Source organism: Chrysemys picta, chromosome 6 (genome assembly GCF_011386835.1).
Source record: "Chrysemys picta bellii isolate R12L10 chromosome 6, ASM1138683v2, whole genome shotgun sequence".
NCBI lineage: Eukaryota > Metazoa > Chordata > Testudines > Emydidae > Chrysemys > Chrysemys picta.
In genome coordinates this window covers 78126572-78270750 of record NC_088796.1, presented here as the reverse complement: position 1 = coordinate 78270750, position 144179 = coordinate 78126572, and the positions used below count along the sequence as shown (strand labels likewise).

At 41.2% G+C, this 144179-nt stretch overlaps 1 long non-coding RNA gene across 1 annotated transcript; it reads left to right on the top strand.

Moving 5' to 3' along the window:
• The first annotated feature begins 38877 nt into the window (after positions 1-38877).
• On the top strand, positions 38878-102952 carry LOC135972481 (uncharacterized). The gene is made up of 4 exons (XR_010588939.1): positions 38878-38958; positions 49300-49392; positions 101081-101136; positions 102438-102952. It is a non-coding gene; the product is annotated as an uncharacterized LOC135972481 (long non-coding RNA).
• The last annotated feature ends 41227 nt before the right edge of the window (positions 102953-144179 follow it).

Sequence of the window (144179 nt, the reverse complement as noted above, 5' to 3'; positions counted from 1 at the left end):
GACTATCTCAGATAAGGTGGCGGAGAAAGAGGACGCGAGACAAGATGTTCTCGGAAATAATGGAATGCACCCGCAATGAAAGAGCTTATTTGAATGAGTGGAAGCTCACGGTATCTAAATACAGGAAAAATGCCAGTGAACGTGAGGTCATGAGGGACACTCGAGATGAGAGGTGGCAGGCTGCAGTGTTGAGGCTGCTGCATGATCAAACGGACATGCTCCGGCATCTGGTGGAGCTTCAGGAACTGCAGCAGGATAACAGACTGCCGCTGCAGCCTCTGTATAACTTCCCTCCCCCCTCACCATGTTCCATATCCTCCTAACCCAGACGTGTAAGAACGCGGGGGGAAGAGGGGTTCCATGCACTCTCCCACTCCACCCCAGTGGACAGCCCAACCAAAAGACTGTCATTATATTGAATTTTTTCAGTGGCCTTTTACTTCCCTCCTATCCTCCTCCCAAACCTCACCCAGATTACCTTGTCAGTTCTCTCCCTATGTTTATAATCAATTAATAAAGAATACATGATTTTTAAATGATAGTGACTTTATTTCCTTTAAAAGCAAGCTGTGATTTAAGGGTGGGAGGGTGGTTTGTTTACAGGGAGTGAGTTAATCAAGGGGGTGGGTTTTCAACAAACAGAACTTTCACACCGTAGCCTGGCCAGTCATGAAACTGATTTTCAAAGCTTCTCTGATGCACAGCACTTCCTGGTGTGATCTTCTAATCGCCTTGGTGTCTGGCTGCGCATAATCAGCAGCCAGGCGATTTGCCTCAGCCTCCCACCCCGCCATAAAGGTCTCCCCCTTACTCTCAGAGAGATTGTGGAGCACACAGCAAGCAGCAATAACAATGGGGATATTGGTTTGACTGAGGTCTGAGTGAGTCAGTAACGAGCGCTAGCGACCTTTTAAATGGCCAAATGCACATTCTACCACCATTCTGCACTTGCTCAGCCTGTAGTTGAACAGCTCCTGACTCCTGTCCAGGCTGCCTGTGTATGGCTTCATGAGACATGGCATTAAGGGGTAGACTGGGTCCCCAAGGATAACTATAGGCATTTCAACATCCCCAGTGGTTATTTTCTGGTCCGGGAAGTAAGTCCCTTGCTACAGCCGTTTAAACAGATTAGTGTTCCTGAAGACGCGAGCGTCATGAACCCTTCCCAGCCAGCCCACGTTGATGTTGGTGAAACGTCCCTTGTGATCCACAAGTGCTTGCAGCACCATTGAAAAGTACCCCTTGCGGTTTATGTACTGGGTACCCTGGTGCTCTGCTGCCAAGATAGGGATAAGGGTTCCATCTATCGCCCCACCACAGTTAGGGAATCCTATTGCAGCAAAGCCATCCACTATGACCTGCACATTTCCCAGAGTCCCTACCTTTCGTAGCAGCAGCTCAGTGATTGCTTTGGCTACTTGCATCACAGCAGCCCCCACAGTAGATTTGCCCACTCCAAATTGATTCCCAACTGACCGGTAGCTGTCTGGCGTTGCAAGCTTCCACAGGGGTATCGCCACTCGCTTCTCAACTGTGAGGGCTGCTCTCATCTTGGTATTCTGGCGCTTCAGGGCAGGGGAAAGCAAGTCACAAAGTTCCAAGAAAGTGCCCTTACGCATGCGAAAGTTTCGCAGCCACTGGGAATCGTCCCACACCTGCAAAACTATGCGGTCCCACCAGTCTGTGCTTGTTTCCCGGGCCCAGAATCGGCATTCCACAGCTATAACCTGCCCCATTAACAGCATGATCTCCAAAGCACTGGGTCCCGTGGTTTGATAGAATTCCATGTCCATGTCCTCATCACTCTTGCCGCCGCGCTGCCGTAGCCTACTCCTCGCTGCTTGGTTTTGCAGGTTCTGGTTCAGCATAAACTGCACGATAACGCATGAGGTGTTTACAGTGTTCATGACTGCTGTCTTGAGCTGAGTGGGCTCCATGCTTGCCGTGGTATGGCGTCTGCACTGTTCGCCCAGGAAAAAAGCCGCGAAACGGTTGTCTGCCGTTGCTTCCCTGGAGAGAGGGGAGGATGTACCCAGAACCACCCGCGACAATGTTTTTGGCCCCATCAGGCATTGGGATCTCAACCCAGAATTCCAATAGTCAGAGGAGACTGCGGGAACTATGGGATAGCTACCCACAGCGCAACGCTCCGGAAATCGCCCCGGTACAGGGACGCACACCGCCGAATTAATGTGCTTTATACAATCTGTTTCCAAAATTCGAATTATATAAATTCGGATTAATCCCATAGTGTAGACATACCCTAAGTTGATAACCAGCTCAACTTACAAAAAAAACCAAGCCCGTTTTGTCATGTGTTGTTTATTTATATATTTCTTTTTGAATTTGTTATTCTCTGAGCCCATCTGGAAATCAGCACAAAGTGTCTCTTCCCAAAACTCCCACTCTAGGAATGTTCTGTGATGTTGAAGTGTAGGATGTACTAATGTGAAGCACAGAGCTAGCCTGCACTGCAGTCGTTTCATCTCCTGCCAAGAGTGTAGACATATGCAATGGATGAACATCAAAGCTAATATATAGATCTAGTTCAGATTAGTGTTCAGGGGGTTGGATGATTATCCAAATGATTCAGATACTTTTCCAAATGATCAAAACTGTTCAAGGATACCCCCACATGGTCCATGACCCTCTCTGCATATTCCTTGCTCCCACAATAGGTGGCTCCCTATTCCCCAGAATCCCATCTTCCCTATTTACCTACCTTTCTAGTCGCATTTCAATAGTCTCTTTACCTGTGGTCCCCTTACCACCAACAGAATCCCCATTCTTTTCTTTCTCTCGCTCGCTCTCTCTCTCTCTCTGTTCCAGAATTTTCTCCTCTCAACATATCCTGACTTCTCCCTACTGTGAGAGGCACAATAGGCTGGGGTGCCAGTTCTGGTGGTCTTGGTAACTCCTTTAATATTGTATACACTGTATTTACTTTGTATGATTACATTCTCTGTTTACTCAAAGCCATGCTGGGTTGTCCAGATGGTATATTCCTCTCACATCAAACATGTTTGCAGGCTATTCGTTTATTTTAGCAAGCCAGTGAAAGTGCCTTAAGATCCCATAAACTGAGTGGATGAAGGCCAGTTTCTTTTTCTAGGTTAATGACTGGGCTGCATTGAGATCAGCTTTTATTCAAAAGACAAGCACTGTTTGACCAGCAGATAGTCAACAGCTTTGCTGCTGGTGGAGGTTGCAATGGAACAAACTGGGAAAGTAATAAGGAATACAGTATGTGGAAGAATAACATATCATAAAATTGAAGTCTCTGTATAGTTATATTTTACAGGATCAAAAATAAAAGCAGTATGAATGTTCATACTTCATATGACGCTTTAGACTGAACTATGCAAGGGAATAGACTAGGGAAACAGGACTAAATGTGTGTATACACACACTCATAGATGTAAAATAATATGTATTAGTCTGTCTTTGTATTTCAGTAAGTAGAGAAAAGTGCTTTGAGGGATTTCCCCCCTCAGAAATACAAGGTGCATCTTTAAAATGGTAGTGCTCAGATTACGGGTAGATTTACATTTTACAATACAGCTGTGGTCTTTCTTTTTCTTTCTTTCTAGTTAACAGATAAAGGGACAATTAATAACTATAAGTAAATTTAATTCATCTAAAATCAATAGATAGACTTTTAAAAAAAATTATATAGGGAAAAAAGACAACAGGAGAGAAGGAAATTTTGAAGAAGGCTTAGCGAAGTGTACTCCATGCTTCACTTCAATTTAGATATTGTGATCCTTACACAAAGAGGTTGTCAGCAGCAATTTTCTTCACTTTTTAATCAACCTATTTCCAGGACACTATAGAAAAACAGGGTAATTGAACTAAGCCTCTTTCTGGTGGGTAATAGACAACATAAAAGTCAAATGGCCCCATATAGAATTTTTAAAAAACTAATAAAATATGCAGTATAATTAGGAAAAAATATATTTCCATGAATACAGCCACATCTCTTTAAGGACTATAGAATATGTGGAAGTTCTTATATATTTTTATGTACACACATAAGACCAGATCCTTGGAAATGGACATTTGGCACAGGACAGCAAAGTTGACTTGTGCCTCAGTCCCCGCCAGCCTGATCCTTGGGCCAATGGCTATGGATTTAATTTTGAGGAGAAACTAATAGCATTTCAAAGGCTGCTCTAAATTGGGCTGGATGGTAGTGGTCCCCCAAGTACTTTTCCAGTAGAAGAGGATTACTGGAGCACAAGGGTATTCTGGCCACAGACCTGTTTACCCCCCCACACACCCCAACTGCACCTCACCCCACCCTACCCCACGCTCCCTACTGATGCAGATTAGGTAGACTCTACAGTCTCTGAGAACTAGTCTGTTCTAATCCTATCAAGAAATTGTCTTTTAAATCTATAGAGTATTTTAGTGTGTAATCCCTGGGGCAGCAGATATTTACTTACTAAAAGTCTGTCTGTGGTCTAAGGTACTATTTTACTTGCTTTTTCAGTAAAATAAACAGCATAGACTGAAATCAGTGGGGTTACACAGGTGTAAAACTACAATAATGCTTTGGTCAATCAGACCTGATGATTTTATATTTGGAGGGCAAAACTGAAGAAAATCAGAATCAACTTCCTGAATAGTAAAGCTTTTCAGGATAAGTAAATGTATGTATTAATTTGAAACAGTGAGTAAATAATGAAATCTATACAAGGTATCATGTAAATATGCAAATCATTGTGGCCCTTGGATTACATTAATTTACACACCTTCTTAAAAATAAACTACAGACTCTGCTAATTTCTTGATTGAGTTAAAATGGAATAGAATTGCCTGTCTCACAGGTGAAGTAGAGTCTTGCTAATCTGGAGTTCTCTACACCACAAACTTTATAATCTACACAGAAAAAATGTTCTGTCCCCATCTCTCAGCAAAGATTTTTTTACATCCAGAGACTTTGTTCGGGTGTCATATTAAAATATCAAACTGCACGTATTTGTACATTTTGAAGTATTACCATATATAATTAAAAGTAAATGAGACTTGTCAAAAGAAAACATTTTCTGATTAATTCCCTTTCTCTTCCATTACATTTTATTGTGTTTGTTCATTTAGGCCATGATTTTGAAAACTGTTTATTCACATACATAATTTTAAGCACAAGAGAAGTTTTATTAATCTCAGTAGGACTATTCATGTGCTTCAAGTTACACGTGTGTTTAAATGCTTTGCTGGATTTGGGCCTTAAAACCATTCCTAAAAACAAGTCTCTTTTTGTTGTTGTATAGTCAGCAGTCTCATTTGAGCCCTGCATCTCTGAAGTACTGAGCATCCAAGTCCCATTGACACAGTAGGATGTGAAACCATTCCACACCGCCTCCCGTTTTTGTTTGTTATTTGTGTAGCACCCACAATATTCTATGTGCTTTAGAACCATATAAAAAGGCCACTTCCCTGCCCCCCAAAAAACTTACAAGCTCAGAGGCTGTCCACATTGTAGCAGCAAGTGTAGTTAGAAGAACCTGTAAAAACAAAAGGGAAGCATGACAGGGTAAACAGATGAGCGATGAAGTAAGATATGTGTCTTGTAGTTCCATGACCTGTACCTGATTTTTAATTAACATATTTACTTTATTTAAAAAAAAAAAACTGTGGAGGCTGAGGATTTAAGAGCCTTCTTGAAGAAGTGTATATTGGTGAAGGATTTCAATATGGAAACAGTGGAGATGTGTCAAAATGGGGCAGGGAGAGGGTTGTAGCTATGCAGTATGAGGGAAGAACAATGGAACTGAGAGAAGATACGGGCAGCAAGATGGGTGGGTGGATGGGTGCCAGAGGGACAGTTTGTTGGGCCTCAAAAGCAAAGGTGAGAATGATAAATTGGACATAAAGGATGAAGGACAATTAGTGAAGTGATTTTAAGAGGGGCTGGACATGGTGAGTAGATGATCTTAATGCCAGTGTTTTAGACCAGTTGAGAGGGGCAAAAGGGGTACACAGAAGGCCCAGAAGAGGAGGAGAAGTTTGCAAAAGTACACATGAGAGATAATCAGGGCCTGTACAAGAGTTTTGATGATGGGGATTGTGGTATTGAGAACTGTGTCTTTACGTGATTTAGTTTCTCAGACAGGAAGTCTGGGGAAGGGATGCTGCAGAAGCCCATGTTGTGTTATGCATAGGCAGTTGAGAACTGCATTACCAAATAAAGAGGATCTCTTTCAAGCACCTAGGGCCCGAAGTGATTACTGAACACATGGATAGAGAGAATAGGATGGAATTTGGAGATTGTGAGCAGAACTGGCAGGATTTAGAGATTGCATCAATGTCAGCAGAAGAGGGAAAAGTCCAAAATTAAGCTGATGCTGTGAACAGGGGAACAAGGAAGATGGTGGAATTGCTATCTGTGATAGCAGAACAGAAAGAGGAAAGATGAGTTCACTTTTGGACATCCTGGAAGAAATGTCAGAGAAGGACTCAATGAGTCTCAATGGAGGGTCTCAACTGGAGAAAGAAATCGAAGTGTCGGAGAATAACAGAGTTCTCACTTTTTGTTTGGGTACAGCAAGTCAGATACTTTTTTTTTTATTATTAATTGCATAGAGGGAGAGAGCTAAACAGGTCTGTCTACAGGTAAACAATTACAGCAAGCATTTATACCTTTTGTTACAGACAATAATGAGCAACAGCTGCATTTTGTTTATACATAGGTCATTTTGATATTTTGTTTTGCTTACTAATGTAGACTCTTAGTCTACATTTCATATTATTTACACAAGGTCGCAACAACTTCTCACACAGTTCTTTCCCACTCGCCTCACACATTCCTCGCTTCTACAAATCTCGCATTATTAGGGTTACAGTTAGTCTGACTCTTGCTAACAAACTGTCATGCATTGCAATCCCCTTCCTGTCAGTTCTTTCTCTGCTTCCACAGAAGTCATTGGAACAGTGGTAGTAGTTGTACAAGCCTGATCAAAGCCCACTGAAGTCAATAGGAGTCTTTCCCTTGACTTCAGCAGTCTTTGGATCAGGTCCAATGTTGCCAAATGAAAGGTCAGGGGGACAGCAGTTCCAGTAAAGACCTGATCCAGAGGACTGACCATCATCATATGTCAAAGGACAGAAAGCAAGGCAATGGACTGATCATCGTGGAAGTTGAAATCTGCAAGGATGAGAAAGGAGGGGACTGAGAGAAGAAGAAGGGGAAATTTAAGAGTTATAGGGGAGAAGGAAGGCATTAGACAGTAGTGTGGGGAAATGGGAGGAGAGGAGAGAAGAATCAGTGGTGTGAATTTCAAAGGAAAATTGATGTTAAAATAGTTTTCCAAAATAAAGACACTTTGCATCCTGTAGTGCAGGAAGTTGTTTTTTTTTTTTTTAAGTAGCACCATGAAGATTCACATCTTTAGTGAAATAACTCAAACCAGAGAGAGCAAGAGAGCAATTGTTGACCTGTTCTGCAATGTCATTATTATTTTCTATAACATGGGAGATTTTAAGTTTTCTCATCAGGGTTTTTTATCCCCTTTTCCATTTTCTGTAAACTTTGATGCTTTAACTTTTTCAGTTTTTTTACCTTCTATACTGACTGCCTTTATCTTATTTCAGATGGTTTCCTTTAAATATTTAAGTTAAAAACCACTTATGGTAGCTATCACTTGCCACAATAGGGTTTCTATATCTTCACACAATCAAAATTGCCTATGCAAGGAGTGGATATGAAGTAGTGGAATAGTACTTCACACTTCATCTAATTTTAAAATGTTGTTTCCTTTGCAGGATTTAAAAAAACCTACTTTGCCATTTCTCTCTCATAAGCCCACATGCTAAAGAGCCCAGCTATCTCCATCACAAAGCGAAACAACCATATTAAAATTCATGATAAGGTGCATTAAGCACAAAGGCAGCTTTATTGGGCAACAATCACTAGTGTCCTGGATACCTTTCTGTTTACTCGAAGGTACTTTTGGTACCTACATCAGATATGTTAAATTTCAAAAACAGCTTTCAAAGCACATTGAAACAAACATGAAATCCTTTTTTGCAAATACATAAAAGTAATAAATGCTTGATTTATAATCACTGATTGTGTCAAAATTCAGCATTCATCATTTACAGGCATTTCAGGAAAATAAAACAAAAGACAAAGAAGCTGCTTGTTGAGGATCAAATCTGCTCTGAGTGAAGTCAACAGTTTTGCTGTTTATTTTAATCAAAATATGAATTGGCCCTGAATGAGTGAGGTATAATAGGCTTTGATCTACACACAAAAGCAACACATTCACATAGTAATGGGGGAAATGCCCATCTTCCCCTGCATAGACATCATACCCTTGTTAAATAGCTGCTAGCCACAGCCTAATATTTTTCTCCACTTAACCCTTTGTTTCAATTTCACATGACAAAAAGAAAGGAGAGAAAATGTTCATGAACTGAAAGAAAAAGTGCAAAATTGTGAGAATATATGGAATAAAGTTTAAATGTGGGCTTGTGTGAAAACAATGAGTGCCCACCCCTCACACAAACATTTCAGAGGCAGTCCTAAAGCTTGTGAGATGTGGATATATATATGCCATGTGATGTGCTTGTGAAAAGTAGGCCAATCTTTATTTAATTGGAACTCAAAGCTGATTTAAAAAAAAAAAGTAAAGACCTGAGTTTTGCTGCCATATAGATTCACATTGCCACCAAGCTATTTAAAATGAACACGCAAATAAAATGGGTTACAGTCAGGAGAAACATTTATCCTACTAATGAGGATGTTGTAGAGTGAATGCTTACTTCTTGCCTAAGACTACTCCATTCTGAGTTCTTCCACCCAGATTGTAGAATTATATCAGCCCTCAAGCTTATGGTTGAATTACACTGTAGGAGCCTTGGAATCCAAACATTTTCAGGTTCTGTGTGGGTTTTATCTGATGAACTCTGAAGTCTGACTGAACTGGGACGTAATTTTGAGTAACAATTTACCCTGCAATAGCCTAGGTATTTCTATCTAGCTTTTTGTTTATTCACACTCATCACCTGAGTGTCTGATCTCCAACCTGGTGCTGGTGGCGGTAGAGTTCTGCAGGCTTTGGTGATAGAAGAAGGTAGATGAGGCTGAGAAAAGGGACTGATGAGTGTGGTATAGATGAGGTACTAAATGACTTAATTGTGTGTTTTATTTTTGTGTAAATTTGCATTGGTGAGGTAGATAGTCTGGCAATCTTAATTCCAGGTCAAAGGAGCTTTTGGTATGGAGATGTATCTTGACTTCAGAATTCTCCCTACACTTTTTCTCTGGTACACTTAAACATTTTGATAACATAGTTTAATTTTGGTTCTCATTTCTTTGGACATTCACTCAAAAGAAACTTTTTCTTCCAAGCTGAATGATGATTATTGAATTGCTTTTTTGGTTTCTTGATAAATGTCTGAAGGATTAGATGTTGTTTCCTTTTAGGCATTTAATTAAGAAGGTCAGGAAATTTCTCCTTCTTGCTATTTGTTCATAGTACTTCACACAACTCTAATGCATAGTTTCACTAAATATTCCTTGTTTTCTCACCCCAAGACATAATACTAAGGTTTCAAGTGGCTGGAGTACACAAGGCTCCATGGCCCATATCTACAAAAGTACACAGGCATCTTGGATTTAGGTGCCTACGTCCCAGTTTTGGCTCTACTGCGATCCACAAAACTCCTGTCAAACCCTGTAGGCTCCTAAACTCCATTGGCGGCTATGTTTTCAGGGTAAAAGTTCCGTAGGCAACTATGTCTCTGCTCTGGGCATGTTCACTGCTGTCTCCTTTCAGGCATCCAACCCCATCTAAGCCCCAGAGAGATTCACAAACCAGGGAATGATAAAAGAACAGGAGTACTTGTGGCACCTTAGAGACTAACAAATTTATTAGAGCATAAGCTTTCGTGGACTACAGCCCACTTCTTCGGATGCTGTGGTCCACGAAAGCTTATGCTCTAATAAATTTGTTAGTCTCTAAGGTGCCACAAGTACTCCTGTTCTTTTTGCGGATACAGACTAACACGGCTGCTACTCTGAAACCAGTGAATGATAGGTATTTGACCACTTAAGTCACATATAGTTCCTGATCTGGCAGGCATGATTAGTGGCTACCTACCAGATTGGGTCCCATTCAAAATCTACCTGCCGGGGAAGGAGGTGATGGTGATGCTGGAACCACTGTATAACTTTTAGCCCAGTGGTTGGAACATTCATCTGGGAGGAGAACCAGGTTTAATTCCCCACTCTCTGGGCCTGTTCCTACTCCTGCTCAAGCCTCAGCTGGCCCAGGCTATCCTGAAAGGGCTAAACCCCGGGTCTCTCACCTTGGTGGATGCCCTAACAACTGGACTACAAAGTCTCCCTTCCCACTCACCCCTGTAACCGTGCCTTAGTGGGTCACAACTGAGGATGCCAAATTCAGGACGAAGTGCTGCAGAAACAGGGCAAACACAACCCAAAACTGGTGGTTATTCTTTTATAAGATTTACCAAACCAGCCACAAAAGTAAACTCCTGTTTCACCACACTGGCTAACAAGAAAACATAAGGTAGTTTCCTCAGGCATTCCAGCTCTTATATCACCACCAAAAACACTGGGTTCAGAGATGAGTGGTTGTTTACAACCAGTCTCATCAAATAATAGATTCTCCTGATCTCAAAGGACCAGCCACATACCCTGGTCAATATATAACTTGGATCTTACCCAAAAATCACGCTGATGCCAATCTTTTAGTATCTAAAATCTAAAGGTTTATTTATAAGAAAGAAAGAAAGAAAGAAAGAAAGAAAGAAAGAAAGAAAGAAAGAAAGAAAGAAAGAAAGAAAGAAAGAAAGAAAGAAAGAGAAAGAAATGTGGGAGTTAAAATTGGTTAACTAAAAGGAATCAGTTACATACAGTAATGGCAAAGTTCTTGGTAGGATTGTAGCGGTGATGACTTAAGTCAAGTCTCTGGAGTACATCCATAGCTTGGATGGATCATTCAGTCCTTTATTCAGAGCTTCAGTTTGTAGCAAGCCTCCTCCAGAGGTAAGAAGCAGGACTGAAGACAAAACAGAGAAGATGCAGCTGCCTTTTATAACAAGGTTTCAGAGTAGCAGCCGTGTTAGTCTGTATCCGCAAAAAGAAGAACAGGAGGACTTGTGGCACCTTAGAGACTAACAAATTTATTAGAGCATAAGCTTTCGTGGACTACAGCCCACTTCTTCGGATGCATATAACAGGAGGACTTGTGGCACCTTAGAGACTAACAAATTTATTAGAGCATAAGCTTTCGTGGACTACAGCCCACATATATGCATCCGAAGAAGTGGGCTGTAGTCCACGAAAGCTTATGCTCTAATAAATTTGTTAGTCTCTAAGGTGCCACAAGTCCTCCTGTTCTTCTTTTTATAACAAGGAGTCTGGTGGCACCTTAAAGACTAACAGATGTATTTGGGCATAAGCTTTTGTGGGTAAAAAACCTCACTAACTAAATCTGTTAGTCTTTAAAATGCCACCGGACTCCTTGTTGTTTTTTGTGAATACAGACTAAGGGACACTGCTACACCCTGATACCTGCCTTTTATCGTCTCTTGTCATGTGGCCTGTGCTTGCTTTGTTTCAAACACAGGTTGCTCAGCACATGGCTTGGAAGCTTTAGAGTTCTCTCCATAGGCATGTCCCTGCATTCCTTGCTGAGCCATAAGGAGTATCTCCCTTCTTTCTGTGGGTCAATTGCACAGCTGATGGTCCTTAATGGGCCATCAAGCAGGCTAGGGAGTGCTGGTGCCAAACTGTCTGGGGGTGTCACCCAGAAGCATAGCACAAGTTTGAAATACAGACATACATACATATCTATAACTCATAATTAAAAGGTGATACAAACATATAAACAAGATTATCATATCTGGCAAATTATAACATTTTTGCAGATATCTTATATGGCATATCTGGCTGTGACTGGTGTCCCAGTGGGGGATAGCTATGGTCACTCAATTAGGGTGAACTGCAAAGAATGGGGCAGACAAGCCCCATAAAGCTAGTGGATATTCCAATACTTACAACTTTACATACAAAAATGATACATGCATACAGATAGCATAATCATAACCAGCAAATCATAACCTTTTCATAGACACCTCACTCAACAACCTTTGTACAATATTTGCTGCAAATATATAACAGTGGTTTCAACAATGATCCATATGGTCATATTCTAATCAGATAATGTCACACCCCCAGCCCCAGCCCAGTGACTGTTCCACTGTGGATAAAAACTTAAACAGGCATTGGGCTATTGTCCTGCGGTTAGAGCACCCACCTGGGAGGTGGGAGACCCAGGGTTCAGTCCCCCTACTCCAATCACTCTTTCATTATTGAACCACAGTGAAACAGTTACAACAGGAAAAACTGATCAAACCACATGTCATGGTATCCCATAGCCCAGTAGTTGAACACTCTCCTAAGAGGTGGGTGACCCTTGTTCAAATCCTTTCTCGACATCTGGCAAATGGAGGGCTATTGAATCTGGGTTTCCCACATCCCAGATAAGTCCTCTAACCACTGGTCTAAAAGTTATAAGATGGGCACCTCCTCCAGCCATTTTGTGTGGGATTATTAGCACTTAAAGGGCCTTCCTACAGTTGTCTCTCTTTAGGAGTGACTATCCCTAACCCAGTATCATGTATGCAGTATTTTAGGGTGTAGGTGCTTAGTCCTGCCTTTAATAGCCGCAGGATACTTCAAGTGAATTCCAGTGCTCTGCAGCTTCAGAGCTGGCCTCTTATCCCCTGCTGCTGTCCTGAGGAAGCAATTGATGGGAATTATTGATAGTGGGGTATTGACAGAGGGTCTTGACAGTGCCACACTTAAATGAGTGAGAGTTTGTGTAAAGAATTTTTACTCTTTTGAAAGTTATCAGTATTTTGAATTAGACAAGTACAAGTGTATTTCCAGGTTCACATTATTTTATGATATTAAGATGAAATAATGAATCACCATGGTTGCGATGTGGTCACTGAAAGACATAGGGTAAATGAGAGTGCATGTGAAGGGTAACTCAGGCTGTGAAGACTCAAGGTCTTGCTATCTTCATCCAGGCTAATAGGCCTAATAGTTATCTCCTGGAGCTCTCACTCATGTTTACCTCTAGTTGCTGACCCCTTTGAGCCTTTTACCTGCACTGGAAAGTGGGTGCAAGTCACAATGAAATTACTGCTTTATTTATAAATGTACAATTTATAAATCCTGTCCTGACTCCTCATTAACCTAAAACAGAGCCTGCAAGATACTTGAGGAAAGGTGTAAAACCTCACCAGACACAATGTCAATCTTGCCTGGAGAGCAAAATTCCTTCCTGATCCCCAAAATTGGTGACTCATCAGATCCACGGCATCTCAGAAATGCAATTCAAAATATATCTTCACAATAGGGCAAGCAGTAGCTGCTTCTCATACAGGGAAAGGAAGAGCACAAGAGACAATCAACCCTTTCTCTCTCCCTCCCCAGTCTAACCAATGGCAACAGGGAAGCAGAGAAATCTCTCCTTACCCACACAGGCGTGATCTCCACCGGTGGTGGTGGTGGTAGTGGAGAGGCAACAGAGCTTGCTCATCCCTCCCCACTTCCTCTCAGGATCTCAGAGTTTGTCTTTCCCGTGCTGGTCTGATCTTATATTACTCATTCCCTTCCCCATCCCTGCTCTGTGTGTGTGTGGGGGGGGGAGGGGGATGTGATGCATTCATATAAATGACTTTCATGGACTGTTTGCCTGGTATATACAGAAAAGTATAGTACAAAGTCCTGTGTGATCATGTAACTCAAGGCTATTGTAATCCATACACACAAGAGGACAGAGTTAAAGTTGTGCATTCATCCCTAACTTTGGCATTTCATGACATTTGAGTGCTTATCCATGTAAACTTAATGTGGCATGAACATAGTTTCTTTTTGTACTTAATTTCCTAAGGGTTTATAAAAGAAACAGTGGAGGATGCAGGGGAGAAAAAGAAATCAGAAGTCATTTAGAACTCAAGGTCTTTAAAGCTTTGCTGGTTTGCAAATAATGAAATTTACATGCTGTAATTACAATTATCTGGAACTGTGTAGCTGGATATTATGTGAATCCAGCCACTCTTGACCAACTTCGTAACGATCTTGGGGTTCATTAAACATTAAACCACATGAATAAGAAAGGAATAAAACTTTTTTAATAAAACAAACTGGAGAACTTGTCTGGTGAACTGCAACACAGCTATGCAGTGTTCCCACCTCCATCTCCAGGGCACATCTCCAAATTCCTATGTTCATAATACTGTCCCTTATGAGGGAACATCTCTAAATTATAATCTTCTATGAACATATCTCAACATCTTCCCTCTTTAAAAAAAAACCACAAATTAACTCTTATATACATATATATAAACAGCTAACAACTATCTAATAACACATACATTAAATTCTTAACCCATGTAGTACATTTCCATAAACCCAATGTGTCAACTATCTAGAGAGTAGAGATTACCAACACATCACTCTCCAGTGAGTCTTTATCACTCACTGTCTTCAAATATCCCTTTTTCAGGCAGATTAGCAAGTCTCCACAGGCGTTGATCATGGCATTTGACAAGCTTGATCTTCTCTTTACTCTCGAAGGGCAACTTGAGGGTCTCTATCTCACTGAGGGAATGCTGCAATGCTGTGCCGTGCTTTGCAATCAGGTTATTGCATGTGTGCAGGACTTCCAATTTGCTGGACAGGGAGTACAGCATGTTTTGCAGCTCTATCTTGTCTGTCTGCAACATAGATGCTTCATCACTTGATTCATCCAATTCTGCCAGCATCTTGATTGCCTTGGCCAAATAGCAGCTCTCTACATGGATGGATAACTGGAGGGACCTGCATGTTTATCTGGATTATGTTAATCTTGCAAGCAACCCAACCCTTGAAACAAATCATGATATTCCCAAATGAGTGCTTCATAGCCAGGTTCAGTGTGATCTTGTGGTGAGAGCACCCATTTTACCAGATTGAGTTTCACGTGCATCCAGGCCTAAAATTGGTGTTATCTCCTTTGGCACTGCAATCAAAGGGAACCTGTACATGTTGGTTTTTATGGTGGATGCTAGCAGTGCACCTCCCCTTCACTGATATATTTGTTCCAGAATAACCAGTTGTTTTTATTTTTGTTGGTTCCAGTTTTGGTCTTATTTTCAGTCTCTCATAATCTTGTTCAGACAGAATATTAACCTGAGCTCCTGTGTCCAGTTTCAGTGGAATTACTGTTCCATTCACTGTCATAAGCAGTATTTAGTCCCTCTCATTACTGCTAGATCCCAGTACATCTATGAAAAACTCCTCAACCAGATTGTCTTTAACTGAATGCACTTGACTTTTCTGCATTTGGGATCTGCAGCATTTTGCAAAATGATTATTTCCCCCACATTTGTGATACTGTTTGGGGCCATGCTGTGATCACACCTTCCACATGATTGTGTACCCAGTTTTCCCCCTAGCAGTGGTTTTCATAGCAAGTGGTTCCACTCTTTGATTTGACCTTTTCTGGCTTTTGTACTTAGTACAATCATAACCTCTTCTGGTGAATTCAGCTCTTTGGCTTGTTCTTTCACATTTTCTGCTGCCCTGCATTGTCCAGATAATGAACTGAATAGAGCTAAATTCATCACATCTTGAGAACGAAGGTCTGAGTTGCCTCAGCCTGCATTAGGCTTGGTGGCTCCAGAGAGGGAGTAAAGATTTCAAGTATGATTTCACTAAGTCATCCCCTCCAGCAGAGCATGACAGTTCCATTGCTACTGTGGATACTTTCTCTCTCTAAAGAAAATATATATCCTAGAATGGATATTCCTTCACAGTCCCATCATTTCCATCCTGAGACTATGCCACCCATTCTGGGGCTTGGAGGAAGGCAGGAGACATAGAACAGAGTGAGGAATGTTTGTTTGCCCCGTGCAGTGATGGTTGTTCTTCCAAGCTGAAGGGGACACACAATATTTATTTATATAATATTTTATCTTTTCAAAAAACTGTGCAGACATGCATAATTAATCATATCCCTGTGAGTAGATAGGATCACCATTTCATAGATAGAGAGAAGGTAAATGACTTGCCCAAGGTTACACGGAAAATGTGTCTGACCCCAGGAGCCAGATTAATGTCTCCACCATGGCTGCTTCAGCTGTGCAGAATAGTAAAAAAGCTATTTTGTTGATCCTTCTTGCATACTCAACCCATTCTCTTCCTGGCCCCTGAAATATTCTTGAGGGAAAGAGGGCATGGCCAGAGCACATTTGCTCTTTAAGTATTCTAGCTTCCAGAAATAGCCCCTGGAGGCTGAGGTCTTACTCATTATAGTGCTATCCACAGTGCACTCACTGGCAATTTTTAAATCTGTCATTCTCAAAGTAATCATCACTATCCCTAGTTTACAGAGTACATAATGAACGAAGCCCAGCAATTTGCCTGAGCATTCTAGTGCATGGGTCTTCCACACCACAGACATAAATTGTGTTTCCAGCTCTGCAACATATGTCCCATGTGAACTGGAAAAATCTCTTACTTCACCTGTAAAGCAGAGGATAATATGTGACTCCACAGTACCAGGTGCCTACTTTAATAAGCAAAAGCTGGCTACCATGTTCTATTCACAAATACCATTCTGTGCCAAATGTAGAACAGTTACAAGACAAAGCCAGTAGCTGGTGGAAGAAGGCACTGTACATCACGCCCATATCTGACTGAAGTTAAAAACTTAATACCATATCTTACTAAGCATGTGCTGCAGCAGATTTCAGAGTAGCAGCCGTGTTAGTGTGTATCCGTAAAAAGAACAGGAGTACTTGTGGCACCTTAGAGACTAACAAATTTATTAGAGCATAAGCTTTCGTGGACTACAGCCCACTTCTTCGGATGCATACAGAGTGGAATAAAATGCATCCGAAGAAGTGGGCTGTAGTCCACGAAAGCTTATGCTCTAATAAATTTGTTAGTCTCTAAGGTGCCACAAGTACTCCTGTTCTTTCTGCAGCAGATGTTTATACATTTATTACTGTCTGATTTTACAACCATGGGATTTTTTCCCCAACCTTCCCCAGGCATGTACTATTCATTTGGAAATATGTATGCATAAAATTTAAAGTTTAAAGGTTCCATTATTTTTGAGTTATTGCTCTAGGGAAAAAATCATTTTCCTTGTACACAGAAAAATGTAGTTTATTTGCATAAATCAAAAATGGCTGAAAGGATTTTGCTAAAACTTTTTTTTTTTTAAGTGTTCACATTTGGGGAGAGGAATTTCAGACCCCAAAGTGAGTGTGAGAAAGCAAGGTTTCACAACCTTAACTTTTATTGTCACTACTGGTAATTAGTATACTAAGTGGTTTTACTATGTATGTATGTATATATTATAAGGTACTTCACATTTTTATATAATATTTCACAAAGGTATGTTATCACTTGACCAGTAAATGATCTATGTTGTATATTTACATTCATTAGCTGAGCTGTCCCAAAGTATTTCAGTTGTTGCTTCCAGTCCTGATTCTGAGCATTAGACACTTGGGAGACAGACTGATTTTGCTCAGAGCTCATGTAGCCCGTAGCAGGTCTCAGCACGCAGGCACCAGTCAGCATTCTTTCCTTTCGCTTACAGCACTTTTCAATGAGTGCTAAAGAATTGCTTTAGGAGCTGGGGAAAGCTGTCAGATCCCCTGTGAGATTAAATGAACACACTTGCCAGAACAGAAAGGAAAAGGAAAATCTGCTTGTTCAGAGCACTCATGCTTTTAGCTTGCGGCTGTCAGAATAAGGGGTAGGTTAGGTGTCAGGGGTAAAGATGGGCTTAGATTTAGAGATCTTAAATATTTTATCCTCCATTATTATTTATTTTTTACATTGAGCAAAACCATAGACTATACTTAAAGCCAGGTAGAATATTGGCCTCTCTCTTTTTGCAGGGCACTTACAGAATGTAAGTTTCCAGTGAAAAATGTGGTATTAAAAAAATGTGAAGGACATTTTTTTAGAAAGCAGTCAAAACTTGACAACACAGCTTACATCCTGGTCCAAACTTCTCCAAAATATGTGGTGGTTCAGAGCTGGCATTTTTTTGTTCCTTTAAGAAATTAGTTGGCAAATAAAGAATTTACAAATATTCTTTCAAATAAAACTTGCTGATTCACTTTTCTGGTATTCAGGAACCCTTTCATTCACTTATTTGTCAACATTTGGGTGAGTGAGTTTTATTGACAACAATATTTGTGGAAAGCAAAAGCATTGAGAATACTAGTGCTAATGTGACACTATTTAAAAAAGCCGGTGTGAAGCTATTTAAAAAGCTCTTTTAAAATTCACACTGTAGATTCAATGAACAATTATGAAGGCATGGAAATAGCTTTTTAAGGAGGAAATGGGGCTGCAGCCATAAAACTTAGTTGTCCAATCAGAAAACAGAAACAATAACATGTGTATTAGATGGCATTAGAATTGAATATTAAATGGCAAATACTCATAGCAACCAATTCATGAACAAAATAGGCTAAAAATATTCATCTAACTATATTGCCTGAAAGTCAGCCAACATACAATGGCTAAGTTGTGGAGCAGCGGGAGGAAGTTGACATTTAGATATGTATATAATTAAAAGGCTAACATGGGTGTTGCATAAAAAGAAATATGTCTATCAAATGTATATGACATTGAATAGACGTGATCATTTCCCTGTTCCTACCCTTCATATGCTAAATCTTGAGGGTTTGGACCTTGTCTACCTATATGTGAGTGTATATCAAGTATAGTACAAAGTAGGCCTCTATTTAGATTGGGCCCTGTGAGTGCTATAATTACTAAAAACTACAACTTGTTTGCAGATAGTTTGTAAATAGGAAAAAGGCCTAAATTCATTATTCACAACTAACAATGCACCCAGAAGTAATAGAGAGAGAAGGTAGTTCAGAATGTGAACTAGATTCAGACTTCTACAGTGTTCCATTGCTGGCCAAAATAAATCCATTTAGTTACTAGTTGGTCCCTTCTAAAAGTATTTTGATGTAACTAAGCTGTAGGAGCTCTAAATGCCTGAGACTGATTTGATGAGCTGTTGTTATTATTTGCTGAATACTGTATACATTAGACAGAGATTAGGCATATCATGAGTAGGTTATTTGCTAGGTCATTCATTATATTTATGGTGTCTGTGGGGGGATGGGGATGATTAGTTGGTATGATGTAAACAGGCAAAGGTTATGTGCAACCAGTGACAAATCTGATCTGTTGCATGGTCAGGGAACACAAAACAAATGGATTTTAAATCTTGCCTTATGCCTCTACAGAGTACTGATCAAATGTAGCTTCATGCATGGAGGTGGAATGAGCAAATCACTCTGCGAGGAGGTAGCTAATTGCTGAACTTGATTGCAACTGCTAATCAGAGTCATAGGGAAAAAAAGTGTTGGGAATTAATTAGGCAAGGACCTTCAGAACAGCAGCAGGAAGCCTCCAAGTGACCTTTATTTACAGTCAGTTAAACAGAAGTGTGACTAAAAATGCCACAGAGCAAATCAGATTATTAATATTGATTGCTTAAAGAAAATGAATAATTTAGAAGCAGAGTCAGAATAAATATGCAGTGACAGAGATGAAAGAGCACAATGTACTGCCTTTCCAACATTCATCTATCATGCAGCAGTGCCCTATGTTCAGAAATTGAGAATTTTCACCATCTCAAAACATAATTAGTTTCATGACCCAGCATGATTGCCTTATTGCTGTTACTAGGGTCTTTTTTTTCAGGCAGCAAAATGGGGGGAAACACCAGCCTGCTGAAGAGAATCTTTTCTCAGGATTTTCCACAGAAATCTAATTAAGATATCATGGGATTTACCTTCAGGTTTTTGTCAATAAAATAACAGAAACTTGCATTACTATGGGTATGCCATCATTCTAAGAGATACTATCTGGCTTAACCATCATGGATGATTAAAAAGCAAAGTTCCTTACTTTATTATAGACAGCACTTTAGACTGAAAGAACGTTTAAAATCCAATTTATTTTACACTGTTTCTGCTGTTTGTTTACATTTTGCTTTTCTCTCAGTTTGCACAATGAATTTAGACTAGTTAGTTCTAGTTCCATCTGTTTTCTAGCCACGTTTTGGTCTCCTGTCCTAGCAAAAGGCTGCAGTGGTTGGTTGCAGACACTACCTGGGCAGAATATTTTATTTGCTATTTTAAAGGTATTTTTACGCTAATTTGAACTTTAATAATCTTCTTATAAACAAAGTAGCAATGCATATTTTGGTCAACATAAAATAACAGTACATAATCGTTATCTAGTAATATATCATGAAGTTAAAAGACCATTACAGCACTGAAAGTGTAACGTAACCAATACAAAATAATTGTGTATAGTTAGGCCATGGAGATTAGAGACCCAGAAGACTGTGGTCAGTGTGAATGCAAGATTTTATTTTCCATTTATACAGACTCTTACCTCCTTACTATATGCCCCCTAGTGGGGACCCAATATTGGCTTTAAACGTTTACAACACCACATCTCCCTTTCTAAAAAGGAAAGGGTGATAAACCCTTGATCCAAATTTTTCATTAAATAACAACATATAAAACACAGAACAAGAATAAACAGCCCTATGAAGGATGGAGTAGATTGCCTGAAGCAATCAGATGTTACTTTGTCTTTCCTATCACATGCTCTCCTGTAGAGGGAATCAGACATCACACCTACTTGGTTATGTTTGCAGCAACTTCTGAGATGTGAACATAAGGTTTCTAAGGTTACTATTCCACAGTGTCAAATTCCAACCCTACTTTTTTCTCCTAACTCTTCTCTATCTTTCTCTTTGTCTTCTAATAAGAGTCCAGATTAGTCAGTCAGGACAAATAGATTAGACAAATCTAGGACAAATTTCACCTTGCAACACTTTGCTGTGACCAGTCTGGCAGGCTAAAAATTATGCAGAACAACACGATCTGTAGGGAAAGTTTTCCCTCCCCCAAACTGGCCAGAGGACAATAAGAGCAATTCAGCCAAATATTTATTTTAAAGACAGGAAGCAAAGCGGAGGTCCAGGAGTGGCTAATTGTGTTGTGTGGTGACTTTTTGCTGTGTTTCTGCCTCCCGCATTATGGGGCTGGGAGGGGAATGGCATACAGTTATTATGCTGGCTCTTCATTACATGGGGACTTCCCTTATACTAGTGGAATTCCGCATTGGCTCGATTTGCTAGTTTTGTGGTCCTTTTGCACAAACAGCGTTCAAATAAGGGGCCATAGTGCAACAGTGAATCACACTCTTGGTGCCAAGACTTTCAAGCAAGAGTATTTTTTCCCTTTGGAAGACTTTATACAGAGAGAGAAAAGTTTAATTTTTTTAAAGCTTTAAATGTTTGAGGTTTTTTACTCCTCCTTTACTTTTTATGTACAAAAAGGTCTTGGACTGGACCTCAGGAGACCTAGGGTCAGTTCCCAGCTCTTCCAGTGCTTTTTGGGTTGACCCTGGACAAGTCATTTCCCTTTCCATACCTCAGTTCATCCATCTGTAAAACAGGGATAACTGTATTAACCTCCTTTGTAAAGCACTTTGGGATCTAAGGATGAAAAAGCACTACATAAGAGCTAGGTACTGTTGTTGTTTATCAATGGTGTACAAATGAAACCTAAACTGTGGTGGTAGAATCTCAAATCCAATTTACTACTAACAGTGTGGCAGGTTTTATTTTTTTTATTTTTTTATCAAATGTAATAAAAAAGGTAATTTACAAATTATCAGACATATGAAATACACAAAACTGTATTGAAGAAAAAAAATACCAGTTACTCCCACGCCCTTCTATCAGACCAGCAACTGCTTTACAAAAATGACTTTTCCTTTTATAGAATTGCCTTAGTACATATGACATACAGTGAGTCAAGTCAGGGTGCATTGCAATGTACAGTGTTACTGGATATAAATATTTTAGTTTTAATTTTGTCTGCTGCCACAGAAACCATGACTTATGGATGAAACAATGAGTTTGCGTCTCCTACAATTGCCTTTGGTTGAGCAAACTTTCACTATTTGCATGTAAGTGAGAGTGTTTGGAATTCCCCAAAATAAGAAAAGTTCCTTACTTTTTTACTTTGGATATGCCTCAATAAAATTGAAGTATGCTGCCACCAGACTAGTGCAAAAAATTAACTGGCAGTGCATAAGAAAGTCGCAGTTTCCATATGACTATAAACGTAGAGGCCAGTCTTGTAAACCTTTACCCATATGAGTTAGTTGCATTGATTTCAGTGAGACTATCCAGATTGATAAGCATTACTCATATAAGTAGGGGTTTGCATGTATGACATTAAATGCTATAACATGTATATTACATACACAAAGTATGTTAAAAGAAAATTAAGATTTTAAAGTCAATCACTCAAAAATATCAGAAATGCCAGAATTAAGGTTGCTTGGATAACCTCAAACGAGTCCCCTTCTGCGCATGCAATATTATACAGTCTTTAATTACATGGTCACATACTATTTTTCCTAAGAACTCCTGTCTCATTCATTGCAGAAGAGGGATTCAATATTTCTTGTTATACTCATCATTCAATATGTGTCCCCAAATTTTATTTACTGGACACCATCCAAATCCTGTGGTGAACCCCGAATTATTAATTTCCTCATGGGTGTTTCTGTTGTGCTCATTACATTAGTATCAATGTGATTCACAAACAGCAGTGAATTTATCTTCACAAAATCCTTAGAAGGCAAGGTGGAATTATTATCCTTGTTTTACAAATAGGGAAATGAGGTGCAAAGAAATTAAAGCCAAAATTGTCAAAAGTATCTGCTTATTTTGGGTGACCAACATGAGTCACCTCAGGCCTGATTTTTCAGAGTAGTTAGTACTTCTAGTGCACATCTGTAGCATAGCTTATGTACAAAGCACAACTCCCACTGGGGTCAGTTGCAGTTATGAGTGTTCAGCACTCCTACAATTCAGGTGTCTCCAGTTGGTCACCAAGAAAATGAGGACCACACATTTAGTGATCATCTGTGAAAGGTTTGGTTTAAGTGAGTTGACTAGCATCATGCAGGAATTCTGTGGCAGAGACATGGATTGGATCCAATTCTCTAAACTTGAATTCAATTGCCTTAATCACAAGACCTTTATTTCTCTTCCTGCAAGCCCATTCCTCATACCTTACACACTTTCCAAGGTAGAGTCTTGCTAAGTTATCTATTTGGTGATGTTCTATGCCAAGGTCAACTGGGTCAAGAGCTCTGGCCTGATGGTCAGGGATGGGTGATAGGTGGGCTTCCTCACACCCGCATTCCATGCCATCTGGTGGGGCACAAGTCCACTGCTTTATCTGAGCATTTACCTTTCTGTTGCTGATCCCTCTGGGCTAGAGAAGTGGAGCAATCTAGAGGCCAGGGTCTCTGACCAGTTGCAGAGGTGGATGGGGCTCCTCTGGTGCCTTTTCCTTCTGGGGAGGGTGTTGATGCGCAACCAGCTGGTTCTGTTCATGCTCTGGTACCAGTTCAACACCCTGAGCCTGCCCCAATGAACTCTGGGTAGTCTCCAGAAAAAGATCCTGGAGTTTTTCTGACTGGGGCTGCAGTGGATCTCTGCAGGTGTCCCGAGCCCCTCTCCCTGGAGGAGGGTGGACAGGGCCTGGTCTGCATCCAACAGCAAGTCCATGCCTTCCACTGTCAGGCCCTGCAGAGACTCCTTTACAATGCAGGTAATCCAGAATGGAGCATGCTGGTGAATGCCTTCCTCTGCCACCTCCGAGGGCTCTGAAATGACCGGCAGCTCTTTTAACTCCACCTGAGAGGTCTCCTCCAAGACTTCTCTGAGTGCTGGTCTTTTACCAGTATCTCCTCAGGACCTGGAAGATATTTTCAGTGACCAGGTCCATATTGGCCACCAAGGGGGAAGATCTTCTTGCTGAACCTCTGGTGCATAACTAAAGCCCTGTGTAAATCACGATTTCATGGACTGCACAGAAAACATGATTTTTCCAACAGCAGGGAGGCAGAAGCAGGATGCTTATATCTGCACACGCTAGTGGGGAGAGGGAGAGGAGGCTGACAACATACAGAAATTAAGAGCCCAGGCCTGCCTAACAGCAGCCCCTGGCCCCTGGCAGACCTAGGTGAAACACTAGTGCCAGATGGCGAGGAGTTGAGAAGTTCGGCAGCTTGCAGCATGAACAGGTGTGTGAGGAGGCCCCGCCCTGAGGGGAGGATTGGGTTGGGGGATGGATCCTGGTCTCCCCCAATCTCCCTGATGGAGCAGGCTTCTTCACACCCATCTCCCTCTGTACAGGCCTCCCCTCTGTCCCCCTCCCTCCCACACACACCTGCTCATGCTCCAAATGGAAGAACCATCTCAGCTACGTTCCCGCCACAGCTGTAATGTCTCCCCTGTGCTTACCAAGTGCCTCTGTGTGGTGGGCCAGGCCAGGCGTTGTCAGCATGGTCCTCCTCTCCCCCCAGTTGAGCAGGAAACACCAATGGCAGCCTGGGCCAGAGCTCAGCCCCAATCTCTTCTTGGGCTGGGCTCAGCTGGACACCTGCTGACGTGGTGAGACATGCCCCAGCCTTCCAGCTTGCCCCCTGTGCTCTGTGATAGGACTAGCCTGCCACCACCCTGCCCCCCTCTTTCCCCACAGTCCTCCAGAATGGAACCTCCCCTAAAGCAGCCACAGCCTCAGCAGGGAAGTGGAAGTGGGGATGCCCACTTTCATCTCACCACAGTTGGAAAAACAAGCAATTTGGCGGGCAGGGGGGTCAGTGTTGTGAAATTCAAACGCTTACCCATGACACTTCCATGAATTAAAAATCAAACAAAACATGATTTTCTCAGGTCCTTATGCATAACCCACACATTTGTGTGCAAGTGCCAGAGTTCTTCTTCGTGTACTGGAGGTTGGTCATGGCTGGTGTTACCAGAATCAGTCGGATTACAGTTGGAGGAATTGAATGGCGCTTGCCCCAACACATGACTGGCCACCATGCTCTAAGAGGTGAGGACAGCCTTGCCCTCTGCTTCTTTTGCATATCTCAACTGCACCCTGTAGGAGGGTGCTTCCCGCCCACCCCTCACCCTTAAGAGCTTACCTTTTAATCCCTGGCTGCCTTGATGCACCACCAGAGTAGGCTGAATGCCATACAGCTGGTCTGCCTCCAACCTGCACCACGCAAACATCTCTGTGTTTGTGCTCTACAACATCCACTTCCTCACCCTCATGTCCCACCCAGACACCAAGTGGTGGGATCTGCTGTCATCTATCATTTGCATATGCCATCTGTGACCCCACAAAGTCATGAGACCTCCTCTTGACACTGACCAAAATGGCCATCCACCAGACCAAAAGGAGGAAGCTCAATGGTGGGGTTGCTCGTGACTGTGGGTCCTACTGCTTTTCCCTTATTGACTCATGTCTCTGGATAGAATTCCTTCCTCTCAGTAGAAGTGCTGTCTGGAGTTCTCTGCTTAGTGTCCCTCTCTGGGTCCCTCATTTAGGCTCTGTGACCTCACTCCCATCCCTGTATTTTTCATTTTTTGTCCCCTGTAATCATTTGCTATCTGGGCTCTGTGATTCCACCCCCTCAGTTGTGAGGGGTGGGCCTTTAGTTTTGGGCAGGCCTAGGCCTACCTACCCCAGTATCTGCAATAGGTAATCATTTTCAAATCCTTCAATAAATGAGGCAGACTTAATTCTGGCAATTATTTTGAGTATTTGACTTTGCAACCTTCATATTCTTTTAACATAGGATTTTTGTATGTACTTTCCTCAGCTTTTTAAAAAGCAAACTGAAAAAAAACCCACTAGAAATTCCAATCTATTGCTCCCTACATGGCTTATCAGCATGGTTGTGACCTCTAGGTCCTCTGCACTTGAGTGATGGAGTAGCAGTAATAGGTTGTTATCTCTATTTGGACAAGCCATGAGAGGAGGTGGGACATATATTTTGCCAGTTTCATAGCTATTTGTTAGAGGACTGAAGAATGTTGAGGGTCAGGAATCTGGGGTTCAATTCCAGGTTCTGAAGGGGAGCGTGGTCTAGTCATTACAGACCTTCTGTCTCCCCCTCTTTTCCTCCGGCTCCTAGCCCTTCTAGTCCTGTTCCTCCTGTACCAATGCATTATGATACAGTTTTTAATTACATGGTCCACATACCATTTTTTTCCACAGCACAACCATTGCGCACAATGGATACACCAGGATGCAGAATTAAGGTTGCATGGCAACCCTAAATCTGGCATTTCCTAACTTTCAAGTGCTTGACTTTGTAACCTACATAATAATCTTTTCAATGTGTTTATTTTTAAAATAACATGTAAGTCACTGCCTGATAATTTAGAGAGTAAGTAAATTAATTAATGGAACCTGCTGTATAGTACACTGCCATATCACGGTACATTTCTGCAATATATGGACTGATCAGTATCTATCTCGCTGCATGACATCTTTTTGAATCTCCTAATTTGTTGATCCCTATCAGACCGGAGAGAATCCTGTTCGGAGCAGCCAATGAACATTAGATGAATTTCTGTTCATGTTTATGTTAAGCATGGAAACATACTTGGTGACTTCTCATCCTTGTCCTCTAAGAGCCATCTCATTATAAAATCCTCTGTACGGTTTGACAAAATTGACAGCCTCTCCTCATGAGAGGCATGAACAGCAGACCTCCTGCTGGCCAGGACTGAGCTGTATTGGCCGAGCTGTGTGAGAAAACTCGCATGGAGCTTGCCCACACTATATGATACCTGGCTTGCTTTGAGTTGATGCTATTCATCTCTCACGTTCATTAATGCCAAAATTACATTGGTTGCCAACAATTATCACAGAGTGGCATCTGACATACCATAGCTTTATAGGAAATAACTGTGGTAACTGAGTGATGCCTGTTGACGAATGCTGACTTTTCGTTGCAACCACGCAATCCTCACCCTCAAAAGGATTTTAAAGAACTCAGTGGGAAACAACCCTTTCTTTTCTCACACCCCTATACATTCAGTTAAGATAGATTGTTTCTCTGCTGGCGTATGAAAATATATGACTTGAGAGAACCATAAGTGCTGCAGTGCCAATGACACTTGTGTAGGTCATGTTCTCAAATGAAATATTGTTATTCATGAGACATACTCTATTTCTTCTATGAAAATTCATTCCAGTATATTTTAAATTACTCTATTTAACTTTACTTTTTTTATAACTGCTATTCAAAGGAAATGACAAGGAGTCACAGAGATTTAATAGAGCACAAGCATAGAACCTTAATCACATTAGATATCGAAGTAATACAGTTTTTATTGAGGTATGCTAAAATGATTCCGGTGGTTGACAAATGGGTCACCAGTGGTTTATAGATTATATAGGTATTGAATGAGCTGTTATTTGCTCCTACTCACTGCCAAGCCACCTTGCCCTCCTTCCCAAAAGAGATTGTTTTAATTTTCATTATGCTACAGTTATGCCAAATTATGTTGCATCATTTGACACAATGAACCTACATATAAAAAATGAGGCTCAACTATAAAAATGTACTTTTCGCCGGTGCAATGAAATGAGCCAAATTCTTTTGACAGGAAAAGCCCAGCATTATATGTCAATGTGCTGCCCTCCACTAACTCAAGTGGACAGAAGCAGAAGCTTGCTGAAATAGGTTGGAGGGCATAGAAGTGAGGGGAGCAGTGACTCTACTGCATGCCCCCCCTACCCCCCGAGAACTGCGGAATGCCCTTTTCTGTGAGGCTGTGAGTTTGGAGCTTTGCAATTTGGGATGAGGAGCTGAAGGCGGTGCCACATCACAGCAGTTATCTGAGCAGGAGTTTTTATTGCTCCTAGAAATATCAGTACCTCTGTTAGGCCCCAATTCAGGAAAGCACTTAAATCCAGCCTTAAAGTCAAGCATGGGTTTAAGTGTTTTCCTGAATCAGGGCCTTAAGGAGGGGAAGTTTGTGCTAGTAAAAGGGCAGAGCCAATGGCAGCGCAACTCCTAAGGCAGTCTTGCTGCTGATGGTGAGGCAGTCATTGCCATACAGGGGCCACCTACTCATGATGATACCTCTTTCTTTAATTGTGAATCTCCAGTGATTGGTGGCTACCTCCCCTATGCCTCTTCTATCTCCCTCTGAGGGGAGCAGCTCAAGAAAATTCTGTGAGGGATAACCCTAGGGTTACCATATCTATTAAATAAAAAAAGAGGACCCTCCACGGGCCCTGGCCCCGTCCATTTCCCCACCCCCAGCCCACCCCAACTCCACCCCTTCCCCGCCCTAACTCTGCCCCCTCCTCCCTCCCACTCCCAGCCATAGGGAAAGGGCTGCCCGAGTGCTACCGGCTTCACGGTTTGCCGGGCAGCCCCCAGATCCTGCGCCCCCGGCTGGCGCTTGCGCAGCGCAGCTGGAGCCCGGGAGGGGAAGCTGCCCGGCAAACCGTGAAGCCGGTAGCACTTGGGCTTCGGGCAGCCCCCTTGCCTCCAGACCCTGCGCCCCCAGCCGGGCACTTCCCCTCCCGGGCTCCGGCGGCGCAGGGTCCGGAGGCATGGGGGCTGCCCGAAGCCGGTAGCGCTCGGGCAGCCCGACTCCGTTTAAGAGCCGGACTGCCCGAGCGCTACCGGCTTCGGGCAGCCTCCATGCCCGGCTCTTAAACAGAGTCGGGGAGGAGCAGAGCCGCCGCCGCGGCTCTGCTCCTCCCCTGACTCTTCGGCTCTGTTTAAGAGCCGAGCTGCCCCAGCGCTACCGGCTTCGGGCAGCCCCCGTGCCTCTGGACCCTGCGCCGCCAGAGCCCGGGAGGGGAAGTGCCCGGCTGGGGGCGCAGGGTCCAGAGGCAAGGGGGCTGCCTGAAGCCCATAGCACTCGGGCAGCTCGGCTCTTAAACAGAGCCGAAGAGTCAGGGGAGGAGCAGAGCCGCCATTTTCCCAGACATGTTCAGCTTTTTGGCAATTCCCCCCGGACGGGGGTTTGAGTGCCGAAAAGCCGGACATGTCCAGGAAAAAGAGGACGTATGGTAACCCTAGATAACCCCAGATAGTGTTCTAGGCCTTCTGTCTCACTTCCAAGGGTTTTACCACACAGCAAAAAATTTCAATTTCAATTTGCTTGACCTTGTATTGCAGGATAGTTTAACAACAAAAAAAGTCCATTTTCTCAGCATGTTCTCCAATAGGCTCTTTTTGCTTAGGCTTGTAAACAGCTGAGGAGAAGTCCTGTTTTTATTTTATTTTTTGTTTATATATCTTCAATCACCATATTTCTTAGTGATGTACAAATTAATTAAATGTTCTAAACAATTAAAATAAAATTAGGCCCAATGAAGGGACTATACTACAGAAGGAGAGAAAAAGGTAACACCTGCCCCAAAAAAGAAAAAGCTGGGGAAAAATTGATCTGTAATAGAAAAAGACCTTACTCTGAACCTTGGAGACACTCTGACAGACATAGAGCTGATTCTGTGTAACATTAATGGAAATACTCACATGAGTAATGCTTTTTACTCCTGCAATATTTGGATGATCAGGCCATATTTAGGACTAACAGCCTAATCCCATGTGATGCTGAGCATTTTCCACTCCCAATGAAGTCAATGTGATTTACTGGTGATCTCAGTCCCTCACAGGATCAGACCTTTATGGGCATAAATAGCTGAGGTGTGCGTAAGTGAAACACAGGCAGAGAAGTATTTGTGCCTATTTGTATGTAATAGGAACACAGCAGGCATACTTTCATTTCACCCATTTTCTGAAAAGCAGGCCATTTTTGTAATACTTCCTAATATCAGATTGTAATAAAGCAGCATCCTAAGAATGGATAAACGAGATGTTTCAATTTTATCCTTTTGTTTGTACACAGATTAAAACATGATCCCCATTGACTGTAGCCTATAATTGAATCAAGGGTTCTGCTGCTGCCACAGAGTGTTGGAGTGACGCTTGAGTGGTTTATGAGCACCAGCAGCAGAACCTGAAGATTAAATTTCATATTTGATTTTCAGGCGGTGATCATGCATTTCAGTTGATAATATATAGACACCAAACTAATAAATATATAGCTAATTGTAAATAGAAAATCTGGAGAAGGAAATGGTTTAGTTATGGCTCAGTAAATTGTACATTATGCTATTTCTATGAGAGAGTCAGGAGCAGACAGGTCACTCAAAATTTGCATGCAGGATAGTATTGGGAATATTTTTCATATATTATTCATTACTAATTTGCTAAGAATATTTGAAATAGAGATCTCCTGCTCTAACTTGATGTGGTAAATTGCCTTTTATCTTTTTAAATCTCAGCACAATTTTGAATGAGGAAATTTTCTTTTCTCCTACATTTCACATGTACCCCTGGTCTCAAAACACTCATGCACAGCTGTCACTACATATGTTGCTGCTGAAAACTAAAACTTGCTGAAATAATCATTCCCAGTATTTTTAAGAGGATATGTTATAAGCACTGCTTGACATATCTTGTTTCTTTTGGGAGCTTGAATTCCTATTATAAAACAGCAGCGACAACAACAATAAAAAGCAGGCTCCCCTCCCCACCCTCTCCTTAAACGATATTAAAAACTATCAAAGATCTCCTGTGTTATAGAAAAATCATTGCAGAATAAGGGTTTGGATTGAAGTTTCTACATTATTGCCTATACTAGATATAGGATCTATACATTTTAATTTGTGGAAAACAGAATAGATTGTATAAATAATACATTACAAAATATGACTATAAAGTAAGCTGCTATTTTCATCATTCCATGCATGGCAAAGAGGAGTGAATGAAGTATAAGCTAACAAAAGCAATTATGTTTGTATGTTCCAATAAGCTCAATAGAAGTTTTACTGGTCATTTCCTTCTCTCTTCCCACACTTTGGCACTAAGTGCCACCAAGACTAACGGTATGTCTACACTACGAAATTAGGTCGATTGAATAGAAGTCGATTTTTTAGAAATCGATTTGATTTAGTTGATTGTGTGCATCCCCACTAAGCGCATTAAGTTGGTGGTGTGCGTCTACAGTACCGAGGCTAGCGTCGACTTTCAGAGCGTTGCACTGTGGTAGCTATCCCACAGTTCCCGCAGTCTCCGCAGCCCATTGGAATTCTGGGTTGAGCTCCCAATGCCTGATGGGGCAAAAACATTGTCATGGGTGGGTACATGTTGGCAGGCCCCCCCTCACTCCCTCCATGAAAGCAATGGCAAAAAATCGTTTCTCGCCATTTTTCCTGGGTTACTGGTGCAGACAACATACCACGGCAAGCATGGAGCCTGCTCAGCTCACAGTCACCGTATGTCTCCTGGGTGCTGCTGGCAGACGTGGTACTGCAGTGCGAAACAGCAGCATCCCCTTGCCTTGCCTTGCGGACAGCAGACAGTACAATACGACTGCTAGCCATCGTCGTCATCCCATGGGTACTCCTGGCCGACCTTGGTTAGGTCGGTCGGGGGCGCCTGGGCAGACATGGGTGATCCTGGCCAGCCTCGGTGAGGTAGGTTGGTCGGGGGTGCCTGGACAAAAATGGGACTGACTCCAGGTCATTCTCTTCTTTAAGTTTCATCTAATGGAGATTCAGTCCTGCCTGGAATATCATGCCAGCTGGAGGCTTCTGCTCTCCCCGCGGTCGCACCTACCCCAGCCTACCCCTTGCTCCCATGGCTCATGAAGACTGGACAGTAGTCAGGAGCAGTTCAGCTATAGGCTGAGCAAGTGCATAATGGTGGTAGAATGTGCCTTTGGACGTTTAAAAGCACGCTGGCGCAGTTTACTGACTTGGTTAGACCTCAGCGAAACCAATATTCCCATCGTTATTACTGTTTTCTGTGTGCTCCACAATATCTGTGAGAGTAAGGGGGAGATGTTTATGGCAGAGTGGGAGGTTGAGGCAAATCGCCTGGCCACTGATTATGTGCAGCCAGACACCAGGGCGGTTAGAAGAGCACAGCAGGGCGCACTGTGCATCAGAGAAGCTTTGAAAACCAGTTTCATGACTGGCCAGGCTACGGTGTGAAAGTTCTGTTTGTTTCTCCTTGATGAAAATCCGCCCCCTTGGTTCACTCTCCTTCCCTGTAAGCCAACCAGCCTCCCCACCCTCCTTTGATCTCAGCTTGCAGAAGAAATAAAGTCATTGTTGTTTCAAATTCATGCATTCTTTATTAATTTGTCACTCAAATGGGGGGATAACTGCCAAGGTAGCCTGGGAGGGGTGGGGGAGAAGGGAAGCACAGGGGTGGGGTAGTTGTAGGGGCACCCTCTAGAATGGCATGCAGCACATCATAGAAGTGGCATGTCTGGTGCTCTGACCCAGCGTGGCCGTTTGCCTCTCTAGTTCTTTGGTAGGCTTCATGCGGCACTGCTGTGGGTCCCTGTTATAACCTCTGTCCTTCATGCCCTTGGAGATTTTTTCAAATATTCCGGCATTTCGTCTTTTGGAACGGAGTTCAGATAGCATGGATTCGTCTCCCCATACAGCGATCAGATCCAGTACCTCCCGTTCAGTTCATTGCAATTCTGGGACTCCATGGTCATCTGTGCTGATGAGCTCTGCATGGTCACCTGTGCTGATCAGCTCACTATGCTGGCCAAACAGGAAATGAAATTTAAAAGTTTGCAGGGCTTTTCCTGTCTACCTGGCCAGTGCATCTGAGTTGAGAGTGCTGTCCAGAGCGGTCACAATGGAGCACTCTGGGATAGCTCCCGGAGGCCAATACCATCTAATTGCGTCCACACTACCCCAAATTCAACCCAGCAGGGTCAATTTCAGCGCTAATCCCCTCGTTGGGGAGGAGTACAGAAATCGATTTTAAGAGCCCTTTAAGTCGACAAAAATGGCTTCGTCGTGTGGACGGGTGCAGGGTTAAATCGATCTAATGCTGCTAAATTTGGCCTAAACTCGTAGTGTAGACCAGGGCTTAGAGACTCAAGGGCCAGATCCTTGATTGATGCAAATCAGCGAGCTCCACTGAAGTCAGCTACGCTGATTTCCACTACATATATGTGGTTTCAATACATGATCCACAATAGTAACAAACAACGGAAAAAGCTCAGACAGGGAGTCAGGACTCAGAGGACTGTTCTGGCAGAGGCAGACAAAAATATCCAATGGCAATGTCTGGATGTTTAGTGAAACTGAATCTGTATGTTCTGAGGAAGATAGACAGGCTATAGAGAACAATTAACTAGTTCACCAACAAAGAAGAAAATGAGTGAGACCTATTCACAAGGGGCCAGGTTTTGCCCTGCCCTGAAGCCTCTTTACACTGCTCTGAAGAAAATTGGCCATGTTCCGGTGGTCAGGTAGGCTTTCTGTCCAGCACCAAGCCAGCATGTCAGTCTCCTTGCTTTCCCTGGTGGGGATATAGACAGGGTCAGGTGAAGGAGGAGGCATAGCTGGAGCACATGGCACTGCAGCCAGATGAGCTGCCAGATAACATAGAGTTCTTGTTACAGGACAGCATCAGTCAGGGGCAGCAGGTTTGTATAATTTTTGGTGGTACCCAGAACAAGTCCAAGTCCCGTCCCCCGCCACCTGCCTTGTAAGCCAATATATATATTTTTAAATAATGTAAAAATGTGAGGGAACTGGGGTGGGCCTGGTGATGAGGGGTTTGGGTGTGGGAGGGGCTCAGGCAGAGTGTTGGGGTGCAGAGGTAAGGGCTGTGGGGTGGGGCTGGGGATGAGGGGTTCACGATGCAGGAAGGGGCTCAGGGCTGGGGCAGAGAGTTAGGATGCAGGGGAATGAGGGCTCTGGCTGGAGATGAGAGGTTCAGGGTGCAGGAAGGGGCTCAATGCTGGGGCAGCAGGTTGGGGTGCGGGTGGGTGAGGGCTCTGGCTGGGGGTGAGAACTCTGGGATGGGGTGGGGCTGGGAATGAGGAGTTTGGGGTGCAGGCAAGCTGCCCCGTAACTGGGGCCAGAGAGGAGGGCTCCCCCTAGCCCTCTCCCCGCCAACAGCAGTGAGCTCCAGGGGAGGGGCCCACCTCTCCCCCACCTCCCGCCAGCACACTCACCTCGCATTAATGTCACTGCACGTGAGCCTAGGGCCCCCTCTCAGTTCCAGGAAGCCCCCCTCACCTCCTCTGTGGTGGATGCCAGGGGTGGGGCTGCCATCACATGTGTGCCTCCTCCCCTCCTGCTGCCCCTCACTATAGCCTCACTGCGGGTGGAGGATGGGGCAGCCCCTTGTCCAGCATGGGGCAGGAGTGGTGACTGCAAGTGGGGGGGGGGGCTGTGCTGGTGGAGGATCCCTCCGGAAAAGGGAAGGGTCCGAGGCGGAAGGGCAGGGTCAGGGTCAGCCTGCCCTGGAGCTACTGTTTGGGGGGCACTAGGACCCTGCGGCGGCACTTGATGCTGGAAGCCAGCAGAGCAGGACCCGGGGGAGGCACGCTGGGGTGGTAGGCAGGGCTGGGGGAGAGACCCAGCCCCGAACATTAGTGGAGCCAGGTCCCTGGGCCCTGAATATTGCTGGAGCCAGCGGCGGCTCCAGGCACCAACGCTCCAAGCATGTGCCTGGGGCAGCAAGCCACAGGAGGCGCCCTGCCAGTCCCTGCAAGGGTGGCAGTCAGGCAGCCTTCGGTGGCTTGCCTGTGGGAGGTCCCCTGGTCCCACGGATTCAGCAGGAATTCGGCAGCGGGTACGCCAAAGCCGCGGGACTGGTGGATCTCCCGCAGGCACGCCGCCGAAGGCAGCCTGCCTGCCGTGCTTGGGGCAGCAAAAAAGCTAGAGCCGCCCCTGGCTGGAGCCCAGACACCATGGGCCCATATAACTCACCGCCCCTGGCATCAGTCAAAGCAGCCCCTGGTGCTGTTTTAGCTTATGCCAGAGACTGTCCTGTTCCTCCAAAATCTCAGAGTTGCAAAGGTGGGGCAGTGCTGAGCTCAGGTTACTCCCAGCCCAGAATCACAGCCATAGTTTTCAAACCTTTTCTATAAATACAGTTCAGGCAACCTTACTAAAACCACATAATCCAACATTTTCAAACCCACACACCCAAAGTTAGCCTCCTAAAGCCATACTTCAGCATGCAGGTAGCAGTGTGATCTTCAAAGGTGTTTTGCATTTGAAGCTTCCTCTGGTCTCAACAGAAGCAGAGATTACTTAGCTATTTGTGAAACCCAGGACACTTCTAGTTTGGTGCCTAAATATTACTTTGAAGACTAACTTCAGGTTTGAAAAATTCAGCCTTAAAATTGAAATCCCGTATTGCCTGGTAAACATGAACCTGTGTACTTTCACAATCATTTGTTTTTAAATTAAAGCTGAAGGGTGAAATCCATCCTGTGTGGAGTTGGTAGAAGGGCTATATACCTTCTATATACCATTTAAGTCCTCAAAATAGAACTTCAGTGATAGCTGGGTGATGTATAGGCCTGGTGCTTGTCCACTGCAAAGGAATTAATTTAATCCAAAGAGAAAACACAGCCACTCTGGTCACAATATTCTGTTGAGGAGAACAATAAAAAAGGACAAAACATGGGGGCAGGGGAATGGGAGGAGACAAGTATTCGTATTTCTTTCTCTTTCAGAGATAGGGGGTCTAATTTCCTCTGACAGCAGTTTACGCTGCTATACCTCCATGACATCAATGAAGTAACTCCAAATTATTCCAGAATACATGAGTGGAATATCAGACCTAGTATGTTATATTTGTAGTCACAGCTACGGGAAGAATGAAAGCAGAAAGGAATATAGAATGTGAAGTGGGTTAGCTCCACTGAACTCAATGCCAATTTACACCAGCTGAGAATCTGTCATAGTAATTACTTTCAGCAAAATTCTATTCAGCAAAAATTCCTGTTCTTTGAATACTAACAAGAGCTGGGCAAATACCACGAAAAATGTTTTCCATGAATATTCATTCAAATTTTAAAAGGAAGGAATTTATCCGTGCTCACGTCCCTTTTGTGTTTGCATTCTCCCAGAAGTTGAGCATTTAAGGTTTACTTTAATTACTCTCAAAAAGAAAATGTTAAGCCCCATACTCCAGTTTTCACACTAGATACGATATGTTTTATATGCAATGGGAAGCTACAAGGTACAGTAGGGTGACAGGATTCCCAAAGCCCCACATTACATTCCTGACACTGATGTAATTGAATGAAGCAGAAAAGGATATGAACACACTTTTCTCAGCAAAAACTGCATATGCATACAGGGCATCTTATCTGAACGTCTTACGTTTGCAGAATTGGTGGAAATCTCATGGGAGCAGGTTTTATCATGAGATTTTTATTACTTCCTTCTTGTAGGAAGCAAGAATGTTGGTTTATTTGAAACCGTGTCCCATACCAGCTATAATGAGGAAGCATAGCCTCATGGGGGGAATGGGGGGGTGAAGCAAAATCCTGGAGCAATATGAAGGGGAAGTGTTATAGGAACTATTCTGCACCTCAAGAAAAGAACCATTTTAATTTTTATTTGGCCAGAGAGAGAATGAGAATGACTGACTCAACATAGCCTGCTGGGTAGCACACTCATCTGAGATGAGGAGACCCAGGTTTCAGTCCCTGCTTCAATTAATAGTCAACTATTTATACAAAAACAATGAGGAGTCCGGTGGCACCTTAAAGACTAACAGATTTATTTGGGCATAAGCTTTTGTGGGTAAAAAACCCACTTCTTCAGATGCATCTTTATTTCATTTACACAAAGTGAAACATTTCCAGCTGGAGAAATTGAGAAAGCTTTACCCTAGAATAGCCTGTAGCCCAATGGTTTGGGAAGTCATGTGGGATAGACCGAGGTTCAAATCCCTGCCCCACATCAGAGAAAGAAGAGATTCAAATCTGCATCTTCCACATCCTAGGCAGAGGAGTACTCTAACCACTATGCTATTAAGGCTGAGGGAACTGGGTTTATTTAGTCTGCAGAAGAGAAGAGTGAGGAGGGATTTGATAACAGCCTTCAACTACCTGAAGGGGGGTTCCAAAGAGGATGGAGCTAGCCTGTTCTCAGTGGCGGCAGATGACAGAACAAGAAGCAATGGTCTCAAGTTATAGTGAGGGAGGACTAGGTTGGATATTAGGAAACACTATTTCACTAGGAGGGTGATGGAATGGGTTACCTAGGGAGGTGGTGGAATCTCCATCCTTAGAGGTTTTTAAGGCCCAGCTTGACAAAGCCCTGGCTGGGATGATTTAGTTGGTGTTGGTCCTGCTTTGAGCAGGGGATTGGACTAGATGACCTCCTGAGGTCCCTTCCAACCCTAATATTCTATGATTCTATTCTATGATTCTAAAAGGAGACTACTATTGTTTCTCCTCTAGCTGTCTTTTGTGCGGGGGTGGGTGTGCCCTGAGCACACCTACAGGATTGGGCCTCACAAGAGAGCTACATGGGGGAATGCCTAGTTTTTGAATCCCACTGTGTTAGGTACTGATCTGCTCAGTGGTGTCAGGTGGCTGTGCCTGTGACAGAAACTGAGGCCATTAAGGACTTTACTGGTGGAAACTTAGGTGCCTACAAGGCAAGGCAGCTGAATGGTGGTTTTGTGAATTCCAGTGGTCCCTCAATGATGGCTTAGGCACCTCAGTGCCTCTTTAGGAATCTAACTCCCCATCTTCTTAATCTGGCCCATAGAATCTGATCAAAAGTAATTGAAGTCACTGGAGAGACTCCCATTGACAGAGTGGGCTTTGGATCACACCCTTAAACTTGATCCTGCAGTCCTTCTGTACTTAAAACTACTACTTAAGTCAGTGGGAGTTTGAGGTGTGCAAAGAATGCAGGCTTGGTTCCCTAGTAAAGACTGTAGGATTTGGCTCTGTAATAGTATTCTGACAAACAGATTAGCATTAGATTGAACAGAGATGGCTAAATATTGAAGAAAGTGCACTCTGTAGTTTAAGTAGAACAAGCACTACTTTGAATCCACACTCTGAGGACTATGTAGTGCAGACATCTCCTATTTAGAGACATGTCTTTCATGGCTTGCAGCTGTGGTTCATGCCTCCTGCTGGTCAAAGAATCACTTTCAAATTTTCATAATAAGATGTAAGCCTCTGCAAGTTAAAAACAAATGAAAGAGAGAGAGAGAGAGAGAGAGAGAGAGAAGTTATCTCAACAGGCAAGTTCCAATATATTCCAAGGTTACTGCTGTATAATTAATGGCATTACCAAATGGAGCTGAAAGTATAGAGTCTGCAAATAGCTAATAACAGGGATTAGATATATGAACTTCTGTGTTCCTCCACGTTCTTATTGTTTCTTGTGAACCTAACTGAAGTCAGTAGGGTTTTTCCACATGATATTTTCAAATTCAGTACTGATCATTGACATTTGTTGATTGTCCCGTGTGAAAAAAACCTCTTACCTCATTTTTCTGGAAGAAAAATCTTCTTCTAGATCATGATTGCAGTAGGATAGATGCATTACGTAGAAACAGTGGAAGAACATTTCCAGATGGAAGGATAGGTACAATAACATTTGTGCCTTTTTCATAGGATGATTTCAAATGCTTTTACTGTCACAGTTATATAGCTGATTCCATTTAACTGTTAAAGGAATAAAACTCACTTCAAAAGTATGTAAAACAGTAGTTTGTGGAGTAATGTTGCAGAATGCTGGCAAATACTTTCAAGTGAATCCTTCTGGTATCAAACTCTTCTGTGAGTCCAATCTCTTCAGCAAATAGCCAGTAGACTAGAATAAATCTGTTAAAGGGATGCAGTTTACATGCACAGAGGTTGTGGTTTTAAACAATATCAAAATGATTTTGGATTAATCACTCTCCTTTCCACAGTAAAGGTTATTTATATAGTATGCTTAAAAAAGGGAGCAACCTGAATATCTCAAATCTCCTCCTAACCTTCTAAAGTAAATAGCAAAGCATTAGCTCTGTGTGCACCTTAGGATCCAGCCTTTAATTATATCTTTCCCATGTTTACATGAACTTTAGTTTGCTTTTCAAAAGCCTCATGGAACAATTCCTGCAGCTGACCTGTGTGTAGTGGTGAATTTCTCCATAAAGTGAGTATTGATGAGCTGAAAAGTTCAGTGAACAGGAAAATTCTGCTGCTTTTATTGCCAGTGTGACAGGTTACTTTATTACCATGCCTTTCACAGCAATTTAACAGTTGCCCTGGTAACGGATTCAGTGAGGTAATGGGATCACAGGCATTAGAGAAGAGGAAAGGCTAGCTATGAGAGAAAACCATCTGCTGGCTTATGTTCTCGGGGCTGTTTGCTCACTAAGAGCTCCTGACAATCATTGTACTTGTATGTAAATGAAGCAGGTTAAACCACAGGCCTGCCCTATTTAGCTGTACTCTGGTGATTTGTCTTTTTAATTCTATTGAAATAATAATCAGGATTTGTTTCTGATTAATTAACTAACCTTTTGGTAAAAAGATTAGATAACGAAATTGCTGCCTATTCAGAGATAATGAGATTTTTATTACTCTGTCAAAAGGGGGGAAAAAGTACATTTATATGTCACCAGCCACCATGTCAAGAAAGGAAAATAAAGATTTAAATCTTTGTCAGACATTTATTTTCCTCCACAGATTAAGTGTGTACTTAATTCCACGGGAACACATCATCTTGTTTAAAGCATTTATGAAGAACTTTTAAAACAGCAAATAAAGCAATAAACACATTATAGACCAGGACGTTTTTGGTGCTAATTTGTTTCAAAAAATGTCTCCTAATGGAAGAGAAACACTTGGAGATTCAGAAATCTGCCTGTACTGTGTGGGTGTATTTATATAAGTGTGAGAGTGTGAAGAAAGCAGTAAAATCTCAGTGTGAGCATTTTAAAATGACATATGTAAATAGGCTCTTTTATACCCTACCATACAGACATGCCTAATACTTGTAGTCAATTCATCTATCTTCAAGAGTTTTTTCTCTTTGTATAAAATGCCAGTCTGTGGCCAAAATAGGTGGAAATAATTACCGTAAATAAAATATAAATGTAAACATATTGTTCAGTACCTTTCATTAAAGGATCTCAGTGCTTCACAAGATGCTCAATGCTACCCAAGATTGTAAGACGGTGAACAAGTGGCTGAGCTGAGTCTGGAAGCCAGGTGCCCTGAGTAAAAGTCGTGTACTCTAACCAGTAGATTTCCAGCCCTTATTTGGTTATTCTAACTGAATTAACAGAACCAGAAAGTGAAACTTTTTTTAGCTAGCAGTTCTCACCTGATAATCATCAGTGAATCAACTGGGCTGAGTGGGATTTTTTACTTTAGCGATGGTCTAGCCTTCAAGGCTCATTTTGTGTCTGGAGCCACACGAAATACAGCCTATGTTATGCCATTTCTTCAAAACACATACATTGCTAAATAAGTGGCAGATGCATAAATATTTTGGAGCATTTTGTAATCTCTTGCACCATGACACAAAATGAGAAGTATAATATAAGTTTAAATTATTAGTGAATGGAATTGGAATGACTACACATTGTTATTGTGCCAAACAACTCTTGTGGGTTTTTAAATTTTTTTTTACAACAGTCACAATTAAAGCCGCAGCGCTGTAAACTTTAATTCAGTTACTGTAATTCCTTAATTAATAAATCACTAGAAAGAAATGTGATAGTACATTTCCTGTCATGCATACAAAGCAAGGGAAAATATAGGACATAGCAGAGCATTTTGCTGAAGTGGAGTTAATGAATGCGCTTTCAGATTTGATGCGACACTTACATTGGTGACATTTGGTGTGCTCTATTGCTTTTACTTTTGTACATTAACATGAAAGGCTTTCATATTCTGAAAGTCTGTGTTCTCCATAGTGGTGTGTATGGCTGAAAGCTAGTCAGAAACTCGACCCACTTAGAAGAAAAAATACCTTTACTACATAGATCTGATGCTGAGCCTGTTTCTACCCTGTCACCATATCTTGTGGTTTTCTCCTCAGTTTGTGGTTCCTTCACATTACAACCATCCCTTTCTCCCTGGCTTATTTCATATTGCAGCTTTCTTCTGCTAAAAGAAACTCATTCTCCCGTAAAAATTCTTATGTTTCTGATCCTTGATAAGGAAAGCATATTTTTGGGATGCTACCAACTGATAAGCTTTGTCTTTCTCTTGCCCTATCTTTTTCCCAAGGTGAAATTTAGGGTTAATATTAGTGATTATTAAAATCAGGAAAATGTTTTATTGAATGATCTCAGTAAAGAATAAGTATAGTTTTCCTTTTTCCAGACAATGACATCTGCAGCTCTACATTTTCATGAAATGACTATACTTAACAAAAACATTACTTCATTTTTATGGTATTTCTTTTGTGCCTAGGAGCTACCCTGTAATTGTTCACTTCAATTACAACATTACTATTTTAAACTGAAACCCATTTTATCTGCATGCCAGCTTTTTATTTGTTTTACCAACTATATCTATTTCCATTACTGTAAGGCTGATGGTTTGTCTCAAGAGGAAATCAAATCCATTAATTCAGAAATTTCAAGCACGGCTGGCTCTGCCATAAGCAGCATTTCTTATGCTAATAGCAAATGTGCTGAGACTGAAAAGAACTGACACAGCTCTGTTTTTTATCATAAGTTAAGCATTTATGTAAAAAGGCAAATCTAATAGTACTAGGAAAATGTAAGTGTTCTATATAATTCACTTTACTGAGTTCTGCACAGGGCCCTGGTCTGTGCAACAATGGTTTAAGACATGTTGCCAGTGTAATGAACATTTTGGGTAAGAATTTTGATCTTGGTTACCCCAGTATATCTCTGGAGTACTTCCATTGACTACAGTGGAGCTACTGTGGAGGAAATTGAGATCAGAATCTGTCCCTTTCTATTGAGCCAGAATACTGGCTCACAATCACAAGAGACCAATCAGATTCATGTGTGCATATATGTAGACAGATATATACACAGAGAGAACTTGGGGAGAAAAAGAGCAGAATTTGGGTTCATTTTAAAGATAATTTAGGTATTTCCAGGAAAGGACAGCCCCCATCTCTCCTCTCCCAATGCTCCACAAATGTAAACCCACTTCCCTCCTGTCTCCTCCTCATTTAATGCACTTAGTTCTGTTGTATTACATGGATTGTGTTCAATTAGATAGCTTAACAAGATAAACTGACTTTGACCCAGAAAAAACAAACCTGATTGCTGCTGAGTTCTGCATAAGCGTTTCCAGGCATTGTGACCTGTTTATGTCAAAGCAAAGTGTAAGAGGTCCCTATCATGAGGTCTGAATCAGTTTCTGAGATCTTAAAAAAAAAAAAAAAAAAAAGACAGAAAGCACTCTACCATCTTTGCCCTCCATTTTCGCTGCAAAACCTTTCAGTGCTGTAAATCAGATCTCATTGGGAGCTCTTATACACTGGCTGCCGATAAGCTGTTGAGAAGTAGACAGGGCTTTTAGGAATTGCTGAACCATGAAGCTGACCTGCTTAGTGTTTTGTTGTAGGCTATTAAATCCAGGATTGGTGTTTTAAGATGATTCTGCTTTCTTCTTCCCTTGGCCTGGTTAAGCAACTCTACCCCCAGCTCATTATTTAGCTGATTAAAATAAAAACCAGAATGAGGAACCTGCTGTTTGAGAATTCTACCGTCACCCATCAAATTAATGAGAGTGACTTACGCTGACGTACTTTATGGGCTTTAGCGATTTGACACTAATTTTGCAGCTAAGAAAAGCTTTACTAACTGTACACACCGCTCTGCTTTTGTTGGCAGGGGAATGTGATTCTTTTTCTCCAAAAACAAACTTGCCCAGTGTTGTAAATATGACCATTTGTTTTTTCACCATGCCAGTTACTAGCCAGTTAGAAATGTGCTGATTATTTGCACAAATCCTTCATACTGGAAGAGAAGTTAAATGTGCTGTTTTATTTTTCCTGTGTTTGATGAGTGTTAACAAGACCAGTGTTTTAGAAAACCCTTACCAAATAAGGCTCCATAGCTGTTGCTGTGGAGTCAAGGAAAAGCCACCGTGTGAGTAAGTTCATTGGGATTTTGTGTACGCATGCATATGCGTGAGATACACAGAGAGAGAACCCCAGTGAAACATACTAAAAAATAAAACCACAGTGAACTTGGATATGTATCCCAAGTTCACACAATGGCCACTGCATAAGCTTTAAGGCTGAAGGAGATAAATTAAAGTCTGAGGAGAAAAAGAGAAACACTTAAAGCCGGAGATAGACCTATACTGCAAAGTTCAACTCTGAAGCCAATTTTTGCAAGGTCTGGGTGTTTGGAGTTTAAAGTGTTTGAATCTAAGTATTGTTTTAGGTCCCTTGTATTTAAAGTATTAGTCCAAATCTACTCCAGTAAAGTTAAAGGAACTCTTTCCACTGACTTTAATGTGTTTTGGATTGCCCAGTTTATTCTTAGAATCTCAAAATTTGAATTTGTTAAAATATAATCTATATCATCATACTATGATCTAACATAGATATTTCTCTTTTTAACTTACTCACAATTTGGGAGAAAGCTGTGAGAATTAAACAAATATAGACCACAAAACATGCCACACCAAACAAGGCAGTATATCATCTTATAATAAAAATGGAATTCAGTTATACATCATGCATCCAATTATTTGTGTGCAGTTTGTTTTCGGAAAATGTTATTGCTCAACCCCATCCTCCCACCTGCCATGTCTGTTCTTTTCCCTTTGTTTGTTTGGTTGGATTTTTTGCAGTTTCTTTTAGAATACAAATCAAGGCTCAAAAACTCAGATCCAGTAGCTGGTTCAGTCAAAGAGGGTTTTGTTTGGGTGTCTTTCTAATTTTAGGAGCTGTGTATAGGACAGACTGTATTTCCTGCTTCCTAGGTTATGCAAGTTTTGTCTTCCTCTCTTTATTTTATAGGATTACATTTCACTCCAAGCCTAATATATATATATATATATATATATATAATATAATAATAATTCAAGCTTGCAATGATGAGCAAGCTTATAGGACAGTAAGATCACAGGCTTGAAGGGGTTGTTTACCAGGGTTCACACAACTCTGATGCTCAATTTGCTGCTGTTCTCCGGATCTATAGAATAGTAAAATAACAATGCTAATAGAACACAATAGTAACTTAACAGCTATATTTTACTGGGACTTTTTCACACTTAATGAGAAAAGATAACGTATTGTTTTTATAATTTTGCAGGGCAAATGCAGAGAAATGTAGACTGTTACTATAGTAATAATTCATTTCTGACACTGTAGCTATAAATTATTATACTGGTATTACGTAAACCACCTGACTTAGAACAGCAGTAGTTTTTTAATGTCATTATTTCCAATTTGGTTTATATTGTTCCCCTATTAATGATCAGTCTTGTAACTAACGTTTTCAGCTTCAGAAATTATCTATTTAATCAGAAATGCAATTTTTATGTATTCGGATAATTTAATTTGGATAAAGGATAATAATTATTGTCACTCCTTTAGATTTATTATACAAAAGAGCCTATTCCTGGATCTAAGCTTCTTTAACAAAACTTTAAAAATACAATCAACTTAACTGGCATAACTTAACCTCAGAAAAACAAACAAAAAAAACCCCAAACAAAATACATTAGTAATCTTACATAACATAATATCCTACTCTTTCTCCAGAATTTGTAGCCTTCATGCAGTTTTCACCTTCCTGAAAGCTTGAGAAAGAGCATAGCTTATGCTGTGTGCTTTGACAGTCAATAGATTCAAGCTATTTTGGACCATGGATAGGGAAAGTCATAGGCCAGTGATAGAGAAGGCCCCACCAGCTGGGGAGGGGACTGCAGTTTGAATGCCCCTGTTGATTACAATTGCAGTAGCATCACATGGGAAGAAAGGTAGTCTCTCAAATAGGCAGATCTTAAACTATTTAGTTGTTTTATTTATTCGGATATATACAATATTTATGGATCAGCAGGTCCTTGCACACATAAATAAATCAATATTTCTCATATGATTTCTAAATTCATTGGGCCAAATTCATTCCTGGAGCAAATATAGAGAGCAAACCATCTCTGATGAAAGCCTGTGTAGATACTCACTATGGCTCTGCTACTACAAAAGCTTACAAACATGTAAATACTGTAAATACTGCTATTGAGGCCAATCGAACTACTCAGTAAAGCTGGTTGGGAATTTTTCAATTAAATCTTTTTTTTGTTGGAAAACGCCAGTTTCTCAGAACTAAGCCAAAGAGTTGATTTCAATGAATTTCCTATTTTAAAAAAATCTATAATAGCTGAAAAGAAACTTAATGGTTCATTAGACCTTGTGTGGGCCACCTGCACAGAGGTAAATTTCACCCTATATATTTAATCAAGATATTTTATTCCCTCTTATGTTGACCTTCAGGACCACCAAAGTAATACCTAACTGTATAACAGCAACGTCTAGTGACTAGTGCACAAGAATGTCCCTTTGCTAAGTTGGTCAGCAATAACCAATCAACTGTAAAGCTATTTACATAATACCTTTGGGGTCTTTTCTTACATCAGTGCACATGCGGAATTCTCATTAACATTAATGGAAGTTATGTGCAGGCATGAAAATAAAAAGACTCTCTAATTAGGAATAATGGAAGATCAGGCACTTGTGGCTCTTGAAAGGTGGTGACAACCACGTTTTCTTTAAAATCAATGGAGAAAAATAAAACTATGTGAAATGGAAATGGAGTAAGTTAACTTATAGTTTGAAGAGTTGTATAGCATTCTGTGGAACATCTTCATCTATAAGCATAATGGTTTTACTCTTATTATTTTACTGCAAAATGGACACAGTAATTTAAAAGACGCTCTGGTGGTATATAGTAGATGTATGAACAAAAATGCTCAGAGCTGGCTACCACTGATTTCCAATCTTCCACGGCATGACAATTTGCTAAAACACATAAATCAGAGTGATTTTGGTCACTAGTTTAGATGAGCACAATTGTTGTGGGTAGGTATCTCTCAGTTCATACATTTCATAGTTTGATAACTTTGACTTCCATGGCAATAAAAATGTTAGCAGGGAAGACTTTATATAGGCACTGGGAGGGAGAATCTGTACATATTTTTGCATCTTTGTATTCCACCAGAAAGGACAGAGATTTTGTCTCTATATGAACGTGCATAGTTCTCATAGTTCTTTCTGCATAACATCTCTAAGATACAGCCTTTTTTTATCCATCCACAGCTAGAGTTCTCATCCAAACTCTTATCATCTTCTGTCTCAATTGCTGCAGCATTTTTTTCTCTGATCTTGACAAATACAATCTTGATCTGCTCATAGCCATTCAGAATGCTGCTGAAAAGAGCTTTTTCCAAATCTATTGCTTTGACCATATTTCCCCTCTATTTGCATCCCTCCACTGTCTACCCCTTCTGTGTTGCATCAGATGTAAGCTGCCTGTCTTCACTTTCAAGGCCATTCACTCTATCTCCATTCTACCTTTTATCTCTCATTTGCTATCAAGGTGTGGGCTCCTGATGCCAGTTTCCATCGCCCACTTGTTAAATTTTGAAACAAGTACCTTCATGCTTTCTTCCAAGCTGCCCCCTCACACTTGGGAAAAGCTCCTCAAAAACATCTGCAAAGCTACTTCATTAGCCACATCTATATTATCCCTCCTCAAAACTCTCCTTTGATGCGATGCCTACAAAAAATGACAATGGCAAGGCTGCTGGTGCGCTGAGACCACTGCCTATCGTGCTAACCAATATTGTGTCATTATTCCTTCCTGTTCCACAGAACCGAACATGAGCACCACTCTTCTTCCCCAGGCAGATAGCAATTGAAGTCAATAGGAGTCCTTTGTTTGACTTCAGTGGGCTTTCAATTAGGTCTATGGTAAGCAGAGAATTCATTGCAGGGGAGTGGAGGACAAGTGGATACATTCCAGGCTAGGATTTACTTAAGATTGTAAGGTAAAAAAGTGTTATCTTAATAATTCTGCTCTAGTTTCAGACAAGAATAGGGTTTCTTTAGTCAGATAAATCTCTTGGAATAATTTGTTTAAGAGTTAACGATTGAGAGACTCTTCCTTTAACAATCAGATAAAAATTATCTGAACTAGTCAAAGGCTTAAGGAATATATTTAGTGCACATAATAAACAGCTGGTTCTTATCTGATTGACGGAGATAAAATTACTAGAAGAGTTGCTTTAAAATTTTCAAAAGCACCTAAGTGACTAGTGAACCTAAATCCATTTTCAATTGACTTTAGCATTTAGGAACCAAAATCCCATTTACTTTCAAAAAGCTGGATTTGGGGCACCTAAAGCCATAGATATGTGCCTAGTGGCAGTTTCAAAATCACCTAGCTACCTAACTTCCATTGATTTAGGCACTTTGAAAACTCAATCGTTGATTTATATTATAAACATGAACTTAAAAATGAGAATTTTATTGTTGACAACTTGGAGAATTTTCTTTTAACATTCTAAAGAAGCTTCAAAACATTCATGTTGGTTCTGAAACATGCAACTAAGGAGGGGCAGTACTGGGCCAGGGAGGCCTCACCCTTCAGAAGCTGCCAGGCAATCCCCTCTCTGCCCTACCAGTTTAAAAAGGCACTGGTAGGGCAGAGGGGAAGGCGTTACAGGCTGCACCAGGAAGTGAAGTTGATGCCTCGAGCTGTGGGAAGAGTGACTACAGCATTGAAAAGTCCAGTTTGGAAGTGGTGATCCCTTCCGCCCCCTCTTATTTGGAGTGGGAATCCAAGAGAGGTCCCGAATGAGGGGATATGGTCCCCCTGGCAGAGTAGGCTGATACTGCTAAGACTGTGACCATGCCTCAACTGGAGGAGCCACAGCCTGCAAGGAAGTGTCCCAGAGGGAGCATAACTTGGGTAGACCAATGAGTGCTCTGGACACCACAACATCCCTTTAGGGCTCTGGGTGGGGACCTGTTGGGGCCCTAGGTGGGGACCATGGATCAGCTAATGATTTGCTCACAGACTTGCCACTGAAAATATTGCTTTGTGTGTTAGATATTCACAATTAAAAATCTGAATTGTGTTGCTTGAATTCATAGGTCATATGCTATGTTCTTTAACTAAATAAGCATAATTCTTAAAATACAAGGGAGGTACAATTCTTACAATTGGACATTTGAAAACCACTTTTCATGAATATTGTGCAATAGCTGCTTAAAACTAGCTGTTTTTGTGCATTCAACGGTGGGAAAGTTATTTTACTGAATACAGAAGGGCCTTAAAGACAATCAAAGGAAATTTATCGTAAAGTTCCAATGAATGTGAATAATTTTTAGCAGTATTCACTCAGCCATTTGGGAATCTTTAGAAAGACTGCTTGACATCCAAGTTGTTACTCTATAGAAAAAATGTATTTCTGTAATAGCTAGCTATGTTTGAATATCTGATGTAGCCCTTTCCTGGAGGTGTGGCTCAAACCTTTGCCCTGGCATTTGCTACATGGAGTGGCTTTTCCCCTCTCCTCACATGGATTGGATCCTGTATTATTTTTTTGAGGCCTGGTGCCTCCACCCAAAGTGACTCCTCATTGTTCCTGAGATACAGGGGGTGCTGTTCCTGGGGAAAATGAATAACACTACCACTGCTGTCAAGGAGTATAAAACCCAGTACACAAGAAACAGTAAAGTACTTGAACACAAACCCAGCAAAGACATGACACACCCAAACATAACAACACAAAAGGGGGACTTTATAGGGAGCAGGAAAATAGGATCTGGGGAAGGATAGGGTTAAGGTTAACTAATGAGTATGAACATATCAACAAATTTACCACCTCACAACACTCACAACTCTTCCTAAGCCCAGTTTCCTCCCTGGCACCTTCCCCAGACAGATGGTGTGCTGGGAATAAGTCTAGAACTCAGTGCTGTGAACACTGGCTGACTTTTAAAAAGTCTTTGCCTCTGATTGGGGCTTCCTGGTCAGTAGTCAACACTGGGTCAAATCTTTGCTATCTGGTTGCTGGACTCTGCAGGGCTGGAACTGTCTGACTTAGATCCCACAGCAGGTCAAAGACGCCATTTGTAGGGATGGGAAGTTAATCAGACACTCCCTGCACTGTTCTACTTCTCTCTCTGCTCCCAAACCCAGAGCTCAAAACTGAAACAAAAATTGGGATGAAGGCTCACTTTGATCCAATTTGGTTTTAGAAAATGAAGACAAAAATCAATTTTCCTATAAAGTTAAAAATGGCCCACCCTGGCAAAGATATATCCTGGAGTTTGAAATTTGGGGGAAACGTGACAAACTGTTTGCTAGAGACACAAAGGACTAATATGAAAGGGGATCATCTTGCTTAATTCAAAGCTTATAGCTAACTTTAGGTTGGCTTAGTGGGACTTTCTTTAGTGACATTGTAAGTTAGTATTGTTTTGTTTGCTGCCTTTTATTATATGATTTTCTCTGTACCTTCTATTTTTATATAGGGCAGTCTGAACTGGAAATGAAGAATATTACATTGAAATGCTTACTGCTGGAGAGTCTTGTAGAGAAGAAACCTAAATTCTGACCTCAAAGAAGTGAGTGAGGAATGGAGGTAATGGGGCCCAGTCAGAAATAAGGAGCAATGATTCCCATGTTAAAATGTTTCCAAATAGGGAGTGGCGCAGGGACAGCTGAATAATCTGACCATTACTTGGCTTTGTGGCAGTTTTAAAAGAGAATGCATTTATGTTAGCTATCTTTTATCAGTAAGGTATATTGCTTATAGGTATATATATATAAGGTATAAAGTATATTGCTTATCAGAACATTTGGCTTTTATATCAGGTGTATGATCAAAAGGCTTATAGTTACAAATGGATTTGTCTGTAGTCTATCACTGAAGGTGCACCTGCACCCATAGTATATAATTCTTAGGTCTGTTTTCCCTGCTGCTGTATGTACATTCATTATAAAATATAAATATATTATTCCCAAATCACCAAGAAAGACACTCCATATATTTCAGGGAAATCACTCCTCAAGAAATGAAACATCAACTAAGGTTTGCAATGATTGCTCAGAAACTACAGCTGTGCAAAACTTTCATAACAAACCCCCAATCTTGGGAATTCTAATCAATTATCTAGAATCACAAACCTGATATCTTTATCAAAACAGCAACAAAAAAGGGGAGTGGGGAGGAGTTAGATTATCCAAAGGGGGAAGAGGAGAACCTCAGGTGTCCAAGCAGAAGAAATAAGTCAGTCAACATCTTCCATTTGTCTGCATTGAACACGTCACAATGTCTGCAATGCTAGCTGGTATATTAGTAAAACTGTTCATACTGGATTGAAGCATATTTATCAAATGTGTCCCTTGGGCCTCCACGGTGGCTAAGGGTAGTGATGGGAAAACTCCAAAAGGTTCAGAGTTCATAAGCATAAGCAACGAAACACTTTAGAGCTTATTTAAATCATATGAACTTTCTGAGACCCCAGCCTTCTTCCCTGTCTATTCCCCATTCTGCAGCAGCAGGATTGCGAATTTCACTGCTGTATCCCATTGTTTTGGGTCCTTTAAACTTTACAAGCACTCTAAAGCTAATGTGCTACTAGGATTTTATCATCCCTGATCTCACTAATTGCTGTGAGCAAACATTGTTTGCTCCATGCTGTTCATGGCACTTTTTATGTTCTGTGAGGTTAATGTTTCTTAGCCTTTGAAAGTTCCTTGTTCTTGTTTACCTGCCTGAAGTTTGACAATGTCTGAGGGGAAAGTGGTGACAGTGACTTTCACAGTTTGTGCTAAGCTCCTCTGAACTGTTGCCTTATGGAACAGCTTCTCCTTCTTCCTCTTTGATAGGTCAGATGCTGATTATCTACTACAGAGGATTTCATAAATGCTTTCTAAGGATAATTGAGACGTGTGCATGCACTTAGATTCTTCATCACAAAAGGTAGCTTCATTATATAATAAAACAGTGAGTCTGACTTTTAAATGAACTGAGGTAAAGGAATCTTAAGGCCAGATTCACTCCAGTGCCACACCAGTTATGCTTCTCTGATTCTCATTTGTACCCAGCCCAGCCCATTGATGTAAGCTGAAGCCTTTTAAGGTCTGCCCTAATTTATACCAGCTTCCTGAGGTCCTTATACAACCTTACACCAATTGTGAATTGGCATAGCACAGGCACACGCCTGCCCTAGCACATGTCAACACACCTTCTCCAGCCTTTACCCTAGGGTGTAAGAGGGTGGGTAATTGGCATAGAGGCAGTCTACATTAATTTATGCCACCCAAGAGCTTCCCTACAATAGGGGAATTCTCCCTAAGAGCCACATTTCATTGGTTTTCTTCTGACTGAATGGTGCAAAGTGGTTGGAACAGGAGGAGACAATCTGTGCCTTTGAAACTAGGGATGAAAGGGATTTATAAAGTCATATAATTCATCTCCTAGGCAGTGCAGGGTTATTCCTTAGATTTTGGCTGGCTGTGCATGTGAGTGCCAGAGATCAGAAAAGGATGCAAGTAACATTTTCCTCTTTGAACCCTCTTACAGGGGAGAGTTATGATCTCCAGGGAATAGAACCACAAATAAATTCAATTCATTAATTTGTAAATATCAGATACATAACTTCTTGCTGAAGAAAACACAGCTAACGTTCAGAATCTGATTCTCAACACCTATAGAAGTCCGGGGATACACACAGTCATGTGCCTAATTTGGAAATGTGACTATTATGAGCCCTCATAAAAATTGGATATTTCCACACAACAGTTATCAAGTGTTCATGCACAATCTCAGTAATTTTACACACAGATTATATGTATATTTTCTCACACAGTTTTGTATATAACCCTGGACTCGTGAATCTTTAAAAAAGATCAGGTGCATCATTTCTATATTTTTCTCTTGTTCTCTGAATTTATGGGCCAGACATTCAGTAGGAGTGAACTGGTATATCTTCATTATAATCAACCGAGGAACCCCTCTGGATCTCTCTTACTGGTAAAATTGGAACCATTATCATTTAAACTTGTCAGGGTTCACAGTATATCAACACAGACAACCTTATTTCTGGCATTTCTTAACTTCTGAGTGCTTGACATTGCAACCTTAATGTTCTTTTAATGCAGTTTTTTGTATGTCATTTCCTAGAGGTTTTTTTTTGTTTGTTTGGTTGGTTATTTTTTTTTTTTTTTTTTGAAAAGCAAACTGAAAAAAATGATAACTCCATTATAATGCAATCTCACATGGGTCATCAGATTGGAACCTTGAAGTAACTGGTAGCAGTAGGCTTTTATCTTCTCTGTGGACCAGTCATTAATGGTGGATGAGACACACAGGTTGCCTGTGGCTTACATAACTATTTCCTAAACAACAGAATGAATGCTGGGAAGCAAGAATTTGGGGTTCTATTTCTGACTTGAAGGACGTATGATGTAGTGGTTGCAGAGAAGGGCACAGCCATGTACATAGTTTTGGCACATTTTCTGAAAGATAATGTGGCTAAGTGGATAAGGTTTGTCATTTCTGAGGCCTGGGTTTTCAACTCAGCTTTGCCAGAAACAACATGGTGCAACTTCTCATTTAACTTCTTTGTATAATGTGTGAATGTTATTTGATCACCTCCTATGGTACAAAAAAAAAAACGGTTTGGCCCGAGGCAGAGAGCAAGCATTGAAAGTTTCAGCCTGATCAGTTAAAGTTGGTCAAAGTTATAAGCAACTGAAAACTGAGTTTATAATGCAAAGTGTTAAGAAACCTTAACTATAGACATCACTACCAGTTCTTCTGGGGACTCGTTAAATGCCCTATCCTCATTTTCAATGTTGTGGCAGAAAATAGTTGTTATATATACTTCATTTCCATATGTGTACTGCACCACTTGAGAAAATTAAATGGAAATTGTTTCTGAATGGATTTTCTAATATTTATGTTTCTAAAACACTGCATTTTGTGGGTCTGGTGGGAGGAGACCTGTCTAAAGTCCAGATGGGCTAAAAATATGGTTAGACTTGTGTTTAACTAGGATGTGAATTATGATTCTTTTCCTAGTGCAGTAATTTCTTGTTACAGGTGTTTATTAAAACTAATGTAATGAATAAAGGCTGTACTGTATGTGCTTAAAACATTTCCACTGCTCCTAGATCTTTACTTGTGATCTATTATATGAGTACTTTCCTGCTGGCAGACTTAAATTTTTATATCTAACTCTAAAATGTGATACTACTTTAAGTTACAGGGCACAAATATAATTCAAATACTCTTTTCATATTAACTATTGAACATGTAATTTGGGGGCTGCTATTGTGCCCATGGTATGTGTGCCCTACATTAATGACAGGTTTCAGAGTAGCAGCCGTGTTAGTCTGTATCCGCAAAAAGAAGAACAGGAGTATTTGTGGCACAGTACTACAGCCCACTTCTTCGGATGCATATGAATGGAACATATATTGAGGAGATATATATACACACATACAGAGAGCATAAACAGGTGGGAGTTGTCTTACCAACTCTGAGAGGCCAATTAATTAAGAGAAAAAAAAACTTTCTATCTTGATTATCACTTCAAAAGTTTTTTTGTAGTCCACGAAAGCTTATGCTCTAATAAATTTGTTAGTCTCTAAGGTGCCACAAGTACTCCTGTTCTACATTAATGGTAATTGGAGCTAGCTATAAACATGCCTTGGTAAAGCAGGGTGTTTTGGAAATATAGTTACAATATGAACAGAAGGTAGTTAAAAAGAAATGATTTACTAAATAAAGACCAATCTAGTTTTCAAATTTTAGAATCTGCTAGATGTGATAACCAAATAATCACAGGAATATGTTATTGTTATTAAGATGTTTGATCCTCAACTGAGGCCTTGTCCTGAAGAATTTTGTGCTTACACCCATGAGTAGGTCCATGCAAGCATTATACTTGGAAATAAGTGTCTGCAAGATCAGGCCTTGGGTTTGGAAGTTCAATTTAAGTAAGCTCCCAGAATTCCAGAAGGTGATCTCTGAACAATTTGCACTTTGTGAATCTGCAGAAAAATGGTAGAAATCTCATGAGTCGGATTTTTATCACAAAATGTCTATGTCCTGCTGTTGGTTGTGCCATAATGCAGAAGAGTCATGCAAAGCTGACAAAATAATATCTTAAGTAAACTCCTTTTTCTATATTAAGTCTCACATAACAAATGGATGTGTATTTAAGACATGATTTGTATTCTTATAGTATTCTTTAATACTCACAGTCATTTGCTTATATTGCTGCTGCTGTTTTATTGTCTGTTGCTGGACACTGCAATTATAATTATTATAATTTCTTACTCTTCATCTATGCATCCCAGTTATGTGGTAGATATTGGCATATGTAGAGTACAGATGCCCATCTCCTGGATTAATCTTTCCAGCATTAATATAAAGGCATTAGCTCATCTTCCTTGATACTACCGGCAGATGCCTGTAAATTTGTCTCTTGGGATCATGTAGAACCCCATTACTACTGCCAGTTTGTTGATCTCATCTAATGTTTTCATTAGTTAGAGTCTGTCATATATCAATACACTGTTATATGCTAGAGAAGTTCTTCACAAAGGATGAAATTCATACACCCCATCCAAAGCCTGAGCAAAAAGGCTTTGTGCTGGGAAATTTGTGGAGATAGAGGGATGGCAGTAGAGCTTTGTAACATGTCCATCAGTGGCCCTCAGCCTATGGGCTGTAATAGTAGCTGTGGCCCCTTTTTCCCTGCCTCCTCATTAACTTGGTAGGCATATTTGAAAACAGAAGAGTGTATGCCTCCCAAGCACATGGAGGTGCAAAGACTGCCTACATGGCTACTTCCCATGTGCATAGTCACCATGGGATTCCATGGCCCAGGAGCCTTGTGCAGATTCTATGCAAATTGGTGGATCTCACCCAGAGACATAGGCCTTGGCCATCCTTGTAAAGAAAACTGGATCTCTTCCCAGGCCACTTTCACTTGCCTCAGACCTATTAGTGAGCCAGAATTAAAATGTGTAGCCTCTAATATGTAATGAAGTTGCACATTTTTACCAGGCATGCACACAAAGCATATGGGTTCCATAACTGATCTCAAAAGTGTTATATTCTGGATTCACTTCCCTCCCTAATGACTGCCACAAGTCTGAGTCTAAAATTAATCCAGTTTGCTCTTTGGTTGTACGGTTTATGCTCTCCTTCCAAAGTTGAAAGGACAAACACAGGATGACTTAATTATGGAGAAACAATATTACTAGATACAAATAGATTTACCTTATTTCTATATATGGTCATCTGGCAACAGAGAAAAACTTGATGATATAGTGTTTTATTTCTTTGAGTCTGAAATAAATGCATTTCAATAACCTTAAATATGATAAACCTACCAAAAGAAGAAAATTCAGAAGTTCAGGTGCTTTTCCAAATTTATTCACAATTTTTTTGTCTGGAAGTTACACTTGGAAGTTGGAAATTTCATGAATAGAGACACTCATGAGATTTTCTGGAGCTCAGGTGGACCCAAAATGCTGGTAGAATAACCCTACTTGCATTTCAATACATCTGTTTCTGATCCACGAAGGAAGGGCAAAGGCATATAAAAGTTTTTTTTTTTTTTTTTTTAAATTAACAACTGTAATAATTTAAAACATCAAGGAAGGTTCAGTTTTGGTTTCAAGCAAAAATTCAGACTGAGTCTTATTAAGTAAAACTATTAGTCCATCCTTATTCATAGCATCATACATATATTTAAGGACTGTATTATAGGTGCAATAAGGAGAGCTCAGGTAAGAGTTTTAACCTTAACTTTAATTTTCCTTGTTGTCAGGGCCGGCTCTAGGATTTTTGCCACCCAAAGCAAAAACAATTTTGGCCGCCCCCCCCCTTCTTTAATTACCCCAGCCCCGGCCCCGCCTCAATTCCGCCCCTTCCCCAAATCCCCAGCCCTGCCTCCTCCCCCCAGGCCCTCAAGCCTAGGAGGGAGGGAGGGAGGGGGAGAAGTGGCGCCCGCGCCGCAGCCGCTCGGGATCTCCCCCTCCCTCCCAGGTTTCAGAGCCTGGGAGGGACGGGGAGACTCCGAGTGGCCACGGCACGGGTGCCGCTTCTCTCCCTCCCTCCCTGGCTCCAAGCCTGGGAGGGAGGGAGAGCAGCGGCATGCGAAACGGCCGCTCGGGATCTCCCCCTCCCTCCCAGGTTTGAGAACCTGGGAGGGAGGGGGAGACCCTGAGCCGCCGCGGCGCGCAAAACAGCTGATTCGCGCGCCGCTGCTCCCCCTCCCCTGGGAGCCTGGGAGGGAGGGCGAGTAGCGGCGCGTGAATCAGCTGTTTCGCGCGCCATGGCAGCAGCAGCGGAGGTGAGCTAGGGTGGCCGGGGCACATTTTTAGGGGCGGCATTCTGGCACTGGCCGTGCCGCCCCTAAAAATGTGCCGCCCCAAGCACCAGCTTGTTTTGCTGGTGCCTAGAGCCGGCCCTGCTTGTTGTGTTGGTTTGTCCTCCTTAATGTTACTCCAAAAAACTGTACTAAGTTCAGGGCCTGTAATTTTGGCCTATCCTTACAGAACCAAACTTTCACATTAAAACAAATGTTCATGGCAACCAGAATTACAACCTTCTGAAAAATTGAGTTTATAATGGCAGAACTTAACACAACTTTAACTCTCGTGTCATGATCAAGAATTGCTTTATTATTATTTTGCTTTCAAGTGTTCGCAGTTAAATTTCTTAAGTAGAATCTTTGCAAGGAAAGTGATATTTTTTGTTACAGATCATTATAATATATAGGCTGCATTATTTAAGGTCACTCTCAGTGCCGTAAGTACAAATTATGTATTACAAAATGCCTGCTCAGTCATTCTCATAATTGTCTTGATAATGGGTGAAATAATTTTTTGTCATTGAGGCCAGAAACCTGATGTCAGCTAAAGTTGGTATTTTATTGATATACTATTTTTTATATCCCAACTTGTCTGATGACAAAAGGTGGAAAAAACAATGCTTGACCCTCACAGCCATGCAGCACTGGAGAGATGTTTTAATTTCAGTTAGTAGCCCAGAAACAAGGGAAACATTCCTGAACTAATGACATTTTCAAACATGCCAGTCTGTTGGAAAATAATGATGTTAACTGAATGATCAAAAATTTCAAGAGAGAAATGAAAAATACTGTTTTCTATTAAATACGGGCAACTCTAATGGATTTGATTTGTAACACTGTGTGTTGTAGTACTAAACCTGTTTTCCTATATATTAAACTGATTTGTAACACTTGTAAGAACCTGGCCTATACACAGAAAATGATCATAGCTAGCAAATATAAAGCAAATCCAAAATGAACTTTCTGGACCTATTAATTTGCTGACTAGGTTTGGATGCTTTCCTAATTACATCTTAATGTTTTGCAAAAGTCATCAAAATCAGCTATTACATCTGTCGAGCGCATGACTGCATAGATTTAATTTTAAGATACAAAGAGACTACACAAATACACATTAATTTAGTGTGCGCCTCTTTTATCAATAAGCAATCTACCTTTCTGTAAGATTACTCAAAGCTGCCAACCAACATTTGTTTTTAAGTTTTACAACATTTTTTGGCTTTCTTTGCTGCTTTTCACAGTGCCAGGATTTTTTTTTAAGGCATCTATCCTTGATGCTTCCATCTGTTTTTACTGAAACTTGAGAACTTTTCATTATTATTCAGTCTCTAAAATCATGCAAATATCTTATTTTTTCTTTCTTGTATAGTGCTTGTCTTGTCATAGGTATGCATGAGCCAAAGATTAATTGGGCCAACTGGTGTGTACTAATGAAACTAAACTAATAGGAATATCATATTCATATAGGGGATTGAATTAATCAAGTGATCTGCTTGTTAAACTGTAACAAAACTTACTTAATCACAAATGGGGGATAAAGGATTTTTTTTTAACTTACACTAATTGGGATTCTTTTATCGCATGCTCCTCTTAATTTTAATATTTTAATATCTTCTTTTTGGACCATCGTGGAAAGCGTTAATGCCTTTTTGGGAGGGAGTATGGGAAGAGCTGACTATAAGTCAGAAAAAGGAGAGAACCAGATCCTGGGCTGGTGTAAACTGGCATAACGCTATTGGCTTCAATGGAGCTACACCTGCCACTTTACACCACTAGAGGATCTGGCTGAGAAGGGAGAGAGAAACAGATTGTTGAGGTTATTTTAACATTCAAAGCTAAATTCTGTCTTTTTATTAGTCTCCCTCTCTCACTTTCCCTTTCACCCCCAAAAGACCAATATAATGCTGGAAAAGCAGCTAAGGATTCAACTTAATTATTCTGGCCAGCTATGGAACTCTGTATATCTGCTCACACAGATTACTCCTACCAGGAGTTATACAAGGGAGAAAGAGGGTTAGGACCATGGACAAAACAAGAAGATAACAGTTAAAATACAGAATATAAACCTTGTCCTGATCTTTGGAGACCTGTCTAAATTACAGCAGCTTTCCTATAGGCTGCAACACTGCTCAGAATCTCCTCAGCACTACATGCTAAGGCGCTTGGACACACCTGACCCACCCCTAGCCTTGCTCCCAGTGTGCCTCTACACTAGGGCTTATGAAGGAGCCCTCAGAAGTCAGCCTCACTCAGGATCCTTAGCTGGTGTAAATTGTCCTGTTGACTTTTAACCATTTAATGCTTTGACTTCAATGGAGCTATGACAATTTACATCAGTTGTGTCTCTGGCCCACAAGGTTTATATAAATATGTATTGAGGGTGAGCATTCTGCCCCAGATGTATGCAGGCAACTCCCATTGAATTCAACAGAAGTGACATACATGCAACTAAGGACAGTGTATGCCCTCTAGATTCCAATACACAAAAATTATTTGTAATCTTAAACCTGTATTCTAAATTTCAACAGCATTACTGAAATTACCACTCAAGATTTGTAAAAAAATTTGACGACCCCTTGCAAATGGTATTATAAATTCTAGTTTTGATTTTTGTAAATGTATGCCATGGTTAAAGACAGAACTTTGAACTCATACTATGATCTCTTCCTAGAAACAGCAGAAGAGAGTTCCAGTTAATTTTTTCAATTGTGACAGCTGAATTGAGGTGAATTGAGTTTGATCATCTCTGTTTGGTTTTTAAGTTCAAAGACCATTTACGTATATTATGACATTCTGAAATTCTTTAGCATTTAAGTAAAAAACCAAAAGCAGTAATGCTTTTCAAGAATGGAATAGATATATAATAGACTATGATAAGTGAATTATTTGTATTATTAAGGAGAATGTGTGCTTTTCTATGAGAAAACATACTGCAGAAGTGGAATTTGATGGTGAAAGAACATTTGCTTAACAGTAATGCAGGCAAACATTTGTGGGGAGATAGTTATTTGTACATGACTAAATAGATAAAAGTGGTTAAAGTTGTCACACAGACCATAAAAATTCAACTATTTTTCTGTGGATAGTCGGAAAGAAACTTTACACCTATTTCAATTTTGTAATATTTCATTTCTTCCTTTATGACAAGTTAAGCTGAGTATAAATGCACCTGCCAGGTGCTTCTCCACATTTTTCAGTCAATATACAATATTTCAACCCTGATTTGAATGGACCATTTCTTTAGTATTATGAATGGTGATTTAATATCCATCCTCAGTCAACCATGGACCTTGAAGAAAAGGCTCCCAATTAGATTGAATTGTACCAAACTGTGTGTAATTTTTGTGTCAGTTGTACCAGTTTTCATTGACTTTGACTTAGTCCCTTTGCCTTTGGAGCGAGAAATGATTTTACCTAAAACAAAACATTTTGAAATGGGAAAAGGTGAGGGAAAGAGGCTTCAAAGAACGGATATGATATAAACACCAGATAAAAACAAGCAACACAACTGTACGGTATAATGCACACCCTATGCAGAGTAGACACAATCAGTATATGTGTCTGCTTTTCATTGGAAGACAGGCTGGTGAAAGGAACAGTCCATTTCAATTTAAATTAGTCTTAATCAGTTTGGTATCTTACTGAACCCTGTATATTTGGATTAAGGCAATCTCATTTCTCAAACACATTTTAGTATCACCTTGTTTGTTCAGCAGTAAATCCACATTCTCCACTTTTCCATATAATTTGAATGTGAAGTTTTTATATATATAGATATAGATACAGATAGCTAGATAGATATAAATGTATATAAAAGGCTTTCCAGTAGATCCTTTCATAGGTGAATTTTGTGGATTTACAGGTAGTGACCTGAGTGGTGCCAAATTCAACTGTTCAAGGGCAAAAAAGATAATTTAATGACTTGCCTTCCGTGTAGACAATGGTCCTTATCCTGGGATTTAAACCTTCTTTTTAAGCCTATTAAATCATTAGACTACTTTACAATATTTGAGTCTACATCAAGATGGTAACAAGACATTAATTTCCTCAACAGACACCCACCCCCCCATGTTTATCCTGAAAGTTGGAAAAAGGACATCTGTATAATTAAGTAATTCCATGCAAATACCTGCCACTACAATTAAATGAATCTACACTTAGAAAATTGTGCCATGAAATTAATATTCTTGTACATGGAATGATGTAAATTGATCTTTCAACTGTTCAATAATAAATGATTTTTCTAGTCTAGCTGATGGTAATTTTATGATCCAAACCACAGTTTACAGTAATTTTTAAGAATACTCGTAACCTTAGTTTTTTCTAAGAAAGCAAACAAGGGCACATCTGTAGTTATAGAATCTTACGCTGAAATTCACAGAAACAATAGCAGCACATGGTGCATCATAATAGCACAAACTAACAAGGTCAAAGTAACATCATTTTAATTGAAATAACAAGAAATAATAGCAGAAGTCACCCTTGAAACACCTTTCACCATATAGTTTTCTTTCTTTGACATTTTCAAAACAATTACCTAATTTAGACTATTTCAGGGCTTCCCCTTCCCAGCTAATTTAGATGTAAACACTGCTTTATATTCTGGACACACAGGGCATTGTGCTTTGATAGAAGTGGCTGTACTTTAATTTACTCATTATTCAACACACATTAAACCCATACAAATAATATTTCATGAAAGATACTTGAACTACATAACTACATATGAAGAAATGGCTAATGATGCTTAGTAGTTTACTATAAGTGTGTGTTTTTTTTAAAATAGCAACAGCATTTAGTGAACATTTTTTTCCCTTTCAACTTCCCCTTCCATTACAGACTGTTAAGCCCCAGAAACTGGATCAGCTAAGCAGCAGACTCAGTAACAGTAAATGAAGTGCTGTAAGCTTACATCAGACTAATTAGTCTGAGGGATAAAATAGGGGGGAAAACTTTTCAGGTTGCTTTGTGAAAGGCAGTTTGCTTAATTAAACCAACCGCTAATTGTTAAATATTTTTCAGGCATTAACAGAGCTACACTGAGTGTAATTAAATTTTGATTTTAGTGGTATTTGCAGGGATTAAAGTCACAATCTGCTGAGGCGCTGGGGTTAGTTAATATTCACTTCACTGCCACAGCTGTCCTCCATTACATTACAAAGGACAGGAAAAGAGACAGCAGAATAGGGTGAAGTAATGAGAAAGCTATTCATTCATTTGAACCAGCTCCACACTGTACAGCCTTGTACAAATGGATCTGATCTGCATGACACACAAGTAGGCATTAAATCCGATTTAATTTGATACAATAAAGGAAAGCCTAAACTCTAATGCATTTTTTATTTTTATACTTATGCTCTATGCAATGTATCAAAAATATAGTCATATGATTATCATATGATTCCATTCAAGTGGTATTTCTAGACTTATTAGCTCTACAGGAGTCCACAGGGATTGTAAACCAATTCCTGCTAAGCCATTATTCATCCCATGTGTGTATGAATGAACCCTTCACATATGTGGATTGTGACTTTGAATCCCCCAGTGGAATATTATTGGCAGGATCAATGTTTTTCGTTTTGTTTGTTTGTTTATTTGAGCTGCAAAAAGATTGGGCTTATAGGGTTAGATGGACTAGAAGCAGGTATGGGCTGAGATATACCATAGCTACCACAACAGAGGAGAATCCGTGCTGATGATTCTTAAAGCTGACTGTGTCTCATCCAGTGGTTACTAGGCATGGCCTTTAGTAACCACTAAAAATGGATGGAGTTCTGGTTCAAAATTCATCTTGCCAAAAATGACTAATTCAGCCGTTAATATGTAAAATATTATACCCTTAGCCTTCAAATAGCTTGTAGTATGTCATAATGGTATGCCAGAGCCTTTACAGTGGAGTCTCATCAGAATCTGCAAACAGCTTACGTGGACCTGAATCTATATTTCTTAAAAAAAAAAAAAAAAAAAAAAAAAAAAAAAAAGGGTGAGGGGGTGTCAGTGTTTACTACTATGAGCAAGGAAAAGCATAGGAATTCCTAACTCGTTTCCTAATTAGGGATGCAATGAGTACCCAGATTCTCCTATGAGCATATGTGGGTGGGATTGTAAACCCTGGGGAGATGTTAATTTCTCTTTTTTGTGGTAGGCCCCAACCGCAGTTTCTGGCTGGGTCTGTCCTGGTTTAATTTATAAGGCTTGGACTCAGGCATCAGGGCTGCATCTGCTGAGAGAAAGTCCTTCAATTCCTTCTTGCTAAATAGTATGCTCAGACAATGATTTCTCAATTGCCAAGCTGTGATGTTATTGATATAATCTGGAACCATATAGAACATGGTTGCAACCAAAGTCCTGTAGTGGCCCCAAATCTTGTAAAAAGGGGGTCAAATGAGGCGTCTAAGACAAGGTTATGGTTTGCTGGTTATGATTATGCTGTCTATATGGGTGTATCAATTTTGTAGTTGAAGTTGTGAATATTGGCTCTATACTGTCTGTATTTCAAACTTATGCTATGCTTCTGGGAAACATCCCAGACAAGTTGGTGTTAGCTCTGCCTCGCCTGCTTGATGGCCCATTAAGGACCATCAGCTATACAATTGACCCATGGAGAGAAGGCAGATACGCCTTGTAACTCAGCAAAGTATGCAGGAACTTGCCCATGTGACTCCAGACTCCATTTTACTGTAATTTTCCACAGTAAGAACAAAGAGGTGTTCTTACACCTGGAAAAGATTATAAAAGGCTGAGGCCTCGTTTCCATCTGGTCTTCAATCCTGCTTCATACCTCTGGAGGGACTTAGCTACGAATGGAAGTTCTACACAAAGGACTGATGACCCATCCCACCTGTGGATGTATTCCAGAGACTTGATTTTAAACCTGCAGTTTATTCTATCACTGCTACAAGCCTGAACCAAGAACTTTGCCATTACTGTATGTAATCAGTAGCAGATTTACGAAGGAGCCACTGGCTCCATGGAGCTGGGCCCACACTCCAGGGTGGCCCCGACCAAGCCCACTCTTCTCCGCCCCCCCGCTCTCTCCTGCGGGGGGCAGAAGCTTGGTGCTCCTGGCACTGAGGCTCCTGCTACAGTAGGGCAGCCAAGCTCCCCGTCCCCTGCCTCTTCTCATAGCTTGCTCCCTTCCTGCCCTCCTCCTCTCTGCTGCCGATCAGCTGTTTGCTGATCAGCTGTTTGCCGGCAGGAGGGTGGGGGATGAGCACAGCTGCAGCATGCTCACCTGGGGAGAGGAGGCAGAGAAAAGGCAGGGGTAGGCAGGGCCGGCTCCAGGCACCAGCTTGGCAAGCAGGTGCTTGGGGCGGCCACTCCAGAGAGGGGCGGCAGATCCAGCTATTTGGCAGCAATTTGGCGGACAGTCCCTCACTCCCGCCTGGAGCAAAGGACCTTCCGCCGAATTGCCACCACAGATCCCGATTGCGATCGTGGTTTTTTTTTTTTTTTTTTTTTGGCTGCTTGGGGCGGCCAAAACCCTGGAGCCGGCCCTGGGGGTAGGGTCTTGGGGACGGGGGTGGAACGAGCGTACCCTACTCTGTGACTGCAGAGCTGCGCAGCCAGGCTGAAAAAAGAAGGTGCTGCTCAGCTCCCCGGACTTTGCAGCTGGACACCACATTTTGAGTCCTAGTGCTGATTGAGCTCCCTTCTGTGTGCTGGGAGCCATTCTTCATCTTGTACAACAGTGAGTGCCCATGGTGGGGCAGGCAGGGCAGGGGGACAGAGGCAGTGGGGAAGGAAGGGGCATGGAATGGCGAAGAGAAGGGGATAGGGCAAGGATCGGCAACCTTCGGCCCATGGCCCGCCAGGGTAAGCCCCCTGGTGGGCCGGGCCAGTTTGTTTACCTGCTGCATCCACAGGTTCAGCCGATCGTGGCTCCAGGCCAATGGGGGGCTGCAGGACGAGGGATGTGCTGGCCGTGGCTTCTCGCAGCCCCCATTGGCCTGGAGCGGCAAACCATGGCCAGTGGGAGCCGCAATCAGCCAAACCTGCGGATGCGGCAAGTAAACAAACCAGCCTGGCCCACCAGGGGGCTTACCCTGGTGGGCCACGTGCTGAAGGTTACCGATCCCTAAGATAGGGGAAATGGGGGTCCAGCATGCGGATCCCCTTGGCAGCAGCTGGGGCTCCCCTGTTAAGCAGGCCCATCAAACTCTCACCCTGACAAGCCCCACCTCCCCTGCATCTTTACCACCCCGATGAGCCCCTCCAGACACCCTCCCAACTGAGCCCCAACCACCTACACCTAGACCCCCATCCAAATGAACCCTGTAGATAAATCTCTGTATTAAGCGTCTTCACATAACTTTCATACGACTTTGTATTATGCCTCTCTATATAACCTTGTATTAAGCCTATCCATATATAACCTCTAACTTTCATATGACTTTGTATTATGCCTCTTCATATAACCCGGTATTAAGCTATTTTCATACAACTTTGTATCAAGTCCTTTGATATAGGAACTTTGTATCAGATCCCTATGTAGAAAAACTTATAGAAAACTTTGTGTTAAGCCTTGGTATAATGTTATCGCTCCTAAGGATATTTAAAGTAGAAGAAAAATGTCTTTTTGCTAGGAGTAGAATAAGATTCCCCCTCCCCACACTCCCTTAATCAATTGGCATGTTGAATGAATGAGGTGTGAATGAGCAAGGCGTGGAAGGCAAGCACCTCCAGACAGCTAATTGGAGAGGGGATGGAAGCAAGACCCAAGGACAATCAAACTTGTTAAGTGAACTCACTAAAGAAGAGCAGACATATTGATGGCCTTGGGGGGGAGAGGGTTAGAATCAAGCACCTTCTTTTGGAAACACCCTTTTTGAACAGTATTGGGACAACACCCAGAAGGAAGCAGCACAAAGGACCAACGGACACAGATTTTGAATCTGGTATAGATTTGCACGAGAGGGAAGCTGCTATAAATGTGAGGTGTCTTGCAGAGGACCCTGGGTCTTGTCAACATCAGAGCATTGATCCAGATCAGCAGAAGCCCGGCTCCACCCCTCCCCTATCTAACTCACCTGGCCAGTGAAGTTAAGGGGAGCAAGTAGTTGGTAACAACAACAAGACGGAGTGTGTTTGTGTGTGTGTATGTGAGTGCATGAGTGTAACATAGATCATATGCAAATGATACAGTGTTGATTGATGCATGTATTACCAATGAATGTGGCGTTTGCCTTATTCCCCCTGAAAAGATCCTGTGCAGTACTTTAAGCACAACCACCCCACCTCCTCTGCACCCAGACTTCCCCTCACAGAACCCTCTTACCCCTATCTGGATACCCCCACACTAAGTCCCTCTGCACTTGGATCCTGCTGCCGGGCTGTGCCTCCCTGCCCACATCTGGTGTACCTGGGCAAAAGGGGCAGGGCCCCAGGGTGTTTCTGTGGCAGGCCTGCCCCTTGTGCTGTGTCAGGGTCAGGTTCAGTCTCACTGCCAAGTCCCTGTCCCAGGGGAGGGGGAAGGCTGCAGGGTATTCTCCCACCTCCATGCAGCCAATGGCCTGTGCTCCCCACTGCCATGGTGGAGCTTCCACATGTATTTATTATAAAAAAAATCAGAATTTTAAAATATTATGCACAGAATTTGATCCAGAATTCCCTCAGGAATATGGGGCACTGTGCAGCTGTGATGGTGGGACTGTGAAGGGGGTGCTGGACAGTCGGGGATCTGTGAGAGCTGGGCAGGGGGTATGGTGTGCAGGGTGCTGTGTAGTTGTGGTGGGATGTCAGCGGGAGGAGTCTCTAGGCAGCGGGTGCTGGGCATAGGGATCTCTGGGTGAGTGGGCACTGGCATAAGAGCAGGGCACTGGGCAGGGGGCAGTGTGGAAGGGGCACGCTGGTTGCGCAGGGCTGGGCGGGCCACTGTGCGTCTAGCAGTTTGGGGTTTGTAAATAGTGCCCTTGTGCTGGGCTGAGTGGGGCCACTCCTGCTGCGCTGCGTCTCATTGCCCCCAACCGGCCCCTCACTCTGCGCACCGCCCCCCATCACATGCCCTATTTCCCCAATGGGGGCCCACAAATATGTTTGGCACCGGGCCCACAAAAAGTTAATCCGGCCCTGTGTGTAATTGATTCCATTTAACCAATTCTAACTCTCATCTCTATCTTTTTCCTTTTATGAATAAACCTTTAGATTTTAGATTCTAAAGGATTGGCAACAGCGTGATTTGTGGGTAAGATCTGATTTGTATATTGACCTGGGTCTGGGGCTTGGTCCTATGGGATCAGGAAAACCTTTTTTCTTTTACTGGGGTATTGGTTTTCATAACCATTTGTCCCCATAACGAGTGGCACTGGTGGTGATACTGGGAAACTGGAGTGTCTAAGGGAATTGCTTGTGTGACTTGTGGTTAGCCAGTGAGACCGAAGTTTTCACTGTCTGGCTGGTTTGGTTTGCCTTAGAGTTGGAAAAACCCCAGCCTTGGGCTGTAACTGCCCTGTTTTAAGCGATTTGTCCTGAATTCAAGTATCAGAGGGGTAACCGTGTTAGTCTGAATCTGTAAAAAGCAACAGAGGGTCCTGTGGCACCTTTGAGACTAACAGAAGTATTGGGAGCATAAGCTTTCGTGGGTAAGAACCTCACTTCTTCAGATGCAAGTAATGGAAATCTCCAGAGGCAGGTATATCTCCACACTGATTTATACCTGCCTCTGGAGATTTCCATTACTTGCATCTGAAGAAGTGAGGTTCTTACCCACGAAAGCTTATGCTCCCAATACTTCTGTTAGTCTCAAAGGTGCCACAGGACCCTCTGTTGCTTTGTCCTGAATTGGCACTCTCAGTTGGGTCCCGCCAGAACCGCATCATTACACAAGCTTCAATCAGCAGTGGAACACCAGGAGCCCCTTCCTATAGATCTGAATCAGGAGGCCTGTGAGCCTCATCCTGCACATTATGCATTTACCATTGGGCCCATCTGCAGCAGTTCTTGACTTCACCTTACTTGCTGATGCTGCTCCATCACTGCATTCAGGTGACTCTTCAGAAGCAATTTGCCTAGTTCCCCAAGTTCCTTCTCCCTCCCTCCTGATTGCACTTCTACTCAGTGAGAGAGACTGCTCAACATTGAGCCAAATCCCTTGTTTGCATCACCTGTTGCTTAACTGCAGCAACATTAGTGACTTCACCACTTCCATGCTATTGCAGCAGCCCACTTTATTCCCTGACTAACATTGCTTGGCCCCCCTCCGCGTCTCACAGCTGCTGATGGTCCTCCCAGTCCTTAGTGTTACACAGTAGGAGATAATGTAGCCGCATATTTGTCCCTGTACCATGTCCACTCCTCCCTCCCCAATATCTGGCCACTCTCCAGACACCTTGTTCTGTGATCTGGAAATGGAACATGAGCAAAGTATCTCCAGCAAAGGGACTTTTCTATTTGTGGAGCGCCCATCTTCCTAGCCCCTTCTCTTCCTCTCTCCTCTTCACCAAGGCTCATAATGCTCAATTTTATTTATTTACTTTGTTTTTCAAATAATTTGCTGTCCGTTACTCTCTCCCTGCTTCTTACCATCCTCTTCCCAAAGGTAAAGGCCAGCTGGGCAAACACTTGCAATGTGAATGAAACATGTCACCATCTGAATGGGGATGGTACCTAGAACACTGGTGCACCAATCTTGCTTGGGACTTCTGGGTGGCCTATTTTACAAATATTTAATAATAATGAGAACATTGTCACATAAAAAAGTGAATGTAAATATATGCTCCTCCCTAAACATTCGTGAGAATAAAAGTCACTTGCAAGACCATTCATTGAAAAGGTGTGGCAAACAATCAAAGCAAAGTGTGACTTAGAATTCATGGAATGTTGATAAATGATTTTTCCTATAATTTTTTGCCCTGCTATACTCTTACTTAAATGAATGGGTATAAGATGGGTTGAAAGAGAAAATTGTATTTACATCAGAATTTTAAATGTATTCTATCAAAATCTGTTGCCTTAAGCCCTGATTTCACCAATATTTATGTCCACATTTGACTGGACTCGTGTGAGTAATCCCATTGATGTCAGTGGAATCACTCGTGTGGGTAAAGTTATACACATGCAAAAATGTTTGTAGGATCAAGGCCTACCCACAAATTGACATCAAAAGCCACAAATTCAGAATTATGACCACATTACTGAACCAAGTAGAAGGAGAAAATAAATAGTGAAGATAAAAGACCTTGTTTAAACAAGTATATCTGATAACTAACAGAAAGGAATATCGGGGAATTATTTAAAAAAGGAGGTAAATGGATTCATGTTTAAATATATTTCAGTTTCCCCAAATCCAGAGGTCCCTATTTAAAGATAATCTTTTCCCTAGCTATCTAACAAGTCATATTTGAAGAAAAAGGAATATTAGAGAATATAATTCATACCAGAAGTATATAGCATAAGTAAATGAACAATAAAAATGATAAATTGGGCAATAGAAAAGATTACAGAAATAATGCTTTCACATATTGGGCATTCATTAAATTGACTTTCCAGGGTAATTACTTTAACATTTCTACCTCTGATTCAGCACAGACTTTTGGATCATTAAACTAGATAGTAAATGTTACACATTTTCAAGATCCGCTCTTACAGACTTCTTTCCCAGAAATTCGAAAGCCATGTCAAAGCTATTTGCAGGTGGGAACTACTCAGAGCTGAGTTTCTTTGCAAGTCCAAATTTATTGGACTGGAAATTCAATTCACCAAGGACATTTTTCTGTTTCAAACTGTTCCTTTTAGGTAGACTAATATTATTAACTCTAGTGCAAGGACACAGAAAGGACAATTTCCATGACTTTAGAATAAGACCAATTTAATATAGTAGAAGTGGTAACAGATTAAACTAAAAAGTATGATTCTCATATATTTATTTAATTATATTCTGGTAGCAGCTAGAGACCTCCAATGAGATTTGGGCCCCCTTGAATGAGGCACTGTATAACCAGAAAGTGAGAAGCAGTCCTCACCCCCAAAGAATTTACACAGGTTTCTCATCATCAGGCTCTGGTAAGAATGTCTATTCAGTAGGGGCAACAGAGAGAAAGACTCCACAAAGCCACATTTAGCCAAGTGGTCCCATTTAAAACTGAAATAAGAATCAGGGTGTGGTTTTTTTCAGTTGTATTAAACAATATGAAATTTAAAACTAATTGTGAAAAACCTACTTTTTAGCTTAATCTTTTACCACTTTCACATTTATTATTAAAAATTAACTAATTCTGGATAAGTGCATGGACCCAACTCTTTAAGTCTTCCTACAGTACAGTGGGCTTTCCAATCTGCCCAAAAAGCAGCAAGGTGGAATAATATACTACTCAGTGTTGGTAAGGGTGGGAGAATTAGGCCCTAGGTAAACATTAATTAGCATATGACCATATCTATTGCAAATTTTAAGCTCCAGTTAAAAAGCGCTTAGTGATATATAATTTGAAAGAGTAGTGGTCCAAGAATAATTTGCAAGGAACTATTCTAATTTAATAGTCACAGAAATAAATTTCAGCATGTCAAGAAGGTATATGGAAAGAGTTGATTGGTAGCTATGACAAAACATGTATTCAGGTCATTTGTATTTGCATGAGTTTGTTTCCAGGCAGCTACTTCTGCACTATGAGTGCTGTGTTTTGCATATATATTTTTGTCATGTTTGCTGATAAAGAATAGGACTGGAACAGAATCTTTATATGATGCTCTCTCCATAATAAATCAGGTCATTTCATATGCCTGTAACCAAAGGAAATTGCAGCTATTGACACAGAGTTAAGCACAGCTTTCAGGGTGAAGTGGTTGATCTCATTTTCAATGTTTCACCTTCCCCCCTGCCCATTTTGTTAGTGGCCCACTGGAAGAAATAAATAAAACTGCCATTAATTAACACCAATGGCCGGTGAAATGAAAATGGTTGGTTTTGTTTGGAATTAAAGGCCATGTTGACAAAATATGGGACACCTAGAATTACCCCCAAATAAGCACCTGTCCCAAAAAATCTTTGCAGACATACTGTTGATGAATATGTTGCAGTTAATATTACAGTTTTGTGAAATAAACCAAGAGCAACTTTCCTTTCAGTCTGTCACGCTGTCTGGAGCGGCTCAGTCTGCCTCAGGGCAGACTGTCAGAAACACCAAACTGGTGGTGTGCTCTATAATTAAATTTCACCAAGCCAATAACAAATGTGAACTCCTGAATCACTATAACAGTCATGGAGTCACAGACAGTCCCCTTAGGTCCTCCAGTCTATCTTGCCACCCAAACAAATTGGACTTACTGATAAATGGCCACATACACCAAAAATCACACCTCATTCAGGTAGCTTCCAGTCCCAAGAGACCAGTCACTTACCCCAGATCAGTTGGTACCCTAGAACTTACACTAAAGACAATGCCTGTAGCCAATCCCACAACAAACTATCTAATGGTTTATTAACTAGAAAAAAGGAATAAGAGAGTTAGTTATGGCAAGCAAACATATACACACAAATAAGTTACCATCTAAATCCTAAGAGTGACAGAGTTGTAGTGATCTGTCAATTCAGAGTGTCTTTCAGGGTGGACCGAGAAGGCAGGATCTCTGGCTTCAGTTTAGAGTCTCTGGCTCTGTCCAAATTCAAACAGCCAAAAAGATGGAAAATTTTCCTGTGGCTTTGTTTTATACCCTTCATTCATTTTCCAAGCCCCCAGGATGAACTTCCTTGTATGTTGCATTTCCCAGGTGGATAAGGCCATACACCAATCCTTTGTATTCCTCTTCACGTGTGCAGTGCTTGCCATACCACCCAACAGCAGCTTCATGAGCAGAATGAAGGGCTCTAAGGCCACCATGAAATCTGGTTAGTTGACACTCTTCAACAACATGCGCCATTGTCTGATAGAGACCATACTGACAAAGTAGGTTGTAGGGTAGACACCATGTGTAGAGGTTGGCTGCGCATATTCCTTGGCCAGTTCAGAACCTGTTCAGCAGAGTCCAAAGGTGACATGGCAAGTCGAATTCCGGAGGTTGAACAGTGGGATCAGTGGCAAGGAAACCATTCCAAACATCTTTAGCCGGCTACTTATCACACCATAGGGTTGCTGCTGACAGAATCCAAACTGGCAGTTGAGACCACATTGAATGTCTCAGTGTAAATCATGCTGTGGGGTGAAGCTGGCCGTGTAGAGTGGGAGACCTGTATTGGTATGCATCCGACGAAGTGGGCATTCACCCACGAAAGCTTATGCTCAATACATCTGTTAGTCTTAAAGGTGCCACAGGACTCTCTGTTGCTGTATTGGAATGTAGCTTTTCCGCAATGTGTAGATGCTCTGTGGCGAATGTGTGGAGAGGCTATGTTGCTCAGAACTGGTAGCCATGGAATAGGAGTGGGGCACAGGGTGCCTGTGATGATGCGCATGGTTGAGTTCAATTTGACATCAGCCAATTTAGTGTGAAGCAAATGACACCATAGAGGTGCACAGTATTTTGCTGAGGAATCCTTTGTATTGCACTGTTCCTTGATGGTCCATCTGATTTTGACAGTCCTTCTGGATGGGCAGGGGGCGGCAGGGGATACGATTCCCATGCCGGAGTTCACAAGTTCAGAGCAAACATTTTCAAAGTTATAAATAGAAGTAACATATTTTCTTATAGCATGGAATACAGACATTGCAAGTGAGATTAGAGTCTAAACACTAAATACTAATAATACTACTTATAATACTAATGCCTATTTTGAGCAACACTAACATACAGGTGAACTGGTCTCGTCTCCAGCTATAAGTTTGTCAGTTCTTAGCTAATGCCTGCAGCCTGGGCAACGGCTGGCATCTGACCTGCCAGTGTCACAGAGTCAAATGAGAAAAAGTGCCAGCATTGTACCAAAAGGTGGATGTGCACATGTAAATTGGGTGCATGTAGCCAGCCTAGGACGGAGTCCCTCAAACTTTTGGAAGGTCAGCCCTGCTTCAGGAAAATAAAACCTGTCAGTCACCCCTGCAACTCATCCCTCCAGTGTAAAAGCCTACCCAGAATGAGAGACTACTTAAGCCATGTTTACACTGGCAGAGTTACAGCTCCGTCAGTGACCGCGCCGCTCAGAGAGCACTGAAGGGAAACTGCCGTTGTGTGTTCACACTGTCAGCTGCCTACACAATAGCATGTTCACACTTGTGGCACTTGCAGCGGTATTCGGAGCAGTGCATTCTGGGCAGCTATCCCACAGAGCATCTCTTCCTCTTCTGCTGCTAAGAGTTGAGGGAAGGCAGAGGGGGTCATGGGGCATTCTGGGTCCTGTCCCAATGCCCCGTGATGCATTGCTTCGCATCCCAGCAATCCCTGTGCTTCTGTCTGCATTTGGCGCCATCTTTCAACGGTTTGTGTACTGCGCACCCTGCCTCTTCGGGCTGCAGGAATGGATCCCAAACTGCTGACCAGTATGCTGCTCGCTCTGACCAACACGTCATGAGTGGCAGTGAAGTTATTCCTTAAACTACAAAGGCAAGAGGAGTGCAACATTGATCTTGCCACACATAGTAGCTGTGACACGAAATTGCTTGTGGCATTCACGGAGGTGCTGACCACAGTGGAACGCCACTTTTGGACTCGGGAAACAAGCACTGAGTGGTGGGATCACATCATCATTCATGTCTGGGATGCCGAGGAGTGGCTGCAGAACTTTTGGATGAGGAAAGCCACATGCATGGGACTGTGTGATGAGCTTGCCCCAGCCCTGCAGCGCAAGGACACGAGAATGAGACCTGCCCTGCCATTAGAGAAGAGCGTGGAAATTGCACTGTGGAAGTTGGCTACTCCAGACTGCTACCGATTGGTGGCTAATCAGTTTTGAGTTGGAAAGTCAACTGTTGGACTCGTGTTGATGGAAGTTTGCAGGGCAATTAAAATCCTGCTCCGAAAGACTGTGACTCTGGGCAATGTGCGTGACATTGTAGATGGCTTAGCACAAATGGGCTTCCCTAACTGCGGAGGAGCAATAGATGGCACGCACATTCCAATTCTGGCACCAGACCACCTAGTCACCGAGTACATTAATCACAAGGGGTATTTCTCAATGGTTCTCCAGAAGTTTGTGCATCACAGTGGGTGTTTCACAGACATTAACGCAGGCTGGTCTGGAAAGGTGCATGACGCATGCATCTTTCGGAACACAGGCCTGTTCAGGAAACTGCAAGCAAGGACTTTCTTCCCGGACCAGAAGATCACCATAGGGGAAGTCGAAATGCCCATTGTGATCCTGGGAGACCCTGCCTACATCTTATGAAGCCATACATGGGGCAACTTGACAGCAGCAAGGAGTGGTTCAACAACAGGCTGAGCAAGCGCAGAATGACTGTTGAGTGTGTATTTGGCCATTTAAAATCACGCTGGTGCTGCCTATATGGGAAGCTGGACCTGGCCGATGACAATATTCCTATTCTTATAGCTGTGTGCTGTACGCTCCATAATATTTGTGAAGGGAAGGGTGAAAGCTTCACTCAGGGCTGGACCGCAGAGGTTCAGTGCCTGGAGGCTGAGTTTGAACAGCCAGAGACCAGGGCTATTAGAGGGGCACAGCGCGGGGCCATAAGGATCAGGGATGCCTTGAGGCAGCAATTTGAAGCTGAAAGCCACTAATATTTGTTGCTATGCTCCGGAGTGCAGTGCTTCTAATGCTAGGAGGTGATTGGTGCACACAATACAATATGTGGGTTTAATATAATTGTATGTTGCTTTGCAGGGCTCATTTTGCTTTCAATTAATAGAATAAAGATTGCTTTCAAACCAACACAATTCTTTTATTAAAAGACAACAACCGGAGAAGAGAGTCAAACAAAAAAAAACCACATCAGCAGTGAGGGGGATGGGAGAAGGGATTATCTCAGGAGGAGTCCTGGGACAGATAAAGATTTGTGTATGTCCAGGGATCTTACCCAACCTTCTCCTTTGGAGTACAATGCAGCGGGTACAGTACTTGAGCAGGGCCACGCTGCAGAGGGATGGATGTTGAGTGCAGTGGGTAGTGGGAGTCTGCAGTGCTGGACTGTGAGGGGGGAGGAGTGGAATGCTGCGGGTACAGACTGGAGCCAGGAGGTTGATAACTGTGTTGGCGGTGTCTGGGGGGAGCATGGGAAAGAATTTTGTGACACCAGCTGCAGGGGAGGGCAGGCGCGGAGCTGCTTGGTTTGCAGTGCTAGTATCACCTGGAGCAGGCCTGCTTGGCGCTCCATAACCTTTAAGAGCCACTCCGTGACTTCATTTTGGTGTTCTGCATTCTCCTTTCAGTCCCTCTTCTTGCTGTCCCGCCACTCCTTCAATTCCTGTTTCTTGGCAGCGGAGTGCATCATAACATCACGCAGAAAGTTCTCCTTAGTTCTTCTTGGCCACTTTCTAATTCTGCACAGCTGTTCAGCCCCCGATAACAAAGAGGGAGGCTGGGCTCCCAAGGTCATCTCTGTGAAGTTTAAATGCAACATTGTACAGAAGGAGTATTGTTTGCAACACAAAGAACACTGATTCAGTGATTTAAAACACAGCCAGTACTCACACACCTGTCACTAACTGGCTAACCTCAGGCAAGCACACGAGCCACAAGACCCCCAAAATGGTGAGTAGATGCAGGGGCAGGGGAAATCACTCTTCCCGGACCCTGCTGTACACTGGGCATGTGGCTCTTTGGGAAAGCCAGCACTGTAGGGGGGACCTGATAATCATTCCTGTCCCCATACTTTCCACAGGATGTAATCATTATGGAAGATATCTCGCTGCTGAGGGTGAGCAAGGAATCAAGGGAGGGCCTTCTCCAAGCCTGCGGCTTCTGCCTTGCCCCTATGCAGCTCGCCGGTGTGCAGCAATGGTCCCCTGTCCCGCCCCCCATGATGGCACGGGAAAATTACTGTTAATGGGGCAAGAAACAAAGCAGCTCTGCCGAGGAACCTGTGGCAGTGGATTGCCCAGTATTTCCATGAGAGTTTTCTGTAGAGCTCTGAGGGAAATTCCTGTGAAGTGAGGGAGTCAATCAACAGCCTGTTCCGCCACTCAGACTAGGCATGTGGTGGGAGACAAGCCTGCTTTCTGCAACCCTCCTGTCCTCCTACCCCCAACAACTCACTTCAGCGATTCCCAAAATCAAATCCACCTACCAGGGGCCTCTTCTCCAACTTTGCCAACATCCGACAGCTGTGACTGGCTAGCCTCCTCCGAGGTAGAGAAGAGCTCCTGGCTGCATGCATCTCTGACCTCCGAGTCGTCCTCTGCCTCTGGGTCCCCCTCCCCCTCCACATCCTTGTCCAATATTTCCTCCTACTGGCTCAATCCACTCTCGACTGGCACTTGAACCACCGGAGTATCCACAGTGGTCTTCGCATTAGAGGTGGGGTCGCCGCCGAGTATCGCGTCCAGCTCTTTGAAGAACCATAAGCTTGTGGGCGCAGCACCGAAGTGGCGGTTTGCCTCCCGCGCCTTGTGATAGGCATTCCTCAGCTCCTTCACTTTGACCCTGCACTGCAATGTGTCCCATTCATGGCCCCTTTCTGTCATGCATCATGAAATCTGTCCGTAGGTATCATAATTCCTATGGCTGGAGTGCATATGGGACTGGACAGCCTCCTCTCCCCAAATGCTGATGAGGTCCAGCGGCTCGGCACTGCTCCAAACAGGGGATTGCCTGGTGTGTGAAGCAGGTATGGCCTCCTGGAAAGAAGTGCTGAGACCACTGCAAACAGGAAGGGGACTTTCAAAATTCCAAAGGAATTTACGGGGTGGGGATGACGATTGACCGATGACAAGAGAGGTGAGAACGGGCATTATGGGTCACTTCCCGGAGGTCAATCGCAGCACTGTAATCGACCACGGTGTCTACAATGGCACCGCAGTGCTGTAGCCCCGGCGCAGAAAGCTGTAGGCCTCTCATGGGGGTGGTTTTTTTAAAGCACTACAACGGCGCAGTTTCTGTGCACTAAGTGGCTTGGCGGTGTGTACACCTCAGGAGTTATTGCGCAGAAATCTGCTTTATTGCACAGAAACTGGCCAGTGTAGACAGGACCTGAGAGTAGATTGTGTATGGTATGTGCTCTGCTGTTTTACATGCTTTGGTGATCAGTGAAATAACTAACAATGCTGGCTGGCATCAAAGTATCATCATTGGTTGCTAAGTGTGCACCCATTGAAATGAATGGGGCAGTTCACAACTCAGAGCTGTTGTTTCAGGCTTTCCACAGACATTGCTACTTCATTAGAGCCACTTTCTCAATGTTTTTCTTTGCAATCATAACAGCTAGAAAAACTCTTTTTAAATGAAAGCTGAACCTCTGTATAACAATTGAGAGACCTGTCTATGTTCCCCTCATTTCTGTGGCTTGTTCTGTACACCCTGAAATACAAGGGCACCTCATACTATGGGAAACATGGTGCTAACATATGGACAGGGTTTAGGTGAACAAAGTTATAAATATAAAACACACAAGAGGATACTGCTAGAAAGGCTGATCATAAGCTCAACAGCAGGAATTTACATAGATCCTCATTCAATTACACTTTAGAACCCTTTGTTTCGTTGCGTTGCTCCAGCAACAACATCATAATGAAAAAGAAGGAAACTGCCAAATGCAATCACGATCTGTGAAAAAGAAAAAAAGGGATGAAGGAATGGATAGATTTAGGGAAGAAGGACCAGACTCTCAGCTAGTGTAAAGCTTCATGGCTTTGAAGCCAGTTGCAGCTAGTCTGATTGATACCAGCTGGGAATCTGGCTCCAAATCCTGTTTTTTGAAAATTATAAGAAACATTATGAAGTGATTTGCTAGGCAGAATACACTTACCCCTGTAAAACACTGTGTAATGTAACAAAAAAATGAGACACCATTACTGGTGATTGTGCATGGTGCAAAGTGCTCTGTCTCTCCAAAGCGTAGTATGAGTAATGCAAGGTTACAGCAGTAAGTACACATCTCTTATTGGTATCAGAGAAAATAGGTGTGTAAAACCCATGTAATTTGATAGCACATACATCACTGCTGCCCCGGGAGTATTGAATCATAAAGCTATATATTTAGCACAGTAAAAGAATATTCCTCGTCTTCTCGCTGAGAAAATTCTTCAGAAATGAGTGGGGGGAGGGAGAAAAATCTTATAAATCAAGCACTAAAACAACATGCAAACTGTAGCGTTGCTGCCAAGACACACTGTCTATCCTTTTTAATATAGTGACATTTTATTTTAAGTGTCCCTCTCCCCTCAGTGTTTTTAGTACCAGTGTTAAATTACAGTAGCACTCTTATGGAAATACAGGCGAGAGTCACATGAATATCAAATACATTCATTATGATCAGAGCTGAATTCCAAATGAGAATAGCTTCCCCCTTTGCACCCGCCCTCCCCATGTTAACCTTCAAGACAAGTCAACACATTTCAAACATTCTAGTCTTATTTTAATTTGGAAAACAGACTTAAATATACCACAGGCAAGTCAGATCTACTCAAAGCTGTGAGGGATGGGGGAGGGACTGTCACAGCAAGGAGATGCTGTGAGAGAAAGAGGTGAAAATGAAAGCCAGCATCAGCTCCCTGGGGTCTGCTGTAATCAGCAGACAAATGGTCTGTACTCATAGCATGTATTCATTCTGCAGCAAGGGTCTGCCAACAAGAGCCTGCCTATGCCTGTTTGGAAATACAGTACTAGCCTTTCTCTATTCAGATGCTTTGAAATAAAAAAAGAACTGCTGACAAACACTGCTTTGGGCATTTGACACTGTTTTTTGATCTAGTTACTCAGACAGTGTAAAACGAACAAATTAGGAATTTACTACAAAAGACTCTCAATTCTTGCCTGCTAAAGTGTCAAGATTTATAAAAATAAGACTGTTTTTTCTCTCTATCCCTGAATTGTTTAAAAACAAAAAAGCCTTTGCTTTTTGCATGGCTAAACTGAGATTTTCCATCAGTTATCAGGTTACTGGTCCACAGACATTAACTAGTATGAAACAAATCGGATGTTGTGTGTGTAGTGTGTGTATGTATGTACAAAATACATACACATCTATCCCTACATAGCTACAGCTCTCTCTCTCTCGCTCTCCATATAGAAAGAGACATACATGTGTGTATAAGTGGTTTTTAAAAAAATATCTCAGCATCTTGTGAAGATATTTCTGTTATCCTAGGAGGTTGGCATTGTTAATTAAGTCAACACTCTCACTTACTAATATCTTTCCATCATTGAAATATAAATACATGAATACAGTTCACCTATTATTCTAGAACACTAGAACTGTTCTAATTTTAAATATTGTATTGTTTCTTTTTTTTTAAAGTAATTTATACATGACATATTGTACACAGGGCACCACCCAAGCTAACATGCACATCACAGGCTTTGAAGCATATTGTGTGAAGTGACGTGTGTATATGGACAATGTTGAAAAGCAGCTCCTTTGACACCACACCTCATTTTAGAGGGGGAGAATGAGTAAAAACGAGGTAGGCTGTTAACACAGAGCCAAAGAGCAGACATCGCACAGTAGCCCCCAAGATGCATAATGAAATTAGATTTTTTTAATTTGGTGATCCAGATGGATTCATTGGTAGAATAGTGAACCATTTCTGAGATTTCTAATATCCTGATATATAATTGCAGGATAGCAACTACTTATCCATTGCATTTGGCTGTCCTGTCAGTGCTCCTGAGTTTAATTAACAGCCTGCCCTAGAAACTCTATTTCCCCCTCTTTTTGCAACAATACAATCAAATTTCAATTGCCATTTGTATTATAATACCTTATCCTAAATCCATGGTTCAGGATGAATGATAAAATATTTACAATGAGCAATGTTCTCCCAATGATTCAATCTCTGCTGGAAGAGCCCAGGAAAACTAGCAAGTTCGTCATCATTTCATGATCAGGCTTGGGGTCAGATCAGTCTCTTTACCTGTTAGGCTGTCTCTTCAATAGGAGCCTTAAAATCTGCCAGTAAGGGTGCTACAAAATCACTGGGGATTTCAAAAATGTTCCAAGTGAGTGGATCAATGGAGCTGCTAAAACTGTATGATTTTAATGAATGAGATCCTTGCTGTGCCCCACCCCCTCACTCTCTCTGATGATCAAGCTTGTGCTCACACATGTGCATAACAGAAAGGATCTTGTTCTGGATGTGGTTCTTTTATGTGGTGCATATGTATGAACAGAGGCTTGCTCATCAGGGACAGAGAGGAGGAAGGGCAGAGCAAGGATTGCACATCAAAGGAGCACTTTCTTTTTCATTTTTAAGTGCATGTAGTGCTTGTGATAGGTGCTAGATTGACAGTCCTAGCGACTGAATTCCTCTATCTACAGGAAGGGTACAAAAGAGGAAGTAGAAGTGCAAGTTTCCTTTGCCAATCTGCCTCAGTCCTGACCTGGAGAGACTTCTGAGATAAGATGCAATTTCCTAGCTGTGATAGTAATTAAACATGGGAAGAGCTTGCCGGGGCGGTGGTGGACTCATCATTGCTTGGAGTCTCTATAATGAGAATATAATATATATATATAATATTTCTAAAGGATATGCTTTAATCCAACTTCTAGGAGAAATTCTACAGCTTGTGTGCAGTGGGGGTTAGGCTGGATGGTCATCATGATACCTTCTGGCATCTGTGAGTCTATGAGTGCTGCTGTTCGTTCCCTTCTTTAATGACCCACAGGAAGAACAGGAAGCTCTGCATTGTCCTCAACATGTTCATTATATGAGCATCTCTTTTTAGGACAATTACTATAATCAGATCTCATGTTTCAGGGCTTCAGTCAGTCGCCAGAAGTGTCCAGGAAGGATTTTTTCCCCCTGCGTCACAATTAGCCAGATGTATTCTATTTTGTTTGTTTGTTTGGGGAGAAGGGGTTCCCTTCCTCTGAAGCCTCTAGGATTGGCCACAACTGGAGATGGGTTAGACCAGTGCTCTGAGTTGTTACAGAGAGTTCTCTTTCCTAGATGCTTGGCTGGTATGTCTTACCAGAACGATGATGCTGGTTCCCTAAATTATTAGTACTCGAGGCACTAAAGCTAATTATTGTGTGATTACCTGACAGATCCTTGGGTGATCAAATCACAGCCATTGTGACACTGGGTTTAACAGATCAGCTCAACCATATCTTCTAGTCCCTGTAACACTACATCCATACAATACTGCATCAAGATTGATAGCTAGTTCACTAGCTGCACTAAAACAGTGGCACACCTAGAGAAGAAGGGTGCATATCACCGATATGCCTCATGCTTTGATTCTACACGCTCATGCCCCTGGCCCGCCCACCACTTTTGAGTCACTGGGAACTTATGGAGAGTCAAGCATCCAGCTCAGAGTATTAGTCATATTCACTCTAACCAATATTGTGTTAAGTGGCTAAATACTTGAGTATGTGAATGTTGCAGTTCATCCAGTGATATATCAGAAAGCTCCTGAGTTCTCTACTACTGATGACTTTAACAGACTACATTTTGTGGCTTTCGGTTTAAAGCCATCCAGAGGTGCCCTAAAATCTGGGCCACAAAGACCACTGTGTGCTTCCTTCTGGAACCCCAGAATCTGTGAAATTTCAGGGGCATGCAATGTACTCTGAGGCAGAAATATCAGAAAAACTCTAGAGTGCTATTAATTTGAAAGAAAGACATAGCAGTGGGACACAGCACAGAGGGAATGTGTTGTCCAATGATCACCCAATCACCCAAGCATTTGCAACCAATGGGCTAACCATACATTCCCCCAGAAGAGTTCTGATGCCAGAAGTGGTAATGGGCTGCCTTGAAGGTAAGGGTAATCTCCTGGTTGTGCCAATGTTCCTGCATTTTGATGCATGAATGAAGTTCAGTTGTTGATGATGATAAACAAACCCATCTGTCTCCAGCCTCTAAATCCCTTCTTTCACCTAGGTCTAGCAGCGGAAACATGCTGTCATCTTGAAACTGCAGCTGAAAAAGTCCATTATCATAATACCACCAGTCTCTTCTACACAAGCGTAAATGGTAAATCACAATGAAGCACTACGCGTGTGGGAACAATTCCACTGAGAACTGATTTGTGAAGTGAAAACTATAGACTATTTTGACTGCAGCTACTGTCCTGTATTCAAGCTGTCCTCCTTGCATAATGTAATCTGAACACATTTTCAGGGCAGCTGAGAACTAATGAATAAGTCTATGAATATTGAGCATGCTTCAGGATTGACATTTTAAAGGTAAACATTGAAACTTTTCATCCAGAATATGCAGCAGCTAGTACAGAAGCCAATGTAACTTCTGACAGATAGTGATGAGTGGTGTGTAATGTCAGTTCAAGATGAGAGGCTACAACATCATGAAAAGCAATGCACTGAACATGAATTCCATGGTGCCATGGCAGCACCTAACAGCCCAGATACTCCTATCTGGAAAATGACTGACTTAAAGGCCAGACGTGGAATCAAATAAATTGTCAAACTGAGAGTAACACTTAAACAAAAGATTTGTTACTAGGGTTTATCCCAGAAGTTATGGGGACTGTTCTAAACTCCAATAGCTAGCAATGGTCCCTGAGAGACTGCCAGCCATCTGGGAATAGCTGGAGTGCAGTATCCTCTAGGCAGCCATACCCCTCCCCATTCTCTATGATGGGGCAGCTGGAGGGGGAGGAGAGGGCGTGGCATAGGAGTTGGCTTTGCTGGCTCTATGCCCTCTGGGGAATACAGCATATGGGAGGAGTATCAGCTAAGGAAATGTGGCCAGTCTCTGCTCCTTTTGTGATGCTCGGGCAGCACAAGAGAAGCAAAGTCCAATGTTGGTAAAAGGGACACTTTAATTGTGTTCTTCATTATTACAAGTTTGATAATTTTCCTCTACAAGTTAGCAAGCTGGCATCTGCCTAGGGCAACTTTGAATCAGAAATGTTACATCAACTACTACTGCATTGGTCTTAAGTCATTATCAGAGATGGTTAAACTACAAAAGGGTTGGTTCAGAATAAGCCTCCAAAAATTCCCTAATGTTTAAGCTTTCTATGGCCAAGAAATCATGCTGGGAGAATTGGGAGAACAGCTCACCTCTGTGGTATTTCCACTCCAGCCAAACTCAGGAAGTTCAGAAGTGCATAAAAATGAAAACAAAATCAAAAGAAAATGAACTGGACTATTGTGGATTGTTTAAACAGATTCTGTTTTGGTTCAGGTTTAGTTTTAAATAAAGGTTCAAATAAAATAAACTATTTGTATCGTTTTCTCTACCCATGATAAATAGATAGACATATTCCTTTCATTTATAAGTACTTTTCATTTTATTTCATTAAGTAGTAAAACACCAACACTTCACCATCTCAAAAGCAAGGGCAAATACGTAACAAAGGATGCTACTTATAAATCAAAGATAAGCTAGTGTGCAGCATTTGCAAAGACAGTTCAAATTTGAATCTGGTCATATTTTGTGTGTGTTTGTCTCTCTTTTTATGGATATTTTAAACCTTTTATCTTCCATTAACCCACATTTGGTTTTCCTGTGGTCAGTGATACATTTCCCTTAAGTATGAATCAAAATTCTAGCCATTATCAACATGGACATTGATTCATAATTTCAAGAGGACTACTTCAATAAGATATCTTATCCAGCTCATTGTGGTATTTCTATAATCTTTGACATCAAGTGTTTAACAAGAGGTTCTGAAAGAAAAACCAGCCACCATTAATTGTCTTTAGTTTTAGAAAATATTGCACTTAAATTATAAGTAGTAGATTAAATCATTAGCCACAACATGTTTTTGTGGAAAATTTCTCTTTCCTCTTAATATTAGCCTTTTCATCAGGTTTTTTCAGTTGTCTATATCTGCTTCACAAATATTTTTGCTTACGTACTTCAAGAACAATGAATCTCACTGATGCACAAGCAATAAATGACAATACTTCTATTTTATTTGAAGTCTTCAAACTATGATTCCTTCTCTTCTTGTGTCAAGTCTCCTATGAATGAATGATTTAATCTTCCAAGAGAGATTATATTAAGAGATGGGTTTTCTTGTGTATTTCAATATTCCTTTATAGAAAAATCACACACACCATGATAATTATAAGGCAATGTTTGTATTACCTAAAAGAATTAAAAGACCGTCAATTTTCTCTAGGAAGCCTATGGCTGGTATTTTGATTTATTAAGAAGGAACAAATGAGACTTCAGCAGCAGAAAGAGAAAAGCTGCTATGTGGAAAGAGCAAATTTTCAGGTCTGTCCCCCTTGTTTCTTTTCTTTCTTTTCTTCCCTCCCCCCCCCCCCCCTCTTTTTTTAATACTCACACAGCTGAGTCAAGGTTAAAGAGCAGCGGGCAGCATCAAGGCTTTTCAGTCTAATTTTGTGGCTCTCCCCTCCCTCTACTCTTGACATTGATCAGTGCATCAAATGTTGGTTGTGGAGCAACCATAATGGGTTTTGAACTGTGTGCAGTCATGGGGATTTCTCCAGAGGGCAGAACTCATTCTGCACATGTGAACCCCCAGCCCTTTAGCTGTACACTAAGATTGATGCACTGGAAGGATCATTTAAAAATACATTTGATATAATAATATATTATTGCAGTACCTTCTGTTCTCCAATTAAAGCACACATTGTGTAAATCTTACAAGGAGAAAAATATAATGAGTTTCGGCAAATATCTAGTTTACCGTGAAGTGCAAGGATTTAACATGTACTGTTTTTTATAGTTTCCAGTTCCGGAAATAGCTACAGTAGCAAACACTGTGTGCATTCCCCATCATATCCAAACAATTATTGAAATTCAAAGCTAAGCAACTGGAGCTTAAAAAATTGGAGCTAAACAATCATTAGCTCAGTCTTGCTGATGGGAAGTTACTTTGAACAATGGGACTACTCACGTGTGTAAAGTTACTTGTGTGTATATGTGATTGCAGGATCAGCAGCTTAGTCTCCTTGATCTGCACTATTAAAGTCAATGGGTGTTTTGCCACTGATTTCAATGGGACAAGGACCGGGGCTCCAGTTGGTTGGACCTGTCTGTTGCTATTCCCTTGTCATGGCTAGTTAATCTTCTGAACAACACAAGTTAGTTTTTAAATATGAAGAATTCTAATGGGTACCAACACATCCTTTGCACAGAATAGTTCACAGGTAGAAATGAATTAAAAGTTCAAGGAGGTTGGAACTGGAGGGAGAAACTAGAAGGTCAAGGATGTCATATTAATTTGATAGACTAGTAGCGAGGTCAATGGGAGATGAAATCAGTGGGAGTTAAGCACCTAACTACCTTTGAGAACCAGGGTCCAGGTATAAATCAGCATCACTCCAATGGAGGTATGTTCATTTACACCAGCTGAGGAACTGGCCCTAAGGATCTGTTTCTGTATTTGGTGGTGATCCTATGCTGGTCAACTAAACCATGTTTAAATGGAATGCACTTGAAGTGGTTAGACTGCATTTTTAATGGTACCCCTAACATGGTTAAAGGTCTAGTGTAGGTGTAGCCGTAGATAACAGAATCAAGACTAGAGTTTCCATGGGTGCTCTGATGTCACATCATGGAGTATGTTATAAAAATAAGTAGAAGGTCCACTTAAGAATGATCATCACTAGAAATAGGCTCCCCCATCAATAATTAGGATTTTTTGATCATCAGGCAGAGTGAAATCTGAAGAATTTTGAAACACATTATCATTTGACCACTATTCTGTTCATAGATAACACTGGCAATGTGAATATTGTCTTATTAAGGGTTACTTGTGAAGAGAGCAAGAAGTGGGAAAGATTATCTGGAGGAAAAGTTCCATAAAAATCAAAGATTCTTCACCAAAGTGTGGGCAGCTTAGAGGATATGTAAAAGCCAAAGCCTCCTTGCTATCTTGTCCACCCCTTTTAAATTTATTATAAATTTGGTGTCTTTCTTAATCAGGAAGTATTTAATCCCACAAAGTCATGAAAAGAGCAGGCCAGTTGATGTATTATTTTTCTAAATGAAAATTACAATATCGGTGTCTTAAAGATGAACAGAAATGCTTTTATTCTTCTTGTAATGTTTTCTTTTAATGAAGGTAGTAGATGGGACAGATGCCAGCCATATAAAACAATTTCCTCCCTTTTTCCACGTCAAAATTATAGCAGCATAGGCAGCAGCAATGCAAGTTACCCAACACGACCCTTTCTAATGTTCCTCAACCCTAACCTGAAGATGCCACCTCCACAGGTCAGAACATAGGTCACTCATTCAAATTTGAAACAGCAGTAGGTCAAAGCATGCTAGGGACTTTTAGTGCACATCAGCATGGTCCACACGGCCAGTTAGAGTGGCATGCTGGAGTGCTGTAGCTTTATTCCTCTGCCTACCATGCAGTAAGTGCTTGTGTAGATATGCCCTCAGTCTTTTCTGCTGAGACTGCCACACAGGTGTAGCACATGTGAATGTGGTAACCATCACCTGCCCAATAGGAACTTGACTCAGACCACCAACTCATTTAACAAAAAGCACTGAAACACCACCCAATGGTAATGACTTTCAGCTCACTGCTGACTTACACTTGATTCAAACCAGTGACCCAGAGCCAAAAGCTCCATAAACCCTTAGAAATTCACTGAGCCATGTAGGCTTCAGAAAAAATGAAAAAGCATTAAAAAGGGATAACAAACCCAAATAATGTACAGAATTTAAACCAAATAGTATTCTGAGATATTCATGCAAAGCTCACATCCTACTTTCATCTCCATTGACTTCAATAGGGGGGAGGGAGTCGTAGGTGAAAATAAGACAATTGACCCTTTCCAAATGTAGATATTACAAACAAATGAACTTCAAAGCAAATCATTTTTTAAAATGAGTCTTTCCTTCATTTACTCTCCAGGCCTGAGCAAAGAATTCCAATGATTTAAAACATCTTGAACACCCAAAATCTCCCAATACTTGCTCCCAATACAATAATTGCTCCCAATACTTCTGTTAGTCTTAAAGGTGCCACAGGACCCTCTGTGGCTTTTTACAGATTCAGACTAACACGGCTACCCCTCTGATACTTGACCCAAAATCTAGGCGTCAACTCTCAGTATAGGAGGCTGCTTTTTAATAATTTATTTTAAAATAAAAGTATATTTTTGGTCTACATATATTTCATTACACATCTGGAATATTAGACAACTAAAATGTTACCTTTTGACTTCAAATAGAAATACCATGTGTATGAGTGAGTGGCGGGAGAGGGGGTATGCGTGTGGAAATATGCAGTTTTATTAATATTGCAAATAATAACTATTATTACTTGATAATCGTTTGTGCCTTTATCAACTCAATTTTCACTTTCCTTTCAATGTTATGTATGATATTTCTCATACACTCTTAGACATGTATTAACATTTCTCTTTTTATTTTTTCTGTTTAGTATTGCTTTTTCTAGGCTGTCTTCAAAATTTCTGCATTGATAGCAGTGTCTTTTGTTCCTTCATGTCTACAGTACAAAGCCCCAACAGGACTTTTCAGAATTTCACTTAGTGCTAAAAGTGTAGAGATTTCAGACTCTAAAATTTGATGTTATTTTTAATTCCAGCATTGATTTTTTTTCATTTTCAACATTACATTGATTAAGAACTGACGTTCGCAATTAGTGCTTTCTCAGATTTATCTGTCTCTCTCTACCGAAAATTAAACAGTCTCCTATTTTTTTGGACTTCAAAACCTTGTGTTAGAGTACCACAATAATTGCTAAATTAATCATACTTGCCAAGGCTCCATAAAAATATAGTTGTACTTTAGTTTTAGTAGAAAAATGAATAAATTAGTCCAGAAGACATATACACGAAGAGTGGCTCCCATCGGATTTTTAAGGAATTGAATACAAGAGGTTTAAAGTTCCATTTTTTAACAGTAACAGTCTAAAAATTGCAATTCTTGTTTTACGGTCAGAGGTAACAAAGGAAATCAAGCAATTCACTTGATATTTATTTTAGTAAAAGTAACTACTGACCTCCCTACCTGTTCTATATAGACTACTATTAACCTTGTCTGCAGGAGGGTGGTGATTTGAAGAGTTATGGTTGTTAATGGCCTTTGAATGCAGCCAGCTCAGGCCACTTACTCCCCAGTGTACAGCATGGCTCAGCCTTTTTCAGATGGGAAAATGATAAGGAGACCAGGAAGATAGCAGGTCATTCTTGGGCAGCCGCCAGAAAATTGCTGCAAAATGAATCATGCAGGTCTGAGGTGCTTTACCCAGCATTTTTCTGTTTTAATTTATCAAGCCGAAGCTTGTTGACATGGAAGTGAATGACGTTGTGCAGTGTACTCTAAAAAGTGAGCTCAGAGGTTTAGTGGAATAGAACTCTAGCCGCAAATAATAAAGAAGATATGTGGAATATTTTCCCTAGCTGCACCTGCCCTATTGCTTTATATTCATTTGCAGTTAGCTGAAATCTCACTTTCAGCATCAATTGTAAAATAAAAAAGCCAGTTCTTTGAAATGTTACATAGACACAGAGATCTGTTGTTAACTATTATTGAAGATGGTAATTCTCAAACTGGTACTTTACTCTGGAGCTATATGTATTTGTTTATCAAATATAATTAACTGATTGAATAGACTCAAAGCATTATTGATAATGTTGGGGAAGTGCAGTATGATCAGAACAGCATTACAGTCAGGAAGGTTTCATGTCATAGTTAAGATCTCTCCTCCCAAGTTAAAAAGTGAGAAAGAGGGCCAAAGGAAAACCACATAAGTTTTCCCTTGCAGCCTTTGCTTTATATATTCTTTTACCAAGATTAAGCCCTAGTCTCTAGAACCAGCAGATCCCTTCAAATCTGCTAGGATGCTCTGCACAGAGACTCTGTGCCCCCATACTCTTTGCTGGACCCCTTTCAGCATAGCTGGCTGTCTGGCCCACAAAAATTGAGATTAGTTTAAGAATCTAATTTCTGGGTTTTGAGCCTTTTAGGGTTGATGATTTTAAACTTTTATCTGGGATCACAAGGGCTAGAAACTTACATTTTATTTTAAGGAAAACTGAGACTCACATAATCACATGACTCCCAGAGCTTATGCTTTAAGAAAAATACCAAATATTGTGAGACTTGCAATAAAATCATGAGCATTAGCAATACTCTGGAGATCTAGGAGACCAAAATTGTAGTTAACTCCTGAATAGATTCCTCAAGGTGTTGGGAGGAAAGATGTATGTCACTTCCACCCTTTCCTTAGCCCTCCGGTTCCTAGGCACAGATCTTGGACCACCCCAAAGAGAGCCCGCTACAGCATCCAGGGACTATCCCATACTCCTACAAGTTCCACATAGCTTGGAGAGAGAGATCCTTTCTGTTTGGGCTGAGATCATTGGCATTTCAATGGTGTATCTAAAAGCAGGTTGATTTTGGAAAACTTCTGCCCCTGGAAAGTTGCATTAAATTTTATATCATGTACTAATATATGATAAAATCCCTTTTGCTAATAATGCTGTCACATTTGTGTGAGATGAAGATTGTTGTCTCACCCACACAGAGGATAGGATGACACTTTAATTGGAAAATGACATTGTTGGGAACATTTATGAATATTTTATTATCTCTCTCCCCCCAAACTCTTCATATTTCCCCCCATTTATTATTGTATTTATTATTTCTTAAGAACTGACATTATGCTCAGTGCTGTACAAAGCATAAAGGAGGATACAGTCCTTGCCGTCGGGACATTACAATGCAAGATGCATACAAAACTGAAAGTAGGTGCCATTCCCATCCTGCTCAGCTCACAGTACACGCACAATGGATGGATTCCAAACTTTCTCCACTCCTGAGTTTGCCTTTACTGAGAACTTCAATAATAATATTGAAGCTTAGGTTCTCTCTTAAGTCTGGTTGTTTCTAGGGGTTTTTTACCTGCCAGAACTTTCCATCCCTGCTCTAGTTCCTTCTGCCTCAGATAAATACACAATCCTTTTATGCCACTGGAATGGAGTTAACAGAACCCATCTTGTCCTCACATTGTCACAGACCTGAGTGAATTTGCCTTCCCGCCTCCCACTGTGCTCCCGCCTCCCACTGTCTGTGAGGGGAATCTAAGCCTCTGTGCTCTGGATCTCCTGGAGTGTGTTAAGTTTCTGGAGCCTGAATGGAGTCCATTCACTGGCCCAATCTTGGAGTCCCTAGGCACACTCTCAGGTGCGGACCTTCTGTCTGGCACCCCCGCCACTGAGTGTTGTAACCTGCTGTCCAACCACCTAATCCCCATCTCCCCTCTGCCCAGGCACAGTGCTGAACCTTCAGGCACCCCAATACTTAAACAACCCCCTCTCTCAAAGGTGTGAAGCTTCTGGTTTACAGTTGAAACTCTCTTCTTTTCTTTTCTTTTTTTTTTTTTATACTATTTATGTAGGAAGTTTTAACAAGTTCACAAATCCTTGTCATGTAAATATCAGAAACAAAACAATCATTACAATAGTTATCTTTTTTTTTAAAGAGACATTATACAGGAATATAGTCCTCAGAGCTTTCTAGTTAACAAAGTGAGTAACATTACAACACCCATGTTGTTTCTATTGATTTTATTGCATGGAGTGAAATATCTACATGCACATAATTAACAGACTAGGTATGTCTATCCTTAACAAAACCAGTTTGATATGGATTTATATAAGCTGAGAGCATAGACTGCAAATGGCTAGCTAATATTTTTGCTAAAATCTTTGTCATGACTTAACAAAGATATGGGCCTAGAGGAACTGCATAAGGTAAGTTCTCTTCCATCTTCAGGGAGAATAACCACAGAAGCTTTTTTCATAGGTTGTGGAAGTTCCTCCCCAACAGAATTACATTGATGATACCTCTCAAAGGACCCACTAATGCTTCCTTAATTATCTTGTAAAATTCATGAAAGCCATTGGATCAGGGGCGGGCAAACTTTTTGGCCTAAGGGCCACATCGGGTTTCCGAAATTGTATGGAGGGCCGGTTTGGGGAGGCTGTGCCTCCCCAAACAGCCAGGCGTGGGCTGGCCCCCGCCACCTATCCGACCCCCCCACTTCTTGCCCCCTGACAGCCCCCCCGGGACTCCTGCCCCATCCAACCCCCCCGTTCCCTGTCCCCTGACGCCCCCCCCCGACCCCTGCCCCATCAACCCCTCCCTGTCCCCTGACCACCCCCGGAACTCCTGCCCTGGACTGCCTTCCTCCGCCAAACCAACCCCCACATCCTTCCTGACTGCCCCCCCCCCAGGACTCCTGCCCCCATTCAACCCGCCTCGTCCCCTAGCCACCCCCCCACCCCCTGACCACTCGAACTCCCCTGCCCTCTATCCAACCTGCCCTGCTCCCTGCCCCCTTACCGCGCTGCCCACAGCACCAGGACAGGCAGCTGTGCTGCCCAGTTGGAGCCAGCCACGTCACTGTGCAGCACAGAGCACTGGGTCAGGCCGCAACTCTGCAGCTGTGCTGCCCAGCAAGAGCTCGCAGTCCACTGCCCAGAGCATTGTGCCGGTGGCACAGTGAGCTGAGGCTGGAGGGGATGGGGCCGGGGGCTAGCCTCCTGGGCCAAGAGCTCAGGATGTGGCCCGCAGACCATAGTTTGCCCACCTCTGCATTAGATCCTGCAGTTTATACTTTTCATACTTGCTATTGCCTCTAGGATTTCTTAATGTAAAGTTTCTTTACCAAGTTTGTATATCTTTGGCAAGCCTGCTACTTCCAGATATTTTTTAATAACTTCAGAACTTGGAGTATTTTAGGCACAGAGCTTTTTATAATGAGGATCTAAAGTAGCACATATTTCATTAGAGTGTGCAACTATCTTTTGCTGATTGTTCTTAATTGGTGGAATAATATGTTGCTCTTGAATCCCTTTAAGCTTTCAAGCCAATAGTCTATCACTTTTATTTCTTTTTAAATAAAATATCTACTTTGTATACCTAAGGGCTTTTTCAGTGTCGTCTGTCAACATATTCGACTTCCCTCTAATATTAGTTAATTTTTTATGTGTTTTTCTGAAGCTGTGTTTTTATGAATGTCTTGTAACCTTTTTAGCTCCTGTTCTAATTCTGTTTTTTCTTGAGATCTTTCTTTTTTTGTTGTTGAGAGACTCTGCTAATCAACTGACCCCTAAATACTGCTTTACCTGCCTCCCAAAGAAGGCCTTTTTTTATATTATCTGGGTCATTTAATTGCAAGTATTGAACAATGTCCTCTTTAATTGCTGCAACCCAATCTTTGTCTTGGAGAAGCAAGCAGCTATTTGCCAGTAAAGTGATCTTTGGGACCCAACCCAGTTATCAAATATTACTTCCACTGATGCATGATCTGACCATGTAATGTTGCCAATTTCTGCAGATCTTGTCTGCTTCATTAAGGATTTATTAGAGATTAACATTAAATCAATCCTAGTATATAACAGATGAGGATGTGAATAAGATACCTAATCTCTTTCCCTTGAGTGCAATTCTCTCCAGCAATCTGAAAGATTGAATCTTTGACACAGAGAAGTCAATGCTGTACCTGCTTCCCTATCACCCATGTCTTTTTTCTATCAGATCTGTCCCAGTAAGAACTTGGTGTGCAATTGAAGTCCCTCCAAGTATAATTTTCCCTTCCCTAAAGTGTGGCATTGTTTTAATGAAGTCCTTTTTAAGGTTTTTGTTGTTGTTGTTGTTGTTTTTGCTTTTGGTTTGGAGCGTACACTGAACCCCCTGTTATTAATAACCCAGCAATTGTGCCCTTCAACAATATAAATTGTCCCTCTTATCCTTGAATTGATCTTTAATCTGAAAAAAGTACATGTTTAGCAAATGTGATGCCCACTCCTCTTTTCTTTTCTTTTCTTTTCTTTTCTTTTCTTTTCTTTATCTGAAGCAAAATATGTCTGTTGAAACCAGTTACCTTTCATGCCAATAATTTGCCCCTCCTGAAAATGAGTATTTTGAAGTAGACTAATCTGATAGTATTTAGCCCTTTGACATTCAAAAATGTTGTAAAAGGAAGAGAGATTGAGAGTAACTATTCAGCTTATTGAAAACCTGAAATTGTTGTGATTCTTTACTGTGTGATTTGTTGTGTTGATTGTGTTGCCACTGTCTCTCTTGTTTCTAATTATTTTGCATTGACTATTGTGTGCCTGAAAATGGCTTGGTTTCTGTTTGTGAACTTCCATATCTATTTCTTGTATTAATTCCCCCTGCCTCTCTATTTCCCACCTTCTTCTACATTTCCCTTACTCTAAATCAGGTGTTGGCAACCTTTGGCATGCGGTCCCTCAGGGTAATCCACTGGCGGGCCGCGAGACATTTTGTTTATGTTGACCATCCAGAGGCACCCCCCGCAGCTCCCAGTGGATGTGGTTCGCTGTTCCCAGCCAATGGGAGCTGTGGGAAACAGCGGGCCATAGGGACGTGCCGGCTACAGCTTCCCGCAGCTCCCATTGGCCGGGAACGGCAAACCACAGCAACTGGGAGCAGCGGGGGGCCGTGCCTGCGGATGGTCTACGTAAACAAAATGTTTCATGGCCCACGAGCGGATTACCCTGATGGGTCGAGTGTCAAAGGATGCCAACCACGGCTCTAAATCCACAAACGAAATACCAACATAACTGTAAAACAGTCCCCAAACTCCTCTGCTTCACTGAACCTTAACCCCTGTACTCTCCCCACAAGCACTTGGACTGCTTCTCCTGCAATCCAAAGGAGGTACATTCTCCACCTCTGGGATCTTGACCCTCATCCTAAAGGACAGATTCCCATCTGATCATTTGAGTTATGGGGAGAGTTTACACAGAACCCCTAAAGGCTCTTCCCGTCCTCTCTCTATTTTCTCCAATCTCCTCCAACCTTGAAATCCCCCTGTCCCCACACACTCCCTTCTTATTGTTCTTTATTTCCTCTACACTTTAAAATACAGAACACAGCTATTACTGATCACCCAATTAAAGTAAACTTCATTATATGTTTTTTATAACATTAACATAGTTACTGCTCAGCTTTTCATTCCAAGTGACCTCCAAGAAGTCCTTTCTGATTAGTTTTTGGATTACTACTCAGGCATCTGAATTCTCTTGTTTAGCTTCACTTCTGCCATTGCCAGTATGGTCTCTAAAGTCTTTTGTCTTTTCTTTTCCTGTTTTTCCTGGGTTTCACCATTTGCCAAGATTTTTTCTGTAGTTTATCGGTAGTCATTACCTCTGGAAAGTCTTCTTGTATGTCTGAGATTTGGATTTTTATCCCAAGTGACTGGAGTGTATTTTCCCCCGTTTACAGTTTCATTGTGTAATACTGATTTTGGAAGCTGAATGAGAGCTTAAATGGGAATCCCCGTCTATAGTGGATATCTGCCTTTCTGAGTGCTGCTGTAATTCCCCCAGCTCTCTTCTCTTTTTTTAAAGTTGGGCCAGAGAGGTCATGGAAAATGTGCAGCTTGTGACCTTTGAACATGAGATCTGAATGCTCTCTAGCTTTCTTCATAATTACATTTTTCTGCTGATAATCATGAAATTTCATAATTAGGTCTCTTGGTTTATTTTTATTATGAGGCCCAGGTCAGTGGAGCAGCGCTATGTGTGCTCTTTCCACTTTTACCTCTTCCAGAGAGATCAGATGTAACAACTCCACAATTAAAGATTTTACATGCCAATTGGGTTTCCCCTTCAGTGTTTTCAGGCAGTCCTTTAATTCTGATGTTTTTCCTCCTTGATCTGTTTTCTATATAATCCAATTTAAGCTGCATCTCTCTCTCTCTCTCTCTCTCTCTCTCTTTGCTCCATCAGTGTCACACGGCCCTGCAGCGCTGTTTCTCTCTCACTTGCTTCTCTTGGGTCACTCTCTTCCAAATCAGCAACTTCCTTCTTTACTTCAAGAAGCTTGGTGTTCAGATCATCTCTCATGGCCTTGAACTGAAAGATCATCTCCAGCCATTTGATTTTCGCCACCTCTGGCATTTCTTCTTGATTTGGCTGCTATGTGCTCACTTGGAGTCTGAGAAGTTTCTTCATGCTGTGAGCCAGAATCGCAGCCACTGGGAGCTGCCGGGTGGCCGTGCCTGCAGACCACTTCCTGCAGCTCCTATTGGCTGGGAACGGCAAACCGTGGCCATTGGGAGCTGTGGGGGCGCTGTGCTTGCGGACGGTCTATGTCAGCAAAATGTCTTGCGGCCCGCAATCAGATTACCCTGATGGGCTGCAGGTTGCCCACCACTGCTCCAGGGCATTCTTTGGGCTGGGGTCCAAGTCCCTTGAGTTGGCCAGAGTCCTGGGGGCCATTAGGGTTCAGGAAAGCAGGCAGGGCCCCCATGTCCCATGGGGCTGCTATATGCTGGGTGACCTTTTCCTGCTGAAGCCCCTCCTCCAGCCTTCAATACCTTGCTTTCTCCTACCCACATGCTTCCTTTTCATGTTTGGCCCCTATCCATGTGTACTTGCATGCCTCCTGGTCACCTGGTCTCTTTTGTTCTACTCCTGATAAGTTTCCACTGCTCTTACCTTCCTCCCTCTCTCCAGAGGAATCATTCATTTAATGTATTTAACAAGTATATTTCCCTAAAAGATCTTTACTTATGGAACAGCTAATGCCTCCAGGAAAAACATTCCATTAGAGGCAGCTCTGTTTATGTCCCATACAACTGCTGTATTTTTCTTCATTCATTCATTATATTTCCATAAGACTGGATTTATCTGCCTTCAATGCTTTTTTCCCTACTGGAAGTTATACTCCCATGGGACATCATAGTGTTTGCTGGGGAAATGCTTATGATTGTGCATAGCAGAGACTTGTCTAGAGATGGATGAAATTTTCAGATCAAAGCCCAAAATAGGCAAAGCTAGCTTGATTTTGAGTTTTGATTAAAAAATAAACCTGTGTAAGAGTAACACCCTTCTTCGTTCCCCAGGAATCCTTTAGGAGATTATTCTGATTCATTTACACTGGTATAAATCAGAAGTAATACCGCTCACGTCATTGGCTAAATCTTCAGCTGGTACAAATCAGCATATCTCCCTTCTCAAAAACAAATTCAAACAGAGCACCTGTCCCAAAGGCTTACAAAGTTAACACAACATCTAAGAGCTATTAAAATACAACATGGGATGGGGGAGAGGGAAATATGATTGATTATTTTTCATTATTATTATTTTTCTCATCCACACTTTTTATAGCTTTATAGCAGATGTTATGCTGCACGAGGATAGGAAGCCAGATCCTCATCAGGTGTAAATTGATGCCATTGGAACTAAACCAATTTGCACTGGCTGAAGTTCTGGTCCAATGTGTTTTTCAAAGGGTGTGAAGTGGCATCTCTATCTCTTCCTTATGTCCCAAGTTAAGGGGGGGAAAGGCATGGTCAATTAATTTCCTATCAGTTTCCAATATCTGCTAATACAGCCACAGACTAAGGAACAACCTTATTACAATATATCTACCAACCAGCAACTGCACTGTTAAAAAAAAATCTAATAATACTGCCGCAGTACATTTTTTATTTTTCAGTATATAAAAATGCATCTATTATAATGGTCTGTGCTTGCACTCACAATCAGCAGAAGTGGACTGCATGATTCTAGTGAGTCTTTTCCATCTCGTGAGTCTATTATGCAATTTTTTAAAACCAGCAAATTTCAAATAGCAATTTTAATCAATACTCCTCTCCCTAAGTTCTGCCTTTCCCCAAAATCAAACAAACATAATACAAATGGGCATTACAGCATGTCCTTAAGGTCAACATACTTGGGCATCATCAGACCAAGAGGAAAGCAAATGCCAGAGTCAAGAGACCTCCTCTGAAATGTCCTTTGATTTGACATTTCCAAATTGATGTTTTTCCAAACTCTCCCTTCTGCAAAATATTTCAATATTTTGTCTTTTCGTCACATTTCAGGACTAAAGCAAATTTTGAAGTACCAGAATTTTCTACCAGGCAGAAATGTCTAATTTTCAATCAGCTCTAGTAGAAACCCATGCCCTACAACAACAAATCAGCAATAGAGAATCAGAGACAAGATGGGGGTGGGGGGGAGGGGAAGGAGGTAACACATGGGGCACATTGGACAGACAATCTCAGTGAAGTGGGAGCTAGATGAATGTGCATGAAGCCAGTCTAATTATCTGAGAGTGAAAGGTCATCAAAATCAATTTGCAGCATTATGTACAAAGGTCATTATCAGACTCAGATTTTCTATGCCCATTTAAAACACAATAAAAATAAAGTGGTTGTTTTAATAACTATGATTAGTAAAGAAAAAGGCATATCATTGAGCCATCTGTTTAAACATTTGTGCTACCTTAGATTTTATTCAAAACATTACAAATAATGAGAGGTAGTGTTTTAGTAAGGCTGTGGGGTTTTTAATCCTGAAATGTTCTCCTTTGGTTTTCAGGATTTATAACACCAACAGAATTGAAAGCACCTCTCTAAAATGATAGCCCTTTGAAATCAATAGTGTAATATTTCTAATTTGTTTCTTTTTTATTAGTGACCACTTCATTATTATTTTTATCATCATTTTATGGAATGAGATAGACTAGAATTCATCCTTCTCTGCTTTTATATGTGGTTAAGTTGCTTACTCATTGGCACAGATGGCCTGAGCTGACCTGATATGTTATAACACCCACATGTTGAAGCTGCCCCAGTGCAAGCAAATGTACATATGTGTAGCCAACAGACACAAAGCAACCCAGAAACACATAAACCTAAAAGGGTATCCAACCTAGTAGTGTTGATAGTGAATGTATATTTTGAATCTTTGTGGGGGGACTGCCCCCTACCACAGAAATATGGGGCAGGGGATAGTCTACTGGGGAAAAAACATCACAGACTTTCTCTTGTGATGTTTCCTCTGATGTAAGAATTCAGAGGCAGGCTGCCCGGTAAACCCATATAGGCAGCTGCCTTTGGAGCACCTTATAAGGAAGGGGTCTCCTATATGGAGGTGCGTCACACATAGCCTGGGGTCTGGTGGCACCTTAAAGACTAACAGATTTATTTGGGCATAAGCTTTCGTGAGTAAAAACCTCACTTCTTCGGATGCATAGAGTGAAAGTTACAGATGCAGGCATTATATACTGACACATGGAGAGCAGGGAGTTACTTCACAAGTGGAGAACCAGTGTTGACAGGGCCAATTCAATCAGGGTGGATGTAGTCCACTCCCAATAATAGATGAGGAGGTGTCAATTCCAGGAGAGGAAAAGCTGCTTCTGTAGTGAGCCAGCCACTCCCAGTCCCTATTCAAGCCCAGATTAATGGTGTTGAATTTGCAAATGAATTTTAGTTCTGCTATTTCTCTTTGAAGTCTGTTTCTGAAGTTTTTTTGTTCAATGATAGTGACTTTTAAATCTGTAATAGAATGACCAGGGAGATTGAAGTGTTCACTTACTGGCTTATGTATGTTACCATTCCTGATGTCCGATTTGTGTCCATTTATTCTTTTGCGGAGGGACTGTCCGGTTTGGCCAATGTACATGGCAGAGGGGCATTGCTGGCACATGATGGCATATATGACATTAGTGGATGTGCAGGTGAATGAGCCCCTGATGGTGTGGCTGATGTGGTTGGGTCCTCTGATGCTGTTGCCAGAGTAGATATGGGGACAGAGTAGGCAACGAGGTTTGCTACAGGGATAGGTTCCTGGGTTGGTGTTTCTGTGGTGTGGTGTGTAGTTGCTGGTGAGTATTTGCTTCAGGTTGGGGGGTTGTCTGTAAGCGAGGACTGGCCTGCCTCCCAAGGTCTGTGAGAGTGAGGGATCATTTTCCAGGATAGGTTGTAGATCGTGGATAATGCGCTGGAGAGGTTTTAGCTGGGGGCTGTATGTGATGGCCAGTGGTGTTCTGTTATTGTCCTTGTTGGGCCTGTCCTGCAGTAGGTGATTTCTGGGTACCCGTCTTGCTCTGTCAATCTGTTTCCTCACTTCCCCAGGTGGGTATTGTAGTTTTACGAATGCTTGATAAAGATCTTGTAGGTGTTTGTCTCTGTCTGAGGGGTTGGAGCAAATTCGGTTGTATCTTAGGGCTTGGCTGTAGACAATGGATCGTGTGATGTGTCTTGGATGGAAGCTGGAGGCATGTAGGTACGTATAGTGGTCAGTAGGTTTCCGGTATAGGGTGGTGTTTATGTGACCATCAATTATTTGTACTGTAGTGTCCAGGAAGTGGATCTCTTGTGTGGACTGGTCCAGGCTGAGGTTGATGGTGGGGTGGAAATTGTTGAAGTCCAGGTGGAATTCTTCAAGGGCCTCCTTTCCGTGGGTCCATATGATGAAGATGTCATCAATATAGCGCAAGTAGAGGAGGGGCATTAGGGGACGAGAGCTGAGGAAGCGTTGTTCTAAGTCAGCCATAAAAATGTTGGCATACTGTGGGGCCATGCGAGTACCCATAGCAGTGCCACTGACTTGAAGGTATAAGTTGTCCCCAAATCTGAAGTGATTGTGGGTGAGGACAAAGTCACAAAGCTCAGCCACCAGGCTTGCTGTGGCCTCATCAGGGATACTGTTCCTGACAGCTTGTAGTCCATCCTCATGTGGAATATTGGTGTAAAGTGCTTCTACATCCATGGTGGCCAGGATGGTGTTTTCAGGAAGAACATCAATGCATTGTAGTTTCCTCAGGAAGTCGGTGGTGTCTCGAAGATAGCTGGGAGTGCTGGTAGCATAGGGTCTGAGGAGAGAGTCCAAATAGCCAGATAATCCTGCTGTCAGAGTGCCAATGCCTGAGATGATGGGGCGTCCAGGGTTTCCGGGTTTATGGATCTTGGGTAGCAGATAGAATACCCCTGGTCGGGGTTCTGCAGGTGTGTCCATGTAGATTTGTTCCCGTACTGTAGCTGGGAGTTTCTTGAGCAGATGGTGTAGTTTCTTTTGGTATTCCTCAGTGGGATCAGAGGATAGTGGCCTGTAGAATGTGGTCTTGGAGAGTTGCCTGGCAGCCTCCTGTTCATAATCTGACCTGTTCATTATGACTACAGCACCTCCTTTGTCAGCCCCTTTGATGATAATGTCAGAGTTGTTTCTGAGGCTGTGGATGGCATTGCGTTCTGTATGGCTGAGGTTATGGGACAAGTGATGTTGTTTGTCCACAATTTCAGCCTGTGCACGTCTGCGGAAACACTCTATGTAGAGGTCCAGTCTGTCATTTCGACCGTCAGGAGGAGTCCACGCAGAGTTCTTCTTCTTGTAGTGTTGGTAGGAGGGTTCCTGTGGGTCAGTGCACTGTTCAGTGGTGCGTTGAAAATATTCCTTGAGTCGGAGACGACGAAAGTAGGCTTCCAGATCACCGCAGAACTGTATCATGTCCGTGGGGATGATGGGACAGAAAGAGAGTCCCCGAGATAGGACAGACTCTTCTGCTGGGCTAAGTGTGTGGTTGGAAAGATTGACAATGTTGTTAGATGAGTTGAGGGTACCATTGTTATAGCCCCCAGTGGCAGGTATTAGTTTAGATAGCTTACAGTCCTTTTTCCTCTGTAGAGAAGTGAAGTGTGCATTGTAAATGGCTTGTCTCATTTTTGTAAAGTCCAGCCACGTGGAAGTTTGTGTAGAAGGCTGGTATTGTATGAGAGTCTCCAGTTCTGAGAGCTCATTCTTGATCTTCTCCTGTCTGCTGTACAGGATGCTGATCATCTATTATTGGGAGTGGACTACATCCATCCTGATTGAATTGGCCCTGTCAACACTGGTTCTCCACTTGTGAAGTAACTCCCTGCTCTCCATGTGTCAGTATATAATGCCTGCATCTGTAACTTTCACTCTATGCATCCGAAGAAGTGAGGTTTTTACTCACGAAAGCTTATGCCCAAATAAATCTGTTAGTCTTTAAGGTGCCACCAGACTCCTCGTTGTTTTTGTAGATACAGACTAACACGGCTACCCTCTGATACTTGATAGCCTGGGGCTGCACTAGATTTTGCATGAATTCTGTACAGTATTGAATTTGCCATGCACCTGCCCGACATATGGAACCTGGAGAAAGCCTTCTACAAGGTCCCATGAAGGGCTGCCATTTCAAGTGGGAAAAGGTCCCCCTCTGCACGTGGATGTTGCGGAAAGTCTGGGCCTGGCCTTGTTTGATTTTGAGGTTGTATGGACTGGAATTTATTTGACTTTGTCTGTCGCTTTCCTGTTTTATCCATAATTTCTCCACTTAAAAAGAAGTGTCAAACAGAAATTGGGACTAAGATATTCAGATAATATCAAGGCTTTTTCTCTTAGAACCTACAGTCTTGCGAGTAATATGAATTTGCATATGAATTTTTAATAGTCATAATCATCAGGGCTTAAACATTAAGCAACAAACTCCTTGCATCTTTTTCCTATTTTCCATTCCAGTCTTTTCATTGATTATAATGAGAATTGGATACTGCCCTATAACTACAACTACATTTTTTACATTGTGGTGCATTAAAACTATCTGGGATTTTCATTTTACTTCACTTAAAGCAGAATTTCACTATGCACCTGATTCAGTTCCCATGGTAGCCATTGACTTCAATGAGGAGGGACCTATATATTTATCTTATCTTAATTATTTGGATTTCTAAAATAAAAAGGGTCACTTATCCAAAATTAAACATCACTTTACCACCAATAGCCAACAGAATGAAACCCCCTACAAAATACAGAACTTCCCGCCCTGCACACAGATCCAACCCCCCACCCCTCAAAGCACCCTTTGCAACAGCATACACAAATCAGTACACCATGCAGTCTGCCCAGAAGGATACTAGACAATGGTTTTTGAGACTAGGGCAGATAGTTTATTTTAGAGCTGAAGACCCACTCAGAGTTGCGTGTGAATGGACAGAGTCCTTACCCTTATACAGCCCACACATACTTTGGGTTAGTGCCCTAATTCTCTTCCAGGGGTGAGTCTTTTAATCAGCAGTACACAAACACAACATAAAGCACAATTTAAGCTTTCCTCACCAAGCAGGCCTGTTCCTAGGGCTCCTATAGGACCTTTCTGTGCTGCACCCCCCACTTCCCTATGCCCAAAGAGTCACTCCCATCTCCTTTATATGCAGGGCGAAATTAAACTACAATCAACATTTCCTTGCAGAGTTCCAGCACCTGCTTACAGGTGAGTCAGCAAAAGACCCCTACCATTTAATTTACATGAAGTTCATTGTAAGGCATTTCCACCATATTCTGCAATACAGTTCTGAAAAGCCTCTTAGGGTACACAGGGTCAATTAAATATCTTTTTTGTTCCTTTTCCCTCTGTGTTTACATCAAAAAGAAAACTTTGACAGACAGAAAAAGTACTTTAAATTCAAATGTGAAAATTCATGTAGTGGAAAAAATAAATAATAAACACATAAATATATGAATCTTCTGATTGGGGTGGGCCCATATGTGCTGTCCTTTTGTAGACTTATTCTCTCATACCTTATTCTCTCTTATGCCAGTGACAGTTTCTTTGAATTTACAGGTGCTGAATTTAAGTCTCAGTAGCATTTAGTTGCAAAACTCAAGACAATTTGGCATTACTCATATTTCACTGCCTTACTTTATATTCTGAACATGCAAATATTTTATAATAAATTAAATGTTACTTCAATTAAATTATTATCTCCAGGGATTTAATAAACAATGGTAAATTTCTGCCATTTTGTCACAAAGACATCAATCCTATGAGTAGATTCAGGTGGGTAACCCCATCGTGGCGTGGAGCCTAAATGAAATCATGGGACTCCACACGGGTGCAGGGAGTGACCCACATGCACCAGCTTCCAGGAGCAAGTCTAGTGGTTGCTTCCTATTCAACATGAAAACTGAGGGCCAGATTGTGAATCCCTTACTCAAACAGGTGAACAGTTCTTCACACTAGAATCTCATTGTGAACTCATCAATGTGAATAAATTGTTCACAATTTAGCCCTCAATTATTTTTAAAAGCTACCATCTCTCTGTAGGCCCAAAGCTGTGAGGGGCTCAATGGCTCCTTTGAGGTGCTCCCCATTGACACTGAGGAGGCTCCAACTGCCAGATAGAACAGGTCCCCTCATTTAGGTTACGTAGTGAAGCATTTAAAAGGGAGACAATACCAAAGTTAAGGTTGCTCAGTCAAACTTAATTTGGCCCCCTTCTGCACATACTTTACAATACTATCTTTAATTTCAAGATCACATGCTATTTCTCACAAAATACAATATGATATAAAATTTAGACCTAGTATATGTCTTAACCTCGCCTCACCACTTCCCCTTCTTTTTATCTCCTGTTTAAACATATTCTTCCAGTCTACGGGGAATAAATTCTGTGTCCATTGAGACTTATTTTTACTAGCTGTAGCTACTGTTATATCTCCTTAGACATCTTATCAGGCTGACAACAGTCCAGTGTTTTTCTTTTCTCTGATACAATCTTTGTTTCTACTCAGATCACATCAGGTTTAATGCCAGCTCTGACCAAAACAAAGAATTCTGAAAATATTATCTTCAGATTTTACATTTGTCTTCCTGTTTGAAGAGAAGCCAGGAATGCCAGAGTCCTTCCTTGCAGCAGAAGGACTTGTACAAAGGCTAATTTAACTAGCTTGCTAAACTTTCGGCTAAGGTCATTGTGCCACTTCCTGTATCCTGTTTTCTAGTCCCATTCAAGCTTCCTATCAATTGTTGACAAGAAGTTTGTTGATGAACATACCCTGAGAGGACCATAAACCAATTAGTGGAGCAAATAAAAAGATTATGAAAGCCATGTCATAAATTGTGATTTTCCACTGTGTCACAAGTGTCTTAATTTTCAGTTAGCTTCATTGCAAAATAAAAAAGTTAATAATATTCATTTTCTTTGTATTTACCTTCTCCCATTCCATTAGGTTTCAGTGGACTAGTTCAATAAAAGGATAAAGGAACACTATTCACTAGAAAACAGTTATTTAGGTACAATAATTTGTACTTTATGTCATATTATAATGGTGAGTGTAAATTTTCCTTTGAACCATATTTTATTAACGTTTTTTTTTCCACAGAGTTACATCAAAAGAGTCTATAAATAAGTGATGTGCTCTGCCTGCCAGCTCTTACATGCATACCAATTACCTCTATTGGTTTCAGGACACGTAGTCAGTACTTTAAACAACCCAGATAATATTGCAAACTGAAATATTCAACATCTCCATCTTGGTATGCTGTCAGCATGCAGAGAACAATTATAATTGGTAATCAGTTTCACTGCTGGTAAGTTGAGTGGCATGATGCATTTTATATCCATGCTTATGTCAAACTCAATTAACATTCTAACAGTGTGTTTCAAAGACACAGACCTAATCTGAAGGAACAACGCATATTTTTATGTTAGAAATTCTTATATTCCATTAAGGGAACTTGCAGCACAAATACATTTATTAATACAATAACAGTTTCCAGAAGAAAAAGGAGAACATATATCTTTAGTTTCAAATACCCATTGTAAGTGGGGCTTTCAGAAAACATAAAATGATTGTTGTTGGTTTTTTCCTAAATATAATGTGCATTATGAACACCTTGGAATTGAAAAAGGTTAATTCAAATTTAAAACAAAACTAAATTAAACTGAAGCAGGCAATTTTTATTTATTTCTTTAACAGTAATTCCCAAGCATCACAGTGCCTTGACAAATTCAGCACAAAATGAATAGTAAAACAAAATCACAAATAAGAAAAAGAACAAAGTGTATTTGGATCAAATCCTAAAGCTGATAAAAGGAGATGAAAGCTGTAGTGGGCAGTGCTGAAATATGGTTCATTCTCCCTAACAAATCCCACTCTCACATCATTCAAACCCTTTTGCAGACTCTCTGGTACTCTTGCAGTTCTTAACATCAGTTTATGGCTTGGAATAATGGATTAGCCCTGTAGCACAGGCTATACAAGTTGTAATGGATACAAGTCTGTAGAAGTCTGGCTGACACAGACAACACTTCTTGTCCAGTAGTGTTTTGCCCACAGTTGGTTTCCTGTAGCATTACATAGATGGCCAGTACTTGCCAATCTGCATGCTCTGTTGGAGGTGACAGCATTTCCATAACACGTCTTCTCTGCATGTGCACTGTTTTATGCACTTACTGCATTATTTTCTTCTCTTAATTGTCACGTACGCCCCTCCATATGGCACAGCAGCATTTGGCCTAGAGCTATGTGATGAAGGAACACCCAAGTGAGCTGTTTTGTTTCCATTTTTGCAGTAGAATTTTTTAGCACATTATAAACTATCTGATAATGTTACTGCTCTGGTAAAAGAAAGACCTTCAGCAGTATGATTCAGAGAGGATGTGAGATGAGACTGACCTCTGTCCTGATTCTCCATTGAAAACATCCAAAAGTTGAGATGCTTAGTCATGCATTACCTGAACTATTTGAACCTCTCAGATCTGCAAAATGGGCCTGGAGGATCTCAAAGGACCAGCCATTTATGATATTTCTGGCCCAATGGAATTAAGGGGCATTTTTTCTCCTTTTCCCACCCCTGCATGCCAGGCCTAAACAGCTTAATTTATTATGGGGTTCTTGGGACAAAAATCCTCCCCCAAGTTGTGGAGCAGCTGCTCAGTTCCTTACAGTTGCTACCTTCAACCTGGTACAGCCACAGTAGTGTCCTCGGAATTTGCATTCCCCTTCTTTAAAAAAGGAGAGTACATTTGTGGATCAGCCAGCCTCACTGGCAAATCATCACTCACAGGAACACCTCCCACCCCCACCCCGAAGCTGAGTTTACCTGTAAACAGGGTGTGAATGGGCGCCTCATATCCTGACCACTCCTATGCAAGCACGGGGGAATTGTGTTAGTTCCACAGTGGCCTGGGTTCCCACAGATGTATAGGAGATGGCAGGATTTGCCTTCCAGTGAAGTGTTTCTTCACAGAAACAGGAGAAGTTTATACTGGTAAAGGACTCACCACATCACTTCCTGTATCCTATTTTCTGGTCTATTTCAAGTTTCCTATCAGTCATTGACATGGAGTTTATTGATCATGCCCCTTTCACCCTGGAAGTAGAGACAAGGCCTCGTTTTACATCAAGCCATCTGAAGGCGGTGTGGGATAGGACTCTAAAACGACATGTCTTCTTGCAATTGTGGTAAGACCAGCTCCTGATGGAAGAAATATAGGAAAACTGGGATTCAGCACTACCTCCTTATTCCCACCTCACAGAATGGTGGCAACTTCTTTTCTCCTCTTCCCACTCATTCTCCCCTCCCTCAAAGTTCGATTCTCTTTCCCATCTTGTTCTACATTCACACAGCCTTGTGACAAGATAATTTCTTAACAAAGTATAAGGTATAATTTGTATGTTGATGACATGCAGTTGGCCATCTAGTCTCATTGACCATGAGGGTCTGGTTTCTGCTCTGGAGGTATGCTTGGATGCATTAAAACTATTTTTTCTTTAACTTTTGGAATACAGAAAACATAGGTAGAGATTGTTATGAAGATACTTCAGCTTTTTTTGGTGTTCCTTTTGGTTTAGAAGACTTGAAGGTTGCAACTAAAGCTGGGCAAACAATTCAAACTAACAGTTTATTCCTTGGACTGAGCCTTTCTCCTCATTTGCATATTGTTCCTCAGAGACTGGGAAGCAAATTTCAGCCTATGAATTGCTCAGTTTGTTCACTGCAATTATTCCTCTGAGAGTTTGATATTCACAATTTGTTTTCATGGCTGGGAAAACAGGTAAATAAGTCACATGTTATTGCTGCTCTTCCCTGATTGGATGGCCTCATGTCTATCAACAATTTCTTTCTGAACAGAATTACTTTTTTGATAATTAAACGAATCTTGGTTACAGTTCCAGAATTCACTTTCCATAGATGTAGGAACAAAATTAGAAAGGCCAAAGCACAAAATGAGATTAAACTAACTAGAGACATAAAGGGTAACAAAAAATGTTCTACAAATCCATTAGAAACAAGAGAAAGACCAACGATGGGGCAAGCCTGTTTCTCGGTGGGGCGGGACGACGACAACAATAACAGAAAATGTGGAAATGGCAGAAAAGCTAAATAACTTGTTTGTTTGTTTGTTTTCACCAAAAAGCTTAGTAACAATTGGACAGCTAACTTAATGAATGTCAGTGAAAATGAGGTAGGATCAGAGGCTAAACAACACGTTAAAAATTACTTAAACAAGTTTGTGTTCAAGTCATCAGGGCCTAATGAAATACATCCTAGAATACTCAAGGAGCTGACTGAGGAGATATTTGATTAACGTGTAACAGCTGTACAGGGCGTAGTGCAACCACGAAGTTGATTACTGTAATGAAATGCAAAGGGATCTTGCGTTTACTGTGGATGACCTATGTTGATCCCGTGTTATTACAAACAACCTCTTTCTTTGATTTTTTCCCCTTCTACCATGAAAATTGGAATAGTTGTATCGAGATTAAATCTATTTAATTTTGTACAATTATCAATGAACGAAGCACCTTGATGAAGGTAATGGCAGGATATTTTAGAAATAAAATTATTTTAAGATAATTATGAAACTGTAGCATCTCTGACATCATATACCTTAGTCTTGAACTGAAACTTTTTTACCATTGTGTAAGGATTCTGCAGCCTTATCCATTTCCTTATCCATCTTTCATTTCCTTTTTGCTTTTTTCACTGCCTGAATACACAGAAAATAACAGTTCTTATTAAAACAATGGAAAAGAAGGCATTCTTATAGCATCTATGTGTTTTTGATGTTCCAATGATTTATTATTTGCAGATCCATTTCAAATCTCTGAAGTTTGAGGCACTGATTTATTCTTTCAGTATCGTATCATCTGGCTTTTCAATCGGCACAACATAGTCCTGATCTTCTTTGTAAATAGCGTGTCTGCATGAAAGAAAACTGTGTTCACTTTCCATAGATATTCATATAATAAAGATTTTACTGGTACAAATATTTGTAGAAACCAAATTTCAAATCTGAATTTGGAAATATTTACAGGAAAAGAACGTTCAATTTACATATTTGAAAACTTGCTCCAAAGATGGTTGCATGTTCATTCACTCAGAAAACAGAAACAATACCATATAACTTCTCTGAAGAATCATAATTAAAGCAACGCAACTCAAATGTTTAAATATTGATGTCAAATACTCATGAGCTTTCCATGGTTAAATCAGAAATAGATTTTTAATTTGGGGAATAAATACTGTTGCCCCTTTTTGACCCAAATGGCTAGTCAAAGCTTAGGCCATGGTGGTGTGTCATTTGGAAGTAGAAACTGATAGTCTGGTATTTTCTTTGATGGATTCTTCTTTATTACAACCAATGTATAAAGTCCTGTTCCTCCAAATGCAGGAGGAAACAAAAACAGGTTCTTAACTTACAGCCCCAGAGCATCTCAAGCCAACACCAGACCCAAAAGTGCTCTCTTTAGGTTTTATTCCAGAGTCATGCTGTCAAAGACAAGGACATGCATGGTCGGGTGTAGTGGTTAGAGCAGGAATGAGTAGGCCAGGAATAGACACCCACTGTTAGAGTTGGAGTCAGAACCACAGTCAGAAATTGGAGCTGAGGGTCAGAGCTGGGTTATAGGGAGCAATGCAAGTCAGGCGCAGGGTTGCAGTTCAGCCACTCCATGGGCCCTGCTTCAGGCCATTATTGAGCCATGCTGCTTACACAGACTATCTACCATATATCAGAGGGGTAGCCGTGTTAGCCTGGATCTGTAAAAAGCAACAGAGAGTCCTGTGGCACCTTTAAGACTAACAGATGTATTGGAGCATAAGCTTTCGTGGGTGTGCATCTGACAAAGTGGGTATTCACCCACGAAAGCTTATGCTCCAATACATCTGTTAGTCTTAAAGGTGCCACAGGACTCTCTGTTGCTATCTATCATATAGAATCTGAGTGTCTGGCAGTCTTTAATGGATTATTCTCACAGCCCTCCTGTGAGGTAGGGAAGTATCTTTTTACAGATGGGGAACTGAGTCAGAGAGAACGTGCTCAAGGTCACATAGGAAGTATATGGCAAAGCAGGAAATTGAACCCAGGTCTCCCAATTAGCACCCTAGCCTCTGGACCATCCCTCCTTTATTCTTCTCCTGGGTTCTAAATGGCTGTGGATTTCATGTCTTTTTCCCATGCCTATTTCCCAAAACTTCAAAACACGATGGCCTGTTTAGAGTGAGGACATAAAAAGAACCGCCCATGTGGATGGTACTAACTCTGGCTTAATCATCCCCTTTCAGTATAGACCCATTGTGCACATCTGAAAATAGGCAGCCAAAAAAGGAGGCAACCAAAATTAGTCACCACTTTGGAAAATGCTGGTTTTGATCTTTGCTCCCAATAATATCTTCAGGCCAACTCTTTAATTTCATTAGGAGGTCAAACATTTGTTTTTAAGTGTGGATTGCTAAGCAGAACTGTCAGCTCAAAGACAAACTTGCCTTGTTGCATTGGAAATATACATGCAAAGATTATGATCTCCATTATGAGTATTAGAGTCAATCTAGCATAAGAAATGGGTTCTTCAGTGTGGGGCTTTTTTTCAAAATTAACTATGTAAGAATATTAATCAACCAGCAACATAGTCTTGAATGAACAAGCACACTGAAAGCATTTTAGCAAAGCCCACCTAATTAGCTTTGAGCAGTGGCATTGACTAAAAACACTTCTTAAGCACGGCTGCCAAAGTGTGCATGGGGAGTACAGTAGTCATTATAACCAGTCAGTGGCATCTCTGGGACTACAAAACTTTGCTGAACACTGGGAAGTCAGTTATATCAGCCTGCTAAGCAGTTAATGTCTTGTCACACACATCTGTGTTTACTACTATCAGATACTCCCAGATGTTCAAATTGCCTATGTTTGATGGTCATTCTGGGACCCTCCTGATGATGAGAAGCAAGTTATTAGAGAAGTACAATTCCTCACTGAAGATAGATCAAGGACTGCCTTTAAGATTGGGATATTGGAGTGATGTAAGTGAAAGATAGTACACTAACAAGTATAAAAAGAAAATTAATTTGGTAACCTTAATTAATGCTGTTTATATAATCTCTCTCTCTCTCTCTCTCTCTCTCTCTCCCCTTATTTTCATAAATACAGTGATATTTTTTAAATTTGAATTTTAATGCTCATGAAAGTGAGTAACTGATCACACTGCCTGGAGCTAGGCAGAGTGCATCAGGAACTGTTTAAGGTTCCAAACACAACTCTTCTAGTTAATTAACTTCAAACCTGACCTGCAATATCCCAGCTATCACAGTCCTGGCTTTCTCCTGAAATGACTCTGCTAACAGTGCTAAATTGTACAATGGTTTTGTCATTTAGGCAAATCTGATGAAACCATCAAACACATTTTCAAGAGTTTTGAAATGCTTCCTTCCACGTGTTGCGATATGTAAACACTCACATATTCTTTGTCCACTACCAGCTAAAGCTTCTATATCCCCACAGTGCAAACACGCATGTAAGGAGTTCCATTGAACACAATAGGAATACTTGCATGTACAGTTACCCACCTGTATATGTGCCTGCAGGATCAGGATATAAAAATGTACTTACTTTTCACATAATATCTGGTCAGTTATTCGCAGACTTCTGAATTGGTTGTTCGTTATTCAAATAAGCCTCCAGAGGAATATACGCACCAACTGTTGTCTAAAAGAACATTTAAAATACTGTGTTCACATAGGTAATATATTTTTTACAAACAAAAAGCATTGGGTTTCTAGGTATTTGACTTCATTATTTATAAAATGGATCCAAATATACCAAGATTCAAAGGCCAGAAGGGACCATTGCGATCATCTTGTCTGATCTCCTCCTGTATTATTCCTAGAGCATATCTTTGTCACTGATGTAGAATCCACCATGACCCTTGGTAAATAAAAGTCTTTCAGAAAGTACCCATAAGACTTTTTGTATTCGTTTTAGTACTTGAAATGAGTAGCTCTGCAATATCCATAGTCTATTACTAGTAGCTTCTGAGAGTGCTACCAAATATCTGCAGGTACAGCATTATTTTATCCTGCCACTTTATTCTTAGAACTGTCTTCTGTGAATCATACCTTTAGCCAATCAGTATTTCTGACATGAAAACATTCTTGAAGCATCACTTTCCAGGATTTAATTTGTAGGAAAAACATCATGATGTCACTGTGGGTGTGTCTTACCAAAGACTAACAACCATCCTATCTCACACAGAGTGGTGGGCACCCCAGGATTACAGGTATCTGAATCCTAGTCAGATACTTTGATTGCTACTGTAATCTTTTCTTTAAGGGCCACATTCTGATCTCATTTACACTGTTGTAAATCAAGAGAAATTCTACTGAAGCCATTGGAGTTCCTATAGATTTAAACTGGTTTATATATGAGCAAAATTTGGTCCAGTGGATTTATGCCACTATGAGAGCAAAATCATGCCTGTAGGAATCCACATTAATGTTCTAAGCCACCACCACCCACGCTCTGCCTGACATTCATAGTTATAGTTGTGATCGGACATGGTGAAAAAAAGCAAACATTTAATGAAGATTTTTGGTAGTAGTTTATTGAAAACCACATTTTTGAGATAAATGTTTGAAAACACAAAATATAGAAAAAACATTACCAGCTGTAGTTGTGACTAATAAAAAGGCACATTAAACAGCTTTAAAATCACCAGGGTTAGGGGAGAGATAGCTAGTTGTGAACCAAAGAAACTGGATGTTCAATTTTTTCCTTATTTAAAAAGACTCAAATGAGAAATTTAGAGGTGGGGGAAACCCAAACAACAAACTCGAAGGAGTTTTCCTAACACAAGTAAGCATTAAAGCTTATCTCCCAGAACTTACTGAGAGAGAAAAGTTCTCACCTACTCCTCTGTGTCCAACCCCCCACGCCAGGTGCTTGGGCTCTTATACTACGTCGCTGCTAAACTCTGACCTCACCTGGAAGAGATAAAGCTTCTTCTTAACTTGGAAAAATAGCCATTTACTCACACAGGATATAAATTGAGCAACTAACTTGCCAAGTCTACTGGTTTTCGAAAGGAAAAGAACATTTGCAATTCCCCTCATAAGAGAAGAGGCACAACTCAGATGTAGTAAAGACAGAGGGAATTGTTTATTCAGATGGTAGTCACACAGCCACTTGCTCTCCCTATTTGTCTAGGCCATAGGCTGAAGAACACAGCTTGTGCCGCACAGTGATAAAACACAGGGTCTGCCTAAATCTTGGCCTTGGCTTGCTGACTGCACTGTAACTTCCTCTATAAAACCTTTGACATGCTTTGGGCATCTTACAGCCATGAGCTTCTGCACGAATTTAAACCACTTAGATGTTAGCATGTTGTTTGAGTCAGAGCAGCTGATACAAATAAGTGTGGATCATCAGAGTAATTCATCACCCCAGATGAACAGGCAAAAGCAATTTTAAAAATCACTATGCTGAATTACACCAATTACACTGCTCTACAGCCAAAATGCTTCTGAAATAAATGTAGTCAAACTTTACTAATTCTGGGTCACTGAGAATGAAAATGATGCTGAAAATTGTTGATTGGCTCTAGTTTTCAAGATATGCTATTGGGTTAGTATATACGACCCTTGACTTGGGAATGGCGGAGGATAAGTGAGTTATAAAGGGAAGGGATCTCAATTTAAACCAGAAATGACTAAAATACATCTTTGACTGGATCTATGAATAAATCTATGACTGGGTTTGGACAGTACTTGCTTTTTAGGCAAAACAATGAATGATGCAATCTGAAGCTGGTATTGCGTCATACATGATATGAATTGCATCATGTTATTCCTAGAAGTCATCATAACGAAGCTTACATCACTCTGCTGTAATTGCCCTATATCAGCGCTAGAAATCATACAGTGTCGTGCTCTCTTATTTGTCCGTGTTTGATTTTGCAAAGGGACACATTTCTGTTTAGCCAAAGTGAGTAGAGATGCCTCGTACTTGTGTGAACAGTGCAGATAACTTCTACTATGTTTGTGGTGAAGTGACTTTTGCATCACAAAAGCGCAGTATAACCACTATGGTTAAGAAAGCCTATCACCTTTATTTTGGCTGCGAAATTGGAGATCAGGACAAGAGGTGGGCCCCACACATATGCTGCAACACTTGTGCAATAAATCTACGCCAGTGGCTGAACAGGAAAAGGAAATCTATGCCTTTTGCAGTGCCAATGATTTGGAGAGAGCCAACAGATCATACCAGCAATTGTTACTTCTGCATGGTGCCTCCAGTTGGGAAAGATGTGTCAAAGAAGAAAAAGTGGACTGTGCATTATCCAAACATTCCATCAGCTATACGCCCAGTACCCCACGGAGAAGGACTGCCGGTTCCTGATGCACCAGAATCATTCTCACTTGAGTCAGACGAGGAAGAGGATGAAACTTCTGGTCCTCAACCGTCAATGTCACAGGACCCACATTTTCTCCCATCCTCCTCCTCTGAACCACACCTCATAACACAAGGTGAACTGAATGACCTTGTCAGGGATTTGGAACTACCCAAGAGTAAGGCAGAGCTGTTGGGCTCCAGACTATAGCAGTGGAATCTCCTGGCAGGTGATGTTAGGGTTTCCATGTTCCATGACCGTCAAAAGGATCTTGTCCCATTCTTCTTCATGGAAGGTGATCTTGTAGCCTGCAACAACATCGATGGTGTAATGGCAGCCCTCAACATCGTTCACGATCCAGATGAGTGGAGACTGTTCATTGATTCATCCAAGATGAGTCTTAAAGCTGTTTTACTGCATAATGGCAATGTTTTGCCATCAATTCCAGTTGGTCATGCAGTCCATATGAAGGAAACCTATGACAACATGAAACAACTTTTGAGGTGCATAAACTATGACCAACATCAGTGGCAGCTTTGTGGTGATTTGAAGGTTGTTGCTCTCTTGCTTGGTCTGCAGACTGGATACACAAAGTACTGCTGTTTTCTCTGCGAATGGGATAGTCGTGCAAGAGATTCCCACTACATCAAGAAATATTGGTCACTCCTATAGTCATTGGAGCCTGGGAGGAAAAGTGTTCAGCATCCACCACTTGTTGAATCAAGGAAGATTTTGTTACCACCCTTACACATCAAGCTGGGTCTGATGAAGAACTTTGTCAAGGCCATTGACAAAACACAAGCAGCTTTCAAGTACCTCCGTGGAAAATTTCCAAGGTTAAGTGAAGCTAAGATAAAGGAAGGTGTCTTTGTTGGTCCTAAGATTTGTGAACTTCTTCGAGATGATGCATTTGACCATGCACTGTGTGGCAAGGAAAAGATGGCATGGAAAGCCTTCCAGTTAGTGGCAATAAATTTTCTCGGGAACAACAAGGCAGACAACTACAGGTTATTGGTGGAAAACCTCCTCAAGGCATACAAAAGCCTTGGTTGCAACATGTCACTAAAGATACATTTTTTGCACTCTCATCTAGATTTTTCTCCACCGAACTGCGAAGCAGTGAGCGACGAGCATGGTGAGAGATTTCACCAGAACATTGCAACAATGGAGAAACGCTATCCGGGCAAATGGAGCCCATCAATGCTTGCAGACTATTGCTGGACAGTGACAAGAGATGTTCCATTTAATGAATACAAGAGACAAGCCAAGAAGCACCGAGTAGACACTGAATAGGACTAAACTATGTACATAATAGTTTTTTGCCTTTTGTTTTATAATAAATTTGATTTATATAACCCTTTTGCTGATTTTTAAAGTGTTACATAAACAGGACAGGTGAAATATTATCATGTAAAGCAACCATAAACACATGAAAAGACCTAAGTTTACAATTTATGATTAAAACTCTACTATCTACACAATCTACATAGACATAAAATGTAAAAACTTAAATATCTTAGAAACAGTAGCCAATCAGTTGTTTTAATTGTCATATTTGAATTCAGCACATCAAAATACATAATAAATAACACATTTTATCTCTGAAGCAGACGACTTCTCAAAAATTGTAGACTAGTGTTACAAACACACATCTGAAAGCAATATGGCTACCTGTCTCCTAAACTACATTACCCATAACACCAGTGGCTTTTGGTCAAGGGTTGAAGCCTCTTCCCAGCTTTAAAAGCACCTTCTTGGAAGAGTTTCTGCCTTGTGTTTTGTGTGGTAGGTACTATGGGTAGGCAATGTTACCCATGCGTCTACTAGCCACAGTATAGTAAGAAGTTTCCACACAAGCAGCTTCAACATCAGCATAGCAAGGTACCTTTCTGACAACTGATGCATTGTTTCTGATAAATACTAGCTCTAGCATATAATCAGGAATGCTCTATTGTGAAAATCAAAGCTTTCAATTCTAATTATCAAGTTATGTGTAATATAGAGAGAATAACAAAAACACTAAATGTTAAAGACTCTATTCTGCTTTCTTCTCAGTTTAGTACCTAAGAGCTCAGTCCTGCAATTGTTAGTTGTGGAAGTTAACACACTGAGCTTAATTCTTGTTTCATACCAGAATAAATCAACAGCAACTCCACTGAAGTCATAGAAATTACACCCCTGCAAAAGAATGATTGAGTCCAATATTACCTCTAATGGGATTATTCATGTGAATAAGAACTATTGCTAAAAGAAACAACTTAAAGGTTTGGGCCCTACATTTTAAGAACCCACTTTTGCACATAAATGTTATAGTCTGCTCTGATTCAGATGAATGTTTTAATGCTTACCTCACTACATACCTGCAAAGTGATGCTTTGCCTCTTTTTATACTACATGGGAAAAAGGTGAACAGGGCTGTGGAATTCATGAATGTATTGCCAAAATGGCTTCCTGATTTGAATATCTTTCTGCTATTCTAATGCCACAAAAATCTGGAGTTGAATAGGAACTATCTGTTGATATGTGACAGGATCTATACTGCTTGAAGCAATTTCTTATGAAAGGGGATTAGCAAGTTTTCTTTCGCTATTTGGCTGTAGCCTTATTTTGCTTTACAAATGTTTCTTTGGGTATTGTCAGGACTGTTATTCTTTTTCTTTTGCTTTATATCATATATATGCGTGGTGAACACACTATGAAGAAGTTGTTTACATTACCCCGTGTGATCATGATAGATTGTTTATTTTGGCATCTTGTGGAAGTTATAAATATATACATAGTTTTTTTTAAAATAGGTTGTCGGTCAAAATGGTAACAAATGGCTGCTGACTTGGCAACTGTTGAAATAATAAATGTGTTTATCATCTCTTCATTTCAGTACAATAGAACTATGGAATGAGAATAATGGAATTGTTTAGAATGCAGTTAAGAAATATACCTGTAGTATGATATTTTTGTATTCATGCATAGCTACATCATATGGAGATATTGGGTTTAATTTTCAGAAGCACCTACACCCTCCATTGTGCAAACACTTGTTCTTAACTCTACGACTGCGAGTACTTCTATTAATTTCAATAAGACTAGTCATGATAAGACAGATAATATTATACTCTATCATCAGTAGATTTCTAGCCCATTTACAAAGTTTTACAGACAGGGAAACTAAGGCATACAGAGAAGTGATTTGTCCAAGGTCACCCAGCAAGCTAATGGCAGAGCTGGGAATAGAATCTGGGTCACCAGAGTTCTAGTTTAGTGTGCCATCCCCTGGTACACACTGCCATACATTTGTTTGCAGGATCAGTGCCATAATGACTTAGTAGCCTCAGTCTTTCAACCATTTAAGTACTGTTCAAAATTGTGCCCATGGCTACTAAGTAAGGCCTCTACCCTGAAGTTAGATCCATGCAGGCAGATCCAATGGAGCCCCATTGATCCTAAGGGTTTGCCCACATGGATCTGACTGCAGCTTTGGCGCATGATATGCTACTTCAGAGAGAGGTGGCTTTATGGAAAATAAGAAATAACCTTATCTTTAAAAAAATTTGTTTAAAATGTTTCTGACAGGCCCAGTTCTTGTCCAGTATGTTTCACAAAACTTGAAGCAATTTACAATAGAGACTGCATAAATCTATTTGGTAATTTTGGATTAAAACTGTGTTTGAAAACAATGTTGCTGTTAGGAAATATGCCTTTTCCACTGATCAAGTGATGCTATAGTTCTGTTCACTGAATTTACTAACATTTAGAGAGTAGAACAGCAGACTCTCATTTCAGAGAATAGCTCCATAATTTCATGCACCTACCATAAAAACAAGCAAATTGACACCCTGCCAGGAGTAGCCAGAGGAGATCTTAGAAGGGAGTTCATAATGATACTGTTGCCATATTGCATGCCTGTAAATAATTCATTAAGTCAACCACCCTTTTGTTTTAAGCAAACATGAGCAGATGCCTTTTTAAATTGGATGCAGACAACAGTTTTCCGCATGTGATTGTAATATGACTCTTAAAGAGTAACATTTTTGTCTTATTGATTTTTGTAGTGTTATTGACTCTGATAATTCACAGTGATTACGGCCGTTAACCAATGAGAGACAAGATGGGTTTCCTCTGCCTCCCCTCCCCCCCCCCCCCCCCCCCGGCTTTTTATTGTTTTCATTGTTTTGTGTGGGTGCTAAATTTCATAGTGAAGCGTAGCAATGGAGAAGCTAACAAAATTAATTCATAAGCAATTAAATAAACTAAGGAGGCTTTCATGGTCCTGAAATCTTAGCATTATTTGTATAATATGAAACTTGTTATTCAGACATTTTTAGCCCTGTTTCTGAAATCTTTTTGCTTTCCTGTTTGTAAAATAAGTGTATAGGAATAGCCTATTAATTAATAGACATGAAACCATAACAGTTACAGGGGATGGAGGGGAAGGTTAAGGTAGTATTTGCAAAACTGATAACTCCTTAGTATGTAGTTCATAAGTCATGTCACACCTTTCAAAATACCATGATTATAAAGTGTGGAGGTGTATAAAATATGTCCTTATCTCTAACCTTGCTCTATGTCCTTTCCCCTCCCTGCAAAGACCTAAATAGTAAAGCATTGCCTCTTCACCCAGTTGGGATTTTACAAACCCCTTTTTTACATTAACATGTTCCTGCTTATACATTCACACAGCATCAATTTTCTTTAGAAATTCTGATTCTAAGCATGTAGTGAAACATTTAAACACACAAAAATAGATGCCATGTGTATCAAAAATTAGACTAGAACCTACTGAAATGTTGTTTTCTTTAATACATAAACATGTATATTTATATGCTAACTCTTTTTAAAAAAATCCCTAAATCCTTATTGTGAAATATTCTATGGTACAAATTCCATACTATTTTGAGTAGCAAATAGTGTACATTTTAACTTTTTACTGACATCATTTTACCATGAAAGCTTCCTGTCCTTCAGAGTCTGCTTTAAGGATAAACCCCAAACAGATGTTGAGTATTATTAACCAGAAAATAAAATAGAATGTTTTATTGGTCCAGCTAATGTTTTAGGAAGGTTACAGTCTTTTTACATGTTTTGTAAGACTTTATGAGCTATAAACTACAAATTCTTTTGCATATGGGTTACACAACTTCTATGCTGTAGCAAAAGCACATGAAAATGTTTTTTAAAAATCATTCCTATTTGATATATTGGAACTAATTCATCACTGCCTTATTCCAGTTTTATATCAGACCAACTGAAGTAAAGCAGAGGCGAATCACGCCCATTGTTTCTGTTTGTCTTTTTTATATTTCTCTATTGTTGTCTGGCTTTTAAGAACTGAATGGGAATATGCCATTTCATTCTTCAAAGAAACTCCAATATTGCAGACAAAGAACCAGAAATGTAACATGCATAAAATATATAACACATAATTAACAGAGTCATAGATTCTAATGCCAAAAGGGATCATGGACATCTAGTCTGACCTCCTACATAATACACACCATAGACCCTCACCTGATAACATCTGCATCAAGCCCATTATGAACAAAGCAGCATAAATGCCAATAAAAAAAATGCAGAACTTTATTAGTCTAATTTGACTGGCATATTGGCATAGGGTAGTCATGAAATACTGTGTTAGGCCCTGACCCTGTCAACACTTACCCATGCGCTTAATTCTAGAATCATGAATGATCACACTGACAACGGGTCTAGTCACATGTGGAAAGTTAAGCAAACCTAAGTGTTTGCAATTTCAAGGGTTTAGTTAAAATTGAAAAGCAGATTAAGAGTAATTATTCAGTTAAATTGTACAAATGGTGTAAATCAGTCTCAATCTATAAAATTCTAAGACACGAAGGGTCTACTTTTTGGTGTATTAATAAAAATGTCCCAATAATCTTCTTGACTACAATAGGTAAATCGGGCTACCATGTTTATGAGGGCTGGACTTGATGCTGACCAACTTGAATTGATAGCTTTTATTTTAATTAAAAAATCGTTCCAATTTTTTTAAAAGTGCCTTTTATTTTTAACCTTGGATATAATAAATGATTTAATTTTTTTCCCAACAGAGCTTGAAATTGTGTCACTTATGTGAGATGTATGATATGCTGATTTTCTGAATGTATGAAGAATATTATTGAAATCTCTTTCAGAAAGATTTACAGTATTAACCTCAGGCTATTTTAAGTCACAGTCAATCTTTATGAAAACAGCAAAGAGATTACAAAGATCCTTTTTTTCCTTGTGATTGCAAACCAATATTTTAAATGCAAGCTGTTTGAAGAAAATAGTTCTGTATGTTCATACTTTGAAAATACTCCCAAGGTTGTGACTTTTTTCTTTTTTTCCCTTTCGGTGCTCGAACGTTACATAAGTTAGAAAGACTGTTACCTTGTGTCAGCCAGAACTGAACAAATGGCTTTAAATTAAACTGATTTAATTGAGAATCATTCAGTTTCAACTAGATTGCACTTTGCGTAAACTAGTAGGTAGTCCTAAAAGGTCATCTAAGTATGTCTATAGTTAAAAACAAATGATGAGGTTATATTTTTCAGCTACCTTTACCATGCTTAGACCCCAATCCTACAAATACTTTTGCTCAGATGTAAGCACTGAAGTCAAATGGTATATTCACATGCTTAAAGTTAAGCACAATATAAGTTTTTTGTAAGATCAGGGCCTAAAATTACAAGCTTAAAGCATGCTAAGTGTAGCATAAATACCAGATGTGGGGGAAACCTGTCTTCTCTGAAGCCACTAGTGAAACTCCCATTTACTTCAATGGGGCTAATATTTCACCCTAGACATGCAAAATAGTCTTCAAAATGTAAAACTACTCAAAAATTGTTCTTCCTTTCATATATTGTTATGGATTAAACAGTGAGACTGTGTCCCTGAAAAAAACTTCCTACAATATAAGGACTAATGGGGCAATGAAGGGAAGTTTGTCTCTTCACTGTACCAGACCTTAGGTGCTCCCAAGGCCATTGCCCAGCTTCTTTGGGAGATGCCATCTCCTAATCTGCTTCCAGTTCTGGTCACCTACACTGAGCTGTGCGCCTATCACAGTGCAACAAAATGAATTTTACAACCTACTTGCAGTCCTTGGCCTGCTGAGAGGAAGGTGACAAAACACCACACTGCCCAGGATACTCTGACAGTGAGGGGGAAATGCCTCCCTATCACCAAAAAGGTGACTAGCATGATAGCCACAGCAAAGCCCAAAAATATGGTCCCACTCTAATCTCCAGGGGAGGAGGTCAGCAGGGAGCTTTTTTTATAAGCCTTCCCCTTTGGTGCCCAGAAGCCAATAGTGTTATGCTGTACCCTTCTGTCTAATCAGTCAGCCACAGAGATCCCCTTCTTCTTTCCTCGAGCCCAAATTGTCCATGAGGAGGGAAAACGGTGGTGGTGCAATCCTTAAAGGGGCCAAGGGTTTTCTTTCTCCTGCTGCCCCAGAGACTGCAGGGAAGGGGCATTTTTTTACCAGTGGTGATGCTTTCCTTATTTCACATCATATTAAATTTACTTTCCTGAAGCTATGGCTACACTACAGCTTAAATCATCATAAGTTATGTCACTCAGAGGTGTGAATTAGCCACTCCCCGGAGTGACATAACTTATGCCGACTTAAGCACCGGTGTGGACAGCACTATGTTGGCGGGAGAAGCTCTCCCACCAACATAGCTGCCGCTGCTCTTCGGAACTGGAGTAATTAAGTAGACAGGAGAGCTCTCTCCCCTCAGCTTAGAGCGCCTACCAGAGAGCTTATAGTGGCACAGCTACATTGATGCTGGTGCTGCACCACTGTAAGCTATCTAGTGTAGCCATAGCCTGAGATAGGTAACCCTTACCTCAAAGCCTTGCTGGTACCAAATCTTATCAGAACATCTGGTAGGCAGGTTGTCCAATGGTGACCAGCAGAACTGGCGTTGATTTCTCTGAAACATGGTTTGTCTCAACATGACTCCCTCCAACACTTCATTATTACAAAGCTGTTGCTTAGTTTCCCGGGGGCTGTTACCACCTGCAATTTTCATAGCATATTAAAGATGAAGGGTGATTTGCCTTTATGTGGCCCATGGTATAATAGATAATAAAGTCATATTTTTGCAGTTTGTAACGAGACTGACAGCTTTCTTGGGGCTTAGTTCAATGTGAGCCAAATTCAACAAATATTGTATTTACCAAATGTTTTTTTTGACCTAGATATTTTTAATCGCTTATTAAATACTCTTTCCATATTGTTGGATGCAAATGTGAAGTCGTCTTACAAAATTTTGAATGACCTAAAAGCAATTTTTGTTTTTACTGCTGTTAGCACTCAGCAAAACATTAGACCTGTCTGTCTGTTGGAATTTTGATAATGTCTCATGCACATTTAGTTGGCTCGTACTCTCATTGACTGAGAACACTGTATAGCTAACCCACAAAGACTTCCGAGTGGATGGTTTCAGCAACATTGAGGAGTGCATCCATCTCCAACTCAAGACGATGGTCAAAGCATTGAGAAGCACACACCAAAGGGAACTTTTTTTTTAATAACATGCACAATCTCTTCTCTTTCTAGTCATTACTGATGTCGCATCTGTTTATTCGTTCTGCTGCTTAAATCATTCTTTATTAACTTTCTGCATAGTTCTCATAGACAGTAGATATTGAGTGTTGCCTTTGCTGTAGGGTTTTACTGCTTCCACAAGGACAAGAAAATGTTTTTGACATTTGTGCTGTTTCTGCACAACAATAAAGTATTATGGCTGAATTTCCAAGAGAGGAACACTCCCACTAAGCATGCCAAGAACAGAGTTGGCATTAACAGCTCTTTTATGTAACTTATTTTCCACTTCATTGGCAATATGGTTTGCTTTCTGATGCTCAAATATCTGTAATGAGAACAGTGGATCTTCTCAACCTGTGCTTTATTTAATCTCTCAACTCACGAAATGTACTGTGTGGAAAAGGAAAAGGGTTTTTTGGTGGTTTTTTTTTTTTTTTTGGCAACTACTTTGCAGTATGTAAGTTGTCCTAAAGCAGTATTTGCTTTCTGCAAACAGCTTGGAGCTGTATGTACCACAGAACCAGCCAAAATGTGTCTACTCCTTTCTTCTTGCTCTAGGAAGAAGAACTTTTTACGAAGTTCTATGCCTTGTGTTATACACATACATGATGATCACAGTCATCCCTTCAGGCCTTGGAATCTATGAATTTATGAAATGGGTAATAGCAATTTACCCTTGAAATAATAAGGGAGAGAAAGATAGAACCGTGTTTCCTTATAAAATGCCTCCCAAATCACTGTTCACTAGGATATCACCTACCCCTGCTCAGAGCAGGTTTACACACCTTGGTGCTTCAAATGCCTTAGGCCACTGGCAGTTTGTCTATACTCCTGGTTTCCCCATTGCTATCACCATTGGAGTTGAATCAGTGGGAAATTTTAGCAAAGGCTTCCTATTCTAGAGAGAGGCTGTAAGGATAACCCTGAGCAATACTAGTGCTGAAGCTTTTGCTCTGCCCATTCAGTGTAAAATGCTATTAAGAAAATTTATTTTTCTTAGATTTTGTTGTTGTTGCCTTTAGAAAGTTTATTTTTAACCCGTGTGGTTGATGTCAAAGTGATGGAATAAGACCCAAAAGTGTTCACAAATGTTCACACTGTAGGAAATTGTATTAATGGTCATATCAACAAGAGAATAAAACCTTGAGCAGAAGCAGAATGAAATATTTTAGACAACGTTCTTTTTAACTTGAAGAGTAACCTGGTTTTGAAAGCAAATTACCCATCTTTTAAAGGTATCATTTGTGACAGATGGCATTTTCCTGCAATATTCTTGGAAGATTATTGACTTACGTTTTAGTAGATTTGGGATCCATTGTATGAAATGAACGATTTATGTGTTATTGTGGGGGTTATTGTGGAGTGGTATTGAATGTAGAGAAGAGAGATGTGACAGATGGGGGGATTCAAAGGTCTAGGTTGAACTGTGTGCCAGACAAGATTGCACTCTTCGAACAAAAAGTTTTAAGTGGTTTTACTGGGGAATATCTAAGGGCAGGTAAATGAAAATTCCCCACCTCCGGTTATGCAAAAACCCAGCCATTTGAGTAAACCATTGTCTGCTGATCAGCTGTTACATGAAACCAAGCTCAAAGGCCCAAGCTGTATAAAGGAAAAGACTGAACTATTCCTGGTGGTTCTGGTTCTGAATCTGAAACAGTTAAGAACTTGTAGCCCTGGGCAAAACTCATTTGTAGCTTTTGAAGGATTGACACCTACCAGAGTCTGAGATTGAAGTTGGGGTGACCTCTGGAAAGCTTTATAGCATGTATAGGTTCCTAACATTTTTTTTCTAATTATTTCACCTTATTTGCTTAAAGAGCTGTATGGTAACTTGTAACTGCTGGCAATTAAACTGTTTATGGCCTTCAAAGATAAAGGAAAGCACAGACAATGACCTGTTTAGGCAGACTGGCCTGCTGGGCACATTGCAGTGTAGACAGGGAACTATTCAGCCTGGAAAAAATCCTGGGCAGAAGAGAGTAAGATGCAGGTATCTACCTACGAGAGGTGATGGCTGAGGAATCAGGAACCCAGAGTGGAGGGGGAATACAGGTGCATTAGGCTTGAACTGTGACACCATTTAAGGTCTATATTTTCAAAAAAAACCCTGGGCTTCCATTTTGTGCATGTAAATTTCAGTCCTGGAAGAGAATAAAAGAGGTGGGATGGGGGAATAATCATTCACAGGAAGAGTGGGAGGGAGGGGGTGTTTAAGTGGCAAAATGCATGCACACTTGCACAAAAATTCCAGCCATTTTGTGCACATGTAGCATCCTAGCTGAAAAATTTACCTTTAAATAAAGTAAGTCAGTCTTCAAAATTAAGTTAAGTGCATTTTTATTGAAAGTTCAATAAAATGAATAGATTTTTCATGAAATTGTCCCTTCTTTCTTACCAGCACTATCTCCTCGTTTACTAGTTAGACAACTGGAATATATTTTTAAAGCATTTGAATCTTGCATCTTTTAGAACAATAGCATATGAATCCTACCTGAACAAAACTAGTGGCATGTAGCATTGGCAGAAACTGAGAGAAAACATTCAACTCTTGTCAATGTGTACTGCAGTCAAAACTGCCTTCATAACAGTTCAATCTGTCTCTTACACATCCTTTTTGTATCAAGTTATCGCTTTGCTTTGCAAATGCTGGTGTTTGAAGATGCAACCTATCAATCACAGCAGAAATCCAAGACTTTTAAATGGAAAATTAATTTTAGTACAGAGCAGGACATCACCTTCAATACTGTAGCCCCTTAAAAAGGGGAGATCAGGCTATAATAGAAGCCGTCAAACCTACATGAATCACTTAATCATGTTTATATATAACTTGCATATTAAAAAGCAATATCCGATGTCAATGGCTCAGATATAAAAATATCTTAATAGTCAGTAACTGACTAATGAATACTACAGTAATAACAGTTTAATTTGAAGAATTCTGACAGCTGGTTGCCTTGATGAGAGCTGTTACCAAGGAGTCCTAGTCCCATGCTGAGAACATCCACAGCATGCTGATTTATAGCAGCAGTGCAGAACTGTTTAATGTCAGCACCTCTCAGCTAAAGTAATAATAAACGGGAATGTTATGGTTTATTTTTCTGTATGAATTGTTCAGGCTCTGTATGGTAAGCACCAACTCAATAGGGGATAATAGCTGCCATTCCCCAGGGAGTTGTAACTGAGGTTTAGGCATTTTTATTGGCAAGGTTAGTGTATCAAAATGAATCCAGAAGAAGTTGTTTTTCTTCTCTCTCTCTGTCTCTCTCTTTCTCTGTCTCTGTCTCTCTCTTTTGATCTCTTGTCCCATTCTGGTTAGCAAATATAATTCTTATGGTTATGAAAGCTGGCTTTAGGTTTCCACTACAAACATCTCCTTGTAGTAGTTTAACTGTGTGTTGTGAAATATACTGCACACACTCCTGTATGAATTTTGCCTTTGACATGTAAACCCCCCCAACTGTGACTTCAGAACATTCACTAAATTCATTGACTTAAAAGCAGACTATTACTGCATATATGCCAGAAACTTCATATTAAGAAATAGTGTGTTGAAGAGCTTAAGGTGAAAAATTATTTTTTGGATGGCTTAATTCTGACTGTTGTGCCTTTGTTCTTGTCCAACTTTACAAACATGTATTCCTGAAAAGCAAACCTCTAGAATCCATTTTAGTTTAAATCTTCCATCTTGAGCATTTAGGTCTGCAGAGACTGGTTATGAGACTCTGCATGACACACATAGATATGAACATTTTCTCAAAGAAGCATTAATGTTTTGGTGTTTCAATGCCATTTTACCTTTTTAATGTACACTGCATTTGATTATTTAGGCAGGCACATACTTACATTAGCTAGAGTCTCTCATCTTTTGCCATAATTTTTGGCTAAAGATGAAAACTGCATATTAGTAACAGGCTAATGCACAGATTAAATTCATCTTTTGCTGTTTGTCAAAATTGATGTCTCCTAGCTTCTGTATTGGGATTATGCCAGGACCCATTAGGGTGCAGCCCCAAAAGCTTGGGTTAGAGAGCCAGAGGCTTTGAGGTTGTGGGGGAATAATTTCTTTCATAAGCCCCTTTTATTTTACTGCTGTTCTTCATTTTCCGCTGATCCACTAACCTCACTGATGTGACAACTTCCACAGTGGGTATTTATGGATATTTGAGCATACGCCTTTTATCATTCAAATACATATCCATGGGGCAGGAATAGCAAATACCAGTGAAATGCACATCCTAATACTAAAGCACCGTGGTGATAGCCCTACCAAAACATTTCTTTGTTGATTACAGGAAGGATGCCATCTGTTGTGGAGGATAACTGTGGAGTAAGCACTAAGACCAAGCCCAGCATAATATATGTGATTGTAGAACTGGAAGGAAAAGGAGGTATTAGATGGAAAGAAATGACAGATAACTGGTACTGAGAGGGGACTATAGAGATGCCCATATATAGTGCTTAGAATAATTAGATCTTAAAAATATTTGACATACGGTACAGCATACCTTCCAACAAGGTTTAGCCTCTCTTTGAAACTGTGCACTGCCTCTTCGTTAGAGGTGTAAATTGCATACAGATGATATAACCGCAGTTTGATACCAAGTCAGAAAAATACTTAAGTCCTTCCCTATTCAGGAAAGCACTTAAGTGCATGCTTACTGTCAGGGCTGGCGCAACCCATTGGGGGGCAGCGACTGCGGCGGTATTTCCATGGCGGGACCTTCCACCGTCTCTGTGGGGGGGTGGCATTTCGGGGCGGGACCTTCCGCCGCCTAGGGCAGCAGAAAAGCTGGCGGTGCTCCTGCTTACTGTTAAGCAGTTCAGATTTCAACTCTTCTTTCTGTCTAGGACCTTCTATGACCCACATCACTATCATGTCTGAATGCAGCCTTTTGGGAACCCTTCTTTAATTTTGTGAAAAACCCTGCTCCCTATAGGAGTCTTGCCTTTGACTTCAGTGGGATTAGAATCAGGAAGAAAAATCTGTCCCTTTCTCCACAGCACTGAAGGCTCTAACGCTACTGGTTCCAGGGATTGGGGGTAAGATTTGGATAACATGTGTGAATAGATCTACTTTTCCTCCTCTTATTACACATGAGCCAACATCCCCAACCCTGGAGGAACAGTTCTGGCCCCTGCACATAGCCAGGCTTTAGACATTATTAAATAACTCTTGTGTACTGTAATTGTCTAGCTTGTACTACCATAAGATATATTTAGTTCATTTTTAGTAGTTATGATTTATTCCTTCGTGTTTAACCTATACTTTTATTCCTTAGTGTTTAACCTATACATTCCAAAGTTTTATTTTTCTTCTATTTTCTCTAAAATTTACATTTTATTGCTTTTATGTTGTGTTTGAAGCATTAAATAAATGTATATATTAAAATAGAAATATTTAGATATTTTTAAATGGTCACTCTTATATTAAGGTTCCATTTATAAATTAAAGGGTTAATAAATATTTAACATGTTTTAATAAATGAATACTCAACTGATTATGACTGTTAGAGTCCAGCAAATTAGCAAGTTGCTTATAACCAAGGCTTATAACCACCTAAAACACATACTGATGTGCTTAAAACCATCTGTAATACCATGTCTACAACATGCTTATAACTAGTAATTGTTTGATAACTCTTTAAAAACCAGTTATAAATAGAATCCTAATATAAAGTGTGACCTGTTAAGGTCAGAGCTTGATTTCAAGACAGTTATGAAGAGCTCTTTCAGTGATAGGATCACTACAGCAGAGATAATTCAGCCAATTACTGTATCATACAATTGACTTTAGTTCATTTTATATTGCAGTCCTATTGGTTCAAGTGATGTAAAACTTGTCTTGAGCACTTCTAATATTTTTAAGGTGTCATATTTCACAACCATAAAATATAGCTTTCTGAAGGCAACATAGCCATGAATATAATATGACCTTTAATCTTTAGCTGGCATCAAGCAGAAAAAAAAAACACTCATAGCTATGATTAATCTGCCAGCTATGCTTAAAATGTGAGGAACAATCCAAGTCAATTTTGAAAGCATTTTTCTATAATAGTTGCAAAACATGAAACAGATTGTGATTTCAGAAGTAACTTGAATCAATAATCTCTCCAGCCACTAAAAGGTGTTTGAAACTGTCTTGAAATCAAATTAAAGTGGTGAAAATAAAATTCTAAGGGGCAACATCTACTTACCAGTTATACCCAAACAATCATTGTGGTTTGCATCAGTGTAATAGGGGGAGGTAGGCAAGAGGAGGGGCCTAAATATTTTGCTCTTTGTTTTTTCACCATAATTCTCTAATAAATAGAACTTTCCAAAAATAACATTTTCTGTAGGAGGTCAGAGAAATTTTCCATATGGTTATAAAACTGCAAAGAAAAATATTTGAACATGCTCCAGATGTACTAAATGTAATGATCTGAATATATTTTGGGCAAAATACTACTTGTTTTCCAAAAGTAGAACTTCTAGTTCAATGAGACTATTCATGTGAATAAGGCAGATTGGAATTTAACAATGGTCATCAAGGCAACAACAATGTAAACTAAAGGCTGGGAGAGGAAATTAGGGCCTCTTCCCATCCCTCTCCCTGTTTTTTTGAAGGTCTGAGGAGTGCAAGTTGCCCTGTTGGAACCATGACCCCTAAAGGAATTAGTTGCCCGATTGACTGATGATGATTGACATACACACACAGCTGACTCTTTAGTTGCAACAACCTACCAACCCTTGAATAAGATCCATATGTGTAGAATCCACAGTACAAATATGCAAGTCTCTTTTTTTATCCCAATAACCTGCATGAGGTAAATTGAATTAAGAGAAGCCCAAGTCATTGGGAGCTTTCCTGAGTCTGGATCACAGGGTTTTTTCAGCCATACATAGCAAAGGTATTTTTCAGATATTTTCACACACAGAAAAAATTGCCACTTTTAAAATTAAGATATTTAGAGCGAGTTTCTGATTTTTAAGACAAGGCCCGGGCTGGAAGTGTACAGAGGAGCCATCTGAGATCTCCCAGTGGAAGTGCCCAGACCCCGAAAGAATTGTGCTTGAGTCAGCCATAGGCGCAGTTTCACTGCTATATTTGCGGGGGGCAGTGCGCGTGCTGAAGCCAGTTCCCCTGACTCACTGGCTCTCTCCCCCTGCCAGCAGTGGTATCTGGGCTGCCAGTGCTGGGGGGAGGAGATGGGCTGGCTTAAGAGGGAAGCCCCAGCTGCTGCTCCTGCTGCTGTCCACTGTGGTGACCTGAGCATGGGAGCTGCGGCCACTCTGGCACCAGCTGCTGCAACGGGCACCTTTCTGGTGTCTCCCAGTGCTGCTGCAGGCGCCTTCCTGTTGGGGCAGCTGCAGCTGCTGCTGCCGAGGGGACGCCACAAGCCAGGCTCTTGTTTTCCCCAGATTTCCCTATCCCTTTCCCCTTCCCACTGCCCCATCCTATCCCCCTTCCTTTCTCCACTGTCCCCTCCCCATTCTATCTCCACTGCCTGTTTTCCACCCACCCCACCCCCTCCAGACACTCATCATTGTACAGGAAACAGGATGGTGGCCATGCAGGGTACCTGTAGAAGGCAAAGATGACTGGCCCTAGGACCCGGCAGGAGGTGGCATCCAACTACAGAGGCAACGACCCCGGAGCAGACACCCTCAGCAGGAGAAGTGTTTCTGTCCCACCCTCTAAACTCCCTGCTCAGGCCCAGCTGCCGGGGAGAGGGGTCAAGCAAACTGGAAACATGCCGCGGGGGTCGGGGGGTAGTGTGGGAAGGACAGAGCCTCTCCCCCACAATCAGGCTGAGCAGAGCAGCTTGGTGCTTGCAGAAATTGGGCTGGGGAAGTAGACAGTGGCGTGTGACCCTGCATGCCCCGCCTCTATTGGGGGGGGGGTTAATGCCCCCACCTGTCCCCCTCAAACTATGCCCATGGAGTCAGCCCAAATTTTTCCTGGGAGCTCTTAGAGGAACCCGTGTGGCAATGGCAGCTGCACCACTCTTTCATTGCTGGGCAGCTCAGAGGAGTGGTGGGAGCCAACAATCTACTCTTTGCTCTCCCCTGCTGTATAACTAGTGTCTGTGGGAGTCCCAGTAGAGAGCTGAGGCCTTGCTTCTCAACAGGATTGTGCTCAGCCTCTGCACATAGTTCCAGGTTGGAGGGGAAGCACCTTGTGACCTCTCTGTGTTTGCATGTTCAGCAGAGGTCAGACACAATTGAGTCCTCAGTCTTTGTTGCATTAACATTTAAGATGCTTCATTCTAACAAGTACAAAGTGGCATCTAAATCATGCACGCTTTTAATAAAGGGCTAGAGATTACTTGGTTCAAGATTTTATTGGCAATCTTCATCTGCCTCCTTATTTAAGATGCCTAAATTTACACTTTTCTGCTACTTGACGCTTAATCTGTAACAGAGTGGACATTAAGGGCTTTAGTCTGGGAGACACATTTTTCACACTGGAGTTTACCTCCTGATTTGTGCAAGACCCGAGTTGTTTCACTTACACCCACTTTTATGGCTTATTTAACAAATAGACCCACTCACAAATCTGTTCAAATAATTTTATTTTATATATTATACTGCTCTTGGTATAGTTTGATTCTGTATCCACGGCTACACTTTCTTCGCTGAATTACCCTTTAGAAAGGACAAGAAAAGACCTGCTCTTATTTTCCATGGTTCAATGGTTAAAGAAAAGGATGAGGAGTCAGAAATTTTAGCTTGTATTCCTGGCTCTACTACTGACTTGTGGGATACCTACCGTAAGGACAAGAGAGATGGACATAAGAATGGCTGAAGTGGATGGAGAGGGAAAACATCAATGTGGGTGTAGCATTGAGAGAGATGGGATCTTGGTTGAAGGAATAGGAAGGATGAAGGGGAAGAATAGGTATGGGAGACTGAATGTTTGAGATTTAAAAAAAATGGAGATGGGGAAAGGAAGTGTGCACAGGAAGACCAGATGTAGAAATGGGAAGGAGAGATGAGAGCTTTACATTTTTTTTCTTTTGAGTGGGAGAAGAGAGAAATCGGTATCTTGGCTATTAGTTTAGTTAAAACTGGTGTACACCCCTGTGTACACACTCTTATTTCAATCTGAGTGGCTTACTTTGGCTTAGGTCAAACCTGTTGTTAATCAATGTAAGATAAGCTGAATCAAGTCTAGTTTAAAATGAAATCAGACTGTCCACACCACCTTTTCCACTGGTTTAACTAAATAGGTTCTAAATAACACCTTACATTAAACTGAGGTGACTCCCTAAAAAGAAGTAACAGGAGGAGGATAAACTGAGTTAAAATAAATACGCAGGAAAAAATGAAAAGACCTAAACTAACAATGCTGGTATGGAAAAAGACAGAAGAAGCTAAAGAGGAAATGTCCTAAAATGGAACAATGCAAAGTGTGCCTTTCTGGAGTATGTGTGTGTGATAGAGAGAGAGAGAGAGAGAGAGATTATTCAGTTAGGGTTTAGATCAGTGGTTTTCAACCTGTAGTCTATGGACCCTTGGGGGTCTGCAGATGTCTAAGATTTCCAATGGGGTCTGCACCTCCATTTGAAATGGAAAAAAAGTTGAAAACACAGTGGTTTAGATCATTACTGTCCCTGTGATCTCTAGAATATTCCTGTGAAAATGTATTCAAAGTGTGTTTTCTTTACAATGATAGTTTATGAACCTAAACACAAACTGACAGTAATGAGAAAATGGTGTTGCTAAATCTATTTTTATGTAAATTACCACATTTAAAATATTCTGGAAGCTGTAAGGGCACTTAATGAACCTTACCGATATTCTTGTTAGCAATGCCTGACTTAGACCCTGATCTTCTCTTTCAGCCTTGATAATGATCATCCTTTCATAGTTTAATGTGTTTGTTTCCCTTCATGATACTGTAATTATAACAGTTTATCTCGCCCCCACCCCAAGCATCTAGCAAACCCAGTTTGAATTAAAAATGAACAAATTTTAGTGTGTTCAATGTAAATCTACCTTCAAGGCTGTTGTTTGTTGTGCACATAGTGGAGGAAATGATGATGTAAGAGGCATAATTTATAGCTGTGCCTCCGACTGCCTTGATAGGGACAATTCTGTCAGCATCTCCACAATGAATAATATCATCAGTGCCACTAGTCATATTAAGTACCTTTTTGTAGCGGTTCTCTTTCAAAGCAACTTTGGTTATAAGACTTAAATTGCATTGAGTATCAATTTAAAAAATAAAACTTCATTGGGCAAAGAAGAGGGGAAAGTGAGGTTAAAGTGATCATGTGGCAGTTAAGCAGAAATAATAATAATTAACTCGAAGACCCCAGTCCTGTGAACACTTACACACATGCTTAACTTTAAACATGTAAACAGTTCCCCTGAGATCAAGGGACTACTCGTATGCTTAACCATGTCCATAAGTTTGCAGGATAAAGGCCTAACTGACAAGAGTTTATACATAAAATAATATGTTTATCGTCAAACTTTATGGGCTGGAGTGGTCACATTGAAAAATGAGTAGCTGTTTTTCATTTTGTATATAAATAAAGATCATTGCATTTATATTGTATAAGGAAAGAGTATGTAGATAAAAGGAAATGTTATGTTTCTGAAGAATTGTTCTTCTAGAAATATACAAATTAAGAGCCAGATGGTGGTGTGAGGCCACAGAATTTCTTGGGGATTAAAGACATGAGGAGAAGCTGCAATGCTTCCCTGGAGGAATTCTGGCTCACTCTGTTCCTTCTGCTACCATGGGTGGTACCATGCCAGGGAACCAGGTCAGATGGGGGTGGCTATAAAGGCTCTGCAGCATTCCCTTTCTCACATTCCTACAGAAGCTCCTGCCTAGGTACACTATGGTGTTAAGGCTCCACTGGCTGGAAGGAGGCAAGGATGTGCCTGCAAACCAGTTGGCATTCATATATGTATGGTAATGTGGATAGGGTCAATCTTATGGCTATCCTCTCCCCACCTTTTCTCTGCAAAACTATACCCTTGAACCTCCCTCAGGGGATCTGCCAATGGGGACTGCATGGGATGAGGCCTAGAATTCTGTTCAGAGACACTGGTCCTGAGCTCGGCATGTGTCTTGAAAGATACCTGTATCTCAGGTCATCTGTGGGTTTGAAGGACCAACCCTCTTGCCGGTTCCATGAGAGAGAGAGTACACATGGGTGCGCACACAGACAATTCAGCAGAAACTCCAAACAATATAGCATCTCAGTGTTTCCAAAGCAATATGTTCCATCCATGGCTTTCTCTGTGAAATGTTGCTGTTCTTTTGTATTCAAAGCAAAATCAATAAAATGCCTTTGCTCATAAGCATACTTTTCCCTATGAACATGGAAGTGCACCTTTGAATTCACCAGTCTTTTTTGATTTCTGTTCATTCAGCAGAGTATATTATCACTCAGGTTAATTGAGGACAGGGACTGTAATCGATACAAGAATTGGTTTAATAAGATTATGTTTATTAAATTGATTAAATAACTGTTTGTCCTTATAATCAACTATGAGAATGTTGTTTCTAGAATTAGAAACGGATTAAGAGACACTCAGCCAAATTAAATGTTTTCTATAACAAGTTTTATTTGCAGTGTGTGCAGTGATGTTCCCCTGCGCGCCCCCCCCCACCCCCCATACACACACTGTAGAGCAAGGTGCATTGGCTCTCATTTACTTAGAAGGATACAATATCATTGTCCCACTCTAATCTTTCAGCTGGGCAAATGACTGGTCTCTAGTAGTGTGACAGCATGATGATCTGCCAAGTGACTGAATTGCATCAGGAAACCTGGCACCGCTTCCCAGTCCTCCACAGAAAGGGGATGGTAAGCAAGTGGAACACAGAGGTGGCCATTATGTCTCTTAAGAATCTATTATGACTGGCTCTGTCTGCAGATCATGAGGAGTTAAACTCAGCTCTTGGATCCTTCTTTTGCTATAAATGTCCAATTTTTTTCTGAACCTGCAACCCATTTTGAACAGTGGAGTTTTTAATTGCTACTTAGTCTCTGTGCTGCTCTGACCTATATGCAAACACTGGAGGTGAACTGAAGCTTTGGTATGAAAGCACAGGATATTGACAACTATAGGGTGGAAAACTTGTCTACTCTTATCTAAAAGCTTTTTGAAGTGCCATAGTGATCAGGGTGAAAGCAAACAAAAAGAGGGAGAATGAAAATTTGCAGATTATTGAGAGGAGATTTTAATAGCTTTTGTTCATCTTGTGCTGAGAACTCATTTATCTGGTTTTTCCCCAGTTTTCTGCTTTCTTAATTTCACAATCAGCTGCAATAAAATGAGTCACTTAAAACTGAAATGTCAACTGTAACTTTTTTCAGTGAAACACTTATTTCTGTTCAGTCCAATGAAAACCCAATAATTGTTTTGGGGATAGAAAGTTGCCAGAAAAAATAATTTAGTGGGATATTCTTATTTAGAATGTATGATCAGCATTAATGAGCCAAATCATAAAGGCAGGGAAAGGGAGTAAAGAAATTCTTAGAGAGTCCAGAAAATGTTAAAGGTGAAATTCATCTGAAAAATGCAATCTACTATCTTGAAAGGGGAAATGCAAAGCACAGATCTATATCTATTGGGAGGTATGAACGTGGAAAGAAGGAACACCAATCTAGAGTTGATGATGAACAGCAAATTAGCCATGAACTTCCTGTATGATTCAGGGCTGCATCAGCAGAAACATCATATTAGGGAATGGTTATTTCCAATCTAAAGAGCCACGGTGTGACAACACCTGGAATATTGTATTCAGGTCTGGGATACCACATTACCAGAAATACACTGAAAAACTAGATGGCATTCAGAGAAGAGCAGGGGGCTGAAGAGACTGTCTTATGATGAAAGAGTGACAAAGATAATTGTGCATGGCTAGCTTAGATGTAGAGCTGGCCAGGAAGTGTGGTAGATGAGAGAATTTGAAATGGTAATCAAGGATTCTCAAGCAAGCAAAGAAGTAGAAGAAATTTGTTCTTAAAAATTTGTTGTGAATACTCACTTGAGTAAATAGGGAGACTGTTTTGAAGGTAATCCTATACTAAAGTCTGGAAAGAATGACTATGAGATTTTTCTTTTTAGTAGTAATACCCAGGTAAGCACTGAATGGCAGCTGAACAATGACAATGGCAAAGATCCTTTAAAATCCTCAGATGTATAGCTCCCATTGACTGTAATGGGTACTGTGTAGCAGCATCCAAAGGCAGAACTTGGCCTTTAGTCACAAATCAATTAAAATGTCATGTCTAAGTAAACCATTAGTAAGTTTGACATTATTACACTGTTTATACATTCTTGATACATTTAATTAGAAATAATATAATGAGCCTAAGCTTCCAGATATAGGCTATTAGTGGCAAATGGTATTCATTAATGGGTGTCTTCTGAACTTTTGGGGTTAGACCTCAAAGCCACTATATGGCTTGAGGGTTTTCATGCTCCCCAGTATTCTGAAGTGTAAAATGCCAGGGGCAGTATGCATTTTAATATACTCTGTGTATGGTCAGCCTCACAAAGTACTCCTAATAGTAGAAACCATTAGACATTTCCTAAGTGTTAGTACGCAGTTATCTCTGTCTCCTTCTCTCGCTACAGGGAAACTGTGGTAGCTCAGGTAGTAGTAACTGTGGGTAAATGCTAATGGCTCTTTAAATGACAATTTATTCTAATGAACAAGACTTTCAAAAGCCCAGAGTCAGTGTAAATCAGGGGTCTCAAACACGCGGCCCGCCAAGCTCCCCGCGCACTGCCCCTCTGCCTACCCGTGGGATTGCCTCCTGATGCTGCAAGCGCCGCACTGCTCTCTGAAGCAGCCGCCAGCATGCCTCTTTGGGCCAGGGGGAGGGGGAAGGAGGCAGAGGGCTCTGACATTGCCTCCTGCCAGGCACCGCCCCCCACAGCTCCCATGGGCCGGAAACAGGGAACCGCGGCCAATGGGAGCTTCATGGGAGGTACCTAGAAGAGCGGCAAAAGCTGCACAAGCAGAGAAGCCTGAGCCACTCCCCCTCGGGCTGTGGGGACACGGTTCCAGCTGCTTCCTGACACGGAGCAGCATGGAGCCGGGGCCAAGGCAGGCAGGGAGCCTGCCCTGGCCCCAGTGAGCGCCGCTGCCACCCCAGAGCCACTCTAGGTAAGTGGCACCAGGCTGGAGCTCACACCCTGAACCCCTCCTGCACCCCCAACTCCCTGCCCTGAGCCCCCTGCCACATCCCACACCCCAACTCCCTGCCCTGAGCCCCCTGCCACATCCTGCACCCCTCCTGCACCCCCAACTCCCTGCCCTGAGCCTCCCGCCACATCCCACACCCCAACTCCCTGCCCTGAGCCCCCTGCCACATCCCACACCCCTCCTGTACCCCCAACTCCCTGCCCTGAGCCCCCTGCCGCATCCCACACCCCTCCTGCACTCCCTGCCCTGAGCCACCTGCTACACCCTGCACTCCGACCCCCTGCCGCACCCCTCTTGTACCCCACACACCAACTCCCTGCCCTGAGCACCCTACACACCTCCTGCACCTGAACTCCCTGCCCTCAGCCCCTGCACCCTTTCTGCACCCCCTGGGGGCAGCGTTGGGGTGGGGACTTCAGGGAAGGGATTGGAATGGGGCAGAGAAGGAGTGGGGCAGGGGCGGGGCCTAATTGGAAGGAGTGGAGTGGGGGCAGGGCCCGAGGCGGGGCGGGGGGGTTCAGTGATGCGGCCCACGGGCCAATGCACTAGTCCTTATGTGGCCCTCGGGGTCATCTGAGTTTGAGACCCCTGGTGTAAATGCTTCCCAGATGCTGCAGCATGAACAACCATGAGAGTCAAAGGAGGTCAAGACTGATGATTTGCTGGCTGTTGCAATTTTGTCCACTCATTGTAGACTCTGTTTGTTTCATAGCTTTTGATGTTTCCTCTCCTATACTCAGTGCTAAGCTACTTTTAGTACCTCCTCTCTCTGCTATAAGACTTCTTTCTCATATCTAACCTTCTCCTGTATCCTGATATTAACCTCCAAGTTACTCTTTCTATCCTCTTTAAAATGTGCTATGAGCTGCTCTCTTCTCCAAACTCCGATCCATTAACCTCAGAACTATACCTGAACTACCTCTAGACCAACACTACCACTGCCTGTAAATGCATTGCTGTTCTATCGTTGTCATTCTTTTACTACCATTATTGTAAAAGTTTTTTTTCTTTGCTCTTTTATTTCAATGCTGTAATGTAGTTTACCCATTGCAATGTGAGCTATGAGTGAACTAACACTTAAATGTTTTCCTTCCAGCCAGTCTTAAGGGATTAGCTTTTCTGAGAGCACTCAGATCTCTAAAGTTTTAATTCTACTGGGAAAATCTTGAGCCTATGAGTTCCAAATGGGTTTTAAATTCCTATAAAGTGGTGTTCTCATCTTTAAGATTCTCGGCTTGTTACCTTGTGTCAGAACAAATCTGAGTAGTGAATTTTCTGTTGTTCAAAATGCTTAGATTGTGTCTTAAAAAAAAAAAAAAAAGGCCAACCTGAAACATTTTCATTTGTTCTTGTGAAACACACATGAAACATATGCTCATTAGTTACAGGAACTAATTTAAATGATGATGTTTTCAAATGGCCGACATCAAATAAACTTAGGGAGGTAAACATCACTGCAACATGGTAAACAAGCTATGAAGTGCAGCTGAGTGTGAAGATGATTATCAAGGGATAGGGTTTGTGAGTACAGGGCAAGTAAACCAATCTACTTTCAGATAATAATGTAATTTTCTCATGCAATATGCCAGATTACTTCTCCCTCAGCTCTGCTCTTGCTACTCTCTATTTCAGTAATATCATCCACTTTGTTCACTCAATTCCTGAGCCACTGCTGGCAAATCTTGAAGCCCATCAAACTGTGTGGGTCTGTGTGCATGCTGCTGGTATACTAATGTATTTGGTTGCTGTGAGATGTTCACAAATGCCAGAATAGCCATTGATTTTCTTCAGCAAGCAGAAGCTACTAAAGGGCTTGTAAACCAGAGCACATGAAATGTAATTAATCCTTCCTCTACTGGTGGAAAAGATTATAAATAATGCCACAGTACTTAAAATACCTTTTAATGTATTTTGTTTCATTTTTAGTTTAATTTTCATGTACTTAATAACTAGACAATTAGAGAACAGTTTAACTTACTTGTGGTACTATACATAACATTTTGTAATGTCACTTTTGTAGCAAAAAGTAGGGTACTACCAAATGCATTTGTCAGTTTTCCTGAAATTAAATGCATTTCTGCAGCCTGTAAAACTAGGATATTAACTTGATCCAACTTTTAAAAAGTACTTTTGCTTAATGTTGGCCTTCCGTAGTAATTTTCTATTTATTTAGTGTCTTTCATTTGATGATCTTGAACAGCTGTACAGCACCACATAATCATTATTACAGATAATTGTTGTTGCATCCATTTAACAGATTTGCACTATAAGGCACAGAGAGGTTAATGAAGGAATTTACAGAAACTTGCACAGATGCAAGTGGTCTATTGTGTGCTCCAAATGGGGCCCTGTGTATTTTAGGAAGTTCATAGCAGTTTTTTAGTCATTCTGAGTTTAGCCTGAGAAGTCGGAAGCTAAGCACTTCAAGGCAATGTGTCCAGGACCAGGTTAAGGTCTGGGTGCTCAACTGGGATTTTGCAAATGCAAGCTGAAGCCTCCTCGCTCTTGGCCAGTGATACTGCTGGCCAAGTCCTGGCAGGGGTATGACTAGGCCATTTGATCTTCACAACCACCTCTCTTGGAAGCCCACTTCACACTGATTCCTCCTAATATTTACGAGTGTTTAGGTGAAAGCAAGATTTTGACATTCATAGAGAAAGGAAGCAGTTTTCAAGGGGGTTTTGAGCTAGGGTTAGGCTCAGGATGGAGGGGTAGGTGCATTAGATTAGTCAGATTTCTGGGAGGGAGCTGCACCAGCTATTGGCTACAGCACAATAGTCAGCCATTCTAAGGTAGTACATGTTGAGTCAAACAATGGGTAGGAGGAGGTGTGCAAGACTTGCCCTGGCTCTGGATAGCTTCAAACACCTGTTTATTTTTGATTACCTTCCCTGATCCTAAATATGGACTATCCCTGCCCCCCCCCTCCCGAATTACAGAGAGCTGTGGCTGAAGCTGAGCCATACTCAGATCTGGGTTGTTAATAGTGGATTCTAAAATGCAATAGTTAAAATTCTCATCTCTGTATGAGGCCAGTACAGATGGACTCATGGCATTAAGGCAGAAAGATTTGAAAAATGATACCAACAATATTTTGAAAAATGATCTGAAACATTTCTGAAATACTTCTTAACTTTATGTGGACTATACAGAAAACAATGGCATGGATGGGTCTCTGGGTTTTGTTGGCACTATTTGGGAAGACTTGTACAAGGCACTCATGGTTTCATCATTTGTGTGAAATGCAGCCATTCTAAACACATGCCCATCAAATTTTATATCACACTATCAGGTGTATTCTCTCTGATCAGTGTGAATTTAATATAGGTTTAACCTCCTCCATGCATACATACATCCCTTTGTTTTAGAAAGAAAGCCAGATGATGGATTACAAGAAAAATTTAACACTTGGGTTCATGTGGTTTTTTTCCCCCCCAGCTCCATTCATAGTCTACATGCAGTGATTGGTACTATATAAACACCAAATCTAGTTGGCTTTTGTTTAAACAATGCCTTGTATGAGCCAGAATCTAGGGTGCTTAAATATCGGTGTTCTGAGAACATAGGTTTGGTCCTTAATAACAGGTAGCTGGGGATATAAATATTAATGTATACCTTTTTGGATTCCTAAGGTAATTTCCAGGACACCCATCACGAGAGATCAGATCTGACCAGCACAGTTTGAATCAGACTCAAAATCCTGCCCACAGCACTTCATAATCTTAAGTAGTTAGTGTTGTTAATGCAAACAAACAGCCATATCTGATAGGAACCATTTGCAATGAGCAGAGCAAATATCAGCAAGGAAAGGGTCGCTTCTTTTATACTCACAGTTCATTTCTGTAAATAACTTACAACTGCCTCAGCCCTCCTGAAAGTTCTGTCCAACAACTTTTTGCAAACATTGAATTTTACATGCTCTACAATGCTATGATTGTTCCATCTTATAAAAAGTCACCAAGATGTAAACCGCAGCTTATGGTATTTATTTAGCTTGTAGTTGTCTAGCAGAGTAGCACTTATCCTTTTGGGATCACCGGTTATTTTTGTAAATCTCAGGGGATTATTTTTTATGTTGAGCCTGCAGGGCTCTTTGTTTGAATTCACTCTCTTCAGACTTTGCTTGCCTTGCACTACAGCTTGTGCTGTTTTAATTTAAAACTTTCTGTTCACACAACATGTTGAAAGGTAATGTAGATTAGAATACACTTTAAAGTGGAAAATGAAAAGAAAGATCTTTATACAAGGAGGTAATTTTGCAGAGCCTAAAAACTACTAGTGGACTGTGTAGCTAATGTTTTATAGTCTAACTCTACCACAGAATGATAGGTAGGCAATGCTTGCCCCGTATTGGCTCAGTGGTAAATGGTTTCACTTCATTAGGCGAGATTCCTTTATTCCAAGCTCTGCAAGCCAAAGAAAAAGTCAGTCCTCAATCACTATGGAGATTTTTTCTCCTTGTTCTTCATTCACTCTGTGAAAAATAAATCTGTTTGAGAGCACACAGCAGTGTAATTAACTCTATGGAGCAGCTGTCATAGGGGGTTTGCTATAAGAAATCATATTAGCCTTCCTTTTAAACTTGCTGAAGGTAATAAGTCATTCCTGACATTGACAATTCATACAATAAAATGTCTCTGTTCAGAAAGCAACACTGAGCATGACAAATAATTAATATTGAACATATAAATGACACAAATGAGGTCCATTTTTAAAGGTGACCTCCAAAGAAATAAGAATTAGGCTTGTGGCCTTCCTTTCTCCCCCCCCCCCCCCCCCCCCCCCCCCCCCCCCCACACACACACACTTTTACTACTTTGTGACGTATAACAAAGATCCTAAAAATTTGGAAGCAGAAGGTTTTTTAATAGGACTTTTTTTTTTCCTGCTTGATTTTTACAGTAGAAATGGATATCTCGTCTTCCCCAGCAAATATCATAATGACTGGGAATTATAATAGAGCACAAGAAAACTTATGGAAATGGCTACCTAGCAAGAGATGAGAGTGACAGCTGGGTAACTGAGAGGGGAATACATATAGAGTCAAACTCTGCATTTTTTTGTTTGTGCGTGTGTTTGCTAACACCTACAGTTAAGGTACAATTTAGTCGAGCTGATCAGGAATTCTTGGATTAAATGTTTTTTTCATAGGAAAATGTTGACTATTGAAAATTGTGAGGGTTTGTTTTTGGGATATATCAGTTTTAACAAAATGTTCTCAGGTCCGGGATGTAATATTGGGCAGGGGAGACTCCCCAGAACAGCACATACACCAGAATAGTCAATAGCCTAGTGTCCAGGGCACACATTTTTGAAGCCCATGTTGAAGTCTCTGCTCCAATTCAGGCACAGCAGGGATTTGAACTTGGCCCTCTACATCTCAAGTGAATGCTGTAACCACCAGCTAATTGGCTACTCTGAACAGGTTCTGTTTTGCTGCAAAATATTTCAAAAGGTCTTGGTTGTACCTCACTGGCATAAAAACAAATGTTGAAACATCCAAAATTTTTGTGAAATGGAATTCTGAATTTCTAGTCTGCCCTAAGTTAAGAATTCTTTTCAGGAACATGCAGGACATACTTCAGGAAAACCTGAAAAGACATGATTGCTGCTATTAACCTACAATGACCTAGGATTTGCCTACCTGAGAGATCACTTCCCTCCCAGCAATGTACTGCTGCAGATGAGGTTGGCTGGATCCCTTTGATATGAAGAGAGAGGGGTCTGCCAGCAGAGTGTTCTCCATGAGAGCTACAGTGGTTGAAATAACCAGAATCTGACATTCCAGGCATGCCACAAAACCCATCTGTTTGAATGGGTATTGGCAAAGGGCAGAGACAAGAAAGGGTATGATTTCCATCTGGTGAATGGTAGAGATTGGGCTACTGCCTGGTGATTAGGTGAGGAGGGGTGAAGGAAAGAGAAGTGTTGCTGCTTTCAAAGATGTATGCTTTGTAACTCCGATAGTATTGTGTTCTAAACACATATCAAAGATGCCAGGGCTTTGGGTGGGAAGCATTTGGTATGGAATGTTTTTTGATAAATAAGCAAATATATTTTAAAAAGCAAAGCCACAAAGGCACAAGCCCTTTTTTAAAAAATCTTTTGCTGGTCACCTTGAAGTCTTGAGAACAGTCCTCGGATTTCATTCAGCCTCATCTACCTTACCTCAGACTGTTGACATCTTGTCTACACTTGCAGCAGCATGTAGGATATGTGTACCTGCATGCCACAACGAAAGACAGGTTGCATCCACGCTCTCTGGAGCGTAGCTATGAGCAGCAGTGAAAAGCTCCAGTGGGGAAAGGCAAAGGGGAAAGGCTGTTTAAGTAGGGAGGCAGCAGGACATTGCTAAAAATAGCAGTGTAGATGTGGCATGTACAGAGCTGTGTAGGGTATATACCCTAAGATTCAGATGTGCAGGGCGACCTACTCTACTGGCCTAAGCCGTGCCTCACCATCTACACTTTTTATTCTTGTGCTAGCTGGGTGTGCAGTGTCTGGACTCTACATGCCACTGTAAGTATAGACCTATGGGGAGTGGTTACAGCATATTTGTGCTTGATACAGCCACAATAGGGTGAAACATTGTAAGGTAGATGGGACCTAATATTATCTCTGTAACCATAGTCAGGTTAAACTCCAGTCTCAATCACAAATGATTGCCACAAACCTGAATTCAACTTGTCCCTGTCTTCACTGACTTGTCAGTTGAGGTCACCATAATCTTAGTTAACTCAGTTCTTCAGTGTTGTGCTCTAACATGGTAAAATTTTGTAGTAAAGACATGTTCTGAGAAGTTAAAGCTATACTATTCCATTGGTGCTGTGCTATCCAGTCCCCAAACTGGAGGAGGGTTGGAAGGGGGGTGAAAGTGGTTCTGTACATAACATTTGGCTACATTCTCTGATTACATCAGTTGTATTTTCCCCTAAATAGTCTCAATGTCCTTCACATTTTGTCTAATTTTGCTTTAACTTTACATAAATATTTACCTCAGTTTGCCTGATTTTTCTTTTTCTTTTTAAAGTTAACACTCATTCAGATCTCTGTGATAGTGCCCCCTCTGACAAAATACTGCTATAACTTGCCTCACAGTTGGTTTCAACTCTATACCCTTCTTTAGACAACACCTCCTTAAAATACTCATGACACCAGCATGTCATGGTTAGGGCTGTAATGAGCATGGAGTGTATCATTGAAAGTCTAATTCTGCCCAATCTCACCTCCCAGTTTATACTATTTTAGAAGTGTTATTTCAGCTGGATGATCATTTTGTAACCTTCAGATTACTGCTGGGTGACTTCTTCAGAAAGGGAATTACCAATGCATTAAATTTGAATTAGCTCTCAGAAATCATGCAGATGTGTGCACAGAACATTATAGCAATACTGTCTCCAAGGCACAGCAGAATTGCTTTTATGCAGTTTTAAAGAATCACTTGAGCAACCCTTAAATTGCACACATGATGAAGCTGAGCCAGCATCTTTACTTAAATACACATGTGTGCAAGCACGCACACACCAGAGCAAATACAGCATTGACAGTTGTCTTTCAGGGAAACTTGATCACAAATTGACTGCTGCTGAGTGGGCCATTTAGGCTCAGACCTGCTACACTGGAGAGCACTGGCACACATACGGCAGAAGTGTCACTTAGACTAATGATTATGAATTATGCAGAGGGTCACATCCTCTTAGTTACAAGTCATCTCCGCGGTTTCCTTCTAGACTGCCTAGCCTAGTTCAAGTTTTTTTCCCTTTTGTGCCACTAGCAAATAACACACAGAATAGATGCTCAAACCTGCATTTATTGACATTTTATTTTCCCTCCATAACTCCAAGCTGGCAAAATGACTGAACAGTTTAAAAAAAACCTGCCATTGGTGGATTAGATTAGGAAAAGATTTCCACATTCCACTAAGTCATTTAGAGAAATAGTACAATAGGAATCTTTGGAAACCATGGAACTTGGGGTTTCTTACAGATTTTGCCATATAACTCAGACTCTAAGCTTTCATGTAAAAAGATGAACTCTTACATCCTTCTGACTGGAAAGGTAACAGTTTGCCTTTCTGGAGCCACTAAAACAATAGTATTCCTCTTAGTAGGGTATTAACCCAAAAAGATAACTAGCACTATGTTTAAATTGAAATGTTAGCACTGTTTTCAGATCTATTGCTGTGTGTCATCCTGAATATGTACCGCAAACACATTTATCCAGCATGGGCAGGTGTATCTTCTATGTCCTGATTTGCAATGGCAATGCACCATATTCTGACAGCAACAACTAGGCAATAATCTGACAGTCACAGATTGAGGTACACTGGAGGGTCACGTGTAAACAGGAAGCCCTTTACCTGCACTAGGACAGAATCTGCTTTCCAGTGGTGCATACCACAAAGGAGCGGGACACTAAGGGTACATCTACACTACAGGGGGGAGTCGATTTAAGATACGCAAATTCAGCTACGTGAATAGCGTAGCTGAATTCGGCGTATCGCAGCCGACTTACCCTGTTGTGAGGACGGCGGCAAAATCGACTTCTGCGGCTTCCCGCCGGCGGCTCTTACTACCACCTCCCCTGGTGGAGTAAGAGCGCCGATTCGGGGATCGATTGTCGCGTCCCGACGGGACGCGATAAATCGATCCCCGAGAGGTCGATTTCTACCCGCCGATTCAGGCGGGTAGTATAGACCAGGCCTAAGTGTTACCTGTAGAACTGACTGGCCCCAAATGGAATGTTTCTGGATGGGACGATACCCTCACTCCCTTGCATGCTGAGATTTCTGTAGCAGAAGGCATTCTTGCTACAAGTGTAGCAAGGCCTACCCACCTCAAGCATTTGACAGGCAATCATGCCTCCTCCCATCCCCTGGGGAGGCTCGGCCTTGTAGCTGAAGGTATAATTTGCACTTCAGCTTTAAGGAAAGTTTCCCAAATCCTATGTGCATTTCTGTGCATTTCTAATGGCTTTTTGTTTCCATTTACAACTTTTATTTTGTTGTTCAGGAGGTGATTAAATGTTCCTTATTGTGGTTTCAAGAAAAGGAAACAAACCCATTTTCCCCAGCAAGTTTGCAGCCCTCAAAAGATATCCACAGATTTTGGAAGGAAACTTTTGTGGATTTTGCTAAAATTCA